This window comes from Zootoca vivipara, chromosome 3 (assembly GCF_965207765.1).
Source record: "Zootoca vivipara chromosome 3, rZooViv2.hap1.1, whole genome shotgun sequence".
Lineage (NCBI taxonomy): Eukaryota > Metazoa > Chordata > Lepidosauria > Squamata > Lacertidae > Zootoca > Zootoca vivipara.
Genome location: NC_142586.1, coordinates 107,965,879 through 108,076,865, shown reverse-complemented (window position 1 = coordinate 108,076,865; position 110,987 = coordinate 107,965,879). Strand labels below are relative to the sequence as shown.

The 110,987-nt window shown below is 43.1% G+C and overlaps 2 protein-coding genes across 8 annotated transcripts; both read left to right on the top strand.

The window, feature by feature from the left end:
- Positions 1–15,932: 15,932 nt before the first annotated feature.
- On the top strand, positions 15,933–99,194 carry PSME4 (proteasome activator subunit 4). Of its 7 annotated transcripts, none has more exons than XM_060273130.2 (48): positions 15,933–16,404; positions 26,880–27,020; positions 27,866–27,982; positions 29,680–29,739; positions 34,028–34,072; positions 35,563–35,712; positions 39,278–39,341; positions 40,490–40,564; positions 41,241–41,363; positions 43,639–43,731; positions 44,434–44,699; positions 46,095–46,281; positions 47,653–47,742; positions 50,287–50,351; positions 51,066–51,216; positions 52,782–52,880; positions 53,182–53,251; positions 55,609–55,676; positions 56,578–56,793; positions 58,856–59,013; positions 63,593–63,688; positions 65,264–65,319; positions 65,683–65,739; positions 65,990–66,045; positions 66,134–66,232; positions 67,665–67,727; positions 67,879–67,974; positions 68,676–68,807; positions 70,079–70,288; positions 71,437–71,573; positions 72,295–72,348; positions 73,155–73,284; positions 75,143–75,224; positions 76,524–76,677; positions 77,575–77,644; positions 78,931–79,056; positions 80,574–80,726; positions 81,988–82,092; positions 83,127–83,218; positions 83,900–84,031; positions 84,828–85,036; positions 85,521–85,606; positions 87,217–87,345; positions 88,038–88,193; positions 91,455–91,617; positions 91,882–92,015; positions 95,246–95,384; positions 97,528–99,194. In XM_060273130.2, exons 1-47 carry the CDS (start codon positions 16,172–16,174, stop codon positions 95,378–95,380), a joined length of 5,583 nt encoding a protein of 1,860 aa, XP_060129113.1. In that variant the 5' UTR covers positions 15,933–16,171; the 3' UTR covers positions 95,381–95,384; positions 97,528–99,194. The 7 variants fall into 7 exon arrangements, 4 of the variants coding, with proteins under 4 accessions (XP_060129113.1, XP_088522983.1, XP_088522982.1 ...); XR_015949182.1 differs by having other exon boundaries at positions 15,947–16,404; positions 88,135–88,193; XR_015949183.1 differs by having other exon boundaries at positions 15,947–16,404; positions 88,135–88,193; positions 95,218–95,384.
- A 3,830-nt stretch (positions 99,195–103,024) lies between these two features.
- GPR75 (G protein-coupled receptor 75) lies at positions 103,025–107,506 on the top strand. The gene has a single exon (XM_035110647.3). The coding sequence runs from the start codon at positions 103,236–103,238 to the stop codon at positions 104,880–104,882; it is 1,647 nt and encodes a 548-aa protein (XP_034966538.2). The 5' UTR covers positions 103,025–103,235; the 3' UTR covers positions 104,883–107,506.
- The last annotated feature ends 3,481 nt before the right edge of the window (positions 107,507–110,987 follow it).

Below are 110,987 nucleotides of genomic sequence, written 5' to 3'. Positions count from 1 at the left end.
TGGGCGTAGCGGGGGGAGGGGTATTTTATTGATAAAAATAAATTAAAAAACCCATAAAGCCTGCCCCCCCCCACAAAAATCCTGGTCCCACCCATGTTCCCAGGGCATCTTTGACTGACACCACCTCTGTTATTTTCAGTGCCAGGTTTTTATTTTTAATAATAATAATAATAATAGTGGAACTATGGAACTCACTCCCACAGGAGGCAGTGATGACCATCAACTTGGATGGCGTTAAAAGAGGGTTGGGGAAAATCATGGAGAAGGCTATACAGATTCATCCGCTATGGAACTTGGGGAGAGGGCTAGCTCAGTCACTGTTAGCATAAGCTACCTCATCCTTGGGGCCTTGGATACTAGGTAAGGAAGTGGTAAGGAAGTAATGGATGAATAATCCAATTAAACAGAATGGCCCCCAACTAATTTGGCAGCTGTTGCTTTTTTAAAATAAGAATTTTTAAAAAGTATACACAAAATGGGAGACTTGCCCTTTTCTCTCATATGCAGGAGAAAATGCTTTGATACATAATTCCAAGCATTTCAAAAAGGATGTGTTTTCCTTAATTCTGAATATATATATATATATATATATATATATATATATATATATATAACACACAAATGTATGCAGATTTAATTGGTTAATTTAAGAAAGGGAAGATAAAATTCAGAGCTGAGTTGAGAGGAAGTGGGAGGACATCAGATAAATTTAGAAGCAATACGAAAGAAATAAGCTTAACTAACGCCCAAAGAGTATTCTAGGCATCCTGGAGACTCAAAAGGTCACACTTCGCATACTGTACTAAATTCCCAACCAACAAAGGTCAGTTTTCTTCCTGAAGCACATGCAGGGTAAACTCCCAGTTTGTTTTTGTGAGTACAAAATAATATGCAGGGAACTCCAGATATGGCTGGTGTAGGATGGTTGGAAAATGCTTTGTTGGTTGCTGCCCCCTGCCAGGAATGCATTGCAAGTCAAACCATGAACAAATTTTAGAGGAGCAATTGACAGCTTTAAAGGAACAGCAACCATCCCCTTCAGCTCAACAGGTACATGGGACCCATTTTTTCAAAGGTGATTTTAATTTTGAGTTGGACACAGAGAAAGAATTAAAAAGGCAGGCATAGGCAAACTCGGCCCTCCAGATGTTTTGGGGCTACAACTCCCATGATCCCTAGCTAACAGGACCAGTGGTCAGGGATGATGGGAGTTGTAGTCCCAAAACATATGGAGGGCTGAGTTTGCCTATGCCTGAATTAAAGAGGTGTGAAGCAGAACAGTCTCAATAGGAATGGAGGGCTATAATGTGTACATTGCCAGAGCAATAGACTAAGGGGAGGGGTTGCAACAGGCAAAACACAGCAACCTCCTCCTATCAGCCCCGGCCAGTATTGCCAATGGTCAGGGATGATAGGAGTTGCAGCCCAACAGAATCTGAAGGGGCACAGGTTCCTCACACCTGTCCTACAGGCTATGCCTGGGTTCTGCCATTGGAAGACAAAACTACCTAATATAGGCAGCAAGAACTGTGTACAGTCGTACCTTGGATCTCAAACGACTTGCGACTCGATGTTTTGGCTCCCGAACGCCGCAAACCTGGAAGTGAATGTTCTAGTTTGTGAACTTTTTTGGGAAGCCGTACGGCCGATGCAGCTTCCGATTGAATGCAGGAAGTTCCTGCAGCCAATTGGAAGCTGCGCTTTGGTTGTTGGAACGTTTTCAGAAGTCGAATGGACTTCCGGAACAGATTCCGTTCGACAACAAAGGTACGACTGTACATAGATATTCAATTAGCATAATAATAATTGGCCATTTGAGGCTAACCTAATTTCATCGAATCATAGAATTAAAGTTGGAAGGGACCATGGGAATAATCTAGTTCAGGCTTCCTCAAACTTGGCCCTCTAGATGTTTTTGGCCTACAACTCCCACGATCCCTAGCTAGCAGGACCAGTGGTCAGGGATGGTAGGAATTGTAGTCTCAGAACATCTGGAGGGCTGAGGTTGAGGAAGCCTGATCTAGTCCAACCCCCTGCAGTGCAGGAATCTCAAGTACAGCATCCAAGACAGATGGCCATCCAACCTCTGCTGAGAAGCCTCTAAGGAACGAGAGTCCACAACCTCCTGTGGGTGTCTGTTCCACTGTCAGCTTTTACTGTCAGAAAGTTATTCCTGATATTTAGATGGAGTGGGCTGCTCCTGGGTTTTTCTATCATTGGAAGATGGTAAGCAGAGTTTCTATCATCAGAGACAAAGACAGACTTTGTCCATCACCATCCTATTTGTCCGAGGTGACTCTTGGGAGAAAGGTACGCCTGGGTTCTGTCACGGTACCCGAATCAGATAAAGTTATAATTGTCTCAGGCTTTGTACAGGTTCAAATATCTAGCACATTGCTGAGTTTATGGGAAGAAACTCTAAAAGGGGTAAAGATTAGAATCATAGAATCATAGAGTTGGAAGAGACCACAAGGGCCATCCAGTCCAACCCCCTGCCAAGCAGGAAACACCATCAAAGCATTCCTGACAGACCTCCAAAGAAAGAGACTCCACCACACTCCTTGGTAGCAAATTCCACTGCCGAACAGCTCTTACTGTCAATAAGTTCTTCCTAATGTTTAGGTGGAATCTTCTTTCTTGTAGTTTGAATCCATTGCTCCGTGTCCGCTTCTCTGGAGCAGCAGAAAACAACCTTTCACCCTCCTCTATATGACATCATTTTATATATTTGAACATGACTAGATGGCTCTGTTCCTCCACCTTGACACTCCATGTGGAACCAGGCAACTATGTTCCTCAATGCCTTCCTTGTGGGGGGTCACAGTCAACAGGAGCCTTTGAGAAGAGATGTTGACTTTTGATTTTATGAGAAGGGGCTTTTTGTTAAAGTGATCAACCTTCTTCTTTTTAAAAAAGCATCTTTTGAAATCCTAACTAAAAAATCATGAATTCCACACTCCAATCTGGATCATAAATCCAGAAAGGAACTAAAACTTTTGTAAAGTTTGCAATTCTGCTGCAGATTGGATTCCCAGAGACTCAACTTTTGGAGTTATTTAAAGCCATCAGAATTGGTACTTGGTAGAACCCTCGTTTCCTAGGAAATGGGGGGATTAATTGTTGCCCTTTTCACACTGTGATGGCAAACCAGGTGGGAGTCATGGGACTCATGAAAGAACTAAAGCAACAGGAAAGTGTGTGGGTTGCCCCAATCATGGCTTTCAGTAGTGGTGGGTTGCCAAACTACATCATGCAAAAGATTGGCGCTGTTTAATGTGTTTTCATTAACGACATGAGCCCTGTGTTTCTTCCTAGAAGCAACAAAAGAAACTCTCATTAGCAGCTCAAGATTGTGAGGCATTAGGACTATTCCCAGCAGGCATGTCAATCAAATCTTGCTGAGTGGATTCTGTGATTGACAAAAAACTTCAGACCGCAACTTGGTTTCACGTAATGCATTCACTTCCATAGGACAGCAGCTCCAAATTGAAATATTGTGTTGAAATATTGTGTGTCTGACACCAGTGGAACAAATGATATTTTATTTAGGTGTTATTGGCTTTTAAGTGAACCTTTATTTTACTTTAGCTCCAACTGCATTTTCAGGGCAAACCCTCACAGTGCAGCTTACAATAGAAATGTTAAATGCAACACAAAGAAAGGACATTGCTTCCAGGTCTTTAGATCATATGGTCACGGTTTGCAGGCTTTTCAGAGTTTTTTGGTGTGTTTTTTTGGTAACCATGAGGACTAGAATCACATTTCTGTGCATTGACTGGCATGTAGCTGAATTAGTCCCCATTCAGCCACAGTGTTGTTGACTACATGCTTGCATTCCATTGCCTAGAATAGTAGAGTTGGGAGGGACCATGAGGGTCATCATCTAGTCCAGGCATGTCCAACTTCCAAGAGACTGCAATCTACTCCCAGTATAAAAAAAACTGGCAGTGATCTACCCATTGTCATTGGAGGGAGGAGGAGCATGCGGGGGGTAGGTGGATTGCCCACGTTGTTGAGCTTTTTGGGGGGAGGATTGCACGGAGTTTTTAACTATCCTGAAATGTTTTGTACACAATAAGGATCCCTCAATCTAGCAGAATCAGCCGGGGATCTACCGGTGAATAATTAATAAAAATAATAATAATAATTTCTTATTTATACCCTGCCCATCTAGCTGGGTTTCTCTAGCCACTCTGGGCAGCTTCTAACAGAACATTAAAATACAATAATCTATTAAAAACATTAAAAACTTTGCTAAACAGGGCTGCCTTCAGATGTCTTCTAAAAGTCTGGTAGATGTTTTTCTCTTTGACATCTGGTGAGAGGGCATTCCATAGGGTGGGTGCCACTACCGAGAAGGCCCTCTGCCTGGTTCCCTGTAACTTGGCTTCTCGCAGCGAGGGAACCACCAGAAGGCCCTTGGCACTGGACCTCAGTGTCCAGGCAGAACGATGGGGGTGGAGACGCTCCTTCAGGTATACTGGACCGAGGCCGTTTAGGGCTTTAAAGGTCAGCACCTTTAGATCACGATCTACTGGTTGGACATCCCTGTCCAACCCCCTGCAATGCAGGAATCTTTTGCCCAACGTGGGGCTCAAACCCACGACCCTGAGATTACGAGTCTCATGCTCTGCTGACTAAGCTACCCAAGATGCAGCAAACTAATGAGTCGGTGGTGGTTTACAGACTAGCAGACTCGCCAGATTTCTGCAGGCGAATTGCTGGCATCGGTCCACCAGAATGAAGTGGTGCTTATTCTCACAACACTCTGGAAAGAGGTTCTTTTGGTTTGGATGCACAAAGGCTTCAGCCCATAGTGGACCATCTAAATATGTAGTGTACAGGGATGGTTGCAGAATCAGCTCAAGCTGTGCAATCTGTCTTCCCATTGTACTTCTAGAGATATCGAGAGGGAGGGGGAAATGCGTCTCAAAGGAACAGTTTGGTTCACTGCTAAAGGAAAATGGCACACAGGCACATTGTCACTATTGGTACTATATGGATGGATGGCTATTGAAAGATAGGGGTTTGACATTTGCTTATCAAGGAGAGAATAATGGATTAATGATGCTGGCCCATGGTGTATTTGAATTTACTAATGCCTACCTTCCTAGGTTGATTTTGTGATATGTTAAAATTAGTTTTGGGGGCTAGAGGCTCTAGCACTCAGGAGGCTTGCCAAAATAGCATTTTAGAGGAAGCCTTCCAATTGAAAGAATGACAAGATAACCGTAGGCGGAAAGTAATATCAAGTAATTTGCAGTCTGATCCCTGGGCACGGCTGAGTGTTAATTCCTTGCGAGCCCTGGAATTGTAGCATGCAAAGAAGGTGTTCATTTCCTAATTGCTGTAATAGGAATTATTAATGGAAAGAAGGTCCTTGCCTGGAATGCAGCTCAGAATCATCACATCTTTTCGGCTGAGTGAAAAACTTCCTGAATTGAAGGTGGCATTGATGGCTCTGGTGTGAGTTGAGCTAAAGCAGAAAGCTGCCGAGTGCAGAAATGTGCAAACAGTTTTGCCCTGCTGATAACCAGCAGCTCTGGAAATTCTCTTCAATGGGAGGGTTGTGTTTCCTTCACAGTTCTCAGATTTGGATCGCTCCGTTTGTTCTCCAGCTTGAATGCCAAGAAATGCCAGGTGGCCGTGCTATTTCAAATACTATCAATCGGTATTCCTCCCACTTAACAAGAAGGAAGAAGTTAGGGTTGCAAGCTCTGCAGATGGGGTTTTCAGCTCAGGATGTGAAGCTCTCCGTCATACGAGTCCGGAGGAACCAACTGCGCCTCTTCAATGCCAACAGCAACCAAGATGTGGTGAAAACTTGACAGATGGATTTTGTACTGATTCATAGCCTATGAAATATTTATCATTGAAGGTCTTGCCAGTGGCTTAGTAGAAGCTTGTTGGGAGAAGAGAGGGGAGTTTAAACCATTTCCCTTTTTAAACAAAAAAAAAAAACCCTGCCCCCAGCAATAATAGGGTTCTGAAACACTCAGCTTCACCAATTCAAAAACTGCTCTTAAACTATTCAGAGCTCTGCATTATTGTTAACAGCAGAGCTTGAGGCATTTCTGAAAATACTTGCTTATACTGTCTGAAAATAGCAATCATGCTTGTGAATTCAAAGCATAAAATAGTAGTTCTGTGCAATAGAAAAGTATACATCTCTGGCATACAGCTGTATGATACCCAGGGTCACAGAGAATATGGAAATGGAGTGGCCACAGAAACATGTGTAAGTTAGGTTTATCTAGCCAATGAGGCTCACACTTTTGGATCTCGAACCCTGGTCATCATTTTAATGATGAAAAGCTCCAGAAGGCTCTCTCTAGCCTTGATTATTGGGCAACAGAATGGCAAATTCTGTTTCCTGCTTGGCAGGGGGTTGGACTGGATGGCCCTTGTGGTCTCTTCCAACTTTATGATTCTATGAAATGAGTTTCCAGTGTCGGTAACTGCAAAGTGATGCATACTGGGAATCACATAAAAACTGATGGGGTCTGAAATGGCAGGGAAGAGGTATTGAGAACAGTGGATAACTCAGAGCACTGTGCTTCAATAGTGGACGTGGCAACAGCCATGCTAAGAATTATTATTAAAGGTATTGAAAATTAATGGGAAATATAAGAATGCCAATTTAAAAAAATAAATATATGGTCACCTTTGGAATTATGTTGATAGTTCTAGGCACTCTTTTTTTAAAAAAAAAAAAAGTATCACAGAGCTGGAAAAGGAACAAGGTATACAAATCACCCTACGGATGATGGGCGGTATACAAATTTTAATAATAATAATTTGTTTGTTCCTCTTTTTAAAGCCATACAAGCTGGCCGCCCTTGCCTCTTGTGGGGGCAAATTCCAGAGTTTAACTATGTGCTGTGTGACGTTATTTTCTTTTTGCCTGTCCTGAATCTTCCTCATTTGCCTACCTTTTCAAACACGTTGACTTCAATCCTAAACCAACCTTCAGTACAAACCCAGCCTTTAGCAACCTCTGAAAATCTTTCCGTTGCACCCCCTGAAAAACAAAAAACCTGCAGTCATCTGATTCTAAAAATGCCCTGCTTTATACTTCCAAACAGGTATACTTAAGATTGCAGCCTTAGCCTTACAGTATATTGACAGCAGCTTTTGACCTAAATTTCTGTAGTATGTCCTTGTCTAAACTTGCAACTGAACACTGCTGAGTTGCACCTGTTGCTGTCATCCATTTTAAGCTGCATCGCCCCCCCCCCAGAGCAGAGTACTGCTGATTTTTCACTTTGCACTAATAATGTAATATACAGTACTGGTGATTCTTTCTTTTCTTTTTTTAGGGTGGGATAACTTCTGTTTCCCCCACCACCAAATAACCACTTTTGTTGACAGACTGTAACGCAACAGACAGTTCCCTACTGGTAAAAACAAGGTGATTGTTATGGTACTTAGTACAGCTTATTTTTAATGAACCTTAGAGCACTGATTTTCAACATTTTTAGACCAGGGGGCCACCTTCAGCTTGAAAATGCATAATGGGAGCTATTGCCTCAAAAAAGAAAATCAGTATATCTGGCTTGTGGGCCACACAGTTGTAGGTTCTGAACCATCGGCTGAAGACCACTGAATGAATGAATGAAACTTTATTTGCGTCAGCCATTGGCCATAGCAACAAAAGAACAATGCGATATACAAAGAACAGAAATAAAAAGTCGATTATATAAAACACAGTTTAGGGTCCTGAATCAGCAGTCAAATAGTGGACCTTATTCTGATTGCCCCAACTAAAAACCTTGCAACCTTTGCTGTCATCTACTCATAATGATCTGCCAAGAGAAAGGTAGGTAGCCGTGTTGGTCCGCCGTAGTCGAAACAAAAAAAAAAAAATTCCTTCCAGTAGCACCTTAGAGACCAACTAAGTTTGTAATTGGTATGAGCTTTCGTGTGCATGCATACTCTTAAGGTGCTACTGGAAGGAATTTTTTTATTTTGTTTTGCCAAGAGAAAGGAAGGGAAAGCTGAAGACCAGTGTTTTATGGCAGGGGTAGAGAGGTTTTTTCTTCCAAACTGAGGGCCACATTCCCATCTGGGCAATCTCTAAAGGGCTGTATGATGGGGTGGGTGGGTCCAGAGGCAAAAGTGTATGGAGCTACAGGTGCAATTTACAGCAGGCTAGTTTCTACATTCAAACACTTCTCTCTATCCAAACAAGCAACGTGCCGCATGAGAGTTCAGGAATGCATTCCAGCTAGGCAAAAACACTCAAGGTGATAAACAGTAGGTGTTCATTTCTCTGTTGCTTGCTAAAAACTTTTTTTTTTTTTACTTCTCGGGCTTTTCTTTTTTCATTTTAAAAAGGCAGCATACTAGCGGATAAGCATGCACTCCATAAGATAGCATACCATCCAACAGTCGTCAAATGAAAATAGGGACATTTCTCAACCCCTCAGTCTCTCCCCCCCCCCCCCCAGGCTCAATTCCCCAGCATCTACCCACAAGGCTGGCTCAGAGAGATGCTTGTCTGAATCCTTGGAAAACTCTTACCACAACACTGACAGACCAATAGTCTGGCTCGTTAAAAGCATCCTATGAGGGGAGAGGATGTTGTCACACCATTGGTGAAAAACCTGTTATGATTTCGCCTAAAATGTTTAATCTCTCTTCACCCTGTTTATTGTCATATTAAATTTTGTGTCTCTTCAGCTACCTGGCTTCTTTCTCTCACCTGCCCCACCCCATTCTTATAGAAAAGGTGTTATTAAATACCGTGATATGTAAAGGATTTTGCCAATGCAATAGATTGGCAGAAGTATTAACAATAACCAGAGGGGTTCCAAGTGAGTCTTCCCACACTCAACTGCAGTAAGGAGAGAAGGTGTATATTATCTGTGCGCCTTTGGCATTCAGGCCAACAAAATCTTGCTGAACTGGTCCCTGCTAAACTCTAAAGAAAAGACTTTTCCTCTTTAAATAAAATCCTAAATGAGGGGTGTGAGCAAACCCTGCGGATTGTCTATTTCATACATCACCAAAGATGCCTGGAAACGATGGGAGAGGGAAGCAGTGCGCAAGACAACTCTCAGTGGTTACACACAGAAAGTTAACAAGGCCAACGTGATTGCAACAAAATAAAAAAATTCCTTCAGTAGCACCTTAAAGACCAAGTAAGTTTTTATTTTGGTATGAGCTTTCGTGTGCATGGTATGAGCTTTCGTGTGCATGCACACTCGAAAGCTCATACCAAAATAAAAACTTACTTGGTCTTTAAGGTGCTACTGAAGGAATTTTTTTATTTTGCTTTGACTCAGACCAACACGGCTACCTACCTGTAACTAGTGATTGCAACAAGTACATTCAGACCTGAAGCTGAATAACCGAGACGTGCTCATGCTCATCTTAATTAGAATTTCTTTCCTGTCCTGCCCTCAAGGAACGCGGCAGGTTATAATATTTCCTAATCTCATTTGAGCCTCATTTTGGGTTAAGCTGAACGCAACTTGCCCAAGACTACCCGCTCAGCAGCAACATGAAATCTGGGTTTCCCAGGCGCAAAACCAACTCTCTTTCGAAACTTAGGATACTTTGCAACTGAAGAGTGCCTCTGAAGTCTCAGAATGACTCAGACACATACCGTATCTGGGCCAACTCAAATGATGCATTTGGAGCTGCTGTGGCATATTTGGCTTCACAGGGCCAACCCCTGTGCTATGGCATGAAGTTATTTGCTGTTCTGATTAAATGGCTGAAAATGTTCATTGGAGCTTTGAACCTGTCTAAATTACTGCTATTTCTTCTTACATAGTATCTTATACAGCTCTTTTTTTCTCTATACTTGGCAGAACAGAGACCAGAGGTACGTAGATACACCTGCTTGGGAAACATTCAGGAGAGGAGGAGCCTTAGAAAGGGTAGAAGGTAGGGACTTTCAGTCCTGGCAATTGCTCCATGGGGGCAAGACCTACTGGGAAGTGTTGCTGATTTGTATGTTCATTTCCTGGAATAAAGAATTAACTTCACTAACAATGGTGTTCTGCCTCTTCCACGCTGACCTGTGTCTGACTCCAACACAGATACACCAATATTGTTGTTCTCCATATTACATGAGACCAGCTAGAAATTTGCATCTGAGACAAGATTTGCCATTACATTGCATTGTTTATCACTACTTCCTTCCTACTTTCTCAAAGCCAGCCTCTCGTGAATTTTTGACTGGCTTCCTGTGATCGTTGTGACTTCCCAGGTAGACTTCACCTTGTCAGGTGGATGAGACCTTATCTTATTTAATGAATATTGGAATCTGATATGGGAAATGATATATTTGTTTGTTGTAAAATGGAAAACAATAATAATAATAATAATAATAATAATAATACTTTAACTGTGAAAGTTAATGTGAATCAACCTTAATTGCTTAGGCAAATTGTGCTTTGGGATGCCTGCATCCTGCTTAAGAGCACTGAAAATCTTTACATTTACATATTTTAAAAAGAGGTTTCAGGATGCAATCCTACCTTTGCTTACTTTGTAGTAAGCCCCGTTGAACACAGTGGGACATACTGATGAGTAAGCGTTGGTAGGATCAGGCTCCGTGTTTTAACAGCCTCTGTTATTCCACACCCACGGCCAGATTTTCAACGAACTCTTACTTTCATTTTTAACAATCTTGCATTGGTTAATTCAGCTCCGCAGAAAATGCAATTTCAAGGGATGATTCATATATATTTCACCCCCGTTGTGCCATTCAGTTTGAGTAATTCTGTCAGCAAAATTTGCAATTAGAAAAATTATCGTGCTGCTTTAGTTTCCACACAGAAGAGAATGACGGGTTTTGCAGCCATTAATACCATATTTGTATGCAAGATGCAGAGAGAAGGGTGAGCACGTATACTCCCACGTACTCTTTGTCACACTGGGTCAATCTGGCAGAAGCACTATTTAAGAAGAGAGAGAGAGAGGAGAGAGTCTAACTTTTTAATGCAAATATTCAAGCAAAAACCTTACTTGCAAAGGTGAAAGAGACATGAAGTCCTAGATGAAAACATTAAGAATTCTGGGACCGGTCAGTAATGTTAGGTATTCAGGCAGATTTCAATGGAATAGTTGCCATGAAACAGATTTATACATTGTTTATTTTGGAGGGGGAGTCATTTTATTTTCTCCAGTGGAACCAAACAAACAGTATTTGCTTGCTCAAACCCTCTGATGGATAACTAATTTGAGGTGACCAGTTTCTTTTTATGTATTCAGTTGTTATTCTGAATCCATTCAGTTGTTATTCTGCTCCATTTCTGCTTGTGGAATGGGGCCTCGATTCTGCATCCACATAGCTAAGAAACATATGGTGCAATAGGGTTCAGCCCCTTACACATTCCATGAATGTATTTAAAAAAAGATATTGCCCCTTGCCAGTAATTCTGGGAACAGACTGCGTGTTCATGCTTGGAAGGTATTGACTGCTATTGACAGAATTGGGAGTCGAGATGACCTTAACAGATTGGAGAACTGGGCCCAAGCTAACAAAATGAATCTCAATATGGACAAACGTAAGGTTCTGCACTTAGGCAGGAAGAACCAGGTGCACAAATTTAAGACGGGGGACACCTAGCTTACTAGCAGTACATGTGGAAAGGATCTAGGGGTCTTGGTGGACCAGAAGCTTAACATGAGTCAACACTGTGATGCAGCTGGGAGCCGGGGGAAGCTAATGCTATTCTAGGCTGTATCAACAGAAGTACTGTATAGTGTCCAGATCAAGGGACGTAATAGTACCACTCTATTCTGCTTTGGTCAGACCACACCTGGAATACTGTGTCAAGTTCTGGGCACCACAATTTAAGAAGGATGTTAACAATCTGGAACGTGTACAGAGGAGGGCAACCAAGATGAGCAAGGGTCTGGAAACCAAGCCTTATGCGGAGTGGGTACGTTTAGCCTGGAAAAGAGGAGACTAAGAGGAGATATGATAGCCATCTTCAAATATCTCAAGGACTGACACATGGAAGAGGGAGCATGCTTGTTTTCTCCTGCTGTGGAAGGTAGGACTTGAACCAATGGCTTCAAGTTACAAGAAAGGAGATTACAGCTAAACATCAGGAAGAACTTTCAGACAGTAATAGCTATTTGACAGTGGAATGGAGGTTGTGGACTCTCCTTCCCTGGAGGTTTTAAAGCAGAGGTTGGGTGGCCATCTCTCATGGATGCTGTAGTTGAGACTTCTGTAGCGGTTAGCACAAACGGCCTCAGAACAAGTAGGTACACTTCCCCAATAATATGATTTTTTTTCCTGCTAATTGACTAGGTTAGTCCCAGGTAATAAACAACTGGGTAAAGAAGGTAGTAAGAGAGTGTCTTTTATTGAGCCAGGTGAATGTATGGCACTAAAATGAAAATCAGTAGCTGCTTCATGTTGTCTGAACTACCGTAGTTGGCTAGTCTTCTTTAGACCTCAGGTGCAAGAGGAACTGAGTATACAGTAGGTTAAAAAAAACCTTGGCTTTGTTCAGGGAACTTAGGTTATGATTTACTTTTGCTCAGTGGAAGTTACTTTTGATTCAAGGCAAACACTTCACTTGCTTGAGGATGTTGAGAAACGAGGTGTGAAATAATGAGTCACATAATTGGTACTATGGTTTAACTGCCTGCCATAACAATGTACGAGTAACAAATTCTGGAGCGGTAACCGTTTTAGTTTGTTGCAACAAAAACACATGAGTCTTGTAGAACCTTAAAGAACACAGCAGTAGTTGCTCCAGGACTGTCCACATTGCCCCCTTTCATACTTGCTCCATCAAGGTGCAAAGGACTGCTACTGATTCGTCAGTAATGATCATTCAGAATAAGTGATGAATCAACATACAGTATACACAATGGTGGTTCTGGAAATAGCTCCAGCAGTTAAACAGGGGCTAAGAGCTAGGGTGCATGAACTTTGGCCATGAACAGCCACCCAAAGGAAACCGCCTTCAATATAAACATGTTTGATCCTTACAGTTACATAGCTACTCAGTCTTACCTAACTGAGGCAACAAGCACATAACAGTTTCTTTGCTGACAATCCAGTCTTGGATCCACTTCCTCACTGATGCATGGCAAAGTCCAAAAGGTTATTACAGTGGTACCTCGACTTATGAATTTAATCTGTTCTGAACGGACCTTCGTAAGTCGAAAAATTCGCAAGTCGAAGCCAATGGGGAATTTTTTTAAAAAAAATTCATAAGTCGAAAAAAATCCTATCTAAACCGCATCCAAAATGGCGGACGGAACTCTGTTTGTAACTCGAAACATTCATAAGTCGAGGTACCACTGTATTTCTAAGAGAGCGTGAAATAGAGTGAAAGAGAGAGGTATACAGCTAGAGCGAAAGCAGATAGGACTAAAACTTGTCTGACCAGGAGCCATGCCCTCCAAATGTGCACAGATGGGCTGTGATTGCTAAGTGTGAATGAAACATACTCTAAAAGTTATTCAAGTCACTTTTGTCTCGATTATTACTTCACAAGCTCCCGGGATGAGCCCTGATCCAGAATATAGATTTGGGAGTACTGATCCCTGACTTAAATTATGCTTTGTCAACTATCCATATCCTTTCCTTTGAGCATGGGTAGGCAAACTAAGGCCCGTGGGCCGGATCCGGCCCAACCGCCTTCTAAATCCGGCCCACGGATGGTCCGGGAATCAGCATGTTTTTACATAAGTAGAATGTGTGCTTTTATTTAAAATGCACCTCTGGTTTATTTGTGGGGCCTGCCTGGTGTTTTTACATGAGTAGAATGTGTGCTTTTATTTAAAATGCATCTCTGGGTTATTTGTGGGGCATAGGAATTCGTTGTTTTTTTCTTTCCCCAAAATATAGTCCAGCCCCCCACAAGGTCTGAGGGACAGTGGACCGGCCCCCTGCTGAAAACATTTGCTGACCCCTGCCTTTGAGGGTTCCATGTCACCCTTTGTTACATCAAATACCCCAATCTCCCTTCCCCGATTGTTTTGGGACACATTTTAACATCAGAGGTGTGCGTATGCATCGGTTTAAAACCTTAAAATGGCTAAAATGCATTTAAAATCTTCTTGACTGCCTGGCTGGTGTGGTTGGTGTGGTTATAGAGTGCTTGACTAGGATCAGGGTTCAAAGTACTGTGCCGCGGAACAGCGGTTGAGAAACGCTGCTGTAAACCTCCCTGTGATCCCTGGATGAAGGCTTGGATAGAAATTTAGTATGTAATAAATAATAATAATAATAAGTGTATATGTGGCAGGGATACTGATTTTGTTTGCTACTATGGCATGTATTTTTTTTATGCTCTAAAATCCCGTGAACCTTGGACGAAAGTGGGACAAAAATTTAGTAATAACAATTTACAACAACAACGATGATGATGATGTGCGTGTGAAAGGTTATTGTTTTCATTTGCTACTATGATGTGTACTTCTTATGCTTTTATGCTGTAAACTGCCCTGCGATCCATGCATGAAGGGCGGGATAGAAATTTTGTATGTAATAAATAATAAGGGGAGTGTGTGTAGGTCTATGTGTGTGTAGAAATTTTTTTAAATGAATAACAAAATGAGATTTTCCCACAGAGACGGCTGTGGTGCAGACTGTGAGGTTAACAACAACAACAACAACACAGTAATAATAGTTGTTGTGTTTAAAATATTATTATTATTAAATTATAACAACAGCAACACAGTAATAATAGTTGTTGTTAGGTTTAGAATCATAGAATCGTAGAGTTGGAAGAGGCCACAAGGGCCATCCAGTCCAACCCCCTGCTAAGCAGGAAACACCATCAAGGTATTATTGACATATGACTGTCAAGCCTCTGCTTAAAGACCTCCAAAGAAGGAGACTCCACCACACTCCTTGGTAGCAAATTCCACTGCCGAACAGCTCTTACTGTCAGGAAGTTCTTCCTAATGTTTAGGTGGAATCTTCTTTCTTGTAGTTTGAATCCATTGCTCCGTGTCCGCTTCTCTGGAGCAGCAGAAAACAACCTTTCTCCCTCCTCTATATGGCATCCTTTTATATATTTGATCATGACTTTACATTTCTCCTTGTTAAAATTCATCTTGTTTGCTTTGGCCCAGTTCTCTAACCTGTTAAGGTCATTTTGAAGTGTGATCCTGTCCTCTGGGGTATTAGCCACCGCTTCCAATTTGGAGTCACCTGCAAACTTGCTCAGGATGCCCTCAAGCCCATCATCCAAGTCATTGATAAAGATGTTGAATAAGACTGGGCCCAAGACAGAACCCTGTGGCACCCCACTAGTCACTACTCTCCAGGATGAGGAGGAGCCATTGAGGAGGAACCCCTTTGGGTTCGGTCAGTAAGCCAGTTACAAATCCACTGAATGGTAGCATTGTCTAGCCCACATTTTACCAGCTTCTTTACAAGAATATCATGGGGCACCTTGTCAAAGGCCTTGCTGAAATCAAGATAGGCTACATCCACAGCGTTCCCTTCATCTACCAGGCTTGTAATTCTGTCAAAAAATGAAATCAGATTAGTCTGACATGACTTATTTTTCAGATACCCATGCTGACTTTTAGTGATCACAGCGTTTCTTTCTTTCTTTCTTAATGATCTGGTTTAAAATGTTGTTATTAAAAAGGCCAATTATTATTATTATTATTATTATTATTATTATTATTATTATTATTATTATTATTATTATTATTATTATTATTATTGATTTCTATTATTATTCTTAAAGCCCCCTCCGTTGCCTGCTCTGCTTCCCGCCCCCTCAGCGAAGGCCCCTCGCGCTCAGCCTCCTCTTCGCGGTTCCCCCTCAGGCGCTGCATCCAATCAGCCGCCGCCCTCCCCGCGCCCCGCCCCCCGCGCGCTCCTTCTCCCCGAGCCCCCCTCCCTCCCGCCAGCGCCGCCTTCCCTCCCCCTCCTCCCCCTCCCCACAGCGGAAGTGACCTCGGCGCCTCCCTCCTCCCCTCCTCCCTCCCTGCCATCAGTGCCTGGCGGCGGAGGCCGGCGCTGGTTGCCTCGTTCGCTCCGCCGCTTCGTCACCAGGCGCCGCTGTGTGACAGACGCCCCAGGGAGCCGAGCGAGTTCGGTGGCCGGAGGAGCAGAGGCAGCAGGAGGAGAGGCCCTCTCGGGGGGCAGCGCCGGCGGCTGAGGGGGGAAAGGGGCGTCGGAGAGGGCGAAGAGAGCGAAGAAGGGGCGAGGCGGCCGGCCGGGGCCATGGCCGGCGGCGCTGCGGCCGGGCCGCCGCCTCCTCCGCCTCCTCTTCTTCTTTCTCCGCCGCCGCCGCCGCCTCAGAAGGAGCTGGTTTACAACAAGCTGCTGCCCTATGGCGACAAGCTGGAGGCCGAGGCCGGCCGCCTCCTCTCCCGCATCAAGCTCAACCTCAGCTGGGCCGTGCAGCTCCAGGAGCTCTGGCCCGGAGGCCTCTTCTGGAGCAGGAAGCTCTCCACGTGAGTGGGGCCAAGGGTTGCGTGTTGGGGTGGGGAGGATCATTGGGGGGTGTCTGTATCTCCCTCCCCCACCCCATCATATTAAGTTTCAACATTTTCAACAGTCAAAACACACATTCGCCTCTTAATTTTGTCGACTCCCCCCCCCCGGGAGTTATTGTTTCTCCCCTTCTGCTGAGCCCTATCTTGTAGCTATCAAATCAGAACCGCAATATTTATTATTGGGGTTTCTTTTTTGGTGGTGGGGAGGACCGTCTAGGTCAGGACGCTCAGGGAGGGAGGGGGTGTTGCAGTGCAGTCCAGCCCTTTCCTCCAACTATTTCTCCGTGGGCTTTGCCGGTGTTTCGTGTAAGAAACACCCCCCCCTTCGGGGTTTGGGGAAACAAATGCCTCCCATTTACACCCACCCATAAAGCAGGCTTTATGTTGTGGGGTGGGGGGGGGAGAGAACCCTAGTTAGATAAGTATTTTTCTTTATTTACTTGGTTGCCCCCCCTTCCTCGGCTAGACCCATGTACCCACCCACCTTTTTTTTTTTTTTTACAAAAAGGGAAGCCTCTGTTCTTCCTCTTCTCTCTCCCTGAGGCTGGGAGGTCAGCCTAGGGGTGGCACTTCGTCCTCACCCTACCTCAGGCAACCTGGAGTGGGGAGGGAAAAGGGGAGAGCACCACCATTTGTAATCTGGAGATTTAGGAAACGCCGTAAATATGTCTTAATGAACCACAAGAACAGTTGCTATAATTAATAGCTGGAAGGAACCAGGCAGGCGGTTTTGAGTTGGGTTTCTAGGGAGTTAAGCCCCCCCCCCCGGCAATTGCATTGGGATTTAACCTTCCCATGGAAAAGAAATAGGTTCTGGATTGTAGACAAAAGAGCCCTGTGGTGCTTGGAAACCTAACAGCCACCCGGTGTTTCCCTGGTGTTCATGTTTCGCTTTGTTGGGAGGGCATAGCAGCAGTGTGTCAGTTGTACTCAGAGTAATATGGATGTCTCTCTCCCCTCCACCCCAAATGAGGGTAGCAGGGTTTGGTGGGGTATGCATTCTTCTGAGATTTAGTTCCTCTGTTTTGTTCCCATTGTGCTCTGTTAAGTGACAGGACCACAAATATTGTGAGAGGGTGTAAGGTATTTAGCCTGCCTTGTGTCTGAAGTGTCAGGGCAGGTAAGAACACATAAAGCAATTAAGTCATCAAAACACATGCAGAGAAAACATCCTACCTGTCCTTAACAAACTTTTTGGGTGCCTCAGGGTAACTGTGAGTGGTGCAGCCTGAAGAATCTGCCAGTGATCGGTAAAATGATGTTTGATTCTCCCTTCTCTGGAAGTTCCACTTTGTTGGGCATCCTTTGATTTGTGGCTTAAGGCACACCGTATCCGGTCCTCCAGTCGCCCCCCCCCCCCCAATACAGAAGGTAGATATTTTTAAAATGGGAGGTGAATAAACACTGCATTAACTCCTTACCTATGTCAGTTTCTGGTAGCAAAGATACAGTACATTTAAGGCCCCGGATATTTCAAAAAGCCATTTCTTTCAAATCTGGTGCCTGTGGATAATGGGCAACTGGCCTCTGTTTGGGGCAGTGTCTGGTGGCACCCAGGTTCTACACTTCCCTGGATATAGGAGTAGCCCGTGCTACTCCTTTTACATTCAGCAACTTAGTTCTATGCCACGTGTCTACCATTGTCTGCTGCTGTCTGCATGACTCCAGCTTCCCCAAGGCTTTGTCTGGCACTATTTTTGTAAGTGTCATGATCAGCAGGGGGCTTGGTTGGGCTTTGAGTGTTTGTAAGATTGCAGCTTTGCTTTTGAAGGAGATCTCCTGACTGGGGCATGTGCTTCTGGGGACCTTTTTTTAGGAATGAGCAGCCACCCCTTCTGTTTGTGAACCTCCTGTGTGGGCTTGTGTTTGGGAAGTGTCATCTTTCAAGGCTGCATGAGTCTTGGACTTTGGGAAGAGGGAGGGTTTTTTTTGCTTTAGTGATCATAGTTGGTCCCTGAGCTTTCTACTTATGCAGCTATAAATCATACGCAGCTCATTACTCCTAAAAATAGTTTATCATTCTTTGTTGCCAAAACTAGTGCATAGGTTTTGTTCAGTGACTTCATAAGCTACTTGCAACTGTCCTTGCCTTTTTAAACTAGATTACAAAATAGCATTTGCATTTAGTCCAAAACAAGCACTGCATTTCACTTTCACAGTTCAAAGCCTAGGTAGTAACTTGCAGAGTTTAATCTCTTACTCATCTCACATAACGTTTGTTCATACTGCTGTGTCAGCAAAGGAAAAAGAAAAGTGTGTTTTGAGCTGGACAAGGGCAAAAGCACCAACTTCCAGTTCAAGGACTTTTTTGTCTTCTGGGGCACTGATAAAATGTTTTTGCCTTGTCATTATGCTGTCCCTACAGAGAAATATTAAAAGCGAAGCTGTGTTAGTCTGTAGCAGTTTCTTTCCTTGCTGCTATAGCATCTTGGAGGGGTGACTTTGGAATACTGTACATATCTTGCTTTCTCTAGTAGATGAATGTAACAGACTCGACTACAAAAACTGATGCTGCAGCAAACCAGTTAATTGTCAAGGTGGTAATATATCTTTTAAGCACCCAAACCACAGCTTGGAATGCAATCAATAAAGTAAGACTAAAGTGATGGACATACCCAAAGGCTTAAAATCTAACAAAGGTACCACAGCACTTTCTGCCACTTCATTTCTAGACCTAATCTCTTTCTAATACCGGTAGTGACTTAAAATAAAATGGACTATGAGGATATATTTCATTAACATTTCACACTACTAAATAGAGAAAATTGGGCGCAGGGTATACTAGATTGCCTGTTTTGAATCCGTTTGTGCTATTACATATTTTTCAAAAATAATGTAAAGAGCAGGTGTTGACAGCAAGCAAACTTTCAGTATTGCGCCTATAGCACACTCAACAAACCTGGTACACCTGGAACTGGGTGTGGAGAGTGCAGCTGAATGGGACACAGTTGTGGGTAGCCTGAGGATGTGCCATCCACCTTTGGACTTGCCCATAAAAAGCAAGTCTTGGGTAAGAGACTAGGGTGATGCCTGCTGTTTCCAGGAACTCTTCTCATTGTGAGACTCTTATGGGGACAGTAATCTGAGAATTTGTTTGAGCTCTGGCTGAGAACCCAGAGGCTGAGAGGGAGGGTGTGTCGGAAGTAAAATGAATTGATAATGGAACATTTTAATATGCAACTCAGTTTTTGTCATATTTTGTTTATATTGTTGTTCCTTCAGGTTTTTTGTACACTGCTTAGATATATTTTAAATATATTAAGTGGTATAGAAATTAATCAATAATCAGTCATACAATAAAAAAGTTAGTGCCTTTCATTGAGCCTTAAAATTACTTGCTTATGTTTAGACATGCTGAGGTCAGCTGTTCAATGGAAATGGTTTCCAGTTTGTGGTATCTTTGTATGTTTCAACAATGTTTATGTTTTCTGCTTATTTTTAGAATGTTCAAAACAGCTTACAGAGGTCTTTTAGTGTTCCCCTATAAGGGCTGTGTCTCAGTCCACACTAACATAGCTTAACAATGCTACAGCATTGGTTGCTCTTAGACTATTCATTGCCAAAAGGCATTCTGATTGTTTTAATGTATTTTTTAATAGAACTATCTTGCTGGGACACCTCAGGTAGTAGAGCATGAGACTCTTAATCTCAGAGTCGTGGGTTCAAGCCATATGTTGGGCAAAAGATTCTTGCATTGGAGGGACTAGATGACCCTTGTGGTCCCTTCCAGCTCTACAGTTCTTTGATTTTATAATTAAACTGAGGCATCCTAGTGTGTGAAGGGAAGAGTAGCCAACCGTGTGCAGGGGAATGAAGCTTGTTCATATGCCATCTTATTAAGATGAGATATGAGTGTTCAAATACAGCAATTAAGAATCACCCTGCTACTGCATACATAGTGTCCTCCTGAGTTTTAGTTTAAAAATTTATACCTCATTTTTCTCTTACAGACTTAAGGTGACCTATAATAAATACAGTATTGTAAATGCGGACTTTGTGATATAAATTCATACTTCAAAATTCTTATTTTGGTACTCCATTTAGTACTTATTCTTTATTTGCCTTTAAAAGGTAAAGGTAAAGGGATCCCTGACCATTAGGTCCAGTTGTGACCGACTCTGGGGTTGCGGTGCTCATCTCGCATTATTGGCCGAGGGAGCTGGCGTACAGCTTCCAGGTCATGTGGCCAGCATGACAAAGCCGCTTCTGGCGAACCAGAGCAGCACACGGAAATGCCGTTTACCTTCCTGCTTGGAGCGGTACCTATTTATCTACTTGCACTTTGACATGCTATCGAACTGCTATGTTGGCAGGAGCTGGGACCAAGCAACTTAATTTGCTTTGGTCCAAGTGCCACCAGAGAATTATGAGTCTGATCTTCCCAGTTTCATGTGCAGGTCACGTGTTTTGTTAGGGACCAGGAATACCATTAGACATTTCATTACTGTTACAGATGATGCAGCAAAACTGCATCAGAGGAATGAAAGATACTGTACTTCCAATGTTCCCCATATGCCTGGAGACAACAGTCCATAGGGCATTGCTGTTGTTGATGATGTTCTTCTAGCAGCTGGTTGAAAATCTCGTTAGAGATAGGATAGTTGTTGAAGCCTCAATGGCATGGCTGTGGCTCCTTGCTTCCCCAGGCTCAGCTGGATTTAGCTCTTAGCTTGGTTGGCGAAGAGAGTCAGTGCGGGAACAGCAGTCCTCCAGGCCCTCACACTTGACATATTGGTGATCCAGATCTGTTTCTTAGTCACACCAGAGTGTAATGGAACTTGGGGAACTGGCAATGTACATTAGTAAAAAAAAAATTTTGGGGAGCGGGGTGGGGTTGTTTGGCAGAATACCAATCTGCCTTTTGCATCATTGGAAGTGACTTTGTTTACTAGAAAAGATTCTTAGATAGGATTACTTCAGTAGATATAACATGACTCACATGATTGCCTTACAAGACATCTTGAACTTGAGTAGACATAGTGTGACACTGTTTTTCCTTTAACCATCTGCTGCTCCCTCAGTGTTGTTTACAGTGAGGCCTGTTTTCATTCTAGTAGGAGTTATGTGGTAATGCTGTCAAAACATGTTGCCTAACAAAATAATCAGGGTTCTGAAAAGCCATGTGATTTTAGAAGACAGCAGAACCTGCTAGTTTTAACCCTTTGCAGTGTATTATGGTAGTATATGACTTGTCATTCTGTTTCTATGGATGATGTTAGTATGAAGTAATGGAATGATCAAGCACTATGGCTTGGTATGTTATGTTTGGGAAATATATCCATCTCCGTATCCTGCATCCAGTAGTGCAGGCTTCCTCAAACTCAGCCCTCCAGATGTTTTGAGACTACAATTCCCATCATCCCTGACCACAGGTCCTGCTAGTTAGGGATCATGGGAGTTGTAGGTGAAAAACACCTGGAGGGCCGAGTTTGAGGAAGCTTGCAGTAGTGGCTAGATCCAGATGTTTTAAGAGCTCTGTTTTTCATAGTCCATTGCAAGATGTTTGTAATTTAATGTTTACAAACTCCATGTCATGATGATCAGAGTCCTGGCAGGTATACTACCTAATAGTTGTTTATAATCTGAAACAAGTGGCGGCTCTATGACTTAATAAAATCGTAATACAGCATAGTTTTCATAGATCAGACTCTTTCTTCAGATTTATTTATTAGATTTAGTTTTTATAATGCCTAGTTTAAATAATTTACAATGTTTCTGTTTATTTCATAAAATGTATACAACACTTGATTGTAAAAAACCTCCACCTTCTTTCTGTCCATGGCCAGATTTCCTTGTGGGCAATCTGTCAGAAGTTGCTTGCATCACTGGGTGGGGCCAAAGGCATTAGCGGATGGGGTCACCCTTTTCTCTCCCTCTTCTATCCAGGAAGCTGACAGAGGAAGTAGCAGATCACTCCTGACAAAATGTGTGAAGTAATTGCTTGTAGATGGCTTTTGAAATTAATTAGCCACTGCATGGCAGTAAACCCAGAGCCCCGCATGCTGCTCACCCCTGGTCTAGAGGGTGAAGAAGTTTAAGAACTATCATTTGAGAGGGCATGCTTCAAAATTAAAAGGGGAAATCATGGCTAGGAAATCAAAAGTGACATGCACTGTGCTTCATGAAGGTTGAACTTGCATTTGGAAACTATTCAAACTTGCTCCTCCAGTTCACCATTTGGTGTGTCATGATAAAGAGCAGGAAATAACTGCCTTGAGGGAACAGCAATTTGATGGCATACTTGAACACTGACTCTTCTGTTCCACACCCTAGTGCAAGGGCACATGGCTTGTTCAGCACTGAAGTGCTCCGGGGAAATAGTAGCTAGAGGGCTGCTGCTAATCTACACCTTCTGTATAATAGAGGATACTGAGCAACAGTACGCTGAGCCATAATGTTATTATGAAGTATTGTCTGTAATATAAAACAAAATTGAGTGAGCACTTGAAGAATTGAAGATAATGGGCAGTATCCAACTAACACATCCCATCAGTGCAAGGATTTACACATGTGCAATAGAACTTCCACACCTGCTTCCAGGTGTGTGCCCCGCACCCTCTCCAAATCTGCTCTAGGTTTTAGGCCTCTAACCCTTCACATTTTGGGGTCATAGATGATTGCAAAGGTTTATAAATATATGTAAGCCTTTAAACATACAGCAAGGGGTGAAAGTATTTGATCCCCTGCTAAATTTGCCCGTTTGCCTCCTCATGAAGAAATGACCAGTCCATAATTTTAATGGTAGGTTTATTGTAGCTGTGAGAGACAGAATAACAACAGGGGAAAAACCCAGAAACCCAGAAAACAAAAGTCAGAGATTGATGTGCATTATAATGAGTGAAATAAGTATCTGATCCCCTATCAACCAGCCAGATGTCAGGCTACCTGGTATCTTCACTGTATGAAGTACAGAATATGAATATTGAACAAGGAGAACTATTAGTCGAAACCTTATGAATATATGTTCAGCACCGGTGATGCTGTGACCAAGCTATGTGCATCTCTCCAATCTCCCCTAATTTAAAATAGCTGATGTTTAAAATTATGGCTGAAGAATGCTGGCTGTCCAGGAAAACAGCAGAGTCAGCCACTGTTGTCTCACAAATCACGGTTGTAATTTGCAAGACTAAGAGGTTTATAGCACTGGCAGCTTCACAGTTTTGCTGAAAATATAAAGATAGGTTACCGTTTTTTTTTTTGTTTTTTTTTTGTTTGTTGTTTTTTTTGTATTCTGTAAAATTAATAAAAAGTATGTTTAAAAAAAAAAGAGAGAATGAAAAGCCATTAATGATGGCTTTAAAAGAATGGTTCTCATACCTATGGTAAGATAAATTACCATGTTTACAATATCCTTAAATAAGTTTCTTAATTGTGATATCATATTGGGAGTACTGTATTAGTTTCTGAGCTCTGGGAATTTCTCTGGTACTGTGTGAAGAAAGTTAAAAATAAAGCAAAGTATTCAGCTTGAATAGTTAACAATTGAATGGATTTTAAGCAATCAAAGCAAGTAGCTAAATATTTTACATAAAAAGTACAAATGGAACCACCCACCTGTTACTATGATGTCATAGTGATAGCAGGTGATTGACAGCTCTCAAAATTGGTCGCCATAACTACTGATCATTGAGCAACCTCCTTTGAAGATGCCCTTTCAGCACCAACCACTGGATTGGTGCTAGGAGTGTGCTGCCAAAGATGCTCCCTTTAAACCAGGGTCAGCAAACTTTTCAGCAGGGGTCTACTATTCCTCAGACCTTGTGGGGGGCCAGACTATATATTTTTTTTGGGGGGGGAGGAAATGAACGAATTCCTATGCCCCACAAATAACCCAGTGATGCACCTATCTATCTATCTATCTATCATCTATCTATCTATCTATCTATCTATCTATCTAAATGTTCCCACTGCGTGCGTGGATGAAACAGCCTTTCACCGTAACCGCTGAACTGAATTGCATCAAATTAGGACAAAGCGTACCTTGCCCATCAGGGAGGGATCAGGCATAAATTTTCCCAAAAAAGCACACCTTTCATACCTAAAATAATGATTAAACACAAAAAGTGGCGCACAAATTATACATCACCAGCAGAAGCTCTGAAGACTCCAGCAGCATCCAATAGAAAGGCAGATCACACGCTGTCACCAGCAAAAGCTTTGAAGGGCGGCGCCAAATAAAGATGTCATCAACCGAGCAACTGAAACCACCAAGGCAGCCATTACCAGACAACCCACAGAGTCAGGCCAGGGCCATGGAATGGAGACACAGGGCGGAGGCCTCGGCTCGCATTTAAATACTAGCCCAAGCCAAGGCCGACAGACTAGGCCTCACCTCTACTTTAAAGCCTACAAACTAGGGCTCTGCTCTACTTTACAAACTAGGCTTCGGCCCTACTTTATAGACTAGGCCTCAGCTCTAAATTACAGCCCACAGACTAGGCCTCGGCTCCACTTAACAGACTAGGCCTCAGCTCTACAGCCCTTTAAATACTATCCCGAATGGAGCCCTGGGTGGGGGGGGGAGGGTTCCAAATAGGTCATGGGCTGACGTAGCGTGGGGGAGCCACAGGGTGGGTGGGGGGCAGGATACCTCATGGGTCGCTACAGGATGGGAGTAAACACAGGGATGAGGCACAACCACGGGGGGGGGGAGGAAAAAACACATAGTCCAGGGGGAAATGGACACATCCTCCCCCTTTCCTGGGAAACATTGACCATGAGCATAGCTGTCAAGTTTTCCCTTTTCTCACGAGGAAGCCTATTCAGCATAAGGGAATTTCCCTTAAAAAAAGGGAGAACTTGACAGCTATGACCCTGAGTCAGGCACAGCAACGCGTCATGGATCGTCACAGGGTGGGGGCAGCCACAGGGATAACCCACAGCAATGCGTGGGAGGGTCAACTAATTTTAAATAAAAGCACACATTCTACTCTTGTAAAAAATACCAGGCAGGCCCCACAAATAACCCAGAGATGCATTTTAAATAAAAGGGCACATTCTATTCATGTAAAAACACGCTGATTCCTGTACCGTCCGCGGGCTGGATTGAGAAGGCAATTGGGCCGGATCCGGCCTCTGGGCCTTGGTTTGCCTACCCATGCTTTAAACCAGGCATATCCAAACTGCAGCCTTCCAGATGTTTTGGCCTACAACTCCCATGATCCCTAGCTAACAGGACCAGTGGTCGGGGAAGATGGGAATTGTAGTCCAAAACATCTGGAGGGCCGAAGATTGTGGATGCCTGCTTTAAACCAATGAACAGTTAAGGAGAGTCCCTTTGCAGTTGCTGCAGAGGGGGGAAATGTTCCTAAAACTGGAGTATTTTTCCTTCTGAAGAGAAAGCAGCTATGAATGGCTTCCTTTAGAATCTGTTTATTATTGTATGCTTTGAAAGTGCCCTGCAGTGGTGTTTGCAAGCCTTGTGGTCATGAACTCATTGCAGGGTTTGCAAAGTGCCTCGTGCAGAATCTCTGCAAAACCCCTTTTGTCCAAGCTACCCCATACTAGATATTTTACATGGTGGCAGGTGTTGGGCAGGTGGATATGGCTTTATTATCATTATCTTTAACATTATTATCATTTATTTAGTTAATATGTATACCACCCGTCAGGGCAGTTCACAATATAGAATTACAGAATGAGAACACACAATGAATAAAAAGACAAAAACAAACCAATAACCCCCACATACCATAAACACACTCCTTCAGAGGGAGTGTAACCCCATCAAGAGCAGGCGGCCTCCAATCCATCCAGTCCAGGGAACTGCCCACTAACAGTGCCTCAGTGCTTATTTGGATTGAGCTTCAGTTTGCTGGCTCTCATCCAATCCATCACCGAGGAAAGACAACACTCCAGCACATCTCCTGCTACACCTGCAGATGTAAAGGAGAAGTAGAGCTGTGTGCCATCAGCATATTGCTTACAGCATATGCCAAAACTCTGGATGAGCACGGTCAGTGCTTTCCTGTAGAGGTTAACGTATGGGGATAAAATTGAACCCTGAGGAACCCCACATTGAAGGCTCCACAGGGCCAAAGTGCACTCCCATGCATTACCCTCTGGAAATGACCACCCAGCCACCACTAGGCAGTGCCACCCACCCCTAACTCAGACAGTTGCTCCAGCAGGATACCATAGTTGACGGTACCAGAAGTTGCCAAGCCTTTTCAGTGGTGGCACACAGCATTTGGAATGCCTGCCTCAGGGAGGCTCACCTATTATTCAATCCAATGTCTCTGCACCTTTTTATTTGCCCAAGCCTTTCAGGATGTTTTGAAAACATTGGCTTTTGTTGTATTTTTCTGCTGTGCTATATGTACATGTTGTCTTGATACTTATATTTTTATCTTCCAAGAGAGCTTGTTTGTTGAAGGGTGGCATATTTAAGTAAATAAATGTTTTTCCTCATTATGTATTTCTTCTTCTTCAAGGTATCTCCGGCTCTATGGGAGAAAGTTTAGCAAAGAAGACCATGTCCTTTTTATCAAGCTCTTGTATGAGCTAGTAACTATTCCAAAGTTGGAGATCAGCATGATGCAAGGTTTTGCACGTCTTTTGATAAACCTGCTGAAGTAAGTTACCATTTTCACTGCTCCTCTGTAACGGAAGTATCTTAATGTCCTGTGGAAGAGTAAATAGCTGACTTTGAGGCTGAAGACAAGCCGTTTTAGTTAAATGGGCCCAAAATTTGGATTGGCTTTTGTTGGGGGCTTGTGTCTTTCATCATGCTGGATTTTGAAGGTACTCAGAAGTGTCAAAAATCCAGCATGATAGCAGGTGCCCCTGCCCTTTCCCTATGTCTGGCAGAAGGAGGGGTGCTGATTCCTGAACTCGCTCAGTCCTGCTGCTTCAAAGTGCATTTGAGGCCCAACACAAGGTCCAACGCCATTTCTCACTTTTTTACTCAGCACTTTAAAAGAGGGGCTCACTTCTGGCAAGCACATTTGTCACCTCCCCCAAAACAAACTGGCTTGGTTAATGTAGCACTGAATTAACATTGGCCATAATCTCAGCTAAGGTTAAGAGTGACCTGTACATGTGCCTTCCCTTCTGACACGTAAATTCCCTTCCCTGCCACTTGTAAACTATGGTTAAGCATTCTATCAGCACAAACAAACAATAGTTTCACTTCAAACAGAATTTGTTAACTTCGATTCAAATCTGGTTTCAAATTCCTATTAAGAGAAAAACCTGGTTTAGTTTAGTTTAGTTAACATCTAAACTATTGCTTCAACTTTGTCTAAAAAATGTCCCAGGGATAATTTTCTTGGCATGTTATGGATTATTAGGAAGCTGTGTGAAAGGGGTGATGACTAAAGCAAAATTGCAGCCAGACTTTCTGCTGTGCTATTTTTGGGTATGAAAGATGCATCCACTTGTAATTAATCATTAATCTTAAACTGCTTTTTTAACTTAGGAAAAAAGAACTTCTTTCAAGGGATGACTTAGAATTGCCATGGAGGCCACTGTATGAAATGCTGGAACGGATATTGTACTCTAAGACTGAACATCTAGGATTAAATTGGTTTCCAAAGTAAGATTTTTGTTTTAGTTTTAAAAATGTGAGATAGAACAGGTTTACCTTTTTATTTTAAACATATTTATAAGATACTAACGGGATGATGCTTTGCTGATCCTCAAGGATAACAGACAAAAAGTCAGAATTTGATTGTAGGACTAACTTGTGTAGGGACAGCTTTCGGGAACTGAATGGGTAAAGCCTAAAAACTTAAAATACCCCACCCAACAAATACTAATTTCAACTTGCTGGTTTTTCTCAGCTCTAATTGTGCAGTTTATCAAATATATTTCTTCAGTCATCGATAACAAGATTTAGACTCGTGTTTTTTGTTTTACTGTGGGTGCTCACAATGTCTTCTATTACTCATGTGCCTTTTCTAGTTTACAAACAAGTGACATTTCATGAGATGAATAATCTGACTAGTCTAAGGTTTTAGAAAATGCTGTTTGATATCTGTAAGCTGTGAGTGAAAACTGGCCATTCACAAACAGAAAACAACACAGTGTCACCCACTTCTGAAAGGTGGCACTGCTTTACAGACAAGCCATAGCTTAGTTGTGCTTTGCATGTGTAGTGGCCAAGTTTCAATCCATTGCCTCTCTAGTTGCCAAGGATGGCAAGATTCTCAAAGACCTTGACCTCAGGCTCTGGAGAGTTGCTGCTAGGTGGTCAGTTGATCTGACTTAACATATAAAGCACCTTATATCTGTTCACACTAAGAGAATTCTCAGCTTTAGATTATAAAGATGGAACAATAGCCAAGTGGTTAAGGGTATGATGTTCACTCAAAGAAGGCCCCCAGTTCAATAACTAGAATCTCTGGTTAGAATAAAGTCAGTGTTTCAAGTGACTTAACATTTCCAATTTGCTTCTTGAGGTCTTTTAAGGCAGGGGTGCCTAAACTGTAACTCTCCAGATTTGGATGGACTATAGATCCTATAATCCCTGACTTTTGGCCATGTTGGCTGGAGCTGATGGGAGTTGGAATCAATGACACCTGGAAGGCCACAGGTCATCCAACCCTATTTTAAATAAAGATACCAGCGGTTGAACTTTGAACTTCTTACTATGAAGCATGAACTTTTGAGTTATGTCACCTCCCCAAATTTAATCTCACACCTCAATCTGGAAAGTGAGTTGAGGTAAACTTGTGATCTTTGGTGTGCCCAGTTTGACTTCTAATCTTTGAGGAACAGATCCCCATGTATGTACTGTTAATTTCTTTCTAGTGTGCACACGCATAGGCACTAGTAGAGGAAGGTGCTTTTTTTTTTTTAAATCAAGCATGTGTTTGGAATTTGACTCATAGTTCTGTGAGCTGTGGCCAAGCTGTATTGCATCTGATGTTAAAGCACAGGGCAGGGCATTTTCAAAATGTTTTAGGTAAAAGAAGGGTTAAAGTGTGTAAATTGGAAAAGAGACCTGAGGGGGGGGGAGTAAGCCCCGCAGTAAAAATTTAAGGTTGACTAGACTAGAATTTAAAATTGTGCAGTGCGACTTTTTCTCTCATGGTGTTTTGGCAACATTGTTTAAAATACCTTATTTCATTGTTGCCCCTTCTGGTAAATTGGGAAGGATAAGTTGGAAATGAAAGAAATAGGATTGGAATCATTAGATTTGTGTGTGCCTGTTTTCTGAGTCATTTTGTTTACAATTCTACAATTTCCTTTTTCATTGTTTGTTTTTAAACCTTTCTTCTTTATGTTCAGTTCATGTCGACCAGGCTTGTCTTCACCTAAAACATTTGTGCTTAATGTTTTACATAGGTGGTAAGGACAATTATTTTTTGGTTTATTTAGTTTTGGCCGAAGCATTATCTTCTTGCATGGCCTGTTCAGTTGTAACACTTGTCACATACATGTAACTTTTTTAAAACTGAAAAAAACAAAAACAACCAATGTTAACATTACACCACAGTTTATGGGAATGTCGCACTGTATTTAAGCCTACTTGTGAGAAAATACATTCTGTGTGAAGTGGCTGAAAATATGGCTATCTGCTAATTTCTGTTGACTAGTAAATGTATTATTTAAAAGTTATTTTGAATGTAGTGCTTTAATTATTAGGCATAATTTGCACAAAGCTTAGAAATGCATGAATTTAACTTTCCACAAAGCTTGGTAGAATGCTAAAGGAGAGAGAATGATGAAGAGAGTTGGTTGAATTTTTAAAATAATTTTTGGGTTAAGACTTGCAGTGTAATTCTGTGCATTGGTTTGCTGGGTTTTATTTCCTAGTAAGTATGTTTAGGATTCCAGCCTTAAAATAAAAACATTTGACATTGTTAGAGAAGGTTCTGTAGTTTGGAAAATCTCTGTTCACGTTAACAACCAAAAACTGTTCAATCAACCTTTTTCCGGAGCCATTCCTTTTTTTATTTATCCTTAGCAAGTTTTTTCCCCCCCTACAGTACTGGGAAACCAGCAGCATTTTCCCCAGAACTCATTAACTAAACATGAAATATTTACACATTTGTTTGACATACATGGGATTAGTAATTTCCAAAGATGCAAGTTCAATTCTGGGAAATATATCTGTCAAAGTAAGTTATATATTTAAAGCATCCTTGGTAGAAAAGTGTCACTGGAGCAGAATATGGTTCTCGTCCAGCGTACTGTTTCTCACAGTGGCCAGGCAGGTGCTTCAAGGAACCCCACAACCAAGGCAAGTCATAATGGCAGGAGCCCTCCCACAGTTTTTGCCCCCCCCCAACTAGCATTCTAAGGCATACTGCCTCTGGACATGGAGGTTCCATTTCCTCCATGAATTTGCCCCATGTAAAGCCAGTTAAGCTACTGTCTATCATCACATCTTTTGGCAGTAATAAGGTATATAAAAACAATTAAAAGACTTTGGGAATCTTTGGACATTCCATTTCACTGAGTGACTATCTTGCATGAGCAGCTGTTGAGAAGAGGTATAAGCTTTTCCCTGGTAGCTTAGGGCAGAATATGTGTTCTCCTCCATTTTATCATTGTATCAACCCTGTGTGGTAGGTACTGGCCTGGGGTCACCCAAAACTTCATTGCTGAGTAGGCATTTGGACCTGGTTATCTCTGGTCCTAGTTGAGGCACCTGGAAGAATCCTCCCACCCCCTGGACTATATGCATATTTTGAAAACATTTCCATGTCCTCAGAATACTTTAGTCTAGGATTTTTGCTTATTTATATTGAACCTCACTTGCAGTTTTCTTCCCCTTTTCTCCCAGTTTGGAAAGATCAAGTTGGCTTCATCTATAAATTTGCTTATGTCACTGCTCACCTCTGACTCCAAATCACTTATCAATGTTAAATGGTGTATGACTCAGTACAGACCATCAATGCTTGCTTACCTGTCTTGTGAGATCTGTCAATTTACTCTCACCCTCTACTTCCTGTTCATCAACCAGTTATAGTTCTGACCTGTCCTCCTATCTTACGATGATTAAGTTTGTGTGGGAGTCTTTATTAAATATTTTTCAGAAGTCTAGTTATATAATGTTTTTTTGATTGCTCCAGTATTCCTGAAGGATTATCCTGACCTATAATTCTCTAGAATTTTCTTGGTTAACAATCTGGTGTGCTTCAGTCTATCTGCCTCATGGCATATTGTGACTCCACTGTACACCATAATAAATTAGTTCATCTTTAAGATGCTCCAAAAGTCTTCGCTGGCTGTGCTTCAGCAGACTATTATAACAGCACTTGTAAGTAGAATCTGGTGTTCATAAGCTCTGAGACATCTCCACTAGTATGTTTAATTATGGAAAGGTGAGAGGAGGCAGGATTCCTATTCTTCAATTCCATGGTGATAGACGAGCATGAGCAGCTGTTGAGAGGTCTAAGCTCTTCCTGTCCTTCATATAGCACAGTGTTTATAACCATATGGAGAGCATGAAATGAGACACCGATGAGTAGGTGATGTGAGATCTTCTATTGCACCAACTAGTTGTTTAAAATGCTGCTAGCTCTTACACATTCTTGAGGCTTTGCTAGAAATCTGCCATGACTTTCAGAGCAAAGAAGACAAGTACATCTTGATATGGCCATGCTGTTTTATCTTATTTTGCCCTGTTTGAAAGCATACCTGGTTTCAAACACTTTACTGGTCGCATAATGGATGTTGCTGTATCTGTTATGTCCCTCCTTTCATTCTAAAGCAAGAGCAGAACATGGGACACAAACACGGGGAAGATCCGCTAGCAGGAAAAAGAGGAGGGGACAAGCCTTAGCCTTCACCTACCCTTCCTTCTTTCTCAATCCTTTGTTCATTCTCAGGGTTTGATCTTGCTCACCCCTCTTACTATGGCAAGAGGGAAGTCAGGGTCTGCCAAACAAGATGTTGACTAGCATGATCAGTCAATATTTATTGACTCAAATGGTTCTGCATTTGGGCCCTTTCAGCCTTCTTGCCACTAGCCTCTTTATTGCTTAGCTTCCTTAACTCCCAAAATTTCTAGGCTCTGTCTATCACTTCCATGAAGTTTTAATTTCCCCCGGAGTGGCAGCTTTCCCTTTCCTCAGAGAAGCTGAATTGAAAATTGCCTTGTGTGTTTAGTGGCTTGAATAATCCAAGTCAACCACTGTCAGAGGTTCCACCTTCACAAATGCACTACAGTGTAGCTCTGAATAGCAATGATAATCACATTACTGCTTATTTTCGCTCTACTTTTTAATGTAACTTTAGTAGTTCATAGATGACATTCAGGGCTAAACAACAAGATCAAAAACAACATTTAACATTGGCAGAAAAGTGGATTACTAATATATATATATTCTTAATATTCATGTAATGTGCTCAGTGCAGTATATCCTGTCAACCACATTGTCAATGTATTGTGAATGAGTTAAAATTTCCCAAACACTCTTCAAAGTTAGACCTTGGCTTAACATGTCACAACAATCTAACCTTGACATTTCAAGAGCATGAATCACTGTGGCAGGGTCATCTTTATCCAAGAAAGGGTGCAGCTGGCACACCAACCATAGATGAGAAAAGGCACTTTGAGGTATGGAAGGCCATAGACGAGGGTGGAAAGAAAAGGACCTGCCATACTATGACCCTGCTTCTTAAGCAGGAGTGCTTACCCCATCCATAAGCTCTTATCATCTTAGTCACCTGTAAGGTTTAGGAATACATGAATCTGAGCCCTGGACCATTTTGTCTTTTATTTTTTTCTAGCATTGCCTCTTTCTGCTTCACTCTGCCTTGGTCCAGCTCCAATCTTGCCAAAACAAAGCAAAAATGAAAATGAAATTTAAAAAATGAAAAATGAAATACTCATGACTGATGGGACAAATTACTAAACCAACTAGAGCAGGCAGTTTTCATCAGGTGAAAATGAAATGCATGTTTGGTAGGTAGAGTGTAAAGTATTATTGTTAGAGAAATTATTAAATAGGTTCTTCTTTACACAGAAATGTCTCTCTTGGCTCATTTTGTCTGGTAGAGGCATTGATTCAGTTTAAAGATTTAACTCCGAGGGCTAGCATGCTCTTATTCAGATTATTTTATAGTAACTTAATTATTCTTTAAATTGCATTGTATCCAATAAAGAGGATCTTTGCAGTCCATCAATAGCTGTCATCGGGATCCAGGGATGACTTATTCAGGAGGTAGACACATTTTCTGTATTAGGTTGAGCTGATGCATTTTAGAAATATACATTAGTAATAGAAGATACATTTTAGTCAACTTATTTTACCCCAGAGCTCTTATCAACTATTACCGGTATGTGACTTCTCATTCTCTCTTTCAAAACCTGATAAAGTTGCTTAGTTCAGAACATTACATAATCAAATAAGTTGTTATATTGGTGGTTCCTCTTATATGTCCCAACAGATACTCAAGGAGAATTAAAGAGCAGAGTCAGGAATTGGGCAGATCAGCTTTAATCCTTGTAATTAGGTCTGTAGAGTAAAGGAAGATTAGCTGCTGCATGCACTCAAGAAGATGTCTAATTGCATCAGTATCATTGTAAACTTAGCCCAATCAGGCAATTGTCTTGATATACTTCACTTGAAATAGGATGATGTAATTTACCTAACCCCCCCTCTCTCTTTCTTTCTTTTTTTAGCTCTGTAGAAAGTGTTTTGAAAACCCTCGTGAAAAACTGTAGACCGTAAGTACTTTTAACAGCTTTCAAAGCCATTATGTATTTCTTGAAGAGAAATGTTTTCTCCTTAAAGCCTTAAATGGCAAGATAGCTCTACATGTGCGGAGGGGGGCATTCCCGTTAGCCTTTTATGGAAGCGGGGGAAGTCCTGTGTGTTTATGGGGTTTTGCCATCAGCAGTGGGCAACAGAAGCCCTTCAGATACTGCACTTTTAAATTCATGAAGCTACTGGTGGAAAATAGAACACATGTATCCCTGAGAGATTAAATTGTGTAAGATTTTTTTTACTTCCCCCTCCATGCGTGCTTACTCAGTAGTGAAGACTATAGTTATTTGTGGTTAAAAATATGTCAGTTATGACATGAACATATTTTTGTTTAGACGATGACTTGTGTTAAGAACTACTTCTATCTCATTCATAAACAGAAGTACGGTAGTTGGGTCAGGTTAATCTTAATCTGACATATTGTAACCCTTTCATGTAATAGTAACTATTCTTGTAGTTTGGAAACTAATGCATAAAGAATGTTGTCAGCATTGTAGAAACCTGGCGTACTGTAAATGACACAAACTATTTTTTATTGTGAGATTATCTTTACCGCCACACATTTTATCAACAAAGTTATAATTTTGCTTCCCCCAAATGTGTGGCTGTAGGGTGGGACGTGGGTGGCGCTGTGGTCTAAACCACAGAGCCCTAGGGCTTGCCAATCAGAAGGTCAGCAGTTTGAATTCCCGCGACGGGGTGAGCTCCCGTTGTTCAGCCCCAGCTCCTGCCCACCTAGCAGTTCAAAAGCACGTCAAAGTGCAAGTAAATAAATAGGTACGCTCCGGCGGGAAGGTAAACGCCGTTTCCGTATGCTGCTCTGGTTTTGCCAGAAGCGGCTTAGTCATGCTGGCCACATGACCCGGAAGCTGTCTGCGGACAAATGCCAGCTCCCTTGGCCTATAGAGCGAGATGAGCGCCGCAACCCCAGAGTTATCGGCGACTGGACCTAATGGTCAGGGGTACCTTTACCTTTACCTAAGGTGGGAGCATAGCTTCTGGGCTCTGCTTGGGAGACCTGGCTGCACATCACTACAATCCCCTCATGCACTTTTAAAATGCATGATCTCTCTATTTCTCTCCTGCTTCCAGTTCTCATAAGAACATCTGTTTTGTCTTTCTGCATCAGGCCAAAGGTCCATCTAGAATAGCAGACAGCCAGGTACCTTAGGAATGGCCACAGTCAGGCCATGCAGTAGATGACATTCCCATCTTCTTTTGCCCCCTCCCTCCATTACTGGTTTTCAGGGCTCACTGCCTCTGTGCACTGTGGTCCTGTTTAGCTACCATGATCACCTTTCCTCTCCAATGCTGTTTAAAAAGACGCCTGAGCCAAGTGGCTTCTATCGCTGCACCTTGTGTCAGTGAATTCTGTCCATCTGATTATATATCTTGCTGAAGTACCACTTGTGCATATGAGCCAACCCATCACATCCCTCTTTCTGTTTAGGTATTTCCCCGAAAATGCAACAGCCGAGATGCTAGATGAATGGCGGCCACTAATGTGCCCTTTTGATGTTACTATGCAGAAGGCCATCACTTACTTTGAACTGTTTCTGCCTACCACTCTTCCTCCAGAACTCCACCACAAAGGTTTTAGGTGAGTTGGTCTTAGGTACTTCAAGATGTTCTCACCAAACAATCTATTGCATGGAAGGCTTTTGAATAAATTATATATGTAATGAACTGCACCACGTACTTCATTGTAGCGTTTTAAATAGTTACATTCTGAATGCCTGTTTGTAACAGGAATGATCTAATCAGTTTACCTGAGAGCTAATCTCCAGAATTAACTCTCTTACAATTGATACTGTAAATATATATATATTCAATTAAAGTTCTCTTTCTTGAGTGGGAAGCAAATGAGTTGCTTATATTGAGCAGCATTGCCTGCCTCTCTTCTTTCTACAGCAAGAATACTGTTAGATACCATTGCTTTTTATTGACTGATATACCAACTCTAATAACTTGATTCGGGTGCAGAATCATATTGGAGCCCTAAGCCTTAAACAAACCAAGCCTTTTAATGTCTAGACTTTTGGTTCAGGCTCCAGTGCCTGTCTCCAAAGGGAGGTAAGGCTGTGCATTTGCTGGTAGCTCAAAACTGGCAAAATTCCCATTATCCCAAGTGCACTACTTCTTTCATATCACAAGATGTGCTTAGGAAGGTCAGAGGCAGCATGAGAGAAGTCTTGTTTGCCTACCTTACCTGTTCCTTGCTTTGTTCGTGGACTCCCACAATCCTGGAGCTGGCATTCCTTTGATTAAAGAGGTTCTGTTCAATGACATGTGTGAATAGATTTGGCACGTTTCAATTTGGTTTACAATTCCTGCACATTTCAGTGCTATAATAATGATGCCAAGGGTTAAAATTTCTAATGAATGGATTGTGGCTCTTTTGAATCTTTTTTTTTAGTTTGTCAGCAATGAAATATGAAGCAGGTTTAAGGGAACTATGCATTGATCCAAATATTTGCATGACTAGTTGCGTCCAAAGGTGCTTCAGGCTTGCATTTCTCAAACAGCATATCCCTGTGCCACTAGGCAAGCTTGTTTTGAATGAGGAGAGTTTCAAAAGCAGTTTGTGATGTGAGATTGGGGGAATATATGTATGTGTGGGGAGTAATTAGAAGTTTGTGGGCGGGAACATTCCCCCCAGTGGATTTCTTAGCAGAATGTGTCTCCAATAAGTTTGAAATCTTGCTTAGAATCTGAGCAAGGATTTTGCCTCTTTGCAGGAACAATAATCTATGTTTGTAAATTGTCTCTTAGAAATCACATGGTAGGGAGTGGAGAGATCGAAATCAAGCTGCATGTGTTAATATAGATGCAGCTATGGAATGCAGTCAAAAGTTGGATAGCGAACTGTACAGCTGGGCGTAATAGACATTCAAAAACTATGCTTCCTCATATTTTCTGTCCTCATCAATTGAGACAGCACCATATTTATCTCCAAGCTGTTTCAGGCTGTCCTTGAATGTTCTCATTAAGTGGCTTCATATCTCAGTTCTGTTTCTCTTTGGACTTATCACTTCAAGGTCATAATAAGCCACACTTACTCAAGTGCCTGTCCCCAGAATGCCTCCCCTCTGGACTGTGTCCCATCCTTGAGTTCCTTGCATAGCTTTATAAGTGGTTGCTTTCATCCTGATGAAACACTGATAAGGCACACCCCATCATAGCAAACATATATATTTGGACTTCCTAGATTCAAGGAGGCTGCCTTTTCCATATGGACTCACTCTGTTCTATTGATATCATCAGTGTGTCTATGTGTGTCACATTGTTTAGCATGCTTTGCTGTTTTGTGCATTTTGAGGCTTTTGCTTTGTTTTTAAGTCATATACTGAGCTTACATTGTTGCTTTTTAGCTTCTAATGTTGACAGCACTTCCTTCAAAGTAAGCTCCCTTCCAGCCAGCAGGACTTAGTTCCAAGCACAGGGTTCTAAGGTTTGGGTACAAGAATGATTGTATGGAAAAGTGATTTTGTGTGCTGGCATCTCACCTCTCTTTGAAGTCCTCAATCAGTCTTACAAATCTAAAACTGTTATTAGCACTTATACACATACATACATACATACATACATACATACATACATACATACATACACAAGCCACTTGTAACCTAAGAAACCAACCCAAAACAAAACACCCTAACGGTTGTAACATTTCCCACCTGATCACCTGGAGGCAATTCTTACTTGGCATGGGTGACCAGACAGTGGCTATTTTGCAAGCCAGTCAGTTGACAAGTTCAGTATGCACTATAGGTTTATGTTTGCTTGTTTATGAGCTTTGAGTTGCTTTAGGCATGTCACCATCTCTATAAAATGGAACAATGGAATGACCTCCTTATAGTTAGTATGAAAAAAAGGCATTCCCTTTCCCGAGTCTCTGAATACCAGCTTTCTCCTATCATGTTTCCTCCTAGTTACAGGTAGGTAGCTGTGTTGGTCTGCCGTATCGAAACATAATAAAAAAATTCCTTCCAGTAGCACCTTAGAGACCAACTAAGTTTGCATGCACACAAAAGCGCATAGTAATGACAAACCTAGTTGGTCTCTACGGTGCTACTGGAATGATTTTTTATTATTATGTTTCCTCCTGGTAGCCTCGCCACATAGCTTGCAGGTGTGTTGCCGTTTGAGTTTCCTTCTTCAGATGTGATTGAACATCACAATGGATTCTCCAAGCGCCACCTTGCCGTTGTTTCAAACGCTCAGTTACCAGTAGTGGCAAATACTCCTTAATAGGCATGTGCCAGTGTCTAATATAGTGATGGGAGTCTGGAGCAGCTATAAAATAATCAAACTTCAATTGTTGTTGTTGTTTAGTCATTTAGTCGTGTCCGACTCTTCGTGACCTCATGGACCAGAGCACGCCAGGCACTCCTGTCTTCCACTGCCTCCCGTAGTTTGGTCAGACTCATGTTGGTAGCTTCGAGAACACTGTCCAACCATCTCATCCTCTGTCGTCCCCTTCTCCTAGTGCCCTCAATCTTTCCCAACATCAGGGTCTTTTCCACGGAGTCTTCTCTTCTCATGAGGTGGCCAAAGTATTGGAGCCTCAGCTTCACGATCTGTCCTTCCAGTGAGCACTCAGGGCTGATTTCCTTCAGAATGAATAGGTTTGATCTTCTTGCAGTCCATGGGACTCTCAAGGGTCTCCTCCATTTCAATTAGCCAATGTAAATATTAAAACATTTGTGGGTCTAGAAATGATTTGAGTGGGAAGGAGGACAACTGTGCCAAGGGATAAAGCAGTATTCGTTGTTGGAGGCCACATTGATTTAAAAAAGGCATTTCCCTCAGGGCATATTTTGATGACATTCTGTATGAGACTAGGAAAAGTGCCTGAAACTTTCAGTCAGAGTCAGAAACACCCATTTTAATTTCTCCTTCTTCACCCATATGCTCTCTGACTGGCCTTAAGCAAGCTGCTCTTAACAGTCTACCATCTGCACTATAACTAATAATGACTGACATTATTGGATGGTGTAATGATTTCTGAGATAATTATGTGTGCCATTTCATATTTATATAGCACTTCATTTTTTGAATACCGAGCATTAATTGTTACTATGATTAGGGTGGGAGCAGTGTTTATTGTTAAGAACGGGAATGCGTAGCAACAAATCTGTTTGCCTGATTTCATTGTCTTGCAGGCTCTGGTTTGATGAGTTTCTAGGCCTGTGGGTTTCAGTTCAGAATCTTCCGCAGTGGGAAGGAGTAAGTATTCCTGCTTTGGCTTCTTTCCCCCACTCCCCCCGGTCACCATAGTGTTGTAATTGGACTAGGAATATTAGTTCTAGGGTGGGCTGTGATTATTTAGGATTCGTATGTGCCCAGTAGTTGAATAAAGAAGCCCATATTTGGTTGGGTTCTTCTTCCTTTTTACATTGTTAGTTGCTCTCTTGCAAAATTTTCATTTTGTTACCTTTATGTAATGTTGTTTTTCCAAGCTGAAAGTCAAAATCTAGGCCATTAAAATGGGTGTACTTTCTAATTCTTTTCAAATCACACCAGTTTACTATGATCTTTTAATTTGCAGAGGAATCATATGGCTCTGGCAAAGGGCTCTATTTTTGTTTGCCATAAATATTATTGAACTGTATTTAGTCAGAGTTTTGTAAAGTAAAGCATGACATCAGGCGCTTGAATTTTGTATTTCTCACATCAGCATTGTGTTAGCTTTCAAGCCTGGGGCAGACATAGGCTGCATGTGAACATCACGTTAAGCTATGGTTTAGTATTACATGCACAAGCAGCAAGAAGTCTTTGGTATGCATACCCCTTCCTCCCATATGGCCAGAAGGAGGAGTTTGGGAGAGTTTGCTTCTAGCTATGATTAGTTTCAGACAAGTAAATTACAAACCATAGTTCCTAAAGTTGGCTTGTTGAAATTAATCCTAGTTAGTATTAACCATAATTCTGCTCCCAGATTACATTTTATAATTTAGTATTTACAAAAGTATTCATGTACCACACACTCGCAAAGTTCCAGGACAACGTACAACAGTGTAAACACTTATTAAAATGTCTGTCCACTCGAGAGACCTGACAGTCAAAAGTGAGAACGTTGCAAGCTGCATATAACTAAAACTAGAAAGGGAATCTCCTAAATTTCTCCTCTTTTACCATAGAGAAGGAGGTAGTGTGGGCTAAGAGTGTTTTACACACACACACCCCAGGCTAAAGTTGAAATTATCTTTTGATCAAGTACCCTTGCAATTTGGTTGGCTGAAACTTTTGGCCATGTGCAGTTAATCCCATTTTGTATGTACTGAAGTTCTCTTGTACGACCTCTGTTCAGTTAAGGGAAGAAGCAGAAGCAAAGTTTGTACTGAAAATGTTATCTGTGGTTTCTTTCTTTCCAGCATCTAGTCAACCTTTTTGCACGCTTGGCCACTGATAACATAGGCTACATTGACTGGGACCCCTATATTCCAAAGGTAATATCCAATATATAGAAGGAATAATATTAAAACAAGGATAACATGAGAATTGTCTGCTTGTTTAGTATACTTTTAATCTCTCATTCTTATAGCTTGTCCTAAATTGCTTCTGTAAAAAGGCCTTGAGGCCTTTTAAGCCTTACTTAATCATAACAATTGTTCCATGGTTTTAAAACACTTCTGGAACATATTAGCTTACTACCAAGCCTCTCTCATGGTGCACAGTAATGTAGGAAGCTGAAGCGTGAGATTTAGTGGCCACTGCTGAGAAAGTGGGTTTTTGCTTAGCTTTAGTTGACTGACTTGCAAGGTTAATTAATTTCTTGAGGCATGGCGGGACTTTATTTTTTCAGCAACTCGTAAGTAGATGCTTTACGGATGCTAACAAGGGATGCAGCAGCGAGAAATTCCAAACCAATTTGCAGAGATGTGGACTTTCTGTGCAATAGCAAATGGTACATAAATTGAGGGAGATCTCAAGATGGCTCAGGTGGACAATAGATTGTTCCGTTGAAGTGAAGTTGCAGACACTTCCTTACCTGAAAGTTTTCCAGGATCCATTCTGAAAGCACTGTGCTAGTGCTGTGCCACTTTTCTTACACTCTGTAAGAAATACCAAACACCGTTCAAAATGCATTTCGGTTATTTGATTGTGGAATTACTTTTTCTACAGATATTTACCAGAATACTGCGAAGTTTGAACCTTCCAGTGGGAAGCAACCAAGTGTTAGTTCCACGATTCCTAACAAATGCATATGACATTGGGCATGCAGTCATGTGGATTACAGCCATGATGGTAGGACCCTTTAATTTTCTCTACACCTTTCCTCTCTCTCCCCAGTTAGCTTGTTTTTGATGATAAATATTTTGGCTGGCCCACAAGCTTGGGAATAAAGTTGTGCTGTATAACCAAGAGCTGGTGTGGCTAGCTTCTTCGGGGAGAGCATTCTGTCCTGGGCTCTTACTACACAAATCAATTCTGTCGTAGGTAATCATACTCAGTAATTAAGCCATGACCACATAGCCAGAAGCATCCCAGGAGGCATCATGTCCTCTGGTTTGCCCAGGACCTCACAAAAAAGCCCCAAGTGGGTTTATCTCACTCCTGAAACCAACTTTTTCCTTTTTGAGTGAAACTATCAGCAAACCTCTTAATCACATACCGGTACTGGTTTATAAATCAGTTGGGCAGGGCTGCTGGGGTCGTAAAACTGCTTAATCTGATTTTTGCGAAGTATCAGGTAGCCTCCACAGATCTCTGTTGTAGATTATGAGAGCATATCCTTTGCTCTTTGTATGCTTGCGTGTAGCGCTCTCACAGCTGATCTGACAGAGAAATTTCTAGGGGGTCTGTTTGATGGGGGTCCCCAATGGAACACCAAACAGGCACAGGCTTGAAGTAAAAACTAGGCTTTTATTCCTACAAAGTCACGCAGATATAGGAAGACTGTGTGTGGTATAATTTTATACACTTCGGTGCTACTGTTAGTTATATGGATACAACAAAACATTCTATAGCAATTACAGCCCACTTCATGAAATCTAAGCCCATCAAAAATATATGGCTCCTCTGCCTGTCCCTCCCCAACCTTTCATTATAATAATAAGTGATTTACATGTGATTCTTCAATGTCTTTCATTATTAACTTTTGACTACTTATCCTATTTTTTTTTTAAATTAAATTTCTATACTGCCCTTTGTCTGAGGAACACAGGGTGGGTTATGATATTAAAAAAACAAAAATTTGTAACATAATAACAAAAAAATGAATCCCTCCCCCCCTGGAGTTTAAAAGGCCGTAAGTTGTTTAATTAGCCAAAGTCCTGGCAGAAGCAGAATGTTTTTGGCTGGCTCTTAAAGATATCTAATAAAAGCATCAAGTGAGCCTCTCTGGGGAGAACATTCCACCTTGTGGACTTCTCGTGGAGGGAACACACAAAGAAGGGACTCAGATGATGATTGCAGGGTTTGGGTTGGTTCATATGAGGAGAGGTAGTCCTTTTTGCTTTGGTGAGACATTTAAGGCTTTATAGGTCAGAACCAGCACTTTGCATTGGCCCAGAAACTAATTGGCAGTCAGTGAAGTTGGTCCAGGATTGGTGTTATATACTTAAACTGCCAGGATTGGCATTACATGAACAAGCTGGCTGCTGAATTCTGCACCAAGTGAAGTTTATGAACTGTCTTCAGAGGCAACCCCACATATGTTACCAGCGCTTACACAGCAGAAGATCGGCTATCTGCTAGCTTCCTCTTTCATTTATGTTGGATTAATATAGCCATTCTTCAATTGACTTCAAGATTAAATGCAATTGTTCCACCTAGCTGATCTCCTAGCATTCCTTCAGTTGTTGCTATGGTTATTGTCTTCAGAGATTAATGATGCATTCTGTCAATGTACCAGGACACTGGTTCCTCATCGTTCCTACCAAATAACAATTTTTTTCCCTACTAGGAAGGGTTAGTTAAGAGTTCATACACCAGTGTGATACAAAATGGTGTCAGATCAAAACGAAGTTTTCTGATTCAAACAAGAAAAAGGAAGCTTCCCCTTCAGATCCTCTGAATTATAAACTAGTATGAGAATGTTTTTGAACCTGTTTTAACTAGTACTGGACAGATAGGTCAGATACTTGTTTTTAGGGGGTGAATTAACAGGAAAACTACATACAGTACATTGCATCTGTTTTGTGTGGGTTTTGGTGCTAGCTGCCCCAATTCCAGCCTTTCATTTTGGAAGTTGGAACTTCTGTAGTTCATATATTTGAAAACCTTTTGAGGGCACAGTTTAGATAACTGAGAAGGTTGGTCTCCCCTACACGTGATGGCCAAACATTATACATACTGCAAGTTTGGGTAAGCACTTCCATAAAAAATATTTTGGGCTGGGTTTGGCTTTCCACCTCAGTAAGTTCACTGCTACTGAAAAGAACATGATGCGACTCTAACCCTTTATTAATCCTTTATCTTGGGGCCCATTAAAATTGAGTGGTTTATAACTGCATTTTGGCGCAGTTCGTGTTCTTTGAAGTTGTATCAAATAACTTGGTTTATCTTTGTTTCTGGACAGGGTGGACCAAGCAAGCTTGTACAGAAGCACCTGTCTGGGTTATTCAAAAGCATTGCATCTTTTTACCATCCCTCAAATAATGGCCGCTGGTTGGTAAGGATTTATGTATATATATATTTCTGATCTTGACATCAAGCACTTCAGTGTTTGTCTTGGAGTGGAATCTTGGTGCTCTTCATTTTCTTCAGCTACTGATGCATTGTATTCTGACTAGGCCATCTTGTTTAATTGTACTAGTATAGCTGCACACCAGTTTTGTCTAAACCTGTTTCTAGATTGATGTTGAAAATACTGGGTGGTATTCAACTAGGATTTATTTAGAGAAGACCCAATCAAATTAAAGAACATGACTGAGTTGAGTTCCTTAATTGCAGTGGTTCTAATGTGAATAAAACTTAGTTGAACACCACCATCTTGGTGGAAAACGAAAGGTGTGGTTGTTGACGCCCATAAATACAAAACTTTTAACCACTTTATTCACATACGCTGTTTCCAAGTAGCTCTGGCTGTATCTGGCCTGCTTGGCTACAAGTTACACCCTCCACTCAATTGTCTCTCATGGATAATCTGGCCATATTGCATGGAAATAATTTGCATGTCCAAATAGGCTCTTAGTCACCTGGCCCTGGATATACATTTTAAGGGAATGGGATAAATTAGGCTGCTTGACAAATTGCCCAGAAATTGACAGATTTTTAATGCACTTAAGTGTAGAGAGGGCAAAATAGCTTTTGTATTTCTTCTTACTGCTATGTCACTGAAATTGTTTCTCTTGTCTTTTTGGTATGGTGGTAGAACAAGCTAATGAAGCTGCTTCAGCGGCTACCCAGTAGCGTTGTCAGAAGATTGCATCGTGAGCGTTACAAGAAGATGACTTGGCTTACTCCTGTGCCTGACAGCCATAAACTCACCGACCAGGATATAACAGACTTTGTAGAATGTATTATTCAGCCTGTTCTTTTAGCAATGTTCAGCAAAACTGGAAGCCTAGAAGCAGCCCAAGCTCTGCAGAATCTCGCACTGATGCGCCCTGAGTTGGTAATCCCACCAGTACTTGAAAAGTGAGTCCAAATAGGACTTGGAAAAAGTGGTTTAGTGTCTATGTTTTAGATGGCCAAGAAAAGTGTTGCATCCTTTCTGCAGCTGAAAAACTCAAATTTGGCAAGTGAACATTGGACTTCTGCTCAATGCATAATGTATTCCTCTTGCCTGTCTCCCGTTTTATTTTATTTTTATTTTTAAATTTATAATACTGCCATTCAAATGTGGTGGCTTATAATTGCCACAAAACAGAGGATTGACTGCAAATTTGAACAATATTAAGCATTTCCTGCCATAGGTTTTTTCATGTGGTCCTGAGTAGAAAGAAGCGCAATGCAACTTCATTTTGCTGATATTTAATGTTATATTACATAGCCCACATAGGGTTTGTTTGAAATTCAGTGTCTATATTTCATATAGACAAACTATAAAAATATACATCTGATTAGAGCTCCTGCCGCTGAAAATAATGTTAATGCCTTATTTTCCAACATGGAGCACTAAGATGTCAAGTGCATACAGCCAGACTGGTTGAGACCAAAGGTCTGCCTTGTCAGCCATTCTGTTTTCTGCAGTGGTCAACCAGATGCCTCTGGGAAGCCCACCAGCGGGACATTGGGGGGGGGGCTTTAGTCCTCTCCCATTGTTGATCTCCAGCAACTGATCCTGGAGAGCTTACACAGCAGAGGTCACCAACCTTCTAGGGCTTGTGAGTTTACATTTGTAAACTGGACAAGCCATTGTGGACACCATGCACATACCTGCTGGCTACCGTAGAATGCTTCCCCCCCCCCCGGCTAATGTTGAAGCCTCACCTTTCAGTGTGAGGGGAGGGGATGTTTTGGGCACCATGGAAGTCCTCTCAGAGTGTGTGTGTCCCTGTCGGGCGCTGCGTTGGCTACCCTTGCTTATAAAGTCATCATGGCTAGTAGCTGATGATAGCCTTGTCCTTCATGAGCCCATCTAATCTTCTTTAACATTGTCTCTAAAGTTGTGCTTTGTGGAGAAGTTATTTCCCTTTTGTCTGCCATGATCCTCCCACCTTCCAGCTTTATTGAATGACCCTGGCTGAGAACTAATTTTGCACATTCTGCATATGGGCCATATATTTAGTACAGGTGTAGCTGAAGGCCGTAGCGCATTGGTAGAGAAACTCCTTTGAATGTGGAAGGTCCTAGCCTTGATCTCCATCATCTCTAGGTAGTGCTGGGAATGCCCCCCCTTCTGAAACTCTGGAGAGCTAATGGCAGTTATTGTAGATCATACATAGCTAGGTGGACCAGCGGACTGTATAAGGCAGCTCCCTATTTCCCTACAAGAGTAAAAATGCAAAGAATTATTTCAGTGGCACACTGCATCACCATAGAAGAGAGCTCATCTAATTGTAATTTTTCTCTTCCACAAAAAACGGATAGAACATACCCTGCACTGGAGACTTTGACAGAACCTCACCAACTCACAGCCACTTTAAGCTGTGTAATTGGAGTAGCTCGTAGCCTGGTATCTGGGGGCCAGTCATTTCCCGAAGGTCCAACGCACATGTTGCCTCTGCTGATGAGAGCCTTGCCTGGTGTGGATCCAAACGACTTTAGCAAATGCATGGTGAGTGAACTTTCTTCCGCATACCGTTACGGCACAGTCAAATTTCTCCACAGCTTCATTGCCCTGCCCCATGTGGCCTGTTGTCATATTTCAACCCCGCCCTTTCTCCAAGCTGCCACTTCTCCCCCTCTTAAGGACCCTAGACCAGCTCCATTGTGGGGGGCCCTCTTAAGGACCTTAGACCAGCTCCATTGTGTGGGGGAAGGGCACAGCACACACAAGAGTGCCCAAATGAGTGCAGTTTGGTGGCTTGTATTGTAATGTAATAAAACTATGAAAGAATGCATAACTCTCTGGTGGCTTCCCCCCCCCTTACCTATCTACTCTGCCTAGGTGTTTTTTAAAGTTGTTGGAAAGAAATTATAAATAGTGGTTGTTCAGGATATGGAGAACAAGGAAGAAAAATGATACCTAGTGAGCAGCTTTAGCAAGGGACTACCACATTTTATTTTATTTTTGGTAGTGCAGGGGGTGGGACTACCACATGTATAAAATATAAATGTGTAAAGTAAAAAGGTAAAGGGAGCCCTGACCATTAGGTCCAGTCGTGACCGACTCTGGGGTTGCGGCGCTCATCTCGCTCTATTGGCTGAGGGAGCTGGCGTACAGCTTCCAGATCATGTGGCCAGCATGACAAAGCCGCTTCTGGCGAACCAGAGCAGCACATGGAAACTCTGTTTACCTTCCTGCCAGAGTGGTACCTATTTATCTACTTGCACTTTGACGTGCTTTCGAACTGCTAGGTTGGCAGGAGCTGGGACCGAGCAACGGGAGCTCACCCCATTGCGGGGATTCGAACCGCCAATGTTCTGATCAGCAAGCCCTAGGCTCTGTGGTTTAACGCACAGCGCCACCCGCGTCCCTAAATGCATAAAGTAAATCTATATAATAAAAGGTGATAAATTACTTGCCCAGGCATGTTCCATGTGTTATACCAAGTGTTTAAACGAATACACACAAATATGAACAGAGTGCAGTTCATACAAAATATTCAATGTAATAAGACATTGTGCCAGACATCTTTTTGTAATTCATCTTGCAACCCTCTGGTTTGGTCTAGACATTTGAAATCGGAGTATCCCGTACTCATCCTTTGTTGTCATATGTGCCGTTTTTGTGCTCATTTACCTTAAAAAGGAGTTGTGGTATAAGGCAGCAGGAATTCAAAGTAAGCATGCACTTATTGTGGTGCGATGCATGTTACATCACACACGAGGTTTAGGATGAATGGTCAGACGTTTTGACCCAACCTTGACACAAGGGTTTGCCTTACCGCCTATTTCAATTTTTCACATTACAGTTCAAAAAACAAACATGCTGTCTTTCAGTATAAGTGATTCACACTAAAACTTCCTTTTCATCTTCCAATAGATCACATTCCAGTTTATTGCAACGTTTTCCACTCTTGTGCCTTTAGTAGATTGTTCATCTGTACTACAAGAGAGAAATAACCTCACAGAGGTAAGATGTTAAATGGCTAATATATGCTGTTTCAAGTGTTCTTTAGTGTAAGAAACTCTTGGCTAATATATGCTGCTGCTTCTTTTTTCCAAATAATATTTATTGATTTTCTAACATTCCAAATTACAAAAAATTCACAAAAAACCCACAAGAATAAAAACATAAAAAGGAAAAACATATCAAATCTAACATTTTGATTAACATTGTAGACTTCCTTGATTCCCCTCACACTGGGTCCATTTTTAACTCCACATTAAGCAATTTTCATTTATCTTAGATCATTCTAACACATTTTTTTCATTATCTCACAACTATTTCTATTCTTCAGTGTGTCAATTATCTTCCACCCGTAATTTATCTTAATCCAAATCTAAATTTATTTTTCCATCCATCTATCCTCTATTTCTCCCCTTAGCCTCATATTTATACCCAAATTTTTCCATACATTCAAATATTATTTATTTTATCATAATAACATTTAAACACTTAAATCTAATTCGGCCCCCCCTCCCAGATGAATCAGCCAGTTCTATAGGTCGTTCCAGTTTCGGGCCATCTTAATCAGTCAGAAAATAACATCCATTATTACTCCTCACCCCACTCCTGCTCTTTCACCACCTATCCACCACTCTCCCTTCTTTGTCCCCTGCTGCCTCCCCAATTTCCTAGCTGTTGCACAATACCATCCAACTACATTTCCACTTTCCAGCCATGTCTCAATTTTGATACCACTTAAGCTCTGGCCCCAGCATGGGTCCTGTCCTCCCTCTCTCACTGGGAGGGCATTGTTCCATGCTGGTTCTTCCTTGAAGGCTTTTTGAATCAAGCATGAGTCCTGTCCCCCCCCCCCATTGAGGGAACAATGTTCCATGCAGCTTCTTCATCATCTTTAAATTAAATTACATTGTCCATGGCTGATGATTATTCATCTTGCTTCTCTTCATACTTTGTTAAGATTAGTCCTTTCTCACTTTCCGCACAGTTCTGTCTTATTTTTTTAATCTGTATAGCATTCTGACGCAGTTCATCCCTAAAATCCAAAAGCAATTCCATAAGTTCCTTTTCAAAGTCAATAAGGTCAGATGATGTTATGTCTACTGACATCCTGGTCGTCTCCAATTTCGTGGGAACAGCACAGATTACAGCAGGAAATGGTACAGCTCGTATTTCCAAACTTCAGAAACAGAAATTATGCTGGATCTGGTTACAAACTCTCATTTTTAATTCTTCTTCATATCTTAAAACTCATATATCCATTTATGAAAAGAGCAGCTGTCAAACCTCTTATTCACAACCTTGTATTTTACACTCTCTTCAATGTTGACAGCTTTCAGCCTCAAAGAGTTAAACAAATTCCATCCTATTGTGATGTCATAATGGCGGCTCGCTGATCCCTCTAGTGACCCGACTCCAGCTTCCAGGGGGACTTTCCCCAGACCAAATTAAAGAACCTTTACAGGGATTTTGAGAAATTCAACCTTTCTCCCCTTTCCCTGCCTTAGGGGGGAAGTTTTAAGTCAGATTTTTGGTGGTTAAAGACTTCCTGTCAACTTCCTGGCTTCAGGAAAGTTAACTGCGTCTTAGTTTGCTCAATGAGGGAAATCGACTTCCTCTTTTAATTTCCTCCCGTGTCCAAATCTTTTCAATTAAAATTTTTAAAATCATTTTCCTTTACTCACGGTGTCCAATATTTTCAAATCCTTTAAGTCTGGAAAAATCCACTGCTCCACAGACTGCCAGCTCGGAGCTTCACGTTGCGAGGGTAGCAGATTAACTCTGATAGCAGATCCACTCTGCTCGCTCTCGGCTCCCTTAATAGGGCTACCGGGGGGCGAAGGAGACAGAAAAAGGTGCAGCTGAGTCCCCACGTCTCTGGAATGCTCAATCTGGAGCTCTTTTGGGGGTCCGCGGCGCTCTCACGGCTCCCCCTTCCCTCACAGCGCAAGAGAATCTCTGAGCTCGAGATTCTCCTGCTGGTCAGCAATGGCGGTAGACCGGAAGTCTATATACTTCTTTTTTTTAAGTGTAAGAAGCTATCGCATGTTGAACTGTTTAAAAAGATGTTACAGTGTAAATACGAGAGGGCAAAAGATGCCTGTATAAGTTAAAGCCCATTTCAAGAAAGGGGGAATAATATTCTTTTGTCTATACTTCACAAGCAAAAAATATGCGTTGCACCTGGAAGAATGAAATTACATATATGGCCCAAATTTGCAAATGAAAGTTTTTGGTTTTGTACAGTTTTTCAATGCTGATCCCAGGATTTGGAGTTTTAACCTGTTTGACAAGAATGAGGATTGTGGCATGGGTAACTGAGGGGCAGAATGTTTAGAAGACAGTATAATGATTTTTTTGGAGAAAATAATAATTTCATAAAACTGTATTTTGATGGTTCTGTTTTCGTTTGAGTGTATGGCCTAGCTAAACTAAAAGGGATATGTAAAATCATTCTGAGGTTTCTAGCAGCTTCCTGGAAAGCGTATCATAGTTTGGAAGGACTAGAAACTGAAGTATTTTATTTCCTGTTGTGCCCTGACATCATAGGTGGAGAGAGAACTGTGCTCTGCTACTGCTGAATTTGAAGATTTTGTACTGCAGTTTATGGACAGGCAAGTTGTGGTGGGAGACTGAGTGTACTGGTGAGGTGATAACTGCTCTGCTGGCTTTCCAAGTGTTTCTAAACTTAGTCTTGCACACCGGATGTTTTCTCCTAATTTATGTTCCCAATTCTATTGGTCACAGGGCAGATTAGTACAGAAATGCTTTTAATAGTACCTGGCTACATACAGAGTGATGTATGTTTAAGACTATACATTTTAAATTGCATTTAAAAATTGGGGGAAATGATAAGTTGAAGGATTCACAGACTGTCTGTTCTTTGGGTTGGTGCTTGCGGAGAGAGGGAGAGAGGGTTGATTGCGGTGCATGAATTGACAGAACTGCAACAGCAGAAGCCATGAGCATGGATATATCTTGCTACAGCATCTCAGTGCCTTTCTCCAGGGCTGTTTTCAAAATGAGTGGCTGTACAGCTCTTTCCTTCCTCCTCAGTTTTCTGATTTGGCACTTTGAAGCCTGCAGCCAAAAAACATGGTACTTCTGTGCTTCTTTAGCCCAGTAGACACTCCTGTCTTTTCTTGTGGCAGATTTCTTCCTCTTCCTTGATTTTTAGATTTCTTTGAAGATGAAGCAAGCACTGACCTTACAAGCCAGGCAAACCTATTATGCAGACAGTGCGTGGAGAGACATCAGTGAGCTATCTCCCCATGGTAAAAAAAAACACCAAAATCCTAATACTTTTTCTTCGGCTTTTTATTGTGTAGGTGTTTTGCGCTCATAGAAAGCAGCACACTGGAACAAACAAGAGAAGAGACGGAGACAGAAAAGATGACTCATTTGGAGAGTTTAGTGGAATTAGGCTTGTCCTCAACTTTCAGCACAATTCTCACACAGTGTTCGAAAGAGATATTTAAGGTATGTGTCACCAAGAGTAGGAAAAGTGTTCAACTTCTTTGCCTCACTTTTTTTTTTGATAAAACAAAAGCTTGTGGAACTGTAGATGGTTTCAATATTCTTTTTTTCCCCTTTCCCTGTTCTGTGTTTAGGCAAGGAAGTACATTAAAAGGCCAGGGTAGATGTTCGTTTGCTTAGCCTGCAATCATAAAGCACTGTAAAATTGTAGCACACAATTAAAGTAGAATACCTGTATACAATATGGGTTCCCAATATCTACTTGGACATGCTTAGTGGGGACAGCGGGTGGGTTACTTCGCTATTTAAAAAGGCACGGCCTCATACTGTACCGCAAACTGCTTCTGAAACGTGTCAGTTTCAAAAGAGGCATACCAAGCGGCATGGAAGGAGAATGACTGTTTGAGACATACAAGCCAAAAGCCCCCTTGGACATTCAGAATTAATAGCATAGTTCTTCAAATCTGTGCTGATGTTGTTTTCTATGCCAGGAGCAGACTTTGTGATGTCACAACTCCATGACGTTTTTTGGTTTCTTTTAAAGCTTGATGTTAAGGACCTAGTTCCGTTAAGATGATAAACTTGCACCTGGGCTATAGAACCATCTTCCTTTGTGACATTCTCCATTTTGGGTGTGGAGGCAATGTTTTTGTATGGAAGAAATGCATTCATTTGAGCTCTCACCTGCAATCTGAAGTGGTATAACCCAGACACAGGATTATCACCTTAGTGGAAACTAGGACAGGGAAATGACTGCTTCCTTCTGACTTAAAGAACATCTAGAATGCAAGGGGAAAGTCACACCGTAGCTTGATTTAAGACAACACCAGGCTTAAAATAAAATGTGTTGTATTTTTCTTTATTTTTTTCTCATAGGCCTTCTTCATGTATCTTTTAGCTCCTTAATAAGCAGCTTCTTCAATATGTACATGACTCCTGTGTTCTGCCTTAGAAAATCAAATGATTCTTAGGCAAGCTTTTATTATTATTTCCTATCTGCTAAAGCTGAGAGACTCCATGGTATTCTGAAGGGTGGGTGACTTACCTAAGTCACCTGCTGGACTTACCCAAGCTGTCTTCATATCCCTGGATGCTTCACAGACCTATTACTAGCATGTTTCTTTTAATCATGCGTGGTTAATCAGTGGCAGAGGCAGTAGGTGAAAGTGACTTGCTCAGAGAAGAAGAACTAGTGTGTTTCCCTTAGTCATATATCCTGCCTTTCTAGCACTGTGCTGCTGCCGCCCCCAGGAGAAGGAGTTGCATGTTCCCTGTAGATTATGCAAGAGCGGAACTATCTCATTAAGTGTTTGACTTGCGATGCCCTTGCCAAAAGTGGTTTGCCACATGGCATTGGTGAACACTTGGTTTCCTTATTCCTTTCTGGTTTTCTCATCATGGTAGAGACTGAACTTGCAGTGGATTCCATGTAGCTCCTCTGCCTGCACTGTGAGAATGTCATCAATTATATATTTAAATCAGAATATATATATATATATCTGCCCATAAAATGATGTTTCCTACCTAGATGATTGAATTGGACTTTTTCTTCGGTGCATTTCTCTTAGGTTGCCTTGGAGAAGGTTTTCAATTTTGCCGTTTCGAATATATTTGAGACAAGAGTAGCAGGACGGATGGTGGCCGACATGTGCCGAGCTGCCGTGAAAGTGAGACCTTATTCTTTCCCTCCTCTCAGCTTTTCTTGGTTGAGGTGCAAACCAAGGAGTAACCCTAGCTGCTTTGTTTTTTGCTGGCCCTGGGAATATTGGCCACTTCTTCTCTCTGTGCTTGTGGGCCTTAAATTGCACATTATCTTACCCAGCCATTCATGCCTCCCAGAATCAAGGCCTGTAATCAGAGGCAGATTTCTAACTATTGCTGTAGGATGCTCATTATCTTTAAAGCATACAAACTTCCACGCTCGCAAAGAGATCTTAATGTAGAACTTGATTCTTTGTGACATTTCAGTGCTGTCCTGAGGAGTCTTTGAAGCTCTTTGTACCCCATTGCTGCAGTGTTATAACACATCTTACTCTCAGTAAGTTTCAATGATTTTACATTGTTTTGTGATTGGCTTGTGTTTGACGGTGTGTGTTTGCCTGTTTATAATGTGGTGTTTTTATTTACTTATTTAAAACGTACTGCTATCTGGAGGATATTTTGCATGTTTATATTTCACAGTTTTCCCAAGCTGCTCAGGGCAACATACATGGCTCCACCTGCTATTTTTATTATCATGACAACCCCTGTTGTAAGCAGGTGAGGATTCGAAATCTCCAGTGGCCCGTGAGCACCCAGTGACCCAGGTGACCCACTGGGATTTTTAACATAGACCTCCCCATTTCAAATCCAGCGCTCTAACCACACTTGCACTCTGGCATCATTTACTTCATGTTTTCATGTGTAATTCCTTCCTAACTGCCCTGGGATCTAGTGATGAAGGGGAGTTTATAAATAAATACTAAACTAATTCCAGAAGATTAGCTGACTGTAGCTAAAGCCAAAAAAGGGTCCTCACACCTTTCCCCCCGCCCCCTTTTTAAGGTAGCAGATTATTGGATGCTGCTTCTTGGTTGGGACCCGTTATTTTGATGCACTCCATTTGTTTCAGTCTCAAAGCAGCATCTGGGCAAGGACGAAATTCGGATAAGCTGTTCTGCACTTCTTGCCTCAAACCCTTATCTTTGCTTCACAGCGCTCCTGTTGCATGTGCACTACATGCCAGCAAACGTGTTTATCACTCAGTTTATATGCTGGAGAAAGCTGCAGCCATTCCCAGTTCCTTAATTCATGTACATTTTAATGTATCTTAAATCTTTGTTGGAAGCCGCCCAGAGTGGCTGGGGAAAAACCCAGCCAGATGGGCTGGGTACAAATAATAAATTATTATTATTATTATTATTATTATTATTATTATTACCCATTCCCGTTGCGCCAGAAGTGGTTCAGTCATGCTGGCCACATGACCCGGGAAGCTGTCTGTGGACAAACGTTGGCTCCCTCGCCCTGAAAGTGAGATGAGCACCGCAACCCTGTAGTCGCCTTTTACTGGACTTAACCGTCCACGGGCCCTTTACCTTTTAATGTCGTAATACACAGTAGGAAGCACGTTAGACATAAGTGCTTTGAAAGCCTTTTCACATAGTCTTCAGAGGCAAACTTGGCATTACAACCGAGTATACCTTTGACACACGTTGCAGCCAATCTTGATCCCAGGACAAGTGTACTGGTGTACTGCATGTACAAATGAGCACATGAGCACATGTTTGTTGCATTCATAAGCAACAGTTTTTGAGTAGTCCTTAGTCTCCCACCTTTTTAAAGTTCTCATTCCCCCCACCCCACCCGCCTTCTGATCAGTAGAAGAGGGAGACTGAACCTAATGGGGCGGGGCAGGAATGCATCTGTTAGGGGGCTTTGTAGGAGAGACAGACTTCAGTACACAAATTAAAACCAAAGCTATCCACACAGAGCCTTTGCCCGAAACAACCATGAGCTTTGCCAGCAACAGCCTTAGAGCACCTAAGCCCCTGAAGTGCCGGCACTATTTTGTCTTTTGTCTAATCACTAATACTTCAGGTGAGCGCCATTGTGGAAGACAACTGAGAGCAGGAAGGGGTGCCTTTAACTGGGTTTGTTCAGTTTCGAAGGTTTGAGTTGCCATTGTGGTGCCTGGGGACACAGTGGTGTCCTTGGGGACTTCACCTGATGTCTGTGAATCCTGTCACCGTCCTCTTTGCTAGGAGGCAGAAGGAGTAAGTTGGGGAAGAAGCCAACACTCATTCTTTTGCTTTTCTAGGCCCAGATCAGTACCTAAGCAGAATGCGGAGGGGCTGAGAAAGTAGGGAGGGAAAGGGATCTGGGAGACAGGGGGAAGGAAAACCGGGGTAGGTGGGATGAGGTGTTGGAAGTGTGATGCTGCAGGAGTCACAAAAGGAATTGCTTGTATGCCAGAGAGAAAGTGACTACACATGCCGGATCCAGTGAAATGGATCCTTTTGAAGATTTGCGAGGGGTTTTCTGCACCCCCACCCACCCTGGCAAATCAAATCACAGATCACATCGGCCTTCATTGACTGAACTGTACAAAAACAATAATCACAAATTTGGTGCTTTCCAGTGTTGCTAATTTGTTCAAAAACATTGATTCAAGGCGTATACTGTAACCCTATGTATAGCTATAATTTTTACAAGAGATCCCCTTAAAACCACCATCACATCATGTGTTGCCTTTGCATCCACACATCTGTTACGTGATTTGTTGGTGGGCTTCTTTCCACCCTTTGCAAAAACCATGAATATGCATTTAAAAAAACAACAACAAAAACTTGTTATGTCAACCATAAGAATTTGGTGAGTGGAATAACATTAGGACTTGATGTTTTGCTTTTCTAGATGATGATGTCTTGCGTGATGAAGAGTTAGATAAAGAGCTCCTGTGGAACCTTCAGCTTCTGTCGGAGGTATTATGGAGAATGCTACTTTTAATGCTTTATTTTCCAACCGTCTACTTGATCCATACTTAGCTTGGGTAAAAAAATCGAGTACTTTTAAATAAACGCTTTTCTGTGTGATGTATACACAGGGGGAAGCCTGTGAGCATTGTGACTGAGAATAAACTGTCTAGACAGAGTGGAAGGCGTTGTGTCAGATTACCCCAGTGCAGTGCCTGCTGTCCTGCTTTGAGCAGTGACAGCTCGATCCTTATTTTATCCTGAAGGACGAGTGGGGAGACAAAAGCTTCCCTATCAAGGTTGCAGCTGCAAGGCTTTGAGTGGAAAAACAGCAGCTGCAGCATTGCTCCCAGATGTTCATCCTGTTGGGAACATAATGGCACATGAAAACTATTCATTGTCACACCCTTTTCCTTCAGCCCATTGCAACGGATTTCCTTTGGAAATTCACTTTCTTCTTCTTTACCTTTATATCCAACCGTTAAACAGAGATGCTCAAAATGGCATACATGCAGTTTGCTGGTGGAGTTGTCTTGGTTTAGCCAAAGCTAGCAGTCCTAAGTTCACTCATGAGGGCAATCCAAAAGGCAAGGTCTGGCCAGGGTCTGAAGTCAAATCGTTGGGGCAATGCAAAAGTCAAGTTCCAGGAGAAGTTCCAGGTGCTGCAGGGGGTGTTTGAGATTCAGACAGATTCAGTTAAGAGCAAAGGGCTCCAATAGAGTCAGGCAAAACTTGCAATGGGCACATTTGGTGGGGCTGTGTTGGTACCTGGGTCCTATTTAGAGTAGTTGCGGCACTCAAAATGCAAAATATGCATTGATTTTCTCTTCCAGAGCTTGCGTTCCTGTGTGTCGCGTTCCTAGTTTGTTGTTGATATATTTAATTTCTGATGTTTCAACTCTTTGGCTAGATCACTCGTGTGGATGGGAAGAAGTTGCTGCCGTACAGGGAGCAGCTTTTGAAGATTCTACAGCGAACCCTCCATTTAACCTGTAAGCAGGGTTACATTCTGTCTTGTAACCTACTGCACCACCTTCTTCGTTCTGCTACACTTATCTACCCCACAGAATACTGCAGTGTGCCAGGTGGCTTTGACAAGCCTCTTTCTGAATACTTTCCTATCAAGGCAAGGATTTTAACTTACTTAGGATTAGAGAATTCCCCTTCCCCCCCACCTCTCTCTCTTTCTCTTTCTCTCAAAAAAATTTCTAAACTATTATTTTATTTGCGTTTATTTGAGGATTCACCTAACCCCCAGCAGCTATGGAAAGTGTAATTGAAAGATGCCGTGCCAATCTTTTAACAGAAATTTTATGTTTATGCTTTTGCTCTCTCCACCTCAAGGGAATGGGTGTTTTAACGCACCAAAAAAATAGTCTCTAGAAGTGAAAGCTTAATGTTAAATGCATTGTCGATCAGCTCACTATCTAGGGGCTGCCTCAAACGATGTCTCTGCACTGTTCTCCACAATGTTTGAAAAGGATGCAGCTTCTTATACTGCATGTGTGCCGGTTCTCCATTGAAGTTATATGTAGCATACTGTCAATCAAAGATTTCTTATTGTGTATTGTATGGTACTCTGCAGTACAGTCGTACTTCAGAAGTTGAACGCCTTGCGAGACGAACGTTTTGGCTCCCGAACGCCGCAAATCCGGAAGTGATTTCGTCCGTTGCGGCTTCCACAGCTTCCACAGTGATTTCGTCCGTTGCGGCTTCCACAGCTTCCGATGGGCTGGAGGAGCTTCCTGCAGCCCATCGGAAGCTGCACCTTGGTTCCCAAACGTTTTGGAAGTCGAACTGACTTCCGAACAGATTTCGTTTACTTCCAAGGTACAACTGTATACACAAAGTGTACCTATTGGTCTTGTTACATGTGAAGCTGCTCGGAGCGCCCAATTTCACACACAACTTAGGGTGCGAATCAAAAGCCAACTCCGGTTAATTTTCACCGATTCAAGCGATACCTTTGTCCATCTTTGCAGTCCACATCATTCCTAGGCATGTGTAATGTAATCGGTATAGACAGGAGCAGTTTTCACCATTATTTTGGCATCATTCCTGGCATGATTGTCAGATTTTACACGCTGCCGGTGTGAGTGCATGTCCAATGATGGTTAGGACTGCATGTCAGTACAAAAAACATAGGGCGAACTTGCTTACAGTGTTAGGCCACAGTGGGTTCATGGCAGCTGACTGAAATGATCTCCCACGTCCATCAACTTTAGCCGTTGGTGGTTATTTTGTACAGTCCTAATATACCTGTTACAATTGATACTTCTTTTGTGGGAAAAATGGTTGACGCCCAAGGAAGAAATAGCAAAGCATGATATTAAAACACAAAAGAAAAATAAATCAAAATGAAGTGACAGCAACATTGGTTCTCATTGGAACTAAAAACAAGTGGCAATAAGTTACTGTTTTTAATATGTGGGCAGTAACAGTGTTGTCAACTAGGCAGCAGTGTTTAAGAAAAATAATTGATGCTACCTTGGACTGGCTGAAACCTGGCAATTGAGGCGCCTGCTTTGTCTCTTGAAAAGTCTGTGTAAAAGGAGCAACTCAAGGACTGGTTGCCTGCTTTTTGGCCCTTTTTGTATGTTTATGCCCCACCCTTTACCCTGATGGGACTCAAGGCAGCTCACAAACTCATACGAATAATTACAATAAAAGCGGTTAAAAGCAGTCAGTTCCCAAAAGTGTATTGGAACAAAAAAGGGTTCATCTGCTGGTGGAAGGACCACAAGGAGGGAGCCAGTCTAACTTTTCTGGAGAAGCAGTTCCAAAGTCTGGGATGTTAACCCTTATTCTGGCTGGAACATGTCCTTGAACTCTGATCATGCTTCTTGTTTGTTTATATGGGAGGTGGAGCCTCCCATATATTAGCTCCACCCAGTTTTGCCTATGGTCCCACCCACCACTTGCATGTGGCCATTGGAAGGCTGTCCAGAAGGGATTGTGGCCCCTGGACCTAAAAAGGTTGCTATTTTCAAAATTTGCTGCAAGGCTCTCTCAGTTATCCCAAATTGTTACATTCTAAGATATTTTTGTGTGTGATGCATTCCTCTTGCCCAGGGCATGTGGTGCCAACCCTCTTTTGTCTATAGTAAATAGTACCCTCATGTGTAACATGTGATATGTTTACCATTCTCACTAAGTGCGAAATGCACACTCTTCTCTTGTGTTTACAGGACTGGGGGAAGCCTGGGGATCTATGGAAACTTGACATCCAATGGCATGTTCCTTCAGCCGAAGAGATCGCTTTTTCCTTTGAGTTGCTGGATTCTTTTCTGCAGCCGGAACTTGACAAGCTAGGAAGCTATGCAGATGGAAATCTTGAAATGTCCAGGTTAGTAGGAGTGTATCTGGTGGTTGGGTTTTTCTCAAGAGTTTAACAGACAGGTGCATTTTGGGTTGGCAATATTTGCACAGGTAGACTGGCTGTCAGCTTGCGGAGGGGCTTGGTGGGTGTTCTTCAAACATGATGTGGTTGCAAACACATCTTTATTGCACAGTTCAGCCAATTCAGCTTCTTGGCGTACACACTTATTTGATGGTACACCTGATAATATGTGCTTATCTGTTGTGTGAATGTGTTTTGCTTTGATTCTTGAAGATTTTGGCTTGCTGGAGTCCTCCTGGTGACTTTGTAGTTGAGATGAGGACTTCCCAGTTCAGACCATTTGTACCTGCATATCAAAAATGTAACATGTGAAATGCCCTCCTGTAATGAATTGTGTGTGGCTCCCGGTTTGAACTGGAGCGTTCCCAACTGCAAGGACTTCCATTTCCACTTAAAGAACGAAACTTCCCCTCTGCCTCCTGCCCCCTGCACTCCTCACCCCAAAATCTGTTCTGCATAAGTTCTATCATAGGTTGACTTTGTTAGATGCAACCCTATATAGGGAGCCAGTGTGGTTTAGTGTGAATATACCTGTCCAGGTAAACGAGATCCAGGTTCTAATCTCTGCTCAGTCATGAAACTTGCTAGTTCTTAGTTGATTTAAATCAAGTTTCCTGTTTATGCTACTTTGTGTATTTTCTCAACAAAGCTTACGCTCTAAGTAACTAGAGGTGGGGAACCTCTGTGCAGTGGGCCAGATGTGGCCCTCAGGACATCCCTATCCCCTGCTTGCCCTGCCCTGCAGTGTGGCAATTAGGTTTGAGAACTGCCTCCCTTGGAGTCAGTGGGACAATATTTTCAAACTAGTTGCTACCCATGTGGCAGGTTCAGAGTGGTGTTGCATCTGGAGGGGGAAGGGTTAACACAATTCTCCCATCAGGGCTGGAGTCGGATGCAGATCAGCATGAAGAGGGAGAGAGCCAGATGTCAGTGAAGTTAACTTTTTATTAAAGGAAACTGATCTGCAACTCAGCGACCCTTCCCAGTAGCTCTTGCCCCTTTGGAGCAGTTGCCAGGAATGAAGGTTCCGCAGCTCTCTAAGGCTCCTCCTTGCCCAGATGTTTCCCAAGCTGTATTAAACCGCATTTGCACAACTCTGGCTTCTGTTCTGCCCTCCTGATTATTCCATGCATTCTTGGAGTGGGGTGGGGTGGCAAACTTGTTGCAGCAGTCAAAATATATAAAATAATAATAAAAAGTGTCCAGTAGCACCTAGGTTTGTTCTTGGTGCATGCACACTTCTTCAGTGGGAGGGTGGGGTGGGTATGATAAACCTGTTGACGACTGTTAGCGACTGCAATTAGTTGTACAGGAGAAACCAAGGGATAGTATGCAGATGATTGACAGGAATTACATTGAATTGAAGTTGCTGAATTACAATTTACCACTAAACTGCAAACTGCAAACTATGGAGAGACCTGGTCCATAGCTGCCAAGTCCCCCGTATTTTATTTTATTTTAAACATAATTTTTATTGATTTTACAAATTACAAAAAACGGTACATACATGAACACCTTTTCCACCTTCTTCCCACCCCCCTCCATGGGTCCTTCCCTGCCACAGAAGTATCCCACGCAGGTGAACAGTCAGAGATGGTCCATTTTATGGTTGGATTTCTGTCCTCCTCCCCCTCCCCTGCCCCCAAAGCCCCCCCTGCCACCAGAGAGCTCCAGGAAACCAGGGCAGTACGCAGGAAGGCATCCATCCAACCATCTATTCTCATACCAAAAAGAGTAAAAAAAAGAAGAAAAGAAAAGACAAAAAAGGAAAAACAAAACAAAAATAATCTTTTTTCCATTCATAATTAATAAACCATATTTTGTGGGCTTCCCCGACCTCCCCCCTTCCCCGGTTTTCGTCCCTTTTTTATCCTCTTCAACAGTTTCTTAATCTATAAAATAATTACCTTTATACCTTATACTACTTTAAAACTTGACTATTATCATTTTCACCAAATATCTAAATCACTAAAAAATCAAACTCCCATTTTTTCTTCCCGTGCCTAATTTTTTCCCCCTCAATAAGCCTCCATATTTTCACCTTTTTCCAAAATCAATTCACTTTTAAACTATAACTATTCCCAATCTAACCTTTCATCCCCGATTTCCGGCTCCAACCCCCCAATCCAGCAAGTTCCGTAGTCAGCAGTCCAGTTTTAATCCTAATAATCCATCCTATTAATCACAACCTCACTCTCCCTTCACCCCACCCCCTTTTTACAGTATTTTGCCATCCAGGCCTCCATACAGCACCCCTGAGTTTCTTCTCTGATTATTTTTTTCCTCTTCCCTGTGGGCATTCTGGAGCTCCAGTAAATCCAATCGTACCCCCCTCAAAGGAGGGGCACTCCACCTGACTTTTTGTAGAGTAAAATCATCTTTTCTTTCGTGGTGAGCTTCATTTTGTATTATATTATCACAGTCGTCGTCTTCATCTTTTCGTTCCAAATCACAGTCCCCGTCATTGTCAAAATCCTCCAAATCACTGTCACTGTCATTCTCACACTCATCCTCCTCAGTTTCAGTGGCTTCATTCTCTAAGAATTCATATTCCGCCATCACCATCTGGAATTGTTGCTTTAACTCTTGCTGTTGTGTCTCATCTTGACATAGTCCTATTCTTACTTCCCACATGATGGTCAAAACAGTCCGCTGGAACTCAGGCGAATACCTTTTTGTTGACATAGTTCAATCCTGTCAAGGTCGAAGCTTGTCACATGGGGTGGAAAATGGTCACAGTTTATTTTCTCAACTCCATTTTAACAAACTGGCTGCATTCTCCGAGTCTTAATACATAGAAATAAAGTCCAAACTCATATTTCAAAAACATATAAACCAAGAAATTCCAAAAATAAAAATAAAACTAAAGTTCCACTTATAAATCCTGATCAGCTCCCTGGATTGTCTGGGCTGCCGGCTCCCGGGGAAAAGAAAGGTCTTTCTGGATCTTTTCCTCTTTCTGCAGGGTATTCACATCCACAGTCTTTCTCCCCTTTTACCCTGCATCTAGGGGAGATCCTCTTTAATGCCTTTGAGGGAACCTTTTAAATCAAAATCTTCTGTTTACGGCTTCGGGCTTCTATTTACTGTTTCTTAAATTGCCGGTGGGGGGGGGGTGGCTTCCATTTTTTCCCCTCTCTCCCAAATCCAAATTAATTTGTAATCCAAATTTTGAGGTTACTTACAATCTTGTTTCCGAATCGTTTTTTCAAAAGAATCCAGCGCTCTCCACCTTCGGCTTGAAGCTTCTCTCCGCTAGGGTAACGTTGTCGTTCAAGATGACCCCCGCGACTTCTACCCTCCTCGCTCCGGAGCTCTTATTAGAGCTTGCCGGAGAGTTGGGGAGTCCGGATTGGGGCTCTGCCGAACAAAATTCGCCCCCGGGACGCTCTTCCCGGGGTTCTAAGGGGCGCAGCGTCGCTCTCGCTGCCCTCCCCACTCCTAGCAGAGACGGGTCGCCTCGGAGACGAGACGAAACCCCGCCGATCGGCGCTGGCGCTGAACCGGAAGCCCCAAGTCCCCCGTATTTTAAACTGTTTCCAGCTGGCAGCCCGGATTGGAAAAATCCCGTAAATCCCCCGGATTTCCTACCTGTCAGGGAGGCTCCATTTTGGGTGCCGGCACCGCCCGATTTCCGGTGCCCAGACATGGTTAGCGCAGCACCGGAAGTCACTTCTACGCATGTCCGCTGCTGATCCTGCATTTTTCAGCAGGAGACTTGGCAGCTATGATTCCTGTCTCATTTACCATACCCATTGAGTCAATCACCCATCTCCTACTACCCTCCTGATAAAAACCCCTGGTGACTTCTGTTTCGGTGTATCTGAAGAAGTGTGCATGCACACGAAAGCTTATACCAAGAACAAACTTAGTTGGTCTCTAAGGTTCTACTGGACAATTTTTAAATATATTTTTATATATTTCGACTGTGTCAGACCAACACGGCTACCTACCTGAATCTTGTTGCAGCAGGAGAGGGAGACTCCCTGGATTCTTCAGCAGCCTCTTGAACCCCCCACCCCACCTCTGCTTCAACTTCAAGGTCTGAACTGCTCCCTGTCACAGGCTCTTCCTGCTCTCTAAACCCTGTTGCCCCTCCAGCATCCGGCACCTTCTCCCAATCTACTCCGGCTGACCTCTCCTCTGTGTCCCCTCATCTCTCCCCTGACTCTGAGCCTTCCTCCCCTGGGGTTTCCCCAGTACGTGCCTCTCCCCCCTCCTCTGCATCCTGCCAGTCCCAGTGCACTGCAGTCTCCTTGGGAGATTACACAACCCTCCAGCAACTGAAGTTTGAAAAATCTCCAATGCTCTTTTAAAATCCAATTGTTGCTGGGGTGTGTGCGCTTTGCATCTGGGAGATTTCGCACCATGCAATAAGTCATATTTTCCAGACTTCTGGGATTCAGGAATTGCTTGATTGCCCAAGAGCACCCTCTAGTGGGCACACCAGCAAATAACCCTCTCCCCACCTAAAAGTAGGTTTGCTTACCTTAAATATTGAAATACATTTAACATTTGCTTTCAGAGATGATGTGCAGCAGTGTCTTTCTATAGTACACAATTGCCTGCTCGGGTCCGGGAACATTCTGCCACCTCTGAAAGGAAACAGAGTAGAGCACCTGTAAGTAAACTTTGTTTTGCACAGGTAATACATATGTAGAGTGGCCTAGAGAGAGAAAAAATCTCAGGCTGATACTTGATGATGTCATGAAGGATGGTATCTGAAGAAGTGTGCATGCACACGAAAGCTCATACCAAAATAAAAACTTAGTTGGTCTTTAAGGTGCTACTGAAGGAATTTTTTTATGAAGGATTGTGTAAAACTTGTATTAAAATTTGCCAGCCTGGAGTCATATGTAATCAAAACGCCCAATACATCCTAAAGTGACTATTCAGAGAGAGAGAGAGTGTCACAGTGTTTTGAAGCTCTGCTTTTCATTAGCAAGTTCATTTTGCACTGGGTGCTGGAAAACTTTCTCCTCACCAAACCCACTGAATAACTGATGATGCAGCCTATACATAGAACCCTAGAGTTGAAAGGAATTCCTGAGGATCATCTAGACCAATCCCCTACAATGCAGGACTATGCAGCTGTTTCATAAGGTCGATCCTGCAACCTTGGCATTATCAGCACCATGCTCTATCCAACTGAGCTCTTCCTCCTTGCCTGCTCAGAAGTAAGCTGTATTGAGTTCAGTGGGACTTTCTCCCAAGTAAGTGGGCATAGGATTGCAATGTACAGTCCGTACCTTGGTTTTTGAACAGCTTAGTTCTTGAATGTTTTGGCTCCCAAATGCCACAAACCCGGAAGTGACTGTTTCAGTTTGCGAACTATTTTTGGAAGCTGAACGTCCAACGGGGCTTCCGATTGGCTGCAGGAGCTGCTCCTGCAGCCAATCGGAAGCCACGCTTTGGTTTCCAAATGTTTTGGAAGTTGAATGGAGTTCCACTATGGATTCCGTACGACTGTACACTGCTTTCTCGTAAAGAAATAATGCCTCCTGCACTTAGTTTTTTGAAATTTATTTGTGTGTCTGTTTTGTAGTTGCTATCTCAGGGAATTTGAAGGATATAGTGATGTCTGTGCTATACAAATGCTCATCTGTTCACTCACTGAGCTGTGTCAGGTAATCAGTAATAGACCTGTAGCAAGCTAAGGGGAAAAAGCTGCTCAAGTGGAAGATCACTTTCTCATAAAGGTGCTGCCATAATATCCTTATTTAGCACATACCTGTTGCCGTAGACCTAAACTGGCCAAATGTCTCACCAAAATACAATTTGTGGGAATCATTGTTTTTTAAGGCATTTATAAACTGCTGTTTATGAATTATTTTAAGGCTTCTTCATAAAAAATAGATTCATAAAGTAAAATTTAAAAATGCAAACAAAACTAGCAGCAGATGAATACTAATTAAAAGTGTTATAAAACTGATGTCCATCCAAGTTTTTTGTGCTGTCTCTTGGAATCCCAAGGTGGCTCATGAGCATTAAAAACAATAAAACATAACATACAAGAATCTCAGCAACTGCAGCCTGGCCTGGCCTCTCTGTCCTTGCCGGCTTTCTTAAGGCTTTTATTCAGTTACAGAGAATCATAGTAGCAGCTGTTCTTAGCCTTCATAAATGTTAACAATGACTAAACACGTTTGGGAAAGTGTTTTGTTTCAACGGTGCGGATGCATTGTGTGTCCTGCAGGGTACCAAGCCTAGTGTCTTTAGAAGAGATCAAACTCTATACTGGTGTTGACTATGGTAAGTTGGTTCCATATTTTGCATTTTGTGTTGCATACCAGTACAAAAAGTAATTGGCCTGAATTACTCCGGTATTTGGGACACCTAGATGTACATAAGTGGGATTATATCGGACACTGTGTGTGTGTGTGTGTGTGTGTGTGTGTGTGTGTGTGTGTGTGTGTAAATATATGCCTAATGAACATAGGCATCCACGTATGTGTGTCTGTATGAATCCTTTCATGCCCTCCATCTAGTACTGTCCTATGCAATCTGCCTTTGTGTTTATTTTGGCATGTTTGCTTTCTAGTGACCTGCATCTTGCAGCATCATGTAACGTAGAGCATAAACACTATAAGTAACGACTGGTCTTACCTTGTCTAGATTTGTCAAGAGCGAATTACAGGGAATCCATCAGCAACATCACAAGGAAACTGCTGCGTAAGTGCGTTTTTAGCCATTTCTTTCTGTCCCCCTGCACTTGTGCTATTGCTTAAGGTTTGTAGTTCACTGCAGATTTAAAATCTAATTTTGGCGATGGAAGTGGAAGCATAATAAACCATCAGTCACGATTCATGCTTGCTTCCATTCTTATATAAAGCATTTGAGCTTAAATAAACTGTCCAGTAGTGTATGAACTAACACTTTTAAGTTGTCCTACTGAGTTGGATTTTCCTCTCTACCGTGATAGATTATATACTTGACCATTCGGAGGATGATACAAAGTCTTTGTTTCTCATCATAAAGGTAAAGGCCATAATGTCTGGCATGTTTTCTGATATTTTAAGCTGGGCAGGTGGATTTGCTCTATGTAATACAAATTTTTGTTTTGCAGATCATTGGGGACCTTTTGCATTTCCAAGGTTCACACAAGCATGAGTTTGATTCACGGTGGAAAAGCTTCAACTTGGTGAAAAAATCAATGGAGAACAGGGTTTGTATTTTAAGCTATCTAAACCTAAGTGGCATTTCTGAAGCTTTCAGGAAGAAATTAGGGGCTGCATAGGACCTTAACTTAATATTCATTGTTTATAAAGCAAATTGTAGGTACTGTACTTTTTTCAGCACTAACACCCCCCCCACCCTGATATTCAGGAAAATATCCTAGCAGTTCACGTGGTTAAAAGAAACGTATTCATATTAATGTCAGGATGTTGTCATACAATCTTTTAGAATAAATGAACCACATTCAGAAGTCAGGGGAGCAGTGGGGGGTGGGGTAGGAAGATAGTAGTTGTGCATTAGTTATACAGGGTACTTGGCTCAGTTCAAGAGAATAGGTGTTGGAACTTCCGAGAGGAAAGCTACGGCCTGGAAGCCCAGATTACAAACAGATTCCCAATGTGAAGGGATGTCATGGTTTTTCCCCCTGCATGTAGATTCCCACTTTGGCACATTCACAAAAAAGTACCGTATTTTTCTGTCTATAGGACGCCCCCGTGTCTAAGACAGCCCCCCCTATTTTAGGGGACTCAATTTTAGGAAAATGAGGGGAGATGGCCCAAAGTTGTTGAGCCTCTTCCCCCCAAGCAGCTGTGGGCAGGAAACACCCCCCAGATTGCTCCCCACTCGCTGTGGCATTGGGGGAAGCCGTGCTCCTGCCAACGAGCTGGCTGGCGGCGCACCACTCCCCCCCCCCCCACCCGCCACTATCTGTATATTGGACGACTCCAGTTTTTTGACGTGATTTTTGAGTCAAAAAACCCTCATCCAATACATGGAAAAATACAGTACCTTGCTATGTTGGAACGTTTTAGATAAGTGAACTGAACGACATCTTAAGCTGTAACCGGGAAACATCATGAAGTGTTCACACAGGGCTGAACAGGGGGTTTGTGGGACTGTAATCCATTTGAAGTCAATGCGCTGACTTTACCATGTGAACAGTGGTTGTATATATCAAAAGTTCTGGTAACTGGAATACCACTTAGAATAGGAGGTTGATGCTGAACTGAACAGTTGTTAATTGCACAGCTGCCAATTGTTGCAGCAGACCTGTTGTGAAGCAGGACACTGTTTTGTGAATTTGTACTTTCTGAGAAAATTTGCCCAGCTGTATGCATTTGAAGGACAGCAAAGGGGGAGCTGTGGTCTAAACCACTGAGCCTCTTGGGCTTGCTGATCAGAAGGTTGGCAGTTCGAACCAGCGCGATGGGGTGAGCTCCTGTTGCTCTGTTAGACACTGTAAAGCAGCAGCTGATGATCTCACCTGTGAGTTGCCATCTTTGAATAGGGTTTTCTTTGTTGCTAATCAGTAGGAGATACTGAGGAAGATGGACTGAGAAAATGAGGAAAAAGCAGGAAGCTGGTTTCAAACATGTATAACTGTTTTAATGAACTTAATAGGTTTGCTTGCTTGTTTTCAGCTTCAAGGCAAAAAACAGCATATCAGAGCACTGCTGATTGACCGAGTCATGTTGCAGCACGAGGTAATGTGCCTTTCTTTACAACCAGTGTTTGCTTGTTGGTTACCTTTAACTTTGAAAAAAGTTGAAGCATGTTGTTTAAGCATGCTCCTTACATTTATAACGTGAACACACGCAAACGGACATATATTCTAATTTAGCCTTTTCTGTTTAGCTAAGAACACTCACGGTTGAAGGCTGTGAGTATAAAAAAGTACACCAAGACTTGATTAGGGACCTCCTGCGTTTGTCCACAAGTTCATACGGCCAGGTAAGCATATGTTGGGTCTGTCAATTTTCTGCAGTCAGGGTGTTAAAGGGGTTGGCTTTCAAGCTGGTGTTTGCAGGTAATAGAGTTCTGTTCTGTTTTTAGGGCAAAAACGTCTGCGAAGGCACTGTGTGCTAGCTTTCTTCTTGTCAATGATAATCTTTCGGTTTGGCAAAAGACTGGCCACTTTCAACCACTGCCATTCTTGTCAAGAGCAATCATGCTAGCTCTGCTAGGGTTTGCCATATTTCAAAAAGTAAAAACCAGGACACCCAGAAAGTTGTTGAAAAAAAGTGTGGGGAGAAAGACGAGGAGATGGGCAATGTACACAAGGCAGTTCCATTCACATGGTGTAGGGATTGCCCATCTCCTCATCTGCAGATGCTTGGCTAATGCAGGCTTCCTCAAACTCGGCCCTCAAGATGTTTGATACTACAGTTCCCAACATCCCTGACCACTGGTCCTGCTAGCTAGGGATGATGGGAGTTGTAGGCCAAAAAAACATCTGGAGGGCTGAGTTTGAGGAAGCCTGGGCTAATGGCTAGTGGTTCCTGCCCCTTGTGGCATAATCCAAAGGGGGAGACTCATAAAATGCCAAGAGTCAGCCTGAAACGCAAGCAAGTGCAGAAGAACATTCATTAACTGAAATTTATAGTTCCTGTCTTCAGCTTTTGTGCAACTGTCTGTGTTTGTTGTTTCTTTAGGTCAGAAACAAAGCTCAGCATGCATTCTTCACAGCCCTGGGGACTTACAACTTCTGTTGTAGGGACATCATTCCTTTGGTTCTGGAGTTCTTGCGGCCAGATGGGCACGATGTCACCCAGCAGCAGTTTAAAGTAAGCCAGGCGCTGCTTCAGTCTCTTCATAGGCTCTTCAGAGGATTTGTATTATGAGATGCACATATTAAGTTGTGCTAGCATGATTTTGAAGTGGTGGCATGACTTGTAAGTAGAAGTATGTAGTGAATTGCAGTAATCATGAAAAAATTGACACTAATGTCAGTGTACTGATGACTTGTCTTCTCCCCTGAATCTAATGTCTTTCCCACGTTCTTCAGAGACTGCCATTTTATTAAGACCTTCTGCAAACCTTGAGCCCAGACACCTTTCTAAATCATTATAACATGGACTGGTTTGAATGTGGGGTGAGATGGGAGGGTAGAGTTTGTCCCGTAGAATGGGCTCAAGGAACTTAGTCTTCCTTATTTATTTAAACCCTTAGCTATGAAATGATTTAGATTGGATGTGGTAACAAATGGACTGAAACAATGTTACAGTAAGGGGGAGTCATTTGTTATTTTTACTCTGCTGTTCAGCTGAAAATATGAAGCCCAGAGTGGCTTCCACGAGACAATGATATAAAACATGCCACAAAGGAAAATGGGATGACAAGGAAAACAACATGAGGAAAACAACCAATTCTTTAAAACCACATTCATTCCATTAACTGTGTTCCCTCAACTTTTTGCATTAGTTGGGGGCTTGTGGGATTGAGAGACGTGCAATGGCAAATATGTCCTCTTTTCCATTTGGTTAGTTGTGAATAAAAATATTATCTGAATGCAGAGCAATAGCTTAAAGGAACAAGCTTCTGCATTGTGTCTGCAGCCTTGGAAGAGTGAAGCAAGTGCTTCTAAGATGAAAGAGCTGCTTTTAAAAAGTAATGTCAGAAGCGTATGGGGTGTAATTCAGCACTACGGTGTTAAGGACATTCCGTTATGCAAATGTTGCAGCTTACCAGATAGAGGGACCCCCCTGCACATTGTTCTGGACATTTTCTTAAACCCCTCCCCACAAAAAGCCAATTTTGGGCATGCGGAGTGGTGGGAGCCCTGTTATACAAGCAGAAGTTCTTGCTCAGGGCTTCTGCTGATTAGGAACCCTGTCCCTATTGAGTATGCTGCATATTTACTGTTAGGTAAAATGGTGCAGGAACTTTTCCTTGCCGCTGCCTCATAGAATAAATCACTTAAATTAGTGTTTCTGAAATGACAACTGTCTAGACGACTTTGTAGGCCCCCAACAGTACACATACTTTACTGCAGTTCTTTGAAGCTATACAATCAATTCTAGGTTAATAATTGTGTTCTCAAACCTCTTTTCTGTAGGGTGCCTTGTATTGCCTTCTTGGAAACCACAGTGGGGTGTGTCTGGCAAATCTCCATGACTGGGACTGCATTGTCCAAACCTGGCCTGCAATAGTCTCTTCTGGACTTAGCAAAGCAATGTCTCTGGAAAAACCATCCATAGTCCGACTATTTGACGACCTTGCAGAGAAGATTCATCGGCAGTATGAAACAATAGGATTGGATTTTACAGTAAGCATGAAAGGTCTACTTCACTAAGCAACTGTTAGGAATAACTGGATGAAGGGATTGCCAGCAGTTGCATGATGATCCTGGAACCCTGTAAGCCGCATGTGCAAGTCTTGAGGGTGGGCCACCAGGGCCAATCGAACTGGGTTCAAGGTAGTGCTTCATTCATTCATGCTTCCAGCGTTACGCTGGCAGAGTGATTGCCGTCATGAATGAAAACCGTTTGCATGCTAGGCAAGCAAGTAGTTTTTGTGCACAAAAATTAAGCAGCTCCCCATGGGATTCATGAAACTGTGGGCTCAGGACAGTATGACAGTGTTTCTCCTGGATGATTGTGCTGCCAGTGGTAATGCACAAAATGGGCCAAATAGCCTTACATCTAGTGCGGGGCTTGCTATGGAGTGGATGTGCTACAGTCGAGGAGCTTCCAGATCAAAGCAGCAGGCAGTTGCTGCGTTTTTGTGGGTGACACATCAGCAGAGCTTTGTAACCCGCTCTGGGAGCCTTTTTGGGTTGAAAAGCAGAGGGAAGTACCACAGGGACCCGTGAAGAGGCATGTAAGAGGCCCACACTTTAAACCCCTGTCTGCACTTAAAGTGGAACTCGCATCCCAGATCCTGTGGGAAGCACCTAGCTGAACACCCATGTACATGCAGCAGTGGTGAATTGTGGAGCTACTCGGAGCAGGAAGAAGCCCTCGTGACTCTGTGTACACAGTCATATGAAGGACGAGCACCTCTATTTTGCTATGTGTTGGGGAGCTGCAGCTCATGTCAAGGTGCCTCTAAGATAATTTGGATGATTGTTACACGAGGTGTTTCTGGCAGGGATGTGAAAATACCGTAACTTTTAAAGCATTTGTGCCGTTACGGTTTTCAATAAGGCCGAATTCCTTTGGGAGAGTGTAGAGGAAGATGCAGTGAACAGATACTTAGATGATCACAAAAAATTGAGGAATGATGCTCCAAGTAGGGGCTAGGGTTACTGGGCTTTCGGAATATTCATCCAAAAGCAGTATTATTCATTTGATAGACTGAATATATATATTTGAGGGTTTTTTTATGTGGCAGTGAAGGTCTTCTGAATCCATAAACATCACGTGTTGCCCTTGTTCTGTCAGAGACTTCATTTGCATCTCCCTTCTTTGCCAGGTTCCAGAGAGATGTGTTGAGGTCGCTGTCCTCATGCAGAAGTCGGGGGTTCTGCAGAACAACTGGACAAGTCTTAGTTCAGAGGAGCTTCAACAGGGAATTCAGCGACAGAAAGAAAGGAATGCTGAGTCCTCTCAGTAAGTGCACCGGGGCCATAACATAAAATAACACTTTAATTTACTTAACTTTGCAATGATATGTCTTAACTATTCATTTTATTTTGCAGTAAAATAAGGAAATAGCTAGAAATTTCACTTTTCCAGAAGGTATATAAAGCTTCATTTGCTGATCATCAGTCTTTGCCCCTTTTACTTCTAAGAAAAAAAACAGTCTAATGATGGTCTTGTCTATTCATGAATACTTCAGCATGTCTGTCTTTGGGTTGACAGACAAACTGGAAAATGTGGTGTTCAGTTTAAATTTTTCTTGTAAGGCAACCTTGTGGCAAGTCTTTCATATAGAATCATAGAATCATAGAGTTGGAAGAGACCACAAGGGCCATCCAGTCCAACCCCCTGCCAAGCCGGAAACACCATCAAAGCATTCTTGACATATGCCTGTCAAGCCTCTGCTTAAAGACCTCCAAAGAAGGAGACTCCACCACACTCCTTGGTAGCAAATTCCACTGCCGAACAGCTCTTACTGTCAGGAAGTTCTTCCTAATGTTTAGGTGGAATCTTCTTTCTTGAAGTTTGAATCCATTGCTCCGTGTCCGCTTCTCTGGAGCAGCAGAGAATATGCAGCAGTTTCCACAAAGAATTGTATTATTTTAGCAGGTAGCAGAAAAAGAGGAGGCACACTGCCTGTTATTAAGGTCCTGAATGTGATTAGTATCGGAATGTTTCTTTTCATTTTCAGAAACTATGAAAACCTGATTAACAAACTGTTAGATTGTGTGGATCAAAGAAATCTGTAAGTACGCGTGTTTATTTCCAAAACGTAAATCGTGCTTTGGCTTTGAGAGACTTTTAGACAGGATTGTGGGATTATTCTATGTGATTCTTTCCCCAATCCCCATTCTAAATTCTGTGGCAGATAAACCAGTATTCTTTCAAGGTTTCTGTTCGTATAAAAGGGAATCAAAAGAAGATTCAGCCTAGATATTTTGACACACGACAGTACCACTCCCCCACAGGTCTTGCAGGATCAGAGCTGAATAATGTGATAATTTAACTCAGGGATGGGGAACCCGTATCCTCCCCAAATGCTGTTGGACGCCAAACACCTACCAGCCCTAGCCAGCTTGACCAAATGTTAGGGATGATGGCATTTGTAGTCCTGCATGTGCTGAGTCACAAGTCCTCCACCCGTGCTTTAGCCAACAATAAATTCTGGTTGTTTTGCTCAGTAGCTGCTTCTGAGTAGATTGCATTTTTGTTGTAAATTGTCTGAAGATGGACCATGTATTATTATTATTATTATTATTATTATTATTATTATTATTATTATTATTATTATTATTATTACCCTGCCCATCTGGGTGGCTCCCAACAGAATATTAAAAACACAATAAAACATCAAACATGAAAAACTTCCCTAAACAGGGATGTATCACCTCTTGAAAGGGACGCGGGTGGTGCTGTGGTCTGAACCTTAAAATTAAAGCTGTTAACGGTGGCCAGAGGAATGTGTTTGGCTCTAAATTGTGCTTGATAACTGCATTCATTCATTCTGTCCCAAAGGGCTATTTGATTCCATTTCCTCCCTTTCCTCCTTAGCCCCTGGAAGTTTGAGCACATTGGCGTCGGTTTTCTGTCCCTGCTGTTAAGAGACGACAGGGTGCTGCCTCCGAGAGCCATAAAATTCTTTGTGAAATGTCTCAACCACGACGCCCTAGTGGTTCGCAAGGTAAGAAAATGGCAATTGGATTTTAATGGTTGGTTGCCAGTGCTGATCCCATTACTCTTAACCCAAAGGCAGGGTCACATGATTGCTTTTGCTCATGTCAAAGTGATATTTGCTGCTCTTCTTGTAAATGAGATTAATACACATTTTGCTTCCACACTACCACGTCCTGGGCAAAGGTCAGACTTGGTGGACACATGTTGGCTTGCTGATTTGCCCACTGTGCAAAGGAAACCACTTTGGATAACTAGCACCGCTGACATTCCCTTTTGGACTTCCACAGCAGCCCAAAGTGAAGGCATGAATTAGGCCTTAGTAAATCGTTACTAAATCATGGGACACTGGGGCGCTGTGGTCTAAACCACTGAGCCTAGGGCTTGCCGATCAGAAGGTCGGCGGTTCGAATCCCCGCGATGGGGTGAGCTCCCGTTGCTCGGTCCCGACTCCTGCCAACTTAGCAGTTCGAAAGCACGCCAAAAAGTGCAAGTAGATTAATAGGTACCGCTCTGGCGGGAAGGTAAACGGCGTTTCAGTGTGCTGCTCTGGTGTCAGTGTTCCGTTGTGCCAGAAGCAGCTTAGTCATGCTGGCCACATGACCTGGAAAAACTGTCTGTGGAGCGGACAAATGCCGGCTCCCTCGGCCTGTAAAGCAAGATGAGCGACTGGACTTAACTGTCAGGGGTCCCTTTACCTTTTAAATTGTTACATAGGCATCTGCCTCACACTAGGCCAGACTAATTGTACAACTAGTTTTAGTTTTCTCTAACTTACAGTGGCTCTCCAGGGTCTTAAGGAGATATCTTTTCCATCACTTGTTGCTTGGTCATTGGATGCCAGGCATTGAAACCGGAGCCTTCTGCTTATGAGATTTTTTTGAAGTTTTTTCATAATATGATAAGATCAAAGAAACTAATATAAATAAAAAACAAAAACAGAGGGAGACAGAAAAAAAGAAAGCACCAAAGGAAAACCAAAAGATAGAAGAAAAGAAATGAGGAGAGAAAAAGGAAAAATAAAATGTACAGTACATCCGATTTTCCATCTGTCAGTCACATGAAAGAAATTACTCAAAAGATTAACTCAAGAATGGCATCCAACTAATCTGCTTTCTCTGAGGCAATATTTTTCACAATCTTCCAACCCAAATGACTCGTATTAATTTATTTTCCTTTTACACAAAAAGTCCAAAAGGGGTTCTCCAACCTGGAGCCTTCCCCATGCAGGACACATGTTCCTCCACTGCACTCTAGTCTCTTCCTCACTGAACCACAGGAAGCATATGGTGAACCATTAGGAGAAAATAAACGAGAAGAGTAGTGGGTCAAATTTAGTGCTATGAAGTGGGGGGAGTCCAGCTTTTATGCTTGCTTTTTCAGTTACTCAAAGCTGCTGGGTGAACCAGAAAGTTATTTTCCTTGAGATGGGATGAAAACATGGGTGTAGATTGCTTTGGAAGGACACCACTTCTTTCTATTGATCAACAGTCAGGAGTCCACTCTTTGCGTAGTTCTGTAATATTGGGCATGAGGAAGGGAGGGCAGCTTTCTTTTTAAAGATAGCAATGAAGCAGTTGCTTGCACTGAATTTTTAAAACGCATGATCCGGCATGGTGCAGTGTTTAAGAGCAGTGGGCTTGGATTCTGGTGAACCGGGTTCACTTTCCCGCTCCTCCACATGCAGCTGCTGGGTGACCTTGGGCTAGTCACACTTCTCTGCAGTCTCTCAACCTCACTCACCTCACAGAGTGTTTGTTGTGGGGGAGGAAGGGAAAGGAGAATGTTAGCCGCTTTGAGACTCCTTAAGGGGAGTGAAAGGCGGGATATCAAGTCCAAACTCGTCTTTTCTTTTTCTTTTAAAAAAGATGGCGATCTCTGCTGTGGCTGGCATCCTCAAGCAGCTGAAGAGGCCTCACAAGAAGTTGTCCATTTGCCCATTCCAAATCAGTAAGTGTCCTGAACAAAAACAGTTGCAAGCATCGTGTTGCTTTTCCCCCATGAAGTTTTTATTTAGTGTGTATCTGTGAACTATGTACTGTGTTATAGGGGGTGGCAGATTTCAAGCTTGCGGGATCTATTTTTCTTTCTACTGGAACTCTTTAAGATCAGGGGTCCCCAGACTTACCGGGCTTCGGGCCAGTGCCCGCCGCGCCGACCGCGCGGAGGGCAGGGGAGTGTGCACGCAGCGGGCCGGAGGGCGGGGGAGTGCGCGCCCGTGCGCATGCGCACACACACACAGTCGGGGGGAAAATCACCGAAAATCGCTTGTGCGCATGCGTATGGGCCTCCCCCGACCCGGAAGTGCACCGGAAATGACCTCTTCTGGGTCGGGAGAGGCCCATACGCTTGCGCACAAAGGATTTTCAGCGATTTTTTCCGATTTGGAAGATCGCCGCCGCGCTGCGCGCCGTAAGAGCAGGCGGCGGCAGCGAGCGGCGGGGGTCGTCGCGGGCCGGATTGGGAGGCCAATTGGGCCGCATCCGGCCCGGGGGCCATAGTCTGGGGACCCCTGCTTAAGATCTATCATTCAGAGCCAGGTACAAAATGGCGGCTTGGGGATGGGTGGAGACAGCTGCATGCTTCACTCATTGAACCGAATACTAGAGCAAGAAAAGCAGGGCCAGGTAATGTAGGGCCCTCCAGAAGTTGCTGGTTATCGGAGCTTTAAATCTTTCCAATAAATCTTTGCTGCAGGGAGTTTTGGCCCCATTAAAGTGCCAAAGATGGAACCCTGCTGCCTTCCCAAGGTGCTAAATCTTTGTGTTCTTCAGCGACAAACGGCAAGGGTTGAGCTAATTTTCAGTAAAGCCCATGGTAATATTGAACATTTTGGTGGGCTTTTCATACTTGTGCTTGCTTTTTGTTTTAATTATTTTGATTTGACGAAGTAAAGAGAAGTTGGGTTCGTAATACAAGTTTAGTGATTTTATTGTCATTTGAAAGCAAACTGCATGGCTTTCCTTCATATAGAAAATGTGGAATCGTCCAAGAATTGTCAGATTTCCTCTGGAAATTCATGCAAAAAGGGAAGGGTGGGGGGAAATGGTATGTACACAAATTCTTAAAACTGTCTGTCTTGTTAAAACAAAAAAGCTGATAGTTTTATGTTGTATACTTCCCTGTGATCCTCGGATGAAGGGCGGTATATAAATTTGATAAAGAAATAAAATAGTTCCAATCACAGGAACTGAATCACCGGGTCAATAATATATAACCGTTGCTTTCTCTTTTCATGTTTGTGAGCAGGTGGGGCCCCTCAGCTTCCTGAGATCAGGGCCGGCGACAGACCTGACAACCAGTGGCTGCATTATGACAGTGCAAGGTTACCAAAGACTAAAGAAGCTTGGGAGGCCTGCCGTTTTGTGGAGAAAACACACTGGGGTTACTACACGTGGCCTCGGTAAGTACTGGCTTGTCCCCGTCCCCCCTGCCCGCCCGCCTCTGGTGAACCTGGATGGGGAACTTGTAGCCCTCCAGGTGTTCCATCATCACTGACCACCGGTTGTGCTAGTGGAGGCTGATGGGAGTTGGAGTTCAAGGATTTGTGGAGAGCTACATGTTCCCCATTGCAGGACTTAAAGCTCCCTTGTTGCCTCTGTCAACAGCCTTCTAACTGTTGTCTTGCTGGTATAATAACAACAACTAGTAGTAGTAGTACTTACATCCAGCCCATCTGATTGGGTTGCCCCAGCCCCTCTGGAAGGCTTCCAACATAATAAAATCAGAGCAAAACCTCTAGCATTGAAAACATCCCTATACTGGACTCCCTTCAGAAGTCTTCTAAAAGTCAGGATACTGTAGTTGTTTATTTCCTTGACATCTAATGGGAGGGCACCAGGCCCTCTTCCTGGTTCCCTGTAACTTCATTTCACGCAGTACGGGAACCACCAGAAGACTCTTGGAACTGGACCTCAGGGCCTGGGCTAAACGATGCCGGTGGAGACGTTCCTTCTGGTATACGGCAGTATACATACTCTGCTTATGTTTGTTTTGGGGCAGCAGCGACGTTATTTCTCCAATATACCTTTTGAACATATTCAGCTCTTTGGAGTTTGATCTTACTGTATCTGTCTAACTAACACATTTTGCTACAGTGAATTGCAGTGGGGTCTAAATTTTTATTTGGCCATGCTACCTTTTTTTTTAAAAAAAGAACATGTTTGAGCTCTGTAGACGTTTGCCTCCCTTTGTCATTGCTATACTGGAACAATGACCCAGGAAATGCTGTACCTACATTTTTTTGTTCAAAAATATTGAAACCTATCTTGATTTCCCCCCCTCTCTTCACAATTTCTAGAAATATGGAGATTTATGCTTCTGCTGAAGAGCAACCAAAGCTTGGGAGGAGTAGAGATGAGCTTTCAGAGGTGAATGTGATATTTTAAAACTCCACTGAAAGTATTTTCTTGGGACTGATTCAAGCTTGAGCATATATATTTATTCCTTTCGTGATTGTGTATGTTTGAACAATTCCAAAACCCAAATGTGTAATCTGAATTCCACATAGAGCCTAGGCAGAATAAGAATGCAATTAATGACTTCCCTATACAACAAAGAACTTTTTGGTAAGCTCCATGGTTATTCTGATCATGTTTCACATTATCCTGCCTGACCCCCAACACGGTGATTCAGTTTATAAATGATGAATGTAATAGCCTTATTGTTTTCCCTCATGGGAACATTAGTTAAAAGCAGCTGCTACACAGGTTCTCTTGAGTGTGTCGCACGTGTGTTTTTAACAATAATCGCAACATGAAGCGATTCTTGCATGGACCATTATAGAATCTATGTGACCCAGTGCACATGTAAAAAGAAGTTATAAGCAATGGCTTGTCATGAATTAGTGTTACTTGTTGCCCATTTGTGCTTGCCCTTCAGTTTCCTTTCCCAAGCGGGAGGAAACAAACCAGCACTCACAGTTTATTTCTCTCCATATAAGTGATGAGCAGCTTACCATTAAAAAAAGTTAATGATTTCTAGCCCCCTGTGGATGCTTTGGCTATTACAGTACTTTACTTCAAAGGTAGCCAACTTGGTGCTCTCCAGGTGTTATTGTATTGTATTTCCCAGCAGTCCCAGCCTGGATCACCAGTAGTCAGGGGTGATGGTAGACCAAAAAATTATCTGGAGCACACCATGTTAGCTACACCTGTTTTCAGTGCACCACACTGGTTTATGAAGCATATGGATTGTCTTGTCAACTCAAAATTATCGCTGAACCGAGGATTGAAAGTTAGGAAAAGGAAAAACATTGCTGTAGAAAGCTACACAAGGTCTTTCAAAGCTTAAGATTTAAGAGTATTTTGTCCTTGCCAGGATTCTGAAAGTCTGCAGTTCTTCTAATGAGCATGGAAAAATGAGGCTGGTTCAAAGGTTGTCAATTGAGTTGCAGCAACTGATGTCCTGGCTCTCATTAATTTCACAGGAACCCAGATTTCTGTCAGTATTTGCACAAAATGCAGCTGCTTTGAAATGAGCTGCACTCATGAATAATGTTTCCTTTGACCCCAAATGCCTGTTTTTGTTAAGGTGTCACATATCTGAGACCATAAACTATGCAGACTTTTTTTCCGGGATGACGTCTGACTGTTGTACAAACAAAACAAGGCCTTTTAGTTTCATTGTGTTCTTGTTTCTTTTCTTTTTTTTACAGGCGGAGCAGGTCATTTATGATCATTTTTCTGATCCAAAATTTGTTGAGCAGTTAATCAAGTTTCTTTCTTTAGAAGACAGAAAAGGAAAGGATAAATTTAATCCTCGCAGATTTTGCCTCTTCAAGGTAACTAGTTATCTATTTCTTCAATTAGTTACACCTTCTAGAAAATGATAAAATCCTTGGTGAAAAGCTCTATAATATATAATATATGACCCATGCAGTTAAACTTCTGTATTCCGCATATTGGTCCAGTTTGGACAATTGAACCAAGGTCTCCTAAACCATGGTTTATGAAGCTGTGAATGAGTGCCATGACCAAGTTGTCCTTGGCCCCTCTTATTAAAGGGAGGTGGTGCTGTGGTCTAAACCACTGAGCCTCTTGGGCTTGCTGATTGGAAGGTCAGCAGTTTGAATCCCCATGACGGGGTGAGCTCCCGTTGCTTTGTCCCAGCTCCTGCCAACCTAGCAGTTTGAAAGCACTCTAGTGCAAGTAGATAAATAGGTACCACTCCGGCGGGAAGGTAAACAGCATTTCCATGTGCTCTGGTTTCCGTCACGGTGTCCCGTTGCACCAAAAGCGGTTTAGCCATGATGGCCACATGACTGTCTGTGGACAAACGCCGGCTCCCTCGGCCTGAAAGTGAGATGAGCGCCGCAACCCAATAGTCACCTTTGACCCGGACTTAACTGTCCAGGGGTCCGTTGATTCTCCCATTTTTAGCCCCTCTAGTCTCCTCTTTGCTTACCCCTTTGGAGCTTATTTTCTGACTTGTATTGAGCCAGAGTTTTCATTTGTGGACAAGCCAGAATTTGCTGTGCTTATATTCATTGTATTACTTTCTGTAAGACTTACATGGGGGGGGGGAGGCGGGGGGAGAGAGAGAGAGAGACTCTATAGCCACAGCAGGTGGTCTAACCTCCAATAGTTTGACTTTCTTCCTGATGGTAAACTCTTTCTATTGTCTCCTGTGGCAGACGGATGCTCACCCTATAAAAGTGGCAGTATATGCTTTTGGGGAGCTTGCTTGCAAATATATTTTGAGGAAAATGTTGAACAAAATAATTTCATGCACCTATGTGCAAATGCAAAGGGGTTCTCTCTTATTCCTGGGGGAGGCGGGTGGTGGCACAGAACAGGTCTCTGTTGCTTTTCTCTCATTATGCCTCTTTTAAAGTTAAGACCAGTATCCTAATCTGTGTCTATGGCATGCCTTATTCTATTTTTAATACAACTTTAAAAAGTGTGCATTGTATTAATGGATGGGAAGGTACCCTTTTGATTATACAGTGGTGCCTCGCAAGACGAAAGTAATTCGTTCCGCGAGTTGTTTCGTCTTGCGATAATTTCGTCTTGCAAAGTGCAGTTTGCCGCGGCAAAACAAACAAACAAACAAAAATGCCGAAAAACTTTGTCTCGCAAAGTGCGGCCATAGAAAACTTCATCTTGCGAAGCGCCAAAAACATCACAAAACGCTTTCATCATGCGAGTTTTTTGTTGCGCGAGGCAGTCGTCTTGCAAGGTACCACTGTATTTTTCATGCGTTTTATAGAATTAACACTTTGGAACAGTTAGCAGTTGTGCAAGCCCTTTGCTTAAAAGTGATGAGTTTAAAACTAAACCATGAGTCTTGTTTTAACAGGGCTTGTTCAGAAACTTTGATGATGCCTTCTTGCCTGTACTGAAACCCCACTTAGAACGTTTGGCACTAGATTCTCATGAAAGTCCCCAACGATGCATAGCTGAAATTATAGCTGGTGTGATAAGAGGATCTAAGCACTGGACATTTGAAAAGGTAGTGTGTACTTTGCTTAATTTTTGCAAAAACAAAACAGCTGTGCATGCACAAGGATTACCTCTTGCTCACCCCCCCCCCTGCATGTCCCCCACGCTGTCAGCCAAATATGATTGGAGGGTTGTGGAAACCACTAGAACAGATTTAGGAAAAGTGCCATTGCGTAACTAGAGAGGTTTGTGCTGACCAAACTACTTTCTCAGTGCTTTGTTGAATATAACCTGTATTTATTTAGGTTATTTTTTATACTACACTTCATCATAAGTGTCACAGGGTGGTATAGAACAAAATAAAATGCAAGAATTAAAACCAGTGCACACAGAATGTAAGTCTATGAAATCCCAAGAAAAGCTACCTTGAATTCCCGAGGAAGAGTAGTATATAAATAATTCCAGTTTTAAACTTTCAAAGAAGCCCGCTCCACCCTAACTAAAAGTTGTACATTGATATTAATTGGTTTCTGTGATTTCCCAAATAAATACATGGAATTGCTAAAGTCTATTTACCCCTTTGTATCAGAATCATGAGTAGCTGAGATTGAGAATGAACTACTGTTTATTCTCTGATCTTTTAAGGTTGGCCATTGGCCCAAAATATTAAGGATTCTGTGTTCTTGGTTTTGGGTTCCTCCAGATCTTAGGCTTTCAGAGATTCTGACAGGAGCTCCTATTTCAGATTTCCATACTGGCCGTTACCTTGCCACATCCTTGTAAGAAATTAAATTTAGTTGAGTTTTTTTTGTTTTGCTTCTAAATTGAGACAGCTTAAACTTAAGCAGTATCTGAGCGGTATGCAAGAAAACAAAACATAAAAATACAGCAGCAGTGCTAAGAGAGAGTCCATGTGTCATATGTAGAGGGGTGGCTCAAGGTGTTTCAGCACCTGAGATGAAATGACCCGCTGCCACCTCCACAATGGGAGAGCAGACTCCATAAGAAGACTCCCCTGCTGGGCAGGGGGAAAGAGGAGGTCTTTCTGGATACCCACTCCCACCCGGCAGTGAGGCTTTGCACCAGCTCCTCCCTTCAGGAGAAGCGAGTGCAAAGCCCCATCACACCACCTCTCATGGGGAAGGGGAGATCTCCCCTCCCTATCTGCCGCCAGTCCCTCTCTGCTCCTAGAGACCAGCAGCAAAGCAGAACAGTGTGCCATCCCTTGGAGGGTGCCACTTGCGACAGCCGCCTTGCCCAGCCTCACGGGCTGGTCGGCTGTGCATACGTACTTCTCATGATTTCTTTGCCTGTTCTTCCTTTTTGTACAGGTAGAGAACCTCTGGAAAGTTCTCTGTCCGCTTCTTAGGACAGCTTTATCCAACATCACAGTGGAAACCTACAATGATTGGGGTACCTGCATAGCAACGTCATGTGTAAGTCCTGCATATTTCCTTTTTAATTTGCTGTATCTAAAAAGAAAGAAAGTGCTATAGTTCTCTGCTCTTCTTATTCCTCAGTGAGGTGGGTACCAAGCCTCTTCCTTTTAATTCTGAGGTATGGGAGGAACTGTTCAGTTGTTAGGTGGTTCTGTCACAGCTTGCCCTGGAGCTCAGGTTGCTACAGGGCAAGATATCTTCTCCGTCTTCTTCACTTTTGCTCCCCCTTTCTCCATGCCTCTCCCCTTTGCAGTCATTTTTGTCCACTTTTTGCTCTCTGTAATCCGTCTGGTGTGCACAGGGCAAGGCTTGGACTTTGCTCTTACCTTCTCTCTTTTTGGGTGCTGCAAATGTGACCTGTTATGCAATCCAAGAGAAAGCTGCTATTTACGGTAATTATTGGGTATCTCTGGCTCGTCCTGTGACCATCAGGGGAAATAGTGCCTTAGTTAGACAGGAAATTACAGCTGTGGCTGCTGAGTCTTAATTTTCACACGAACGTAGAAAATTGGATGAAAACGTACTTTGGATGACCTGTGATTCAGCCCTCTGGCTGTTTACTCAGAAGTAAGTCTTGCTTCTGCTCTTACTCCCTAGCAAATGTGTATAAAAGATTATAGCCTAGGGACGGGGTTTGTGCATTTTTAACTTGGGAATAAATACCTTTGAACTCAGTGACACTTACTTCTGAGTAACCTGCTTAGGATTGGCAATAAGGCTTAGATCAAAGCTTTGGTATGCTCAGAGACAAAAAGGGTATGCTCAGGGCAAAAAGAACATTTTATACAAGCTAGCTGCTAGCATTTTGGTGCTGCAGTATTTTAAAAAAATTTAATGATGGCTTCTGTCTGGATTTTTGTTTCTCGCTTGCTTTTTTTAAAACAAAAAACAAAACACATTGTTATGCAATAGAACCAACTCTTTTAACAGCACAAAGGTTTGATATTGAATTGTCTTTCAGAAAGCTTTACCAAGATTTCACTTGCCAGAAATCATTTTGCCCTTTTTGCCTTTTAAAATTGTTAATACAGGAGAGCAGGGACCCTCGGAAATTGCACTGGTTGTTTGAACTGTTGTTGGAGTCTCCGTTGAGCGGTGAAGGAGGATCATTTGTTGATGCATGGTAAAATAATAATAATAATAATAATAATAATAATAATAATAATAATAATAATAATAATAATTTTACCTATTTGTCATAGGCCATAGTGTGGAAGACAGTGGGGCTCGTATTTATACAGAAAAGATTGTTCCCATGCTGACAGGTTCTCACTCTTGCCAGCTGTTGCACCACAGCATTAAGCAGTAATTGCTTCTGGATCAAGCCCCACATAGGGTGCACTGCAGTAATCCAGTATTGAAATAGCCAGTCCATGAACTAACGCAGCCAAGCTTTCCCGGTCTGGGAACGGTCATGACTTCCTTACCAGATGCAGCTGGTAAAAGATGCTCCTAGCCACTGAAACTGCCTGGTCTTCCAGTATCAGACACATGCAGACACCATTAAAGAGCCGCTGGAACTATTCTTAATATCTGTGCAGGTTGTACTATTGCAATTTTGGTAGTTTTAATTTCCAGCGAAGATGTTCCTAGCCCCCCCCCCCTTTAACTATATGAGGAGCTGCTAGTTCCCTTAGTTTATTGTAAGCAAAAAAATTAAGTCATTGGCCTACCTTTTGTGAGCAATGAAGTGTAAGAGAATTGTTTGTGTCATGGGTAAAGGTGTGCTTCCCTAAGTTATGTCCTTACTGTATGTTTTTCTGTCTTTCCCCGCTCCCCTCCCCATTCCCCTGCTCCCTCCTAGTCGACTGTACGTCCTGCAAGGAGGTCTTGCACAGCAAGAATGGCGAGTACCAGAGCTGCTGCACAGATTGCTGAAGTACCTAGAACCGAAACTCACCCAAGTTTACAAAAATGTCCGAGAGAGGATAGGAAGGTTAGTGTTCTTAAATCCGTGCATAGTTTATAGGCCTGCAGCCCTCAGCTGAAAACCAGAGGATGGGAGCTCTCGCCCTATGGGTTGTGACCTTGTCAGGCAGAAGCCTTAAATATGGTTTAATAGTAATAGTAATTTTACTATTTATATGCCGTCCATCTGAGTTGCCCCAGCCACTCTGGGCGCCTTCGAGCAAAATACAAAAACACAAGAAAACATAAAACATTAAAAACTTACCTAATCAGGGCTGCCGCCAGGTGTCTTCTAAAAGTCAGATAGTTGTTTATTTCCTTGACATCTGATGGGAGGGCGTTCCACAGGGCGGGTGCCACTACCAAGAAGGCCCTCTGCCTGGTACTCTGTAACCTCACATCTCTCAGGGAGGGAACCGCCAGAAGGCCCTTGGAGTTGAATATGAATATGTCTTTTCTTCAGAATGCTGGAGGTTGTATGATTAAATGCCCCACCTCAACAAAAAAAAAAACCCTCTCTGTTCATAGAAAAATAGCACATCAGGCTAAGATAGTATTCTTTTCTCTGAGATGCTAGTTCCTCACGAAAGGACCCTTTTTACATGGAGCATTCAAACATACAACTCCCTTCTCACATAGCAATCTGAATGCACTCAAGAAGGCTCTACTGTGTGACTTGGAAATGTATTATTCAACCGTTAGATTTCTAAGGAAGCTGTCAGATTCTCCCCAGGAACTAGAATGAGTGGAGATTTCTGTTTAAATCTTTAAACAGGGTTTAAAGGAAAATATTAAACGTGTATACTTCATTTTGTTTCGTGTAGCGTTCTGACATACATCTTCATGATAGATGTTTCCTTACCAAATACTGCTCCAACAAAATCTCCCCATGTCCATGAGTTCACTTCCCGAATACTTGAAAAACTCAAACCCCTTACGGAAGTGGATGAAGAAATTCAGAATCATGTTATGGAAGAGAATGGAGTCGGAGATGAAGATGAGCGAACTCAGGGCATTAAACTCTTGAAAACCAGTAAGTGCCTGTGCTAAACTTGCGCACACCAAATTAAATGCCCAACTGTACTTATTTGAGAGTTATTATTTTAATTCGCATTCCACTTTCCCACATGAGTGTCACCCAAAGTAACTCGAATCACGACAGCAAATGTACATACAGGTGCATCGTTACAACAAGCAGCCTAATATTGATTGTTTTCATATTGTGCCTCACTTGGAGAGATTTTTTTAAAAAAAATTAAGAAATTTATAATTAAATGAATGAATGGTAATTTCAATATGCAGCAAGATAATAAAACATAATATGACAATCCAAACAATTCCTGTTGGTAATGCTAAGAACATTTTAAATTCATTAACAAATGGGCAGTATCAACCATTGTGTCTTTTAAGGTAGAGCTGATAGTTGGAAAAGATTAGTTTGAACCATGCCTGTGTCTTGTTGTGCTCTGTGACCTTGTGCCAAGCTGTTATGTTTGCTTTTCTTCTGCCTTTGACAGTTCTGAAGTGGTTGATGGCAAGTGCGGGGAGAGCCTTTTCCACAGCTGTTGCGGAACAGCTCCAGCTCTTGCCGTTGTTTTTCAAGGTAGGTGGTTTGGTTAGTTCTCTTTAGGCTTCAGAGGTAATTTCTGAACACATTAAACCAACAATGCTTGACAAATAGCAGGACCCGGGTGGTGCCGTCGTCTAAACGACTGAGCCTCTTGGGCTTGCCGATCGGAAGGTCGGCAATTCAAATCCGCATGACGGGATGAGCTCCCGTTGCTCTGTCCCAGCTTCTGCCAACCTAGCAGTTCAAAAGCATACCAGTGGAAACAGATAAACCTTAGGGGTTTTAGTTCAAATTTAAGAAAGCTTTACACTTGCGTTTATTTTTCTTCAAGCACTTCTTCCATTTCTGAAGTATGACAAGTTTGTTAGAAATAACAACATACAGTGGTACCTCTACTTACGAATAACTCTACTTACGACTGTTTCTACTTAGGAATGGAGCTCCGGCCGCCATCTTGGATGCGGTTTAGATAGGATTTTTTCTACTTATGAATTTTTAGATAGGGTTGCTTCTACTTACGAATTTTTTCTCCCAATGCATTTCTATGGGATTCGACTTAGAAATTTTTTCGACTTACGAATGTGCATTCGGAACGCATTAAATTCGTAAGTAGAGGTACCACTGTAATACTTAAAGTAACTCTCTTTTTCAACTGCTCTCTGTCTAAATACTTACACATAGAAACTCATGCCATACTAACAGGTTCTGCCTAAAACAGTTCTTTTTGCATCCAATTTATCTATTGAGAGAAATTATTTGTCTTATTTTGGCTTTTACACCTACTCTTTGATTGATTGATTGATTGATTAAGGTATTTATGTACTGCTTTTCAGGTGGGACTCACAAAGCAGTATACCAAAGATTGGCACAAAATTGCACTAAAATTGAAAGACATCTATTTCTTTAGGAGATTGTACAACTCGTCAGTTCTCTGCTTCCCTAAGGGCAAGATGGGCTTGATGAGGCACTGCGTGTGGTTTTTTATTATTCACTCTTGCGACTGTAATTTGTTAACAACTATTTTCAATATTGTATTTTTAAAATTGCCATAACTCACCCTTGCTGCCCAATTGTAAAAGATGATAAGCCTCGAGCTAGGGAAGTCTTTTCAGGTTTAATACTGCTGAGAATTCACTTCTTTTTGTACACCCACTAACGGTTGCCATTTCTGGGAGCAATCCACCAAACACGTGTCCTATTTAAGTCCTGTTTCAGTTAAGGGGATTATACAGATAATACAGAAATATTTCAGGGAGGCAATTTCCCCTCCCTTTAAAGCTTTTATCTCAGTTTTATCTCAGTCCAAACCCCTGTATATTTCTAGATTCTCAGAGCCAAGTATTATTATTATTTGTTAAATTTATATACCACCTGAAGATCATAGTAGCGACATCTACTCCGTGTCTGTGGAGCAGGCATGTTAATAGTGAAACAAGCAGCACACTTCAGCTGTTGATTATTTTGTGAATGTACTTCAATACAGCATTTAGGGGCTTTATTCATTGATCCCATCTTTTTAGTTGGAGAAGCTGATAAGCTCTTTGGCATTCCCCCCTTTGTTGTCCTGCATTGTATTCATTTTACAAAAAAGAAGCCTTCTTTGGCTGTTGGTCCACTCACCTTTCCTGTTCTTCCTTCCACAGATCGCACCTGTAGAAAATGACAATAGCTACGATGAACTTAAGAGAGACGCTAAGATGTGCTTGTCGTTAATGTCTCAGGGATTGCTGTACCCCCAACAAGTGCCCTTGGTACTTCAGGTGCTAAAACAAGTGCGTGGCGCTTTCTTAAGCTGGCGTAAGCAACAAAAGCATATTTCATGGTGGCATTCTGAGTGGTTTCCTCGAGGCAACCATTGACAGTAAATGCCTTCTGCCTCAACACTTGGCCGGGGGTGTGTGTGTGTCTCCTATAAAATTCTGAATTATTTGATGACTACCAAAATGGCCGTCCCCATAGCAGGTGGTATGTGTGTGAAGGGAGGACCTGTTTATTGCAATATACCCTTTGGGGTGCACTGCACCGCCGCTGCCTCTGCTCATGGAGACCTACTGAATTCTACCCCACCTTTAAAGGGTTTATGCCATTAATGAACGGGACAATCCAAGCAAGGGCACGGACCCTGTGGCTAATGCGGTAGTTTGACTTCACCCCTAGAGGCACACTCCGTTGTCTCTTTAGACAGACAGATGCCAGCAACAATCCCAGAAGTTTAAGCTGTCATCTGAGGAGTTAAGGAGAGGGTATTGGGCATGGAAATATGAGTGAGCGTCAGGACAAATGAGCATTCGAGCAAAAGACTTGCTATGACTACCTGTAGATAAATTATGAAATGTAGCTATGGAGAGTTTTTGCTTTCTCTGTATATGGAAGGTGGTTTAAATGCGGGTTGATCCTTGCTTTCCACTTGAAGAATTGCCGGTTTAATTTTTTTCCTAACTGCTGCTATTTTGTTATTTTGCAGACAGCAAAGAATAGTTCCTGGCATGCTAGGTACACAGTGCTAACCTACCTCCAGACCATGGTTTTTTATAATCTTTTTATCTTCCTAAACAATGAAGAAGCGGTAAATGACATCAGATGGCTGGTTATAAAACTGCTAGAAGATGAACAGCTCGAGGTGAACAATATACCTGTGCTTGCATTTCTTTTACAGCCTGTGAAATATCCATGTTTGCAAAAAAAAAAGTTGGAACATAGGTCACGGGGGCACCATCCTGCCCAAAGTTAAATCACTTTTAAAAGTTCTGTTGATCTTGGTGGAGGAATTAGGTTTATTCTTTTAAAAATATGATCCATATATGAATCAAACGCTGCAAAAACCATACATGATCAGCAGAAAACACTTAATAGTAGTTCATTACGTTTCCCATGTTCATTTCACACCTGTGTTATTCTAGTTAACTTGTCCATTTCAGCAACACACAAGGTTTTTCCATTACTGTTTCTTACATTTGCTCTGCAAAGGTCCAGATTTCCCAGTTTTAGCAGCTACACTCTTTGCTGCTACCATCAGGCCAGCATATGCTTAAGTCTTCCCCTTTGAAATCAGAGAGACTTGAATGGGCTTCGCTTTTGTCATACTCTTTTGTCGTGACTTTCCTCCTTTCCTCTGATATAGCATTGTCTTTTACTTTGCCCTGGCACTGAATGCATTTTTAATTATCTACTGTATATTTAAGAGGTCAGCATAAGTTTGTTTTATGAGTGCTAGTGCTCTCACGCGATGTTATGATTGTATGAAACAGATGCTGCAAACACGACATTGTTCATGTGTGAGTGAAATAACCATTTATGGAGGCAAATGAACCAAGCGATAGGTTACCAGGGCAACTTCACTGTTGGTTATAAGAGAGGTTTCTGAAACGTTTTGTTTCCCAAAATGGTAGTTCCTGAAGCAGGTTTGCTAGTGACCTAACTGCTGCAGGAAGCAGTGTTTTGAATTGGAAGAAGCCTTTTGGTTCCTGCTTCAGTGTTACATAGCCGTGAGTTCTGCTTGCATCCCATGAATGCTACTAGCATCCTTTTACCACTGTTAGTTGGAACATTTATCCCGCGGTCTAAAACAAGCAAACACCCCACTGTTTGCTGTTCCCTCTTTAGCAGCAATGCAGACTTGCGGAACTAATTTGTAGAGCAAATTTGCAAGTTGCCAGATGAATAGTATCTTCTCGCAAAACAGCAGTACAAATCGGCAAAGCGCGCCTCCTTGTGTGTAATCTCTTGTGACCTGGTTGCCGTGGAAACCTTAGTCTTGCAGTGGCGGTAATCTTGTGTTTCCTTGCCCTGAGCTGGCAAGCCCTAAAATGGTGCTCACTTGTTACTCCAGTGCTGTTTTGCAGCTTCTCTCTGTCTCTCTGTCTCTCTGTCTCTCTGTGTTACATAAAGACAAGAGCAGTTTCTGCCATCAAGTGGAGGATAGGTTGTGCCTGGCATGGTTGTTTAGGGTGATGGAAATAGTGGATCCTCCATATCTCCTTCCCAGCATTTTGGTTCTCAGCTTTGATTTTAATAAAAGGTATCAGAAAGAAAAGCTGCTTTCCCCTTTGAATGTCCCCCATATCCCATTCTCCTCACCCTGGCAGCCGTGTTCTTGGGGTGGGCCTCATTATTTCCAAATCCTGCCTGTTCCAGCCTCTGCCCTTCCCACATCCCATTGCTTTCTTACCTTTTCTAATTCATTCTGTGAGGCTTTTATTCTTTGGATCAAGTCCCTTCTTCCTGCTTCCTTGGGCACTGTCTGACCTGGTTCTCCCCAATAACTAATCGGTAACTAACTGTCTTTCTCCTGTGAAATTCCCTCTTCTGGCTCCTTTCTAACTACAGTTGTACCTTGGAAGTCGAACAGAATCCATTCCAGAAGTCCGTTCGACTTTCAAAACGTTCAGAAACCAAAGTGTGGCTTCTGCTTGGCTGCAGGAAGCTCCTGCAGCCAATCAGAAGCCCTGTGGGATGTTCAGCTTCCAAATAACATTCGCAAACTGGAACACTCACTTCCGGGTTTGCGGCATTCGGGAGCCAAAACGTCCGAGTACCAAGGCATTCAGGATCCAAGGTACAACTGTACTTTCAAATATGCTACTGTTTTCCCCTGCTCTCAAACCACCCACCTTCCCTATCCAACTATCGGTCTGACCCCTTTCTATGCTTCACTTCCAAATCCCCGGAGCCCCTTCTTACTCCCACTGCCTTGAGTTTTCCTCTAGCTCTGCTCAGGCCTTCCTTCAATCTGGTCCCTGCCCCCTGTTCCGAAACTGCTCTCTCAAAGATCGCTGGCGTGATCTGGACCTCTGTTGCCTAAACTACTGCAGTTTCCTCCTCTCTAGACTCCTGTTGGATTTCCAATTGCTCTGATCATGTCGTGTGCCGCTCCTTAAATCCCCATATAAGTGATAAAAGGTAAAGAATCTAAAACACGTAGTTGACACTATTCAGAAGTTGATATCCGCTGGCACATTTGCGACTGGCTCTCCAGAGTACAAGCACCTGCCAACACTCTGCATCCAAACCAGCACATTAAATTATACCCTTGAACATAATATTCTAAAGTTCTACAAAGCTAAGAATCAGCCTGCAGACACCCCGTAATAAATGAGCATAGGAAGTTAACAGGCACTTGAGATCAACTTCCTCTCATTTTTATACTACGCGGGTGGCGCTGTGGTCTAAACCACTGAGCCTTGGGGTTGCCGATTGGAAGGTTGGCGGTTCAAATCCCCACAATGGGGTGAGCTCCCATTGCTCAGTCCCTGCCCCTGCCAACCTAGCAGTTTGAAAGCATGTCAAAGTGCAACTAGATAAATAGGTTTCCGTGCGCTGCTCTGTTTTCGCCAGAAGTGGCTTAGTCATGCTGGCCACATGACCCAGAAAAACTGTTTGCGGACAAACGTCAGCTCCCTCGGCCAGTAAAGCGAGATGAGCGCTGCAACCCCAGAGTCGTTTGCGACTGGACTTAACTGTCAGGGGTCCTTTACCTTTACCGTACTCAAATTTGTGTTAAGCAATGAGCCTAAAGAGCCCATTCTTAAACACATACTGCTGAGCTGAAAGGTGAAGTGCTAATAAACCCCAGGGTCAGAAGACTTGGCCGGGCAGTGAGCAAACACGCCACCGAACCGCTTTCGTTGACATCCTGTCACATACGTTAAAATTCACGTTTGCAGCTGAATTCAATGCGGGAACTCCTACAGCAAGGACTACCAAGCAAGCCAATCATGCTTGGCAGGGGGTTGGACTGGATGGCCCTTGTGGTCTCTTCCAACTCTATGATTCTATGAATTACTACGGGGTCATTTGAAAAAAGATACTGCAGTGGAACAAATTGCTGACTTGTTAACCAGACTTGTTCACAGGAATAACTGGTGTCCTCGTCCATCCCTAGGTGAGAGAGATGGCGGCCACCACATTGAGCGGCTTGCTCCAGTGCCACTTCCTGGTGATTGATGACCCCCTGCAGACTCACTTTGAGCAGCTCTGTAAGAGGAGACTCCCGAAGAAGAGGAAGAGAGACCTCAGCACAGTGGTGGATACCATTCCTCCTGCAGGTAAAGGGGATACTGTACTACGCCAAGGAGCCCCTGACCCTCCTTTCCATCGCTTTTGAGGTCAGCTGGGGAGGAAACGTTGTGAATAAGGTATCAGCTATTGCCCATTGTATAGTAGACCCATTTTATAGGAAATCTTTAGAAAGAAAGGGCCCTTTTCCCCCAACACACACACACACACACACACACACACACACACACACACAAAAACCCACAATGTTTTTTCTTGTACATAGAAAACACCAATGACTTGCTCTGTTGCAGATTTGGTTAAGCGCCATGCTGGTGTGCTGGGACTTAGCGCGTGCATTTTATCCAGTCCTTACGACGTGCCCACCTGGATGCCTCAGCTTTTAATGGACCTTAGTGCACATCTGAATGATCCTCAGCCTATTGAGGTAAGAGCCCTCTTACCGCATCCCCTGGCAGCAAGGCTTTCTCAGAAGTAGTTCTGATTGTGTGGAATCTCCTGCCCCAGGAAGTATGCCTTGTTCCGCTGATGGCAGGCAAAAGGGAAGGGCTCATTGGCAGGGCATCTGTTTTGTATGACGCAGGTTCCAGGTTCAGTCCCCAGCCTTTCCGGGTAGGGTTTGGAATGTCTGGAACCCTGGGAAGCTCCAACCTTTGGGGTGAGGTCTTGGTCTGCGATTAGATCAGAATCTGCATTTCTCTGGTGCTGCAAACATGAATCGTAACTATAAACAGAGTAATGCTTTTCATAGTGGACTCTTGAAGATGATTGAGAAGGTACTTTGTTTATATACTTAGAGAGAGAGAGAGAGCTCCCCTGTCAATTGAAAAATAATAATAATAATAATAATAATAATAATAATAATAATAATAATATCTTGGAGGTCCTGGGCCTCAAGGAGTTTAAACTGGCCTCAACCAGGGCCAAGGCCTTTTCGGCTTTGGCCCCAGCCTGGTTGAATGCTCTATCGAAGGAAACCAGGGCCCTGCAGGACTTGACATCCTTCCACAGGGCCTGCATGATGAAATTGTTCCACCTGGCCTTCGGTCCGGGCCCAGTTTGACCCCCCTCTATTGGACCCTATAAGTTACCTCTTTGGCCCTTTTATCGGCTCATGTGGGACCAACATGGATAGCTGGCCCTGATGAATACTTGAGGTTCCCAACCCCTATGGTTGTAATTCGTGAGCAGCCATTTAATTTTATCCTGGTTCTAATTTTCAAGCTGTAAATTAATCAATTGTTTGATTGTGTTTTAATGTATTTGATATTTGATGTTAGCCGGGAAGGGCCGGGTATTTACTTACTTACTTACTAGTGGTGAATTTGGAGAAGTTAGTCTAAAACTATTCTCCCTCATTTGTGCAGGATTTTGTTCCCCCTTCTTTCCTATGAGGAACACTCAAATATGCATTAGATTTGCCTGAAGTCAGATGGTACAGTCTAGGACAGGCATCCCTAAACTGCAGCCCTCCAGATGTTTTGGCCTACAACTCCCATGATCCCTAGCTAACAAGACCAGTGGTCAGGAAAGATGGGAATTGTAGTCCAAAACATCTGGAGGGCTGAAGTTTGGGGGTGCCTGGTCTAGGAAACGTTTCCCATTTGGTTCCACTTAATAGAGAAAGTGGCCTTAAAAGGTAGAGAGAGAAGAGGAGCTGGTTTTACTCACCCTATTAAGTTGTAAAGTCCCAATCTCCCTATTGAACAAGGTGGGGGACCTCTACTTTGGTGAGAGAGGAAGATGAAACAGGTTGGTGCGTAGCTTGACTGAGGAAGAATCAAAGCTTGTGAGCACATACAGGTGAAACTCAGAAAATTAGAATATCGTCGAAAAGTGCATTTATTTCAGTAACGCAACTTAAAAGGTGAAACCAATATATGAGATAGATGCATGACATGCAAAGCAAGACGGAATGTTAATAATTATTGTTATTATTATTATTTATACCCTGCCCATCTGGCTGAGTTTCCCCAGCCACTCTGGGTGGCTTCCAACAGAACATTAAAATGCAATAATCTATTAAATGCTTCCCTAAACAGGGCTGCCTTCAGATGTCTCCTAAAAGTCTGGTAGTTGTTTTTCTCTTTGACATCTGGTGGGAGGGCATTCCACAGGACAGGTGCCGCTACCGAGAAGGCCCTCTGCCTGGTTCCCTGTAACTTGGCTTCTTGCAGTGAGCGAACCGCCAGAAGGTCCTCGGCACTGGACCTCAGTGTCTGGGCAGAACGATGGGGGTGGAGACGCTCCTTCAGGTATACTTGACCGAGGCCGTTTAGGACTTTAAAGATCAGCACCAACACTTTGAATTGTGCTCGGAAACGTACTGGGAGCCAATGCAGGTCTTTCAAGACCGGTGTTATGTGGTCTCGGCGGATGCTCCCAGTCACCAGTCTAGCTGCCGCATTCTGGATTAATTGTAATTGTAATAGCAATAATTTTGTATTATTGTAACTTTTTGTTTTATAACTGTGGAATTTCCAAAAGAAAGTGTTTGTTAAAATTAAAAGAAAATTTAAAAAATAATAAGTTGCATTACTGAAATAAATGCACTTTTCGACGATATTCTAATTTTCCAAGTTTCACCTGTAGGGAAAAAACCCTGGAAGGAATGGCATTTCACTCAGCTTCCCAGTGTGTTCACACAGGATGGAGAACGAACAGGGTGCTCCTCAGCAACAAGAATGTGTTTTTAATAAAATTGCACTTTTGGAACTAAAAATGTGGCTGCTGTTTCTTTGTCAGCATTCTACCAGCTCAGAAGACTGGGGACTGGGACTTCACTGCCATTCTCAAAATCTTTCTCCCCCTTAAATTTGGAACCTATAAACTTGAGGGCCAGTTCTTGGCAGTAGGGGACAAAAATGCAGTGTGTCTTGTATCTCTCATCATCATTGGTCCTTTTCTGATTGATGTCCTTTCTGTTTGTTGGTTGGTTGGTTAACAAGTTTATAGCATTGTGCTTGGTTAACTTTTAGGTGCCATTTTTATCTGACTCTGAAATGCAGAATGACTAGCTTAGGATAAGACCAATAGAACCAAGATATACTGAAATTATTTGTCAGAACCCTCAGAATAACATGGATGTATGGTTTGTTTTATTTTATATACTCAAAATAGAGCATGTAAACAATATTTGCAGTCAAGATAAAAGCACAAAAAGGCAGCATATAAAGGTCAACATTCTTCTTTTTTAAAAAAAGGCCTAGAACAGCATAAAAATCTAGATAAGGCTGCCTAAACGTCAGCATAGGGGAAAGTAATTGGTGCCACTATCAAAGATTTCACTAAAAGCATATAATTATAAAGCCTGAGAAAGAAAAAGGTCTTCATCTGGCCCTGGAAAGACCATAATGTAGGTGCTAGGTACAGTTTGAACCTAAGATAATTTTTAAAGGATCGTTCTGATTTACATGGCTTTGCATTTTTAGCACCTGGACTACAAATGTTTAGGAATTCACAAGATTTTGTTGCTGTGGTGGGTTGTTGTTGTTTTTTATAAAAATGATACAAATTCATAGCTGAGTTCTTAAAGAAAACTGAGAATAACTTGGCTTCTCATGATTTTTTTATTTTTTTATTTGCCTCTGCCAACGCAGGGTGATAGTTGTTTTAAATACGCTGTTTAGATCCATATCTCTGCTTCTCGCCACACAGATGACAGTTAAAAAAACTTTGTCCAATTTCCGGAGGACCCACCATGATAACTGGCAAGAGCACAAGCAGCAGTTCACTGATGACCAGCTTCTCGTCCTTACTGACCTCTTGGTCTCGCCGTGCTATTATGCATAATGAGGTGAGATTGCGTTGTGTGATCGTGGGCCCATAAAAGCTTCTCGGAAGGCTTTTCTAGATAATCCAGCTGTGCCGAACCCAGCTCTAAAATGGCAAGAGATGTGATTTTAGACACGTTGAAATTGAATAGATAACAGGGCTGTGGCATAAACCTAGGCATCTTTAATGTATTCACAGCTCCATTATCATGAAATTTGCTTCCAAGCTCAGTTAAAGCCTAGCAAGGGGGTATTTTCATGTTTGCATTGCGAGTTAGAACATGGGTAGGGAATACTTTTTGGCCTGGCGGGCCATATGAGTATCTGATCCCCACCTCCATGGAACAACCTGCCTGTCAAATCACCTGACACTGTGATGGGCAGCAAGTTCAACACTGCTTTGCAATCAAGTTCCCCTTGCCGTGCAGCGGATTCGGTATACACGGTATATGCATCAGGTGTAATGACAATTATTATACAACAAACCAACACCACCAAAACTGGCTTATGAATGTCAAGGACAATTTTACTAGACTAGGTATATAAACTCATAAACATACTAAACAATGAGCAAACAAAAGTGCAGTGTGCACAACCAAGCCTGGAGATACTCATAAACATAGATTGAACTAATGTCTGTCTCTTTACTATACCGGTAGTGTATCCGGTAAGTATTACATTGCACGGCTGGAACAAACAAGCCATTGTTCAAATAGTCATTTGCTGGAAGCGCAAAGCCATATATGGATGTGTGGTTGCAGGAAAACAACTCCTCACTGCTCCCACGGTAAAAAATTGATTTATATATAACATCCAATGTCAAACTCTGTCAAAAGGTCAAAGGGTTTGAATGCCGAGTTTGACCTTGGACGCTATATATAAATCAATTTTTTTGTGCCATTGTTTGTTTAGCAATAACAGAGAAGTGTTACTGTACCTTTAACAATGTATGAATGTGATTATTGATTCCATGTACCTGTAAATGTATTTAAATGATTGTTATTACCAGTTTCAATATTTTCTGTGACTGTATTTCGTATGATCTTTTGTCTTGAGCGAACTGTGAGATGGTATTGCATATACTTTATGGTCTTTCATTTATTGTAACTGAAATGCCATTTTGTATTATTTAGCACTATTGACTGATGAAACTTGCTGCGGAACCTGGATAATATCCAGAGAACCGGGCTCCATTTGACTATTTGTACCACTTTTACCATGGGAGCGGTGAGGTGTTGTTTTCTCGCAACCGCGCATACATATATGGCTTTGCGCTTCCAGCAAATGACTATGTGAAGAACGCTTTCTCACAACCGCTCCTACGTATATGGCTTTATGCTTCCACAAAGGAATGAGTATTTGAAACAAAATGAAACAATTCCTTCCAGTAACACCTTAGAGACCAACTAAGTTTGTCACTGGTATGAGCTTTCGTGTGCATGCTCTGGGTCTGTGCGCTGCTCTGGTTCGCCAGAAGCTGCTTAGACATGCTGGCCACGTGACTTGGAAGCTGTACGCCGGCTCCCTCGCCCAGTGAAGCAAAATGAGCACCACAACCCGAGTTGGTCACAACTGGACCTAATGGTCAGGGGCCTTTACCTTTACCTTCACATTAACAAGACAGTCCAGGTATAAGACAGCCCCGATCCACCTGGAATCCTGAAGAGGGAAGCTGCCATTCACTGGTGGATATCCACTGACTGTGAAGGTTGGAGAGCAGGCATCCCCAAACTGCGGCCCTCCAGATGTTTTGGCCTACAACTCCCATGATCCCTAGCTAAGAGGACCAGTGGTCAGGGATGATGGGAATTGTAGTCCAAAACATCTGGAGGGCCAAAGTTTGGGGATGCCTGTTGGAGAGTATTGGGGAAATTGATTGCCCTCTTCCCCCATGCTCCCTGCTGCCATCACAGTCTCTCTCTGCTGGAGCAGCTTTTTGCCAAAGGCAAAGGTATAGCTGGCTTCATCTTTCCGTCCTTGGCAGTTGCGGAGAGGAGAACAGGGAGGAGGATCTTGTTGACAGTGATTATATATATTGTAAATGCAAGCCTTAGCACAGGTACACACGTTCTTTTTTTTTGGCAAGCCTTAGCACAGGTACACACGTTCTTTTTTTTGCAAAAACATGATCCAAGCTCTCCTTTCTTGTTTCCTTTCGTCTTGCAGGTTCTCGGAAAAATGAGGGCCCACTGCCATTTCCGCAAAAATAAAGGAAACTCAAAACTAATTTATTGTGTATAGAACCCTTTTGGATATGGTAACTCTGAGGCTTAGCGCTGGAATCCTTTAAGGAAGTACATACCTTAAGTCTCTGTGGGAAGGACTATTGAGGATTTCTGCTGCACTGGGGAGGGGACTGCCGCAGTGTGACAAGTCTTTGTGTTTGAAGGGAGCAATCATGATTTTTTCCACACTTTCATGTAAATTCCTTGCATTAACCTGAAGCCCTTTAAAAATAAATCTTATTCTGTGCAGGTGGTTAATGCTGCAACTTCACATTACATACATGGACTTTTGAACCTAGTATCTGCAATTTTGGGTGCTCAAACTCTTCATCTGATCTGCCTGCAAGAGTGTGCATCTGTGAACTGCTGACCACTTGCTTGTAAGAGTAGGCCAAAAATGTCCCCCATAACATTGTTCTGCCTCTTTCCAGCTCCCATGCAATACCAGGCTATGCAGAACTTTAAGCTGGGTTTCTTTTGAAGCCTTACCTGCTGAGCAAATATTTTCCCCTCTATTGTTGTCCATATCAGAGCAGTAGAGTTGTCCTTTCTGTTGACAGGTTTTTAAGTAAGATTCTCCAGCCAGGTACTGAACCTTAACTTTTGCCTGCCTTCGTAAGCGGCAGTCTTGTTATTTTTGTCCTCAGTTCAGTAGAGTCCACGGACAAGAGTGGCTCTCAAGTGTTGGTTTTATTTCAGAGAACAAAAGAGTATGTACATATGTTAATAATGAGTGGCTAAAGACTTTTTAAATATTCCCTGTTTGCTAGTCACACATCTTTCCATTTGCCTCACGTCCTCATCTTGGAACAAGTATGTAACTTGCATTTAAAAAAACAAGAAGTACTGTATCTTCCTCCGCCCGCCCGCCCGCCCTCCCATCCCAAATTCCTTTTTGTTCTGCAACTCTGGTGGCTATTGGCTGGCTGTTTCACAACATGTTCAATATGTGTTACATAGATGTAAAGGACTGTATAAATTGTAGAGGCACTGCACTGGCAAAGCACTGTACAGTTTGCAAAATTTTTACATAATTCATTTGTGAGAATTAACTTTTAAACAATCGCACTTTTAGGTGTTGATAATAGTGCTTTCAGCTTTTTGTATCTGATTCGATGCCAATTTCTTCTGGTTTTTAATATTACCCCCTCCCTCTAATGAGGTGACTTTAGTTTTTGGCTTGATTTTCATTTACCTTTTTAGTGAATCTGTTGGTTTTTACTATGTAATCTCTGCCACTCTGCCCCCACCCGCTCCCTCACTTTGGGAATACAAGCAAGTGACATACTCTGGTGTGTGGTAAATTATAGAGTGCAAGAATGACTCCTATGTTTGGGGGGGAATCATCTGAGAATTGTGTGTGTTTTCATCTTCTGCACATCCTGTACTTTTTCTTTGTAAAAACAGGAATACATTTTTTCTTCTTCAATCCTCTGCCTGCTGGGAAACACCACCAAGTTTTTAAAGCACAGCAGTGTAACCAGTACAGTATCTCCTGAGAGCTGATACACAGAAATAACTAACGTATAGCATAGTGCCAAAATGCCGCCTTCTCCTTTCAGTTGTGTACTTAGTTTAAAGCTGAATAAATGAACTGTTTGTAAGATCTGTGCGTGCATGGTGTCTTGTTTTTCAGGGGAGAGTTTCTTCAAGATAAGTCCTTTCACCTGAGGCTACGAAGGGGAAAGCTGTTTGCCCAACTGTGTATCAAATTGGTCCCTAGTACAAAACATGTCACCTGCCTGCTTCCAGTTGTGCAGCACATATCTCAGGGAGCTTGTTTTTCCACTGGGCAGCATCTCCCACTCTACAGAAAGCTAATATTTGAGTTGAGCCTAAAAAGGGATGCAATCTGGAGTCGTTTCTAAACCCTTGCAGCTTCTTTCTTTTCCAGGACAGGGTATGAATGTGAAGCTCAGTGGTAGATCAGCTGCAACATGACAGAAGGGATGTGCATGGCATGGGAAAAGTGGGTTTTCTCCCTGTCTCACAACAATAAAACTATAATAGTTGTACAGTAGAACTTGAGCACATCCATTGAAGCTGATTTAGGACAGGGAAAAATTACATAAAGCACATGAACTTTGGAACTCCCACAGGAGGCAATGGTGGCCACCAACTTGGATGGCATTGAAGGAAAAGTGAGCTAATTCATGGGAGGTAAAGGCTAACCCTGGCTATGAACCACGACGGCTATGTTTCTGAATACCAGTTGCTGGAAGCTGCTGTTCAAGTGGCAAAAGTGAAGTTGAATCCAAAAGGAGTCAGGATGGCAAATCTCTTGGCTTAGCCAGGCCTGCCTGGGACGGGAGGGGTGAAGGGAAGAGGCTTACCTAGGCTCATTTGCACCATTGGCAAGGGGCTGTATCAATGGCACCCCAGTCCCTTGCACCCTTGGCAATCACCGGCTCTCTCTGTCTTCCTTTGCGGTTTTTGTGCACCCCTGGGTCTGCGCCCTTGGCAGGCCAACCTGACCAACGCCTAGGTATGCCCCCGGTCAAGGGTCTCCTGTCGCTAGATTTACTGTGTCTGAAAACCAAGGCCACTGAAGTCAAAGGGGGAGCACTGGCGGAACCTCTGCCTTCTGTTTTGACCTTTCTCAGGGCTCCCGGAAGCATTGCCGTGGCAGGAAATATGCGTAGGAGACCCCTCGGGGCAGTTGAGAGTCGAAAGTGCCCACCCCCTGTCCCCTTGTGCCATAGGTACTTGGAATACAGCCTCTTCATCTTGTGGTCCTGGACAGAAGTGAACGGATCTTGGACTCGCATTCTGAACCTGTTTATGAGCAGCAGAAATGTGGGACAAAGTCCCCACTCTTCCTCGCCCTGTTACTTGGATTTCACAGTACTTTCTCCGTAGAACACCTGTGTGCCTGCAATTCAGCACAGGGGCACAAATGATTCTCATTTCCTTCCCTTCAAAGGTCTGACCCCCAGGCCTGAATCTGTGCTTTGGCCGCCCGAAGCGTTTCTCGATGCAAAAGCGACGCTTTGGCTGCCCGCGTCTATTTAGAAAAGAAATGTGAGCGAGAAAGAGCGCGTCGCTTCCTCCCTGCCGCTCGCTCAGATGCGCAATCGCTGCGCTGCGTGCCGCGCGTGCAGCTCCGGTGCAGTCGCGCGCACTCCCGCCGAGGTGTGTGTGTGTGCGTGCGTGCGCGCGCGCTGTCCTCCCTTCCCCTCCCGGCCCTTGTTTTTGGGGTCGTGCGCCAGAGCGGAGGCGGGGTGGACAGCTCCCTCGGTGACTGCGCGGCAAGCAAACCGGAGGACCCCCCCTGGCCGGGAGCCGCCGCTGCGCATTTTGGGAGCCCCAGCAAAGCGCGCGCCCCAATGCACAAGCGAGGTCCATCCTCTCCCGCACGTCGGCGATGACTTCAGCGTCCGCCCGCCGCCTCCGGAGCTGCCCTCGGCAGCCCGGCCGAGAGAAGATGCTCCCCGCTCCCTGCGCGCCGAGGCACAAGGCGAGCGGCGCCCGCTGCTTCCCCGGAGCCGGCGCTGGGTAAGGAGACGCTGCCTGGGGTGGTGGGTATGGCGGAGGTGGGTCGCCCTCGGCGCGCTTCGAGCATCCTGATGGCCAGGAGGGATGGCGGGCGATGGCCTCGGCCTCCGCTCTGGCCCGAAGCGCACAGGGCTCTCCTCTCCGGCCGGACCCTCAAAGCGGAGCCCGGCGCGTAATGGCGCCACGGAGCGGCCGGGAGCATTGGGTGCCTTCGCTGCCCCTGCCCATTGCCGGGGCCTGGGGGGGAGAGGCGCGGGAAGGAGCCCACGCGCCACGGCAGGCGGTGGGATTCGCTTCTTTCCGTCGGGGGGCTTGGAAAGGGGTTCGGTGGGCTCGGGATAAGGATCCGTTTGTTATGAGAATTATAACACGTTGAATGGCAGAATCGCGAGTGGGCAAGAGGGTCGTTGCGCAGAGGGGCCCCCTGTGAGAACAGGGTGCTGGATTTGGTGGGCCTTCTGGCCTGATCCAGCCCGGCTCTTCTTACAGCCTGGAGGTAGTTCTATCCCCACCCCAAAAATAAATCTGTGCTGCAGGAACTGGCTAAGTCTGGAGGCAACCAGGTTGGGCCAGGCCTAAAGAGCTTGGGGTACAGCAATATTTTTCCAGCGCTGCATTCTTTTCCTTAGGGATGTTATCTCAGGACACGCTGCTTAACTCTTTTGAGGTCACCCATCAGAAGCTACCTTGGGCCACCTCAAATGGCCATCTCTGCACTAAAGCAGTCTCATCGGTGCCAGATTACCAAATCGGCAGAGTAGGCACCAACCTATGGGCCCCATGCTGTTTAGGGGCCCTGTGACAACGGATCTAAATAATATTGATTGGATCTTGAAAGATCAAAGTATTAGGAGATAGTTTGCATGGCGCTCCCTGGAGATTTGAACTGCCTAGGCACCTCCACAGGGTTTAATACGGCACTTGAGTACACAGCTGTTTAAAATGTGGCCCTCTTGGTTTTTTTTTTTTATCTGGCCCTCAGAACTATCCCCACCCAAATGCTTTTGCCTGACTGCACTGTGTCCTTCCACTCCAACAATCATAGAATCAACAGTCAAGGGACCCAAGGGTCATCCAGCCCAACCCTCTGCAACTAAAGCATCCATGACAGATGGCCATCCAACCTCTCCTTGAAAACCTCTAAGGAAGGAGAGTCCACCACCTCCCGAGGGAGACTGTTCCACTGTCGAACAGCTCTTACTGTCAGAATCCTGGCAAGTGTAGTTTGTTCCTGTTGCTGAGTCGTTAGGAGACCCTTGTTCCTGTGGTTTGACTTCATCCCCAGAGGCACATTCCAACAACAGCAAAAAAAAGTCCCCTCGTGGAGTCTCAATTCTCAGAGTTCCCTGAGAAGAAGGATTGATTCTTAAACCATTCTGGGAATATTAGCTCTGTGGGGAAACAGGGGTCTCTTAACACCTCTCAGCATCTTTAACAAACTACAGGGTTTCCTTGGGGGGGAGCTCCATCTGTTTAAATAATTTGCCGCTTTAAATGTGAGGTGGGGGCCAAATTCTTCACTGTAGATGCTGGGAACTGAAACAGGGACTTTAATGATCTTATTCCCTCCCCTTAATGCACAGAAACAATATTAAATGCCGAACCATGGTTCCTTCCACCCTGCCCACATAATTAAAAAATCAGCAGTCAATATATTGGGCGTGAACTGTCCGTGTTTGATTTTCTTTAACCAGCAGGATACATATGTTACATCAAAAATGTAACAGAGCAGTTCACATAATAGCATACAGCAGAATACTGTTTTTTAAAGAATAGTGATACCGTAAATACAGGCTTTAAAATCAGCCAAAAAATATACTATCTAAATATAGATAACATCTCTCTGTGTGTTAAAGCAGCGGTTGAGAGCAGATCAAGTTTCAGTACAATTACTCTGTGAGATCTTCTACAGATTTACAGTGATTGAGTTGGCAGACATAGTTTCCTCTTTATAGCACATCATGGCTGTTAAAAGTACAGAGGAGAAGATTTGAAGGCCCAATATTAGCTATCCGGTGTCTGTTGACTTACGTTTGGACGGGGTGTGTGTTTCTGCTTATACAAACAGGCTTCACCCACCATGGACTTCAAGCTTCTAAGGGGAGGTGACTGATTCTGAGGCGCTGGAACCGCAGAGCGTTGCTTCCTGTGAGGATGAACCTGACAGGCTGGGCTGAGGTGAAGTGGACAGACCGGTCTAATTCCTCGGCACAGCCACCGCCGCCACACCCTTGGGGCAGCAATGACACCTTTTCCTTCCCAGGAGACCTCCAAGACATCATCCACACAGCCACCTTGGTCACGTGTACCTTCTTGTTGGCCGTCATCTTCTGCCTGGGCTCCTACGGCAACCTCATCGTCTTCCTGTCCTTCTTCGACCCGGCCTTCCGGAAGTTCCGCACCAACTTTGACTTCATGATCCTCAACCTGTCCTTCTGCGACCTCTTCATCTGTGGAGTGACCGCCCCCATGTTCACCTTCGCCCTGTTCCTGGACTCGGCGGCGGGCATCCCTGACGCTTTCTGCTTCACTTTCCACCTCACCAGCTCCGGCTTCATCATCATGTCCCTCAAGACGGTGGCCGTCATCGCCCTTCACCGGCTCCGCATGGTGTTGGGGAAGCAGCCCAACCGGACGGCCTCTTTCCCTTGCACCCTTTTGCTCACCTTGGCCTTGTGGTCCATGAGTTTCACCCTTGCGACGCTGGCCACCATGAGGACCCAGAAATCCCGCCTCTGCCTCCCCATCTCCAGCCTGGTCATCGGCGAGGGGAAGGTCGTCCCTTACTTGTACGTCATCGACTTCATCTGCTGCGTGGCGGTGGTTTCTGTCTCCTACATCATGATAGCCCAGGCTTTGAGGAAGAACGCCCAGGTGCGCAAATGTCCCCCCATCATCACAGTCGATGCATCCAGGCCTCCGCCATTGATCGGACCTCTTGCTGCTGGGCGCACTGACGGCGTGCAGTGCGCCGTGCCCGCTCTCTACAGAAACCAAAACTACAACAAGCTGCAGCACATCCAAACCCATGCGTACACAAAGAACCTCAGCCAGCTGCCTGCAACTGCGGCCAGCAGGTTCCAGCTGGTGTCGACGGTGAACTTGTCGACAGCCAAGGACTCGAAGGCCGTGGTGACGTGCGTTGTCATTGTCCTTTCGGTGTTAGTCTGCTGCCTTCCTCTCGGCATCTCCCTGGTCCAGGACGTTCTGTCCCGGAACAGCGGCTTCATCCTCTACCAGTTCGAACTGTGCGGGTTCACCCTCATCTTCTTCAAGTCTGGGCTGAACCCTTTCATATATTCCCGGAACAGCGCGGGGCTGAGGAGGAGAGTCCTTTGGTGCCTCCAGTACTTTGCCCTCGTCTTCTTCTGCTGCAAGCAAAAGACGCGGCTCCGCGCTGTGGGCAAAGGGAGCCTCGAGGCCAACCGCAACAAGTCGTCCCACCACGAGACCAACTCCGCTTACATGCTGTCTCCGAAGCCTCAGAAGAAGTTTGTGGACCAAGCCTGCGGTCCGAGTCACTCCAAGGAAAGCATGCTGAGCCCAAAGGCTTCCGCCGGCCGCCAGCATTACGGGGCCCAAAGCAGCTCCACCCCTATGAACACTCGCATCGAACCTTATTACAGCATCTATAACAGCTGCCCTTCCCAGGAAGTGAGCCCTCCTAACAGCCTACAGCCCACAAACTCTCCCTTTGGATTCGCCAACTCCTACATCGCCATGCACTATCACGCGATGACAGATGTGGGGCGTGATTTCGACAATACTTCTGCTAAGCAGATACCCGTTCCCTCGGTGTAGCTACTGGGAGCTGAGACTCTTAACGTTTGACTGCAGTGGTGGCTGACATTTTTCTTTGTGGGGTGTGTGTGTCCGTGTGGCAAATATGCCCCCACGGGTCATCCAAAGCATGATATCGTGCCCCTCTCATACGCATCACAGCAGGGATAGCCGTGGTGGTGCCCTTCAGAAGCTGGACTACAACTCCCATCCACACTGGCCAGGGATGATGGGAGTTGTAGTCAAGCAACGGCTGGAGGGTGCCAGGTTGGCTACCCATGTTCTAGGGTGGTTTTGCCTTCAGTCTGCTGAGCAGCTGGCGCACGAAGGCACAGGAGCAGCTATGCCCCTGCCAGGCTTCTGAGCTCTCCTGTCCCAGCCTGCTTCTGATATTTGGTTTCACAGGTTGGCCACATGCTTTCCTGCCATCTCCCATCTTTCAAAATTTCTGGTTACTAGTCCCCAAGGCTTAGTGGGTGTTATACGCCCACCCTGCCCAAAGTATTCCTTCCGCCACCCTCAAATACAATGTTGAATCTGCTTTTTCTGTCAAGAGCTGCCAACCACGAAACCCCCTGTGGTATTGTTTTGCCGTTTTTTGTGTGTGTGGTATCCTCGTGAAAGTGCACTACTGTTTTAAACATTGACAGAGCTTTCTAAAAGGTTCTACTCTGAATTTTGCATGTGTGTGTGTGTGTGTGTGTGTGAGAGAGAGAGAGAGAGAGAGAGAGAGAGAGACTGGTTCGATGCGGAACCTTGCTTTTCTATTTATTTATTGAAGAGTGTTTAATTGTGCTGGTTGGCAAAGCATGTGAAGTAGCAACCCTATCCCCAAACCAGGATTGGGACCAGGATTGAGAGGGCTTTCAGCACCTCCTGCACTGGTGGACCCCCCACTGCTGATGCCTGTTCTGGACCCTCTTTTAATTTAATTTGTTCCCCACAAGTGCAGTGGGCTTCCCAACTGTGGAAGCAATCATATCACTTCCTCCCCCCCCCCATCCCATCGTCTCTGTGTTAACTCAACCTCTGGGGTATTGTGGGAGGGGGCGCCGGAATGGGATACGCAAGATGGTGGCTGGAAGCTGCTCAGCTCTATCATCATAACTATTATTATTATTTAATTACAAGTTGTCAGAAGATGGGCTCCTCAGAGAGTCGGGCCATAGCTCCTGTGAAAGAATACAGCCCAAGCGCCGAAGCCTCGCCTATCCCCAAACAGTTGTATGTATACTCTTGTCAGGACCAGAGTTTATTTTACGGTTTTGCTTTGCTGCGTTTCGAAAGAATTCCGAATGCTACACGCACTGGGAAAACTTTACACAAAGTGTTTGGGTTTACGGTTAACAAGGAAATGTAAACTTTTATGTATGTTAACGACATGAGATCCCTTCCTCTCGGCAAGATCTGCGTCAGTCTTGTAAATAATTCAAAGTTACTAGTCCACAGCGTTTCTCTGTTTGCTGATTTGTCCAAAACCTTAACGCGTTTTGATTCGTGAATGACATGAAAGGCAACCACACTTACCATTTCCTGTCACTGGCAACAAAGCATATGGCTATTTACAAGCCCTTTTTTAAATACCCCTCTGCACCCCCATCCCTTCTAATATAGACCTGTTCTCATTCTCCAGTCAGAACAGTCTATGGGGATTGTGTTACTTTGGCAGAGCGTTCAATCCCACCTCCCACCCCTTCCCCAGAAGTGGTACATCCTAGCAAGGCAACTGCAGCGTATTAGGATTTCTGCTTGCTTGTTTTAACTCTGGATATGGTGAGGGGTTGGGCACGCACATGCAATTTTAAACTCTTGCGAATCACAAAGGGTAGAAGGCAACCAAACTCCCTGCCTGCACCCCTCTCTCAACCCCTATTAAAAGTTGAGATTTCAAGGGCCCAATTTCCGCACTTCCCATTCTTGCATAATGTAAATGCTCTTTGCAAGAGCCTGCCTCTCTTCTTGTTACATGATTATATGTGTCTTTTGCAATAACTGTCTCATAATTGCGGACCAACTGTACTACGCCAGCATCGGTGCTTATAAAATGGCCATTCTAGAAAAAAAATATAAAGGACTGATTTTATTTTTTATTTTTTTATTTTGCTAGATAATCATAGGCGCCCTAAGAACTAACACAAGCAAAACTGAGCATGTGAATGATGGTTGTGCAGAATCTGTTAGGGAAGTAATATTTTGCTGAAAACATTTCACGTTTGTCATTTTCGCATTCCCAAAATGTTAGAGGAAGAACCTTGCTGTTACCCCTTGTGTTTCTTTGGTATTTTAGGGTGTGTGTGTGTGTTTTTTTTTTTATTTAAAAAAATCTCACATGCTGTCATGATCATAAAGGGATATCTAAGGATACGGATCAAACTTTTCCTTCTATCCTGTGCCAATTCATACTTAATGTGTTCTCCTACAATAAAGGAGTCTCCGTGTTCTGTGATGTTTTGACCAACCCCCAATATTGTTTGTGGTATGTCTTTTTTAAATGATGGTTCAATAATAATGATAATAATAATAATCTGGCTGGGTTTCCAAAGTGAGCCACCGACCGTGGCTGGGTACACATTCCTCCCCCCCCCCCTATATATAAATATTTTATTGATTTTTGACCAAAAAATTAACAAAGAATTTTTAACACAATATAGAAGAAGAAAAACAAAAACAAAAATACAAAGTACAAAAATACAGAATACAAAAATAGAAAAGAAAAACAAAACAAAACAAAAATATAATTCATTGCAACTTATCTTCCTCACAGTGTAAGTTGGGACCTCCTCGGGTTCCCGTCCCTGTGGTTCTTATTTACTTTCCTAAATAGCAAATTCTACATCCAAATAATCACCTTTTAAAATACATCTCTTTTTTTCCTTCTAAATAACCTATTCCAATATTCCACAGTTTTATTTACCACTTAATTTCTAATCTAAAATATTACTTTAGCATACTTTTTTAAATACAATTTAAAATCTTTCCACTCTTCTTCCATCGCCTGTTCTCCCTGGTTGCGGATTCGTCCGGTCATCTCAGCCAGTTCCATGAATTCCATCATCTTCATCTGCCATTCATCAATCGTTGGTAATGTTTGCTGCTTCCAGTATTTAGCAATCAAAAGTCTCGCTGCTGTAGTGGCATACATAAAAAAAGATACCTTCTTCTTAGGGATCTCCTTTCCTACAATGCCCACTAGGAATGCCTCTGGTTTCTTAACAAATGTGCTTTTCAGCACTTTCTTAAGTTCATTATAAATCTTATTCCAGAAGTCATCCACTAGTGGACATGTCCACCACATGTGGTAAAATGAACCTAATTCTTTCTTACATTTCCAACATTTGTTATCATGGTTGTGGTATATCTTTGCTAATTTTACTGGTGTAAGATACCATCTGTACATCATCTTCATTATATTCTCCTTTAATAAACTACACGCAGTAAACTTAATATTCTCCTTCCACAACTTTTCCCATTCCTCAATCATGATGTTGTGTCCCACATCCTTTGCCCACAAGATCATCGCATTTTTTGTTTGTTCATCTTTCGTATGCCACTCTAGCAACAGTTTGTACATTCTGGAAAGTATTTTCGTCTTAGGTTCTAATAGTTCTGTTTCCACCTTTGACTTCTCTGATTGAAAACCAATTTCTCTATCCATTTTAAACACTTCATTTATCTGATGATATTGGAGCCAATCGTCTAATTTACCTTTCAACTCCTCATATGTTTTTAACTTAAATTGGTCTCCATCTTCGATCAATAAGTCTCTATATTTCGGCCAACCGGTCTCCGTATTTAGCCTTTTATGAGCCTTGGCCTCCAAGGGTGAAATCCATTTAGGTGTTTTCCTTACTAATAAATCATTGTATCTGGACCAAACCTTATACAATGAGTTTCTAATTATATGCCTTTTGGAGCCTCTGTGGGCTTTTACTTTATCATACCATACATATGCATGCCAACCATATACATTGTCATAACCTTCTAAATCCAAAATATCTGAATTTTCTAATGTAAACCACTCTTTCAACCAACAAAAGGCAGCTGCTTCATAGTATATTTTAAAGTCAGGCAGGGAGAAGCCTCCTCTTTGCTTATCATCTGTCAGTATCTTATATTTAATTCTTGGCTTCTTCCCTTGCCATATGAATTTCGATAGCGCCTTTTGCCATTCCTTAAAACAATTAAGCTTTTCTATTATTGGCAATGATTGAAACATAAACAACATCTTTGGCAATACATTCATCTTAACAGTTGCTATACGGCCCAACAGAGACAATTTCAATTTGGTCCAAATTTCTAAATCTTTCTTAACCTCATTCCATAATTTCACATAATTGTCTTTAAACAGATTCAAATTTTTAGAAGTCATATTAACTCCAAGGTATTTCACTTTCTTGACAAAAGATAGACCAGTTGCTTCTTGCAATTTTTCTCTCTCCTCAATATTCAAATTTTTATCTAATACTTTGGTTTTTGATTTATTCAATTTGAAACCTGCTACCCTTCCAAACTCTTGAATTACTTCCAGTGCCCTCTGTGCACTGGACTCTGGGTCACACATTCCCATTTATTCTGCTTTGCTCCCTGTGCTGTATTTGGAAGCCAGTATTGGCCACAATACACATCTATCATGTGGTTTCTTGAGAAATGCAGTGTTTTGATACGTTTCCCGCCGCCTCCAACCAGCGGCGACGCAATTTGAAAGCATAAGCCACACAGAAGACATCCATGGCTCCTTTCTCCACCCTTTGGTATGCACAGGCAGCGGGCGACTTGGAAACCCACCGAAAAGCCATATTGATGTATATCATAATAAAGGTAAAGGGACCCCTGACCACTAGGTCCAGTCGTGACCAACTCTGGGGTTGCACGCTCATCTCACATTATTGGCCGAGGGAGCCGGCGTACAGCTTCCAGGTCATGTGGCCAGCATGACAAAGCCGCTTCTGGCAAACCAGAGCAGCACATGGAAACGCCGTTTACCTTCCCGCTGTAGCGGTTCCTATTTATCTACTTGCATTTTGATGTGCTTTCGAACTGCTAGGTTGGCAGGAGCTGGGACCAAGCAACGGGAGCTCACCCCGTCACAGGGATTCGAACCGCCAACCTTCTGATCAGCAAGCCCTAGGCTCTGTGGTTTAACCACAGGTCATAATAACCATGTGCAAATGTGATTTGAAATGCAGGTGTGTGCGTGTGTGTGGAGAATGACCTCACTGTGTTTTAAGCCTGTGAACACCGGCTGAGTTAATGGACAAAGGCGGTATTTATTTATTCACCACGATTTCTATACTGCTTGGTTCAAAAACCAAACCAAAGGCCTCTAAGCGGTTTACAAAGATTGAACTTGGGGACTTGCTCCTAGCTCAGCTTCTTTCTTTCAATGAGGTGGTAAAAACAACCACCACCTACCGGTAGCTTTTTTCTGAGTTGTACCTCTTCAGACTGCCGGTGAGGGCTCACAGGACTGGACTCCCAACAAATCATCCACGCACACAGAAAACTTCTAGCAACAAATCAAATCTGAGAACTAGGCCACTTGCCTTTGATGGGGGGGAGAACTGTGCCGATACATATGTTTGCCAACCAGGTTTGGCCCCAACCTATTTGCACTCTGCATTTGCAAGCCTATATTACAAAAGATCTTAGCTGTACACCAACATAAATAAATAACCAGAACATGCATGTACATTGGTCCAAGGGGACACACAAGTACCCAAACAATTGCTGGCGATGTGGGGGAAGTAATGGAGATATGTACCACATGTGGTGGACCTGTAGAAAGATAAGAGAATTTTGGTGCCTCGTCTATGACAAGCTGAAAAAAAATATATTGGGTTCACCTTTCTATACAATACAATATATGCGACCGATAGTCAGAAAGGGTTAACCTTTCTTAAAAAGCCAGAAGACTTTTTACTAAGTATCATAGCACAAACATGATCATAGAATCATAGAGTTGGAAGAGACCACAAGGGCCATCCAGTCCAACCCCCTGCCAAGCAGGAAACACCATCAAAGCATTCTTGACATATGCCTGTCAAGCCTCTGCTTAAAGACCTTCAAACTAGGAGAGACTCCACCACACTCCTTGGCAGCAAATTCCACTGCCGAACAGCTCTTACT

Bases quoted from the DNA above. Each gene is read 5' to 3' on its own strand.
- PSME4 (XM_060273130.2), top strand. From the start codon at position 16,172: ATGGCCGGCGGCGCTGCGGCCGGGCCGCCGCCTCCTCCGCCTCCTCTT. The intron at 43,732-44,433 runs GTAAGGATTTAT...GTATGGTGGTAG, and splicing joins CAAATAATGGCCGCTGGTTG to AACAAGCTAATGAAGCTGCT. The intron at 70,289-71,436 runs GTAAGCATGAAA...CTTCTTTGCCAG, and splicing joins CAATAGGATTGGATTTTACA to GTTCCAGAGAGATGTGTTGA.
- GPR75 (XM_035110647.3), top strand. From the start codon at position 103,236: ATGAACCTGACAGGCTGGGCTGAGGTGAAGTGGACAGACCGGTCTAAT.